Here is a 144,179-nt window from a genome sequence, read left to right as displayed (position 1 = left end):
GCTAAAAATATTCATTATTTTTAAAAATGCTCCCCATAGATCTGCTAAGGAGGATGGGTGGGCATGTTCTAACTCAGGTCCACATAGCTGCTGATCCCATCCTACAGTACAGTGTGCTCAGTGCTGCTGGTTCTCCTGCATGGCCTGGAAAAGGAGACAGCAGGAAGTGGAACAGATAGACAGGGTTAGTAGGGTTTTAGCAGAAATTGTCAATACATTAGCCTGAAAAACACAACATTTTAAAACACATTCCTTCTATATTTAAAAGAGTATGATGTACTGGCACATTTTTTTTTTTTTTTTTTACAAAATATATCTTCTTTAAGTCACTTTGCAATGTACTTCCAGCATATTGGTGTTCCTTTGTGACTGTATGTATGTGTACCTTTATTTATAATGCGGAGCCATACACTTTTTTACAATATAAAAAGGTACATACAGTATAAATATACAGAGATTAGGTAACGTTGCAAGATGCCTAATAGAATGGAACTCCCTGCCCTAAGATCTTATAGTCTATGATTAACTGCTGCTCTGCTTGATAGACAGTGCCTCTAGCAAGTGGATTAGAGTGCCCTTTTTCTACCTGCAAAGAATAAGCTCTTGCATTTAAATTTTGCTGCAAGACAAAATAATGAATGTAGTTGCAGCATATTGGACATCCCTTATACAGAGTGGAGGTTTGCACACCATAAGTTTTTTAAATTAGTGCAGGAAAGTAATGTTTTCCATTCATAATTCTACACTTCCAACATTAACCCCCACTACCCTTTATGGTTTGCAGGTAACTTACTTCAGTCTGTGGTATTACAACAAGCAAAACCAGCAGCGATGGGTGGATTTAGAAAAACCACTGAAGAAACAGCTCGACAAGTATGCATTGGAACCCACTGTGTACTTTGGGGTGGTCTACTATGTGCCTTCTGTGTCTCAGCTGCAGCAGGAGATCACAAGGTGAAGAGAATTACTCTTTCAACATTAATAAAAACCAGCAGATAGGATTGCTGTTGCATTGTAATTAAAGCTACTCAATGTTTGGATCTTGTAAATTTGATACTGTAGATTTTTCATGATTAAAATAATAGGCACGAGGTTCAGCACCAGCCCTATTCATTAAAGGGGTTGTTCACCTTTCAAACACTGTTTTTCAGTGAAGGAGTTTTCCGATAATACACCAGAAATAGAGACTTTACAATTGCTTTCTATTTTTTTTTTATTTTTGACTGTATACATTGAAACTGAAACTTTAATATTTAATCTGTCTAGTCTGGCAGCTCAGAAATCCATGTGTACAATTTAATATATTAGTTGGAAATTTTTTTTAGCAGCATCTGTGGAATGTTAACGACTATTGTATCAATTGTAACAGCTGCCTTTAATCAGGAATGATGCTCAGCAGGGCCAAAGAATTGTATTAGGCTGATGCCACACTTAGCAAAGCGCCATACTCTCCTACCTGTGCCTGCACCTGAATGAATGGAATACGCTCGGGTGCAGGCACATGTAGCCGATATTCGCCGTAAAAAAAAAAAAAGTCTTTATTTTTGGTGTAAACAACTGAAGTGAAAAAAGTGCGTAGAAGGTGAACAACCCCTTTGATTTTTTTTAAAGTCATCTAACAATTGACGTTTTGTGTTAATAGTATTATAATGCTTGTTTCAATACTAAATAGAAATATAAAATAGGGGTTATATGGATATATGACTGCCAAAATTAAGGATGATTATTGTGGTGCTAGGGGTTGTTTTTCTAAAGGCAGGTCAGTGGGTTCCCTAGCATGTTCCCTCATGTAAGTTTTGCAGTCACTTATGTTGCTCACACTCCTTGCATATTTTAACGGAACAACAGTCTGTGGGTGTACGATAATGCTGTATTTATTTTTTAATTCTGCTCTCTCCTATCATCAACCAAGGAGTGGTTTTTACTGTTTGGGTCAGTGACTCCTATTTGAAAACGAAAAGAGGCAGAATAAAATGGCAATTTAAAAACTATAAAAATGAAAAAATGAAGACCAATTACTGAAAATGGCTACTTCTATAAGCTAGCTTGCTAGCATGTGCAATTGTGTCTCATGTTAAACTAAATGGGTTTATAAAACCGTTCACATCTGATATCTCTACTTCTTTTGATGTGTGTCCAACAGATACCAATATTACCTGCAGTTAAAAAAGGACATCTTGGAGGGGAAAATTCCTTGCACCTTGGAGCAGGCTGTTCAGCTGGCTGGTCTGGCTGTACAAGGTGAGAGAGGAATGGAAATTAGTCGGTGCAAGTTCGGAGTCCTTGCACATTTTGCATTTGCATTTAAATGACACTTAATAAGGAAATAAAGATAAATAGGATGAACTTGCACCTTTTATGATGTTAAGGGGAATGTGCTTTAGAATTGTTCTTATCTCCCTCTGAGTTTGCTTCCCACAAAACGCATCATGGATTTTTTTGAAAAATTCATGAAAGAGAACTGCTTTGACAGTTGCTGGCAGCTTGGTATGAGAACAGTGAAACACCAGAAATACAAGCTACCAGTAGGGGCAATGACAAACCCTGCTATTTTTAACCTGCATTTTGTTACGGCTACAAAACTCCAGAAAATACCCTCCACCAGAGATACCGGGAACTGTCTCTGGTAAAACACTTAAATCACAAAATCTGTCTATGGCAGGGTATTTTTTGATGTTTTGTGGATGCGACGAAAGAAGGGCTATGGGCTACTTTGTGTCATTGCCCTAAAGCTGGCCATACACGGGCAGATCCGCTCGCTTGGCGAAGTCGCCAAGCGAGCGGATCTTCACCCGATATCCCCACGTACGGGTGGGCGATATCGGGGAGGCATGTAGGCGAATTTGATCATTTGGCCCACTGAGCCGATGCAGTCCCCGATCCCACTGGATTTTCTAACCTGGCCGATTGATATCTGGCCAATTTCAGGCCAGATATCGGTCGGCCAGGCCCCTCGGTTCTGCCCCTACACGGGCCGATAAGCTGCCGAATCGGTCCAAGGGACCGATATCGGCAGCTATAATCGGCCCGTGTATGGGGACCTTAAGAGTACACAGAAAAGTACTGTTACTATTGCAACCATTGTGAATCTAAAGAGTTTTTCAAAAGGGATGAGCAACTTTCGGTCCTGCAGATCACTAGGGAGCTGGGAATAGCAGTTTTAAGGAGCATAGTTGTCCATCCTTCTTGTACAATGGCCATATTTGTGTCCTATTGAGAGTAGTAACTTGGCTATATTGTTGCCCACACAGGCTAACCAATTGACCCTGGTGTGGGATTACCAAATACAAATAAGATACCTCCTTCTGCTTTCTTATCTGTAACCAAGTGTTTAAATAGTTCTGTAACATTTTATCAAGCTACTTTTCTGCCTTTTGACTTTCAGCGGACTTTGGAGACTATGACCAGTATGAATCTCAGGATTTCCTGCAGCGATATGCTTTGTTTCCTGTGGTAAGCATTTGTTTTTACCCATTGTGTGCCTGTGAGGGCCTGGTGGGATACTGCACGAGCCTCTGTTTCCATCTGTCTACTTTTCATCCAGACCAGAGGTCTGTTGTTGTTTAACTACAAGCCTAGAATCTGGATGTAGAGGGTAGCAGGGTGTTTTAAGTTTGGTTTCCTGCTATTTCTGATACAATGATGCCAAATTTCTGTCCCTCTATTGCAATCTTTGGCACACTTATACTATTTTTAGGTAAGGCCAGTAGCACTGACAACCTAACTTAATTGATATCCCTCAGGTACCTGCAGCAAGGCGGCCTACACAGGTTTAAAATGCAAAGTTAGAAAGCTAAATAAAAAAGAAGGGGGGGGTGAGATTATACTTAAGTGCTATACAAAAAAGAATATTGTTCTGCTGTTACCATCAGCTGTTAGGTGGCTCTGTTACCACCTGCCATAGTTTATATTGTTATCTGACTTTGTAAAGTGACTCTCTAAACTTTGTCTTTAGGGCTGGATTCAGGATGAAAAAACGCTTGAGGAAGCAACAAAGAATGTGGCCTTGCTACACCAGAAATTGAGGTGAGATGGTGATTATTTGTATGTACTGTATATCTATAAACAGGTATATCCTGAAAATAGTATATAATACTTGAAATTAGCTTTGAAATATGTGTGAACTATTTTTTGATCCAGAAAAAAATATAAAATTGTAAACTGGTGTTGACAGATTTCCCCACTACATGGGTGTTTGTGATCACAGCATTATTATTTGATCATCAAAATGCCAGTGTCTGCAGACAGTTTCTCCCATTCAGTTAAAGGGCAACATGCATGTTTGCAAGTTTAAGTAAATAAGTACTGCTGAATAACGCAGATGTCACATGGTACCATAACTGTATCCTCTCTGATGTAGAAAGATCAAAATATTCCACCCGGCCCAATAGCTTAGTCAATGGATTTGGTTGGATCAGGTAATATTTCATCTGTAGCTGCCCAGCATTCCCTTAATGATACTTCAGGTGTTTTGTCAAAGTCTAGAAGCCCATTGACATTGCTCTGTGAATATTCTGAATGACTGGTTTAATTTTCATCATTGTAAAGGGGGAGGCTTTTGCTTCATCTGGCACAAAACACAGAGGGCTAACATTTTGTCTACACCATTTACAGTTGCAAAAATAAGCTCCCCCCCATCTGGTGTGACAGGCAGTAGTCGCAGTTAAAAATGCCATGTGACCCAGTGCTTTCACATATATGTGGGTTGACATCCTGCCTTTGAATGGCATTATGGACTTTATACTCTTTTCTGTTGTCATTGTACTGAGTCTAGTGATCTGTTATAACTATAACAAATCATGTCTAAATATTGCTGTATCAGCTTGTAAATTCTGCCCATTTATCTGTTGTAGGGGCCTCTCTCCCCCGGATGCTGAATTATTGTATATGCAAGAGATTGAAAAGTTGGAGAACTATGGAGATGAAAGTTACCCTGCCAAGGTAGTAATGCTCTGTTGGTATCTTACTGCTCAGTAACAGTTTTGTGTAGTACAACTATTATCACAGAGACTTGCTTAGACTTACAGATCTATATAGGGAAAATATTTATTTTATATATAATTTCATGTAAGTTTTCAAAGCACTAAACAATTTAGCTCTATCCTTTTCTTATGTGGTACAGGGAGATGTATCTAACTGCATAAGAAGCCAATAGGGGATTGGGTCATCTGAATCTCTTCTCCCAGTGATTTTATAATTAGTTGACAACATATACAGCTAAAGCATAAACAGGGCACTTTTTAACATCTAACCATTTGCTTTAAAAGAAGTTTTATATTCATTCCTTTTGAAATGATTTCCTCATTAATGGTACTCCATACAGTGGTACTCCATTTATCCATGCTATTTATATGCCAACTTAGCCACACCTGACTGAGTTGGCAGCTTATTATTATTCAATAATGGAAAATAATGGATTCCCCAGCCATTATCTGCTTGAAACTTGGACTGAAAATTCTGTCAGGCAAAGACTGCTTTGGAGCTTAATGCATTTCTCTCATTATGTTTTATCAGATTGTTAGCCCCCTGGCCAAAGGATTGGATTAGTGTGTATGGTTATCTTAGGCCTTAAAAGCTGTGCAATTCTAAATAAAGCAAAACTGTAATTTAGACTTTTATTAAGCTGATTTTTAAGTGCAAAGAGCGCAATGCAGTTTTTCTAATTTATTTTTTGTTATTTCACCCAGGATAGCCAGGGTACAGACCTCTGCATTGGGGCTTGTCTCAGTGGCATATTTGTTAAACACAAGAATGGCCGCCCACCTATTGTTTTCCGGTGAGTTCAAAGGTCCTGTTTAGCAAGCCTAGGATTTTGTAGCCTTTTGTCTTGAGAGAATTGCCAAGATTAGAGGAAAACTATACTCCCAAACAATGTAGATCTCTAAAAAAAAAAATATATTGCATAAACAAGCTCATATGTAAAACCCTGCTTCATCTAAATAAACCATTTTAATAAAAATATACTTTTTTAGTAGTATGTGCCATTTGGTACTCATAAATAGAAAATTAAGGGCCTCCCCCCTGGGATCATAGAATTCACAGTGCACACAAATAAGCCAAGGCACACATACATGCTAGGCCACATCAGCCAAGTAATGGAACGAGATATGCCTTTTTCTTCCACACTACTTCCTGTTACAGTTAGAGCTGCATCACTTCCTGTCAGGTGATCTCTGAGGAAGCACACAACCTATCACTAAATGGTTGATCAAGGGAAAGGATGTAAAAGGGCAATATTTACTAATATATATAAGTCGAATGAAGGCTTAATCACGATCTTCAGAAATCTTCGTTTCCAATCCGAATTTTTCCCATTTGTGATTCGAATTCGTGGATTAGTAAATCTGCCCCTAAGTCTGGTTGGCAAAAGTCCGATGGCCTGTGCCATAGGTTGCTCTTCTATCATTGCCTCATTGCATGTTGTCTGGCAACAGATGGTGTGGCATTATGAAAAGCCCTGACAGACAGGTAGTTAAAGTAAATCTCTATTTACAAGTTTTAAAATGAAAACTCCTAAAGTGATAGAAAATAATATAACAGTATTTTTGCTTAGGTAAAATATTATATAATATAATAATAAATTATGTAATTATCCCTGTAACTCAGGCAGAATAAAGCACTGACCTATACAGTTATATAAATCTAAACATTGTGACTGCGGCTCAAATGAAAGTATTAAATATAAAACAATTTGTATAATTAAAAGGGGTCAAATATATAATATTATTGTGTAGATGGGAGACATCTAAAGGACTTTACAGTTGGCATAGGCTTCTCTGTTGGCTTTTAGTTTGTTTGATGTTGCTTTTGTTCAGGAGTTATATTGGACGTAAGTTTATTCTTTAAATTTTGCCATGTTTAGAGCAAAATATAAATATTAATTAGAATAGGCAAAATTTTGTTCAGTACAAGACCTATTTATTGAAACCGTTTTTAAAGGGGACCTGTCACCTTAAGAAATAATTCTAAATTGTTTTCTATTGTGTTTGTCAAGCTAAATAAACTTTACTTACACTATATAAAATATTCATATCTTATTTTCTTTTGCATTGGAATTTACAATTGCAGCAAGCAGTCAGGCATCATTTTGTGGTGTTTTGTTATCAAAGCAAGCATTGCATCCTGCTAAAATCTTGCTTCTGTGCCAGTATGGGGGGACCCGTTGCCCATATCCATGCACTGGTTACAAAATTACATGGTTCGGAGGGAGGGGCAATGAGAGGAGAGCAGCAACATCTAAGAAGTTCTGAATTCAAAGTGAAAGTAACTGTCTGCCCCGCCTCTATGCCTTAGGCATAGAGGCGGGGCAGGCAATATATGATTGACAGCTGGGATTTTTAAATGCTTTTATAATGGGTATGGATGTGGTAATAAAAAAATGATTTTGGGTTTCATGTTTAATTTGAAAAAGGCTTTTATTATACAGCTTTTCATGTCTGGGTGACAGGTCCACTTTAAAACAAGTGGGTACAAAAAAATGACTGAATTTGTCACCTGTAAATCATAATTTGTTGGCATAGTTAATAATAATTTGTTGGCATTAAGATCTATAACCTTCATAACGCCTTCAGTAACTTATACTTATCTATCAGTTTTCACATGTAACAAAATGTATCTGATTGCAGCTGAACTCTAAAGTGAGTTAAAATCTAAAAAAAAACAAAAAAAAAATTTGTTTAGGGCAGTTTGGGGATGCTAGGAGTTGCTCTTCACTAACATAGGTGTCTTTTTCCCTTCACCCCTCAAGAAATTATTTAAAAAAAATAAACATTCTGTGATATTATCTGTTAAAGGGGAGGGTATAGGGAGGTGGTGTGAAGTCATGGTAGATGGGGCAGAGTGAAAGGGTTTATCTCTTGGGAAGGGTTGGTTATGGCCAAACAGGTAAAGAGTTCAAATATAAAGTACTTTATAACATGTTCTAGGTTTGTGCACTCTCTTTGGCTTTGAAGATGTCTACTTAGTTTTAAAGATCTTTTAGCCTTTTATTCAATTAAGAATTTTCTGATTCTCCTTTTATTTGTGTTTATAGGTGGCTTGATATCGCAAATATGTCTCACAATAAGTCCTTTTTTACTCTTGAGCTGGCAAATAAAGAAGAAACCATTCAATTCCAGACGGTGTGTTAAATTTCATGTTTGCTAAACTAATCATTTTTTGATCTGTGCTCATAAAAAAAAGAAATCTGTGTTGAGTCGTTGTAAAAATTAGCATGGGGTCATATTCATAGATTTCAAAATTACAGCACTATCTGATGCTCTATCATATATTATATTGGGTTTACTGAAATATAGACACTTTGATTGGCTATACATTGGCACCACCTCTTCTCCTGTGATGGATAGGATTTTACAAGATGTGCAGGTTGAGTGTTTATTGTAAATGCTCACTCTTCTCCCAATGTGAGATAACTAAATGACAATCTAAGGCTGCAGGATGGTCTCCTACAAAATGATATGAACTCTATGCAATAACAGTTCTGAGTTCCACATTTTCATTGAACAGGGAATCTGCCTTTTACGTTTTTAAATACTTTTTTTTTCTTTCTCTGTTCATTTATCATAGTCTCATAGGATCCAACTGGGTTATGTTTTGGCTGGGAAAGTGACTGACCAGCCCATTTTTATTTTCCTATCACCTTTCCTGTTTTGATCTCTTAGGAGGATATGGAAACTGCCAAATATGTGTGGCGGATGTGTGTTGCAAGGCACAAATTCTACCGGCTAAACGGCAATCTGTAAGTAGAACCTAACAGTTTAAAGGCTAGACTGCTATTAAATGGATACTTTTGCAGAAATAGTAAACCCAGTTTCTTTAGAAGTTTTCTTGAGAAAGTTTGACCAGTGATCTAAGGGGCTTCTTCAGTTCAACCGTACGGATGTGTGATGAAATGTTTTCAAGAATAATCAGTCCAATTGCTTTAGACTTACCTCTGTTGTGACCTGGATGAATTAAATCCTTAACAGACCTCATATTTTTACTACCTATGTTGTATTACTGCATTAATGTAAGAACCTGTTTTCTTTGATTTAGCAAAGGGCCCTTACAAAGCTCTGTAGTGATAGGGGGTATGGGCCCCTAATGTAACCTTTTTGTTTGCCCACGGACTAAATAATTAGAGTAGATTTGGCCCACCATCTGTGTTCGTTCTTTTGTCATAGCATGTATGGACAGTTTTAGGCCTTAACTAGATACATGACATTCAGTAGTTAAGTGCTTTGCGAAAGTTTCCAAAAATGCTTGACAAGGCAACTTCACGGCTGCAACCAGGGTTCAAGTTGTCACCAGACTGCATTCCTGCAGCAGTACTTGCTCATCTTTTGAGGAAAAAACATGTATGAAAAAGAGAATTTTTTGGGGGGATGCCTTCCTTATTTTCTTTCTTGCTGATCATCCTATACACAGTTCTTCTGCTGAATAACAAATACTCTTAGATGCAAATGGTCAGCTCCAAAGTCTAGAGAGAGGGGAAACAAATACAACAACTAGTGCAATCTGTCAGACTCTGTGGTGCATAGAGATATAAAATGTAAGGTGCCCCAGCACATAGATATTTAACTATATCTATACCGCAACATCTTTTCAAGAATCCTGAGCTGCCATTCTACTAGACATAGGTCATTGCTGAAGATTTGCCAGGCTGAAATCTATAATGTACTTTGTGATACTGTGAGTAGTGTAATGCACTGCTGAGTTATGTAATTAACCTCTTTAGGACACTGAATACATTTTGGTGGGTATTATAACCCATAAATATATAAAAGACTTTATGATGTACTTTGGACAATTCTTTGCATCTAAGGAGACTTTTATGTGTGGTTGTTAGAATCTGGTGTGACACAAAAAGCACCCTGAGCGAGGGTAGTTATATGTCTACTCCTTAGAATGTAGAGCTACTCAGACCCCTGTATCATTTCAATTTGCATTCCTTTTCCAAAATTCCCCACCTCCAGCCATGCCTCTTGTAAATATGGTGGTGGGGAGATGCTACTGGCAGCTGCAGAGCTGTCTTTTTATTGTCAGTCATCAATAAAACTTGGATTAGTAATGCCAAAAATAAAAAATGATTAATTTGACTTGACCTTCATGTTTCCTTTTGAGCAGAAGTTCAGAAGGAAACATGAACATGCAGCTCTGCAGTGTTCAGCAGGCTTTTAGCTGCAATTTACACCTACAGGAGGATTTGGCCTAATGGCACATGTAGCCTTTTCAAAACTGGTTTAAAAAACACCAATATGCTCCTTACTGCCCCGTGGCATCTGCCTGTGCACAAGTGGGCAGATTTTAACCCAATAAGGCACACTTTACAGTTTCTGGGGATGTGCACACTGACAGGCTGATGCTTTTCCTGCTAGTGCTACTGATCACAGAGTCAGATTGGTGCCACATGCTCCACTAGTTTTTGGGTTAGGCATATGTAATTCTTTTAGGCTTTTTTAGTACAGCAGTTTTAATTATCCCAAAAAAGGCATGGCGCCAAAGCCCCTGCATTGAGTGTGTGGCAGTAGCCTGCACATACTTGTGCCAGTGCTTGTCAGGAAATAGTTGCATTGAAAAGTGTCCTAATGTGTTTTCCATTAAAATATTGCTGGAAAACAAGAAAATATAATTTTTTTCTACGGTTGATATCTGCTACAGTGTTCCACAGTGCTCCTAGTCATGTTGCCTTCCCACAGTACATTTCTGTAATGCATTGGCACGTTGGGCAACTAATATGAGACTAGTCTTTTGCACTGTGGTTATGATGAACACAGGAGATTGTTAAAGCATGGATGTGTGAATTTCCTATTTAAGTGCCACAACTATTGTGTCAGGCAGTTTTCCATGGTTAATACATTATGCCAAACAATATTGCTTTTTGCTATCAGGCATTATGTATGGTTTAATAAAGCAATACAACAGAGTCATATTTCTTTATGAACAAACCCTAATGTGTACATTTTACATTATCGTTAAAGGACAAGGAAAAGTGTAATGCCCCCAGTGATTCCAGTTGCGCATACCTATTTCACCAGGTTGGTGCTTAGTTTCTTCAAAAAAATCACACCAGTCTGATCTGTACAATCTTTTCCCCTTACTCCTTAAGGTGGCCATACACGTGGCGATCTGACGATGTTTCGTACGACCATCGGTTGCACGAAACATCGTAAGATCCGCCACACACCATTCAGGGCTGAATCGGCAGGTAAGGAGGTAGAAACAATAGGATTTCTACCTCCTTCTGCCGATTCAGCTCTGAAGGGAGAATTTTGGTCAGGCGCCTTCTATGGCGCCCGATCAACATTTTCAAACTTGTCCGATCGGCGAGTCGTCCGATATCGGCAGCTTCCTGCGATATCGGTCGACTCGCCGACATGCCATACACGCACCGATTATCGTACGAAACGAGGTTTCGTACGATAATATCGGTGCGTGTATGGCCACCTTTAGTGTGGGCGCATGTGCAGTATATATTTTTTCTGAGAAGTCTGTACTGTGCATGCGCTCTACAGAATGCCACAAGAGGATGGCTTGGATAAGAAATGATTGAGACAAGGTGATCCGCAAGCAGTTTCCCAGGCTGGTGCATTTTTTTTGAAGAAAGGCACAGGGGACAGGTAAATAATAACTAAGGGGGTGCCTAACAACGTGGCTTCTTCCAGTGATTAAACCTTTTTCTTTCCCTGTAACGAAATGAACATTTCAAACAGTGCTCCTATTCGGTGGCTTTTTGTACGTTCCACCACATACATGGTAATACAGAAATTGCCTAACCCTTGTCTACGTTATGGGTCTGTACCAAAGGAATTCTGAGTACACTGAACACAGATAAAATTGTGTATGTCCAATTTTAACAGCATTCATTGTTTACAAGCACAAAAAAAAACACCTATTCCACAAGAAGTCATCTGACCTCTAGATACAATAAAGATTAACAGTTGTCTGTGCAAGACTAAGGGTTTTGGCACACGGGGAGATTAGTCGCCCGCGACAAATCTCCTGTGTCTCGGGTGACTAATATCCCTGAAATGCCATCCCACCGGTGAAAATGTAAATCGCCGGTGGGATGGCATACTGAAATCGCGCCGCCGCGTTTGCCATCCCACCGGCGATTTACATTTCCGCCGGTGTGATGGCAATCTGGGGAGATTAGTCGCCCGCGAACAACGAGTTTTGTCGCGGGCGACTAATCTCCCCGTGTGCCAGAGCCCTTAGTCTTGCACAGACAACTGTTAATCTTTATTGTATGGCTTGGTTGCCCCTTGTACAGTGTGTAGATGCAACTCACTGTATCTTATGGAATACAAGTAGCTTTTGTCTCCCAGTATGCACATTCCTTCTGGCCAACTGCTCCCATTTGCCTTTTTTCCTTTCACACTTTTTTCTTCCTCTGAATTTATTTTGTTCAATGGTTTCACTGTCTAATCCACCTGTTTAGCCAATTTACATGCTAAATGAGTCACAGCTGCAGAGAGTTACCACCTGTCTTGCCCCACACAAAGGTGCTAATGTGTTTTTACACTTAAAGTTTCAGGGATTTTTAACCATTGCCATTCTCAAGTGTTTTGCATTGTAGTATGTTTGATACTGTGCTGGTGCTGAATATAGTGCTATCAGGGTATTGAAAAGATGTTTACAGTTGCACTCTTGCATTTTTAAAATGTGACATTGATTAGATTACTTTCATGCCATAATTAGTTTAAACAATAATGCCACACTATGCATGTGGCAAAAAATGCTTGCTGAAAATATTTGTTATACACTCCTACCTGTGCCTGAATGAATGAATGGAATACGCTCGGGTGCAGGCACATGTAGCCGAAATCCACATAAAAACATGAGACTTTGCATTCGCTCACGTTTTTATGCGGATTTCAGTTACATCTGCCTGCACCCGAGCGTATTCCATTCATTCGAGTGCAGGCACAGGTAGGAGCGTACATACGCCATACGCATGGAGTGGCATTAGCCTAAAGCATACGATATTTTAAGCAAATGCATTCCTTTATTTTGATCAAGGTTGTTTTAAAGTCTACTTTAAAGCTGGCCATACACACACACAGATAGTATCGCTCTTCAGTGCGTGTATGGTGGATCAACGAGACAACCGTTATCACGAAAGTTTCAGATATCAGCCGTCTCCTCGATCAGACAGGTCAAAAATTTTGATTGGGTGCCATGGAAGGCTCCCGAGCAAAATCTTTGTTTAGGGCTGAATAGTCAGGTGGAGGTAGAATCCCTATTGTTTCTACCTCCATATCTGACGATTCAGCCTTGAACATCAGTGGGGGGAACGAACAAACCAATGGTCGCAGGAAAGGTCGTTAGTGGTACGTGTATGGCCACCTTTAATCTGGGACAATGGTATTTTCAATAGTCATGCAGATTCCATTTCTTGTTATTTGTTTTACCTACATTGAATATTTGCCTACTATTTGTCTGTAGCAGGTGCTATTTACAGGGCCACCTGGAGGGGGGGCTACTGTAAGTCCTGTAAGGAATCAGTCCCAGTAGATGGTTGACTACGGGTGCAATTGTACAATTTTTTCCCACACTCCCATATACTTGCATTGTGGTACATTTTTCCATAGCATGTGAAACTTTTTACAGTTTTCACCAGAACTTGCAATCAAACTTGCAAGCTTTAGGCCCATAGCATAGAATAGTGTTTTGCCTGCTTAAAACTGGCAAGACTTTTTATGGTAAATAGGCCAACAGGCCTAGATAATGGGGAAAACACTTTGATAATCTAAATCGTTATATTAAAAAAAAGCATAACTTGTTGAAATGTCATCAAATCAAATGTCAACAGTTTTCATCAAATGCAAAAATATTTAATCTGCTGGTCATATGGGAAATTGAAATGGGAAAACAAGTCTGAGCTTTGATATACCTAGCATGTTCTGTTGTGTGTAGCATACAGAGATGAGTCGTCTGTCAGAATATAAATGAGAGGTTAAGTCCCTGTTTTTTGATGGACATGGATAGAATATTGACAAATATTGACTAGTAAAGGTCACTAAGTGATTGGGTTTAAATTTAAGTACAGATCTTTGATTTTTATTGTCAGTTTTTGTGTTTTCCTTTTGACCTCTGCATGTCTTTGTCCTAGGGACTCACCAGAGTCTCCTCCTCCTCCTATGGAAGGTTTCCAGAAATCTCCCTTTCTCCTTTCCCTTCAGCGCTTTCCAATTCTGTCTCGTCCTTCTATTCCCAAAGGGTGAGCTTGAGCAATTTTTGTACTGTTCACACTGTTACAAGAGGCTGTTTTATTCTGAAGGAAAGCATGTTCCTACAGCTTATTTCTACTTCTCTTATGACTGATGTATTACTCAGCTGCTCCAAGTTTATTTTTTTGCTTCATCATCTGTACTGCAGCTCAGTATTCAATAGGAGTTATCAGTCCTATTCAACAGGATTTACTTGCCTCCTTTTGCAGCCATCTGTTTCCAAGAGCTTGAACTGCTGCTTCTGTACTGCCCAGTTTTATTAAAGGAACAGTAACATCAAAAAATTAAAGTGTTTTAAAGTAATTTAAATATAATGTGCTGTTGCTCTGCAAAAAACTGGTGTTTTTGCTACAGAAAAGCTACTATATAAATAAGCTGCTGTGTAGCCACGGGGGCAGCCATTCAAGATGGAAAAAAGGAGAAAAGGCACAGGTTACATAGCAGATAACTTGTAGATAAGCCCCATATAATGGGGGTTTATCTGTTATCTGCTAAGCAACCTGTGCCTTTTCTCCTTTGAATGGCTGCCCCCGTGGCTACACAGCAGCTAACTTATATAAACTATAGTAGTCTTTCTGAGGCAAACACACCAGTTGTAGCAATGTAGGGCAACAGTACATTATATTGTTATTACTTTTATACACTTTCATTTTTTGGTGTTACTGTTCCTTTAATGACTACAGTCAACTGTCAAAACCCTGTTGTTTCCATGTTTGTTGCTAGGAAAGTTGCTTCTGTGTGAAAGTAAATTAAAAAATCAGAAATGGTTAGTGATGTATTCTGCTACAATTTGGCATGGTATGAACTGTTTTCCTGCATGAGTTATGTTCATTCTATAATTTTGTGTATATATAAATATTTTTATATGAATTATATCTATGGAGAACATAAAATAGTACACAAATATAGCTTTGTAAATTGAATTATTTGCAAGGCGAACTCAGGAAATGGTGTCATGACCTTGTTTTCTAAGGTATAAAATATTCATATTTATGAAAAATGACTGTCTCCCAGTTAGACATTTTGCACTTTGTAGAAATGTGGCAGACAGTGTAAATGATGTAAATATTTTTTCAACATTTTGGCAGCTCTCTTTGAATCAAAACACAGTTTCTTTGGCCTGTCCTTACCTTATAAGGGCTCTGGCACACGGGGAGATTGCACACGCTGCGCAGGCGATTTGCCGAAATCACCTGTGCAGCGTGTGCCATCCCACTGGCGACTTATATTTTCGCCGGTGGGATGGTAGTTCGGGGAGATTAGTCGCCTGCGAACAGGGAAATTTGTCAATGGCGACTAATCTCCCCGTGTGCCAGAGCCCTAAACAGTGCCTGTTATGTAGATTAAGTCTCAGGGGTTTAGGTTTTGTCAGAGAAATCTGTACTGCAGCAAAATTCTAGCTTTTTAGGCTAGGTTTTCTAATTCCATAAAATTTAGCTTTATTCTATAGAAAAACATAAATCACATATTGGCCACATTGTCATCATCTGCTGTAGCCTTATCTGGTGGAGATTACCAAAAGCAGTCAGACGGTAGAGTGAGAAATTGAGCCAGCTGATTGCTCTCTAAACTTTTGAGTTCAGGGCTTGGGAAGGCTAATTGCTGTGCAAACTGACTTGTATACAATCTCCTGTTCTTGCATGATTGCTCAGAGCTGGTTTGTGTCCTGCAAAGCAGACTGAGGACTCCTGGATTCCACAGAGACAAGATAGTATTGTATGAGAAATACATGTGGCTGAGGTCATAACAAACAAGAACTTAATTTTCACAAAACAAAAAAAACAGGGAAAGAAAGTAGCTGCACATTCTCTACAGGATTAAATTTATAATTAAACCTTATTGGGTACCCTTTTTTAGACTTCAGGAACCTGTCTATGCTTGTGTTTGTGCATGTTTTCATTTGAAGGAAAGCTATACCTAATTTACAAGCTGTTACGGGAACTGAATTTGTGAAATTGTGGAAAAGGAAACACACTGCAAGGGTTTCAGAGTTCTGCATGAGCAAAAAACATTTCAGTACACATTTATGAATTTTTCAAAATTCTTATGCGTATTAAGGCAACACACATCTTGGTTATATTTTTCTTTTCATATAAGCTTTTGTTATTGATTCCAATAAAACTGCTAAAGTTGTTTAATACCTTTTGTTTGCGGTCATATGCATCTTAATAATGTAATGGACAAGCAATGAATATAATGTATTTTGTCCCCAGACAATCACAGACTGTTAATCCTGTTCGTCGAAGATCTTCAACCAGAGTATCACTGGTAAGAAAATCAAGCCTTTTATTAGTGAGTAACACAGATCCTACTGTACTGTCCATGCCTTCTAAACAATGGCCTTGTATCTTTTTGTAGCCAAAGCACCAGCCTTACATGATGCCTCCACACCAGATGCACTATAATGGACATTACGAGCCGTATACTTCTTCCCAAGGTGAGTGATACTTCATGTGTATGGATTTTTATGAGGTGATAGATAAACATTGAATAACTGGATATGTTTGTAAAGCTTTTAATGCAAGACCTTAATACTAAGGTTTAATAGTTAGGATTGCTTTTGCTTAATGATGTGCGAACATCTAATATGGTTTTGCCACTTATCCTAGAAAAGTTCATCAAAAGGGCATGCTCATGGACAGGTGTCTGAACTGTTCTTTATTTTAATTTAAAAAATCCACTAAAATAATAAATGCCACTGAAGCAACACATCAACAATCTAAGCAGTCTTTAAAGGAGAAGGAAAGGCTGATAAAGAGTTAATCTCAAGCTGCAGGCATACCTTCAGTTCTCTCAATAGTGCCCTTAAGTCTTCCCATATTTCACCTGTTCAGATGATCAGAAGCCAAACAGGAAGAAAAAACGCTGAGCTGTGTAAATAAAATTCCCATAATGCCTCGCTCCTGCACCAAGACCCAGACCGGTGTACATACTCAGTTTGTAAGACTGAGTCAGCTTCCTGCTGATTGGCTCAGATCCACATTCCTAAGGGGGGGGAGTGAGTTCTTAGCATTCTTGAGGGAGGGGGGAGCAAGAGAGGAGAGAGCTGCATGTCTCTGGCAGAGGAAAACAGACACAGAACTCACACAGAACAGAGTGCAGTGTTTCTGTGAGTGCTTATGGCTGTATTTACATAGACCTTTCTGATAAAGCTTACTTGGTTTTTACCTTTCCTTCTTGTTTAAGTTGCATTGCCTCATAAAAATGAGGCCTTCTATATTTTCCTTACAACTGCTAGTGTGGGTCTTATTAGAGTCATTCCTGTCCACTTCCTTGCAGTATCTTTTCTGTGAGGAGACTAAAATTAACCCAAAATTATTTTTTGCCTGACTTCTGCCCCATCACAGAATTAGTATTGTGTTTGTGGCAGGTTTGTACAGGCGCAAACATTTTTCAGCAAACCACCAGAAGAAAAATACTGAAAAATTATCATGGGTTAATACTTAAAAAGGGCCACATCAAATGGACCTCTGAAATCCATCTGAGGTCTAAATTGGCCATAATTACAAAGTTTTAGGTTGCTTATTGATCCTATGCCTGAGTTCTGAGATTGTATGAGCTGCAAAGTTTACAAATTTTGCAGCCTCGGCAGAAAATGCAGGACTTGGCAGTTTAGTAGTTAGCTAAATGTAAAGTTATTTTTAGGTTTTAAAGCTGCACGGTCACTCACATCTCTTGCTATATGAATGTCATTCATCTAAATAGGAAATCATTCATCAATTTATAGTTATTTATGGTATGTTATTTATAGTTTTGTCTGTGTTGCTAACTTGCCAATGCAGATAAATAATATATAGTGTGCAGTCGCTCAGCTTGTTGATGGCATTTATCATTTAATTTTTGCAGACAATATCCCAATGTTTGTGAGTAGTCAGAATGGGTATTATTACCACTCCCAGACTAGCCTTGATCGAACACCACATGATTACAATGGTAGAATTCGCAACGGGAGTGTCTATAGTGCACACAGCACCAACTCTCTGAACACCCAGCAGCACTACATGCAACCGTCACCTATGTCATCTAATCCTAGCATCACAGGAAGTGACATCATGAGACCAGAGTACATCCCATCGCACCGCCACAGTGCACTCATCCCACCCTCTTATAGGCCAACACCAGATTATGAGACTGTAATGAGGCAACTGAGCAGGGGCATGGTGCATTCAGAGAGGCAAAGCCACTCAATGCGAAACCTGAACATTGGCAATTCCTATGCTTACAGCAGGCCTGATGCATTGGTTTACAGCCAACCTGAAATCCGGGAGCATGCTCAGTTCGCTCACCCCCAGTCCAATCACTATCCTTTTAACCTGAATTATAGTTTTCACAGCCAGTCCCCCTATCCATATCAAGCTGAGAGGCGTCCAGTTGTAGGAGCAGTAAGTGTACCTGAGCTAACCAATGTTCAACTTCAAGTACAGGATTACACAGCTTCAAACATCATGAAGACTCAGGTGTATCGTCCTCCTCCTCCATATCCTTATCCACGGCCAGCAAATAGCACCCCAGATCTTACTCGACACCACATCAGCAGCAGCAATCCTGATCTCATCACAAGGCGAGTTCACCATTCCGTACAAATGTTTCAGGAAGACAGCCTACCAGTAGCTCATTCTCTTCAAGAAGTAAGCGAGCCCTTGACAGCTGCCCGTCATGCTCGCCTTCAGAAAAGGAACAGCATTGAAATTGCAGGGTTAACTCATAGCTTTGATGGCCTGAGGGTGAAAGAGAGGACCATATCCACATCTGCTGCCAGCGGGACACCACAGAGAATACTTTCAAGTGAATCTCAGACTGTCATCATGGAAAGAACGAAAGAGGAGCAGGGTGAAGACTCTGAACGAGGAGGGTATGGTCACAAGAAATCACTTTCTGATGCCACCATGCTAATTCATAGCAGTGAGGATGATGATGAAGAGACCGAAGAAGATAACCGAACCAGCATTACTCAAGCGCCCTTGTTCTATGATAGGGCACAGCTGCGTACTGTAATGGAAACATACTCTGATGAGCTGGAACCAAATTACACCTACAGCTCTGCTTCTGCCAATCATCTGCACATATATGAGCACAAAAAACAAGAGGAGGTGGAGAAGGAAATGAGGCCTAAAGTTGTAAGCCCAGTGCAATTTTCTGGTGATTTTCAACCTAATAGGAGGGGAGAGGGCAACATACCGCCTTCAGCATCTGAGTCAGACCTCACTGCAGTCGGCATAAGGTATAGACCTAAGAAGGATCCAGTAAAAAAGAGGCCAGTGTCTGAAGTCCTCTCAGGAAAGAAGGATATTGTGGAAGGACTGCCACCTTCTGGAGTAAGTAGACTGAATTTCCTATATTTTAACTTATTCCCAATATATTTTATGTGCCTGTACCTGTTTCACTTTTCCAGGACAGCTTCATTGTGGTAATTTTGTAGCCTTCCTGATAGACGCGTTGTCCATGTTCATTTATAGTGTGCCCCTTTTCATCCTTTCTGATGATTCAGTCAAGTCAGTTGCTTTCTAGTATTTGACTTTCACAGGACAGTAGAAGAGTAGAGGATGTCCGTCTCTTCACTAATTGCCCCTAATCTATTTGAGATGACAAAGGACTGAATTATCCTCACCCTATCCTAAGAATAATATGAGACTGGAATGCTGGTGCTTGACCATGTATTCATCTATTGTATTATCCCAGTACCTTTGCAATTTACCAGCATTTTGGCCAGCTACTGTCTTACATTGCCTGTTATAATAAAAGTTTTTAGTTTTAACATTATTATCTCTCTAGGGAATTAAAAAGGGCACCCGAATGGAAGCCAAAAAAATTGGTCCTCTGAAAATGGCTGCATGGAATGGTTTATCTTTGTCCCGTATGCCTTTACCAGATGAAGAAAAAGAGGAACCCTCCAGGGCTTCTAATGATGACAGGGTAGTTATCAATAATTCTGTAACACATTTTGACAAATGTTTTATATGCAAACTGTTCCCCTTCCAGCATCCCTCACAGGTAGATGTAAATGGCAATAAATGGCGCATGTGTTTTCTAGAAAGCTGCTCTGCTTTTTTAGTAACTGCTGGGTTTTGTTGGTTACAACACTCTGTTTTATAGCTTGTTATGCATTACATTTGAAATTTTAATTTTTTGGTTTTGCTGTTAACTAAAATGTGTGTGAAAAATATAACCATCCAATTAGCAATTAGATGCTGTAACCCTAACTGAACCCTTATACTATACCCTATACTAATCACCTCTTAATATTTGTAGTGTAAACTGCTGGAACAGAGACTGGAGCAGGGCATGGTGTTCACAGAATATGAACAGATCAGCAAGAAGAGACTGCCAGACAGTGAGTGCTCCATTGCACGTCTTCCTGAGAACTCGGAACGAAATCGATATCAGGATGTGCTGCCCTATGATGATACTAGAGTAGAACTGGTTCCAACCAAAGAAAACAACACTGGTTATATCAATGCCTCCCACATTAAGGTGAGATAAGCATAACGTTCTTGACAGGGTATAACTCTCAAGGCAAAATACTTTATAATAAATTATTTTAAATTTAAAACCGCAAGAGGCAACTTGATGCACTGCAGGTGCTATTAAACCACAGGAAGTTGCCAGTCATTAATCTAAACAACTGAATCTTTAAAAAGTTGTAATAAATGATGATATATGGGTATACTCATTTCCTTTGTCTGGCTGTGTATCAAATGCTTCCCTGTTTCTGCAGGTGACAGTTGGTGGAGTTGAGTGGGATTACATTGCCACACAAGGCCCAATTCAGAGCACATGCCAGGATTTTTGGCAGATGGTCTGGGAACAGGGAATTGCCATAATCGCCATGGTAACGCTGGAAGAAGTAAGTTAGGGTACTGATTTTAGAAACATGAGATGTCTAGTATAGTGGCTCAGCTGTAACTATACATATTTCAGAAAGGAAAAAGCACTGTTATCGGAAATAGCTAATTGTCATCCTTTTAGTGCTTCCTTCATATTTTACTAGCTTCACATATTCTACATTGTTGCTTGTATATTGATTCTGTCTGAGTTTTATAGGATTCTTGTGAACCAAACTATTTGCATATGTACCTGCAAAATGAAAAATAAAGCACCTTCGAGTTATCAGCATGCCTTCCAGCTTAAAGTGTTATTAGCAGACTTTACAGTTTTCCCTCTCTAGGGAAACCTGAATTTCACAGTTCTGTACCAAAGATAAATTGCTGTGCTAATGCCAGTAGTAAAACTTAGCTTTTTTGTATGTTTTAAAGGAAGGTGGTCGTGAAAAAAGTTATCGCTATTGGCCTAGACTTGGCTCAAGGCACAACACTGTCAATTATGGGAGGTTTAAGATCACCACCCGGTTCCGAACTGACTCTGGTTGTTATGCCACCACGGGCTTAAAGATTAAACACCTTCTGTCTGGCCAGGAGAGGACAGTGTGGCACCTTCAGTATACAGATTGGCCAGAACATGGACATCCAGAAGATGTGAAAGGATTCCTCTGTAAGTTCAGCCATTTTTGTCTCATAGCAAATGTATTACTGAAAAGTATGGAAGAGAGAGAGAAAAGTAATATATTCCATTCCATGTGTTCCAGTACATAAATGAGTCTGGGATTCAGCATGCTTCAAACAAAAACATTCTAAAGTCTGAAATTTCTGTTTATTTTTTGCAGCCTATTTGGAAGAGATCCAGTCTGTTCGCCGTCACACAAACAGCACAATCGATCCCAATAGCCCAAACCCCCCAGTGCTTGTGCATTGCAGTGCCGGAGTTGGTCGGACAGGGGTGATCGTTTTGTCTGAAGTTATGATTGCATGTTTGGAACATAATGAGGTGAGCCTTGGTAACTATGCTTGGCTGAGGAACCAGAGTATGTTAATAAGTGGAAAGAACACATTATCCTACATTTTGTAGCAGCTTTGCTAGCAATCAGTTAAGTGTCCATTATAGCATAATTTACTTAGGTAGTACTGGCTACACCTTTCTTTACAGAGATTATGGAGGGTGCAAGCATTCCCAAGTGCTCTAGGCTTTGTCTTGACATTGCCTTATTAACATGGCTACTTTCAGGTGTCTCTGTTGGACTTCCAAAGTAGCTGCTTTTTCAGTTAATATTCTCATATCCCTTTGAACAAAAAACAATATTTTTCATCATAGGCCAAAAAAAACCCAGTTTCCCATAATTAGTAGACGGCATATTCTCAGTCTCTGGTCCCTTTTATGTAGTCAGCAAAAGACACCCTGAAATATTTCTCTGCAATACATCTCTGGCCTCATCTCTGCAACATAAATAATGTAAAGTTTATGGCGTTTACTCTCTTTTAGATGCTGGACATCCCCCTAGTCCTGGACATGCTGCGGCACCAGAGGATGCTAATGGTGCAGACTCTTTCTCAGTACACTTTTGTATATAAAGTCCTGATTCAGTTTCTGAAGAGTTCCCGGCTGATCTGACCTCAACTGGAGTCTTGCCACTGATGAAAGCAGCAAGAAGAGCTCATGAAAGCTCATTTCTTTGTAAAATGGGATGCCCATCCAAGTGGGCAAAAGCCACATACAGTGCCATCCATATGCAAAATAAGCCATGTATTACTGTGGCCAAGACCAAGTATATGGTGCTCAACCTGCATTCTTTGGAAGGCTTGGATGTCAAACAAATCCACATATTTGAGATTGAACTCTGAAATCAGCAGTTCAACACTGGGTTCTGGCAGTTTGGTGTATCTAAGTAGTGGTGACCCAGTGTTTTTCCAATTTGAGTCCTCTAATGAGATTCTGAAATGTAAAAAGGGAAGATCGAAATATTCTCCTGGCGTTTGTTTGGAGTCAGACTGGCCACTGAGATCTATCAGCTTGGATACTTCAGTTTAACCCCATTGCTGAAACTACTGGGTTAGCAGGACAAAAGCTCATTTTATCAGTGTTATTATGCAAAGCTCTGATTTTACTGGTTGAAATCATCTATGATGCTAATGAAGTTTTGAAGCACTTTTTATTCCCATGCTGTCTTATTTATGATGCTGCTTATATTTTAACCCAGTGCTGTTTTAGAAATACATTTTATATTAATGTGCTGTACAGAACGAGGCAAGGGTTGAATGTGACCACAAATTCTGGGTTGATGTTTGAGACTCAAGCACATGCACATATACATTTTAAAGGGAAGTAACAATTCAGTCTACAGACTGAATCTGGTTTATAAACCATTCATTTGCAGACAGGGATTGGTGACTTGAAAATGGAACCACATATGCAAGATTAGCTTTTATACTGAAAATAATGAATTGGATTTAAAGGCCTGAATTAGAAAATGACTATGTCCTTTCCCTCCCTTTTTTATTTTTTAAATACATATAGCCGTCATTTTCACTAAAAGTACTGGCCCCTGTTCCTTGGCCAATTACAGCAGGAATTATAGAATTCTTCCAATAAGTACAGTGAGCACAGTAATCAAACAGTACAACTTAGAATCAGTACTGTCTTGATTAATGTGTATTTAATGAGACAACATGGGCAACTCCGGGCTATGGCAAACATTTGTGTTGATGATAGCCTCCCTGTCCCTGGTTGGAGTGAATCCAGTTAGTAAAAGGCAGCACGCATGCTGCAAGTAACCATCCAACTGCTACTCATATAATCCTGAAAAAAGCAAGACTGCCAGTTACAGTCCATCTTGAAATTGCTGTAATAATAATTAGCACAGCAGTTTATTAAATTTGGATGGTGATTTATTCATATTTGGTACTATTGCTTTCTGCATTGGGCAAGTGATCTGGCAGCTTAGCTTGTGGTTAAGCTGAACTTATACCTGCTGTCGAGCAGTAAAGTTAAGATATAACATACTTCCTGAATTACCTGAATTATTAATTACATCATAGTATATGGTGTCCATTTATCTCCACTAAGGAGTCGGTATGTAAGGACCACAGTAAATTTGACTTTTTTAAACTTTTTTTTCTGTCATGTTACAGATCCATTTCCAAGCATCCCTTGCTCTCAAGCTCATGGATGTCTAGCAAGTATAATTTTCTGATTTTACTATAATTCCCATATGTTGGTCTCAAGGGATCCCTAGGAAATACTGGTATGATTGCAGTATGGCAGCCTGTAGCAGGTGCATTTTAGAAGAGGGTGTTCCAACCTTGGGAAAATTTACATAAGGTGCCTTAAGGTGGATTCCCCACAGTGAATGAGACTTCCTTTGTCCAAAAATAATCAGCCATTGTTATAGTTTAGTAATAGCAATAGATGTAGAACCACAGGTGCCAGGTTCATGCCATAGGGTAATATTTACTGACATTTTTCTTTAATGCGGAAATGAATTTCCATTCCTTCAAAAGGGGCCTAGACAACTTCATGTGTCCCCCCTTCTTTATAACACGGTTTGTTAACGTACAGTATGAATTAAAGTCAGAACTTTTGCTCTCTGTTAGAGAATTAACTCTAGAGCTTTTCTGTTTCATGTAAGTTGTATTATTTCAGTCTGCCTCTGGCAGATAGTGGCATCCTGCTTTATTCAATATTGTGGAAAAGCTGGTCATTTGCAAACGCAACCCCACCTTTGATTGCATTTCCTCTGCAACATGTAATTATATTAACCTTTTCCTGAGAAGGAAATTGGTAATGGAAGGCTGAAATTTATAGGAGACCCAGGGAAAGTGATTTACATATAATGAAAAAGATGGGATTCTTGTATGAGACGCAGAACTCAGTGAGGGGCTGGGAACAGCAATAAGCCATGTAATTGTGAGAACCTGGGGAAATACAGCTTCTGTAGTTTTCTACATCTTCTAATTGTAGCAAGGGAGAAATGCATTTATAGAAATGTATTTGAGTTACGCTGTGAGTTGTCTCTTCCATACCGACAGTGCACATGATTTGTAAATGTACTTTAAAGCTGTAGTTTACTTTTTCTTAAAAGAGGCGTTAAAAATGTATTTCAAAAAGGTAATGTTACGTATACCTTTGTTTGACATGATGGTGTGATACATTTATGGGTATTTCCTAGTCTAAACAGCTTTAGCATTGCCTATGCACATGCAGTTATACAGGATACAGTGTCCATGTAAATTTGACCAATGTACCTCTTCCCAGTATACCTCCAGATTCAGTGATCCCACTGGGAAGTGGGTCCCAGAATTTGTTCTTTTTGTAATGTAAGAAAATACAGTTTTAAGCAACATTATAATATGCAACAGAAAAAATACAGTATTGAAAATTTTAATTAATGTCCCTTTCTGTTCTCTGCAATCCTGGTTCAGGGTAGGTAGGGTAATGAGGACCAACCAGTCAACAGAATCAGATTAAAGTTGAAGAGAGGTGAAATGAGCCAAAAAGCACTCTTAAGGTGGGTACCAATGACAGGCCTCTCCGACTGACATCTGGCCTAAAATCGGGCAGATCTCCATTGGGCATGTTTGATTTTTCTGTTGGCTCAGGGACTGCATTGGCTCGATGCAGTCCCCGAACCAACGGCACCTTTTTTATTTTGACCGCTAGGGCCAAACAGTCCAACTGGCCTGATATCGCCCACCCCGTAGGTGGGCATATCTGGAGAAGATCCCCTCACTTGGCGACCTCGCCAAATGAGTGGATCTTAGTGTATTTCAGCTTTACTGTGCAACAATTGAAAGCTGCCTTATAACCCCTGATTACCAGACCTGTAAAGAATAGGATTGGAGTCTTTGCTGGAAGATGGCGGAATTCTGCCACATTGCTTCAACAGTCAGAACCAGTAGCACAGAAGGGAACAGATAAATACAGATAGCAGCAGTTCTCAAACATAACATTAAAACCACAAATGAATGCATATTGGGAAGTTGCGTAGAATGACTTTTTCTTTCATTATGCAAAGTTTGTTGTATTTGTTATTTGGGTGGATTTTCCCTTTAAAAGAACCATGTATAAATGCTTACGTAGCATATTTTGTGGGAATATTCATATACATTGATGGTTTTTATTAGTTTATGTACTGGTAACTCCTGCTATATAATTATTTCTCCAATGAAAGACAAGGCAGAGCCCTTCTTTAACTCTTAGGTAAACATTTTCCATTTGCAAAACTATCCGTATTCCCTCACTTTTTGAGTCTCCCAAATTTTCAACTAATCTATTCCCCGGTCTCCCGTTGTTTATGTAGATCCCTCAGGTTCCCCATTGTTTGAACAATCACTTTGCATGCACAATGATCATTCCCTAATGTCACTGCACATAAGCCAGGCCCGCAAAATATCTGTGGTGTGCTGCGCACACTGCATTATCCCCCAGCACCACAGCAGTATAGTTTGACAGCTCTGCATTTGACTTCTGTAAGGAAGTAGCCCCATGGCTACTGATAATCAGAGTGAACTGTCTTGTTTGCATGGTTTATAGAAGCAAGTAAGGGGTTTAATATGATGTATTGTATAGTTCTATGGTATATAAGAAGGGCTAGCCGGCAAAATTACTTTAATGCATGAGATAATGGGTCTGAAGTATCTGCACAGGTGTGATTTCCTAAAGGGTCAAACCATTTTTCCATCCTGCTTAGGATGATAAATCATGCAGGGCAGGTTTAGCAAGTTTGCTGCAAGTCTAGTCACCTGTTTAAAAGCAAACTTTATCTTGGCTGCTATTGGTTACTGCATCTGGGCAAATATGTGTCTTTCATTACGCATGCCATCAAGGACAATCCTGAGCAATATTGCATTGCTATTATAACCAAGTTCCAATGTTTATAACATGACTTCAGTTATATGTTTCCTTTATTTTGGCTATTTCCTATGTGTGATTTAAAGGATTATAGAATGTGTCTATAATAATGTACATTTCACAATGATGACAATCTGTAAAAGTAAGTAAAGGGACTACAGATATTTTGAAGGAAAAATGTAGAAATGTGTTTTGAGATCTTTGTTACTGCAGTGCAGCAGTATGAGGTGACTGTTGGACGTTGTAGTTGGAATACGAGTGATGTATGTAGAAGGATGGGAGTGTAGTACGGAGTAGTAGTGGAGTCAGTACGGAAGTATGTGTATTAGCAGTGTGGGTAACACCTTTGCTTGGGATTTTATGGTATTGAAGAAAATGTTCAAATTCCATTGATGTGGCCTTTATATACAGTATATATTTGCTGAAGCTTCCCAGGTTTCAGAGCCTTTCAACAGACAGATACATGGTAGGGGCTTGTATGCATTGCCGTCTTTTCTTTCTAGGGCATGGTGCCACAGCAATGTCACTTTCAGCCATTAAGAATGTGCTACTTTTGACCTTACAGTGCCTACATGAAAGTGCCTGGTGCTGAAGAGAGCATCCCGAGGGAATATCTGGGCAGACCACATGGATACTGCCACAATGGGGGGATTGGTGTTAAACAGCTCATTTGCCTGTAGTGCAAAGAGTGGGCAAACTGAAGGAAATAAGGAGCATTTTAGACTCTCCTCAGTTAAAGAGCCTCCATCTGTTTGGGCTGGCTAAAGACACTGATCAGTTCCTAAACTTTGCCTGGTTCATCCAGCAGTAAGATTGTCTTACTTTATCAATATGTCTCATTACATAGAACTATGTAAACTAACAAGAACCTTTGTGTCTGTTGTGTATTACTGTAATTTAATAACCATTTTAATACAGGTTGAGGAGCCCTAAAGAAATACACAGCTACCGGTATACCTTAGAAATTAGAAGTTGGCAAAGGGTGCACTACTGATAAGAGGCATAGAAAAATATAAGATGATGTGATTTTTGGATAAAAAAAAGGTATGCAGGTCACCTCCCCCCCCAAGTCTAGTAAGACTTCACCCATGATATGGAATCATCCATAAGATGATTTTTCACTCCATAAAAGGGTTTTTTCCTGCAACACAGCACTGTGCTGCTCAGCTCCTTGTATTTGGTAGGAAATAAAAGAAGTAGGCCCTGTGGTGCTGGAGAACTCGACAGAAGTCAGATGCCATTTTGAGACTACGTCTCCAAACATATATTCTGGAACACTTACTAACAGTCTGTATGTATGAGCTATGTGTATAATAATGGACAATCCCTGCAGCTAAGACACTGTAACAGTGTAAAAATTGTGTGAGATAGAAAAAAGTGCTTGTTTTACCAAATACATGTAATATATGTAATATTTTATGCAAAATGAACATAGTATATTTTTGCCATGAAAATAAATATTTGAAGTGTTTACTTGCATTGGTGTTTCAATTTCATGAAAGTATTTCATTAAAGAACTTGTCAGTACAGGTATGGGACCTGTTGGCTCTCCATAACTTGTATGTAATGTAATTTTAGTAGGCTTAGTTGGGATGAAGTACTGTTTCATTTCAGCAAATGACATTGATTAAAATGGCCTGTCCAGGAGATGGCCTTCCTGTATTCCAGAGCTTTTATTATAAGGTGTTTCCAGATTACTGATCCCATACCTGTAGTATATATTATTGTATTCACTACACTGTATATTACTGATTCGCACATGTTGTTTGCTGGTTTGTGGGTGACACAGGACAAACATCTGGTAGTGCAGTGCAGGTGGTGATTGGAGCTTTTCCTCCATGACTCTTGCTACCTTTATAGCCAGCCTCACTAGCTGTATTTGCTTAATTGCTTCTTTTAAGGGAATTTATAAACTACAACAGGGCTATAGTATAGGCTTAAACAAATCTAGTAAAAATTAAGAAAAACACATGGTGAACCTTTAAAGCAAATTGCCTTTACATAGTACAGGTATGGTATCCCTTATCCAAAACCAGTTATCCAGAAAGTTCTGAATAACGGAAAGGCCACCTCCCATAGACTCCATTATAAGCAAATAATTCTAATTTTTCCTTTTTCTCTGTAATAATAAAACAGAGCCTTGTACTTGATCCCAACTAAGATACAATTAATTATTGGAGGCAAAACAATCCTATTGGGTTTATTTAACATTTTAATGATTTATAGCAGACTTAAGTCATGGAGATCCAAATTACAGAAAGATCCCTTATCCCGAAAACACCAGGTCACGAGCATTCTGGCTAACCGGTCCCATACCTCTATTATAAAAGATATTATTTAACGTAAGCTGGCAACTACTTGTTTGTACAAGTACAAGCTCTGCAATAACTGTGTACTCTCACCACTAGCAGCAATGTGTTACACTGAGGTACCACACTTCATTTACAGGATATTATTTTATAAAGCCACAAACGGACCCTATTGTTCACTTAGCCTATATGAAAAATCACTTTGGAGTAATTTCAATTAAAAAAAAAAATATTGGCATGTTAAATATTTATTTTTAAAATATACAGTGAAGGAGGTAAACGTGGCCATACACGCTGGGCGACCTCGCCAAACAAGTTGGCAAAATCGGGCCTATTGATCAAATTGCAACCACGGTATAGGAGCTGTCAGACCAATAACCACTTCAATGAGCCAATGAGGTCCCCAATCATATGGGAAAATCAAACCTGTCCAATTTTTGGCCAGATATCGGTTGGGGGTCCCTATACAGAGGCAGATAAGCAGCTGAATCTGTCTGAAGGACTCAAACTGGCCGCTTAAATCTGCCAGTGTATAGGAGGTTCTCCCTGGCCACTGACAGTGTCATTGATATCTTAACATGTTAATACACAACCAGATATAACGACTGGAATAAAAGGATACATTATCTATACAAACATGGACATAAACTAGTGGAAACTTACTTTTTGTTAACACACTTTTAGTTAAGGCAGTGTAATAAATCTAAAAACCAGAGTTAAGAAGTTTGCAAATGTTATATTACATCATTTCCTGATATTAAACATTTTATTCTTCCCCCCATTGTTGAGTTTCAAACACGGAAAGACTTATTTAAAAAAAAAAAAAAATTATTAATAAAAGTACAGAATACTTGGTCTAATTTGTTGTCTAACCTTTAATTTGTAAACATAATAGGGCAAAAATTGACAATCTGTTTTCAAGAACAAAAAGCCATTTAAATACTCTAGGGAGGGGTTTGGGGTTTCTAACTTTTTTCAAGATTTAAGATGTGTGTTTTTCTGTGACAATTCCGAATCTGAAAACTCTCCATTTAAAACCTGTCAAGGTCATGTAGTCAAGTCAATGGCAGATGTCCCTTCCCTAGAAATTTTTCTTTGTTTCAAACTTTGAGTGTTTTGGATTGAGTTTTTGACGCTGGTTTTGTGTGACAATTCAAAAAAATGTATCATGTGACAAGTCGAAAAAGTCTTATCCATGGAAATGAGTTTGTGGTTAAAAAAAATAAATAAGATAAATTAAAGTTTTAGTAAATCTGTCCCTAAATGTTTGTTTTTTTTCTCCAGGAATAGTAAACACATTTATTTACCTCATTACAGTCGTAAAACTTTTAACAGCTAAATGTCTGAACTGTTTCCCAAGAGCCATCACCCAAAGACCTATTGGAGGGTAATGATCACAGTGAAGTTGGGGCCCCGTGGGTGTAGCAGTCTCCTGAGTTCACTAAGTGCGGTAGGACCCTATGCCAAATCTCACTCAGTTTCCAACACCTGAGTAACGCATGATGCACAGCAAGGGTTTTAAAGGATATATAGGTAAATGTAAAGTGGGCAGTCCAGAAATGATGTGGGGTCCACCTGCAATATTCAAGTGCTGTGCTCTGTCAAACTTAAATGCAGCTTTTACAGCACAATTTAAGCAGATGGAGGGCAGCATACATTTGTTCTCACAAATATTTTACTTTAAGTTGCATACAGTGTTTTGGATCTCCAGGGTGAAGTGCTGCTTAAGAGGCTGCTTGAGAGGCTCCAGGAGGCCTGAAACATGTGTAAAGATTAAGGTAAAAGAGGAGTTGTTGTGGGTAGCCCTCCATCTACTTAAACTTTGTTGTATATGAGGAGTGTGGCACACGTTGGCAGGATGACCAGCACCATTTTGTCCAGGAAAGTCTGTTTCAAGCTAAAGAGGATTCAATAAACACAAAATGAAGATATAATAAAACATCTACAGTTATGCAGGTTACTTTTTGGTTAGAAAGTCACTGAAAGCATTTTTCCAAGCCCATTCAATATTGCTGCAAATTACTGTGTGCCATTCTAGGAGATTCTGGCAGTGATATTTGCAGGACTAGAAAGATAAATAAAGGGATACATATTAAAACTATCATAATAACACAACTGAAATTGAAACTGTAAACTTTTGTTTTTGCTGAAATGCCACTTTATATGAAGCTGTAGTACAATACCCGTATATTAGATCTAAGACTTCAATAACCTTCATGAATAAAGGTTCACAAATGATCTACAGTCATTTTGCTCCAGTGTCCCCAGCCCAGAAGCCAGGGTATTAGCTGCCTAATCAGGTATTGAACTCTCTCCTTCCTTTATGTTAAACATTTCAGAAAATCTTTGTTGCAGGTCATCAATTGCCAGTGATTGATCCCCTTCTTCAGGGTCACTGTCACCTTTGTTCAGATCAGCTGATGTACTGAGGGTTTCAAGCAGTGAAGCATGCTGTTCACTCTCAGAATCGACTGCAGGAAAACTGCCAAGGTCAGTAGTGTTATCTGATGTGAGAAGCCCATCATAATGTAATGGAGTATCTGCTTTACATTCCCTCCTGAAGGTTTCAGCATCTCTTTCATACAAAGAAACATCACTGTGTTCTTGGGAGCCTTCATTGCATGCCATATCTTGTAGAAAGTGATCAATGTCCCTAGAGCGATTTACTGTTCTTGAGGGTTCATCTACTAACGTCCTAAACTCACTGGAGTGGTTTGTCTCACTGCAGCCCAAATCTTTCCTCAGGTTGTCCAGGAGGTAGCACATTTTCCCCTGTAATCCAGGAAACAAAATGACAATAAGTCTGAAAGCAAATTCATCTAAAATAAAAGGCCAAATAAATACAATAACTATAAAGCTGGCCATACAGTCAGATTTTACTTTAATTCAATGGTCTAAAACAGTGCTGTCCAACTTCTACGGTGCCGAGGGCCGGAATTTCTCTAGCATACATGGTGGAGGTCCGCTAATGGAAGCCAGTTTTGACCACTCCCCTTTTTGAAACCACACCCACTTCAAACCACACCTATTTTATCACAATGGTGGTAGCACAGCAAAATCCCAAATGCTTGGTCCTTACTGTGGGGATATCAACCATCATTCATATGTGAAAGAATTGTCATATTAAGATATACATATATAATTCCATATGCCTCCTCCTCCCCTGTGGATAGCAGAGCAACCCCCAGTACATAATTACACACCTTAGGGACCATCCAACTGCTAACAAACTCCCACAAAAAACCCCTGCCAGGTTCACCTCCCACAAGCAGCATAGGGCAAGCAGAGTATGGCACACACAGGCAGCACTCTGCCTGTCCTACACTCTGCCTTCCCTATGCTGCCTCTGTGTGCCATACTCTGCCTGCCCTACCCTGCCTGTGTGTGTGCCATACTCTGCCTGCCCTACCCTTCCTGTGTGTGCCATACCCTCCCTGACCTATGCTGCCTGTGTGTGCCATACTTTACCTGCCCTATGCTGGCTGTATGTGCCATACTCTGCCTACAGTACCTATGTCTGAGGTGTGAAGAAGTGAACAATGGGAGTGATTACAGTCTGAGCCTGAGGTGTGAACACTGCAGGGGGTGAACAATGCATGTATTAAAAGGTGTGAAAAACACAGGGGATTACATTTTTAAACAATACAGAGGGATTACAGCCTGAATCTGAGGTGAGAACCATGCAGGGGGCCAGTTAATCTCAGTACTGATACTATTTAATGCTTACTCAAAGGTAAGCCATCAAAGCAGCCAGACAGGTGGGGGGCCACACAGAGGGGGGTCGCGGGCCGCCAGTTGGACAGCACTGGTCTAAAATATTTAGATTGAATTGTTAAGACAGAGGGAGTATTACATTTACAGAATGAATTCTTTAATACCAAAATCCAAAAAACCTATAACAGTGCTGTCCAACCATCTGTGGTACCGAGGGCTATAATTTTTCTGGCCTACACGGTGGAGGGGCGATAATGGAAGCCAGTTTTGACATAAAAAAACCCAAATAGTTGGTGCTCACTGCAGGGATATCACCCATCATTCATATGTGAAAGAAGTTTACTATGTCATATTAATTTATACCCTTAATTCTGGCCCTCGGTACCACAGAAGTTGGACAGCACTGTTCTAGGTTCTTGGGTTTTGTTTGGCAAGATAGCTGACACCGAGCTTTCTGGCACCAAAAAGCTCTGTCCATCTGTGAAGTGAAAGAAGAGAATCCAAAGATCCAAAAGATGGCACCAATGAACTCCACTGTGCTACTCTGTATTTACAGGTCAGCTTCCCAGACAGGGACACTTTTCTATCTAATAGGCTCTGCAAAGAGGGAGTGGGGGGGGAAAGTCTATGGGGGCTTTTGCCTGGGGGGGGGGGGGGGTTAGTTCTCTTTTTAAAAAAAACATGAAGCACATGATTAAGTGACAAAGAGATGACTTAAAATTCAACACCAGACTTCTGCGTGACTTACAACCCAGTAGTTAAAGGAATACTGTCATGGGAAAACATGACAGTATTACTGATTCATTTTTAAATGCATCAGTAAAGTGTGACTGAAGTTTATCAGAGCACATGGCTGTGGCACCCTGGGAAATGAAGAATATGGCTAGCCCCATGTGAAATTTCAAAATTAAAATATTAAAAAATATCTGTTTGTGCTTTTAGAAAACAATTTCAATGCAGGATTCTGCCGGTGAAGCTCTTATTAACTGATGAATTTTAGAAAAAGAACATGTTTGCCCATAACAGTATTGCTTTAAGTGTTTCAGGCTACTTTCCAGTAACCCATATTCTCCCAACATCCTACCAAGTGTCTGGCCTGTACTTCACAGCTGTATATAGCGAGTGCCCCTTGTGCAATGTCTCTGCACATCCTAAATTTCTTTCTAAAGTTTCCCATAAGAATTCTACCACTAGGCTTGAGTGCAGGAATTACAAAGTTTCTTATATTTTCATAGACACCTTTAAACAAACATGATATTCTGGGTGTGAATTTATTTCATATTTTCCCTTTGTCTGCACATCACACTTCCTCAGGAGTGGAGTTAACCTTTTAAAAACAGAATATATTTGTAGTCTCTGCTAGAAAGGGTTTGTTTCTATACACATCTGCACTATATGGGGCACATTTACTAACCCACGAACGGGCCGAATGCGTCCGATTGCGTTTTTTTCGTAATGATTGGTAATTTTGCGATTTTTTCGTATCTTTTGCGATTTTTTCGGCGTCTTTACGATTTTTGCGTAAAAACGCGAGTTTTTCGTAGCCATTACGAAAGTTGCGCAAAGTCGCGATTTTTTCATAGCGTTAACACTTAAAAGGCGCAAGTTTTAACGCTACGAAAAAATCGCGACTTTGCGCAACTTTCGTAATGGCTATGAAAATCTCGCGTTTTTACGCAAAAATCGTAAAGACGCCGAAAAAATCGCAAAATTACCGAAAAAGTCGCAAAATGTTCGTTTCCAATCGGAATTTTTCCAATTCGGATTCGAAATCGTGTCTTAGTAAATCAGCCCCTATGTGTATAAATACATATATGTGTGTGTGTGTGTGTGTAATGCACTTTTGCATTTACAGAAATGGTGCTTTGGTTTATTTTCTTCAAAACAGAATTTGGGAGGAACTGGTGAGAGGATTAAAAATCACCAAGAAAGCATAGTATGTAATGCCTGTAGAGTAATGTTCTTCAGTTATATCGGAATCTTAGGCATTATGTCCATACAGATAGCTTTGATAAGAAGTGGGGTGTAGAGAGTGCAACAGGATGCCTTAAATGGGCAGAAAAGGCTCATGGCATGCGATGACCGCAAAATATTCATTACTGCTATGAATGTATTAAATAGGATAGTGCAATATGATTGTACTTGTGTAGATAGATAGGAATTTTAATTAATTTTTAATTCCTGGGTCTGGGAAACTCATTCATCGTGTCCTCTCAAACAACAGGGTCTCATACACAGGTGTAAACAGGGATTCCCAACCTTTTTAACTCATGAGCCAAACTTAGATGTAAAAAGTATTGCTGAGCCACACAAGCATGAAATAAGTTCTTTGGGAATGCAAAATAAGGACTGTGATTGGCTATTTGGTAGCCCCAGGTAGACTGTGAGTAAAACGGTTTCTGCGCTTCCAAAACTTGCCTTCATGCCAGAAGTTCATAAAATAAGTATCATCTTTGAGGCCACTGGGAGGAACATTAAAGGGGAGGTGAGTAACATGTTGCTCACAAGCCACTGGTGGGAATCACTGGGTATAAACATAAGTTTGTATTTTCCCTTCAGGTTAACATTTCAAGTTTAAAAAGCTTTTACCTCATCCAAACAATGTCTATTTTCTTCAAGATGGCGTTTAAATACACGTTCTAGGACCCTGGGGGATTATAAAGAAAAGAGAAAGAGAATGATTTGGGTATAAGAAATCAAAACCGTTTTTATTTTACTTCTCTTGCCACAGAGATAATGAGTAACCCATGGCAGTGCTTTAAAGGAAAACTAAAGCTTAATTAAAGAAATAGGCTAGAAATGTTGTACATTATGTTTTGGGCTTCTGTACTAACTCAAGGCAACCACAGCCCTTTAGCAGGAAAGATTCATGCCCCTGAAGAGGCCCCAGTATTTCCCCATCTTCTATTCTGCTGATTCCCTGCACATGCTCTGTGCTGCTGTCACTTACTGAGCTTAGGGACCCACTCACAATAAATATACATATACATATTATATTACATTTTATAATATAAATGTAACAGTATAAGGCTAATTAATAATTAATTCAGATTCACATTATATGGCAGCTCTGAAACCAGTGCAATTAGCATCAGAATTTAATAATCAATCCTGTAGCATCAGCTTATATGACAGACAAACCTTCTGGTTGATAATTTGTGATGACCCCTAAGCTTAATTTCCAAACAGCTGCTCAGAGCACACGGAGCATGTGCACTGTCCCAGACAGTTCTAACAGAATCCAAGATGAGGAGCTCCTGTGTCAACTGTAAATACCTATATCATTACTACTATAGAGATGCTGAAACTTTTGGCTAGTGCAGTCAGTTCAGTTTATAAAATATGGCATTTCTAGCCATATTCATTTTTAGGCTATTATTTCATTACTGTAAGTAATATAGTATTAATCTTAGAATTAATCTTTATTCTAAAAATGAGTGATATTCCTGCACAGTCTAACCTGTTGGAAAATAGTCCCAGATTCAAGATTTCATTAGTGATGTCTGTGACAAATTTCAGGTACAGAAGTTCTTCCTCTCTGTAACAAGCAAAATAAATGTTAATTTTACATTATTTACACATCACAATTAATTATAAGGGAAATGGTCTAGTGAAATCACAGCAGGTAGTGCTGGGAGGTGCATAAAAGTTAAGGTGGAGGGGTCAACTTCATAATCTGTCTCAGCGTAGTCAGCTCTGTTCTATTTTTTACCTCCCTGATCCCACCTAAGACACTAGTCCATGCTTTCATACTGACCCCTTTAGCACTGATAATTATGTGTAGCGCTGAGTGAATCTGTACAGTTTCGCCACACGTGAAATTTTGAAACAGCAAAAATTTGTGAAATGCACTGAAGTCAATGGGTGTTTTTTCACAGCTACCGCACAGCTGTTTTGTGGCTATTGGAGTCTATCAGTGTTTTGTCACAGCAAAACCTGCCGAAAAATTTTGTTCATTGCTAATTATGACCAGTACAATTTGCTATAATTATGCTCATATCCACTAATCTGTATCAAATTAAAATCGTTTCCAGGTTTGGCACCCCCCCCCCCCCCCATCCCCAGAGAGCTGCTACAGTGGGACATGAACACTATTTCATGGGCTGCGATCCAATCTCTGTTCTCTGCCCCAATATCATTATTTCTGGTCCACTATTGGTAAACAATGGAAGGGAGGAAATGTTTGAAAGCTGAACTAGCCCTTTAGAAGAGGCAATGAAGACCTACAGTAATCTAAAAAGCAAGCCATAGGTTAAGTGCTTATAAATGATACCTACTCAGACTGGATTTTCTGCATAACAGGAGAACAAGATTCTACTTCATTATATGGTAACCTGTAAAGATACACACAAATAAATGTCTGATATGAAGTTCTATACCACACTGGTGATCATTTACATTATATCAATCTATTATCAATTCTGAAAACAGTACTAACAACAAAAAAAAAAATTATAGTAGAATATAGAAATAATAGTATGTGGCTATGTGAATGCAGGTACATGTGAAACATTTGTTGAGGCGAGACTGTTGCAAAAAAAAATAAATATATATATATTATATATATATATATAAAATAATATAAGAAGCCACTCGCACAGGACTTAGTTCACCACATCAATAAATTATTTTTGATTACTCCTGATGTTTCAGCTGAAAACCTCAACAAATTCTAAACCCCGACAACACCCCCTCCCGAACACATAAAATTATCACCCATCAGTAAAACACGTAACATACTGCAAAAAGGGAATCACAATAATAAAATGCAATATACAGTAAAGAATAGAAAATCACAAACAATAAAGGATAAATGTAGACATTTATTGTAATCCATCTATCACAGTTCCCTGTTTCTCTCCCTCTTTTCTTCTGTTTCCTTTTGTTTCGCACAGTCACTTACCTACTCTTTAGGCTGGTACTCTATTTTTCCACCCCCCTACATCCTAGCACGCCCGATCGTACTAGTGTTTGATGGTGGCTCTCGTGACACTTACCTTTCACCCTAACCACCAGTGTGGGCCGATATAGTGTTTAAGCGGTTACTTTCTACTTTTCTGGCAAGAATACTTCTCTGTTTCTTATAATCACACCTAACTAGTTACAGTGAGGTGATACATTGTGGCTACTTATTGTTACTTTGTCCCGGTTGCAGATGGACACATGGCTGTCGAAATTCCCTGTTCGTTTATGTGAATGACTTGATAACTACAATCCTAACAGTCTATAGTCCATTCAGATCTTGGGCACTGCTTCTCTAATTAACAATAAAAAAAGGGGCGTGATGCAATCGGAACGCACTGTTGGTTTATGTGCCCCGTTTGGGGGTACTGATATCACATGTGCTGACCAGTCTCTGCCACCTGCCACACAGTTAAGAACAGGTAATATGGCTCTTTTACAATCTAATTATTAATGTCAGCCTAACCTGATTGTCGGATGTTATGCATATGCTGCCTGACATCAGGCATCAGCCTAGTTCGCTGTTTTACATCATACATATGTGGATGACCTTGTGCCCTATCTATAGTAGGTCTCTCGGTTTCCATTGGAGTTAGCCTGAAGCTGGCCACTGGCCTGGGCATTACGAACGTTTACCTTGATAAATTATGTAACCCGACCGACTGCTCTCGGCGTACAAACTGTATAATTGATACAGTCTCTTACTACGCTATCGTCCGCTTAGCCCATGTGCCTCCTGTTTCTTTTCTAGTTGGTGCCCTTTGTACTGCTTTCTATATATTTATCCTGTCTGGTTTGGCCATGCTTCCCACGTTTATGATTCCCGGTGGCAGTCCTTTTTTGGCCCCAATATGGTCCAATTTCCTAAGACTCTTTTACAATAAATGTCTACATTTATCCTTTATGGTTTATGATTTTCTATTCTTTACTGTATATTGCATTTTATTATTGTGATTCCCTTTTTGCAGTATGTTACCTCTTACCTTAACCTTCAAGACTGCACCCAGGCATACCTTTTTGTCTAAACATGAGTGCCGGCAGTTTCTATTTCTACATTCTTATATTCTCCACAATCCCTTCTTCTTTTCTAGTTTGCTCCATCCCACTTCTCTTTCATTTCCCCATTATTTATCACTAATGTTCTTAATCTTCTTCAGCCTGGAAGTTCTCTACAACTGATGTTTTTGTGGGATTGCTTCAGTGTTCATGGGGTGTACCCTGTGTTGTACATGTTAGTATGAGTAAGTGGTGTACTTGTACATTTGGAGATGTGCACTATTCATTAGTCATACTGGATCCCAGGAATTCATGTGCTTGTACCTGCATGAAGAGCGATGGGTATTTGGTAACTCCTCCCAGTCTGTCTGAGACCATGGCCTTTTCTGGTCATTTTCTTCATTTATTAATTGTTCTTTTTTATCTGCATTCTAAAAGAAAAATCAGATTTTCATAACTGAATAACTTAAAAGTTAATAAGTATAAGGAATAAATGATCCTATAAAAAAATATATATAATAAATCATATGCAGTGGACTTGACAAGTCGAAACATCAGACAGGATATTTTATATGCTGCTGCTTGCAGCAATTATTAAAACATCTACTATTCCTGATGGTCATTTCCAGCTGACATCAGTAAAAATACCACAGGTCACCAGGAATCTGTGATTACCACCCACATTAGGAGACCTTCAATAAATATCTATGAAACCCACCCTCAGTTTGTGTGGTGTGGTGGAGACTGCATCCACACCCTAATGTTGTTCTCAACCAACTGGATTTTACACCAGATCAGACTAAGAGCTGAAGAGTGATTAGGAAAGAAGCAATGTTTGGCCTGCATACATGAGATGACTGGCTACCAAATAGATACCATTACCAGCATTATAGGCACAACATTAAGGGAAAGGGGTCAGCATCTTATTATTTAGAAATCAGTATAAATTGGCTTATTACAGAGGAGACAAGGAATGTAGTGAAGGATCATCAAAACCATAATACAAAAGAAACCACATTCTTATTTACAAGAAAACGCAAGATGTTTTAAATCTGCTTTTGATTCAATTCCCCTTTGTGCTCCAATATTTAATCTGACCCCCTCTACCCATAACAAGGTCAAACACAAGAAAAAATTACAGCACCCTCCCTGGAATGTCAAATGTACCCTAAAACTTGTCTAACGGACAAAAATGAAGAGGCAATTGTATGGATTTGTCAAATTATTGACTGAATAACTTATTGAACTGAATATAATTATTGACTGTCAAAATGTTTCTTCTATAAACTACCCTAAATACATACTTAGTATTCCCTTAATCTATTTCCCTTGCAGTATCTCCAGTGTAGCATAGCTTTTCCAAAGACCTATTTCAGATGTAATTATATTCTGCACTAAAACAACAAGCTTTTGCCCACCCCCTGGTCTAAACCAGCATGTTACATTTTTCTATAACCACAATTTTACATAACATAAGACTCACAAGTAAAGCATCTTCTGTTAGTTCCTTATTTTTCTTCTTCCATGTAACATCTTCATCCACTGGGCTTCTATTTAACAAATAAATACAGTGAGAATACAGAATAAAGAATGTTTGATGTGTAGTTATAAAATTAAGACATTTTTATTTTAAATGTTACACACAAAATAAAAAATGATGCCAATATAAGGAACCAAGTTGACCTTCAATTTCATGATCTAATTTAAAACAAGACTACAATAAACTTATTGCTAACTAGTTGCTACACAGGTGCCATTTAGCACCATTATGACTAAAAGAGCCCTAATGGAAGTTTTTAATTTCATAAGATTCTCTGCAACAGGATGATACTATTTCAGTGCAACTCCAGTAAGCACCTGCAACTCCCAGCAATTGAGAAATTGTTCCAGTATCTTTTGTCTCTAATGGATAATAATGAAAACCTGCTACTTACAATGTAAGAAAATATGGCACAACAGATTTTCCTTCATAAAACTGAATAATTACAGCTAACATGTATAAAAAATTTTTGATAGGTGCTCTATTATTACAGTTAACATTCCCCCATGTGTTCCTTTATTTAAATTTAATGTTAAAATTTTCTCTTCCCACTTCGTCATAACTGCTGTACCTGTTTAGATTTCTCTGCACCTCTTTGACTGTTTCTCTCTTTCTTCTTCTTGGTGGGGTGTAATATCGGTATGATGCAAGTGCAGATTTAGCCTCTGTCTTCAAAGTCCGTGGAGTAAATGGGCGAATATTGCCTGTAAACTGCTCAGAATGCTTATCTAGGAGATCTCCACTGTAGGTTTTCTGTTGGTTGTCCTGAAACCTGCTGTAGCTTCTGGGGACACTGATAACTGAGGAAGAGTTTGAGCCTCTACTCTGGACTCTAGATACAACTCTAGAACCTGGAAATTTCCTGCTCAGACTCCTTCCTGTGTCTTCACTGGTTCCTAAAAAACCAAACTGTCTTGGAGAAGACACAGTAGGGCTAGAGTAAAAAACCTGCCCTCGATCTGAGTAAGCAGAATTTCTAACACTGATGTCATCATAAATGTCCTGTAATTAAACAGAAGAAAATATTATGGTAAAATATTGAATATTTCATATCACTGAGAAAGTTACTAACACCCGCCTCCACTGCCCAAAAATAATGTTTAATAAACTAATAAGTGCAATAATGTAACAGGCCTCAAAATAAGAACTATAAAGTGCCAAGTATGTATAAATCAAATCTTAAGAGATTCCTAGTCCTAGTAAATTCCCATGGCTTTTGGACATGCAAATAATTTAGCATGTAATTTATCAAAAACTTACAGAAATGATTTAACACAATGATTATCAAATTACTAGCTGGCTTGCCTGACTCACATCACCACTCTCTGAATTCAATCCTCACCTCTACGGCCCTAACTGCATTTAAATCACTCCTTCCACCTCACAACTAAAATCGGTCTCCTGGATTCTAGTCAAATGGCACAATAAATACAAAATTCGTATCCTGACTTTCATTCTTTTGCTCCTCTCTCTTTTGCTCTCATCTCCTCGTACACTTCCTCCCAAACATTGCGCTCAGCTCAGGACAATCTACTGACCATACAGTTCACCAAAACAGCTGAATCGTGCACAAAACCTTTTTCACTGATTGTGCCCCGCCTCTGGAATGCTCTACCATCTTGCATAAGAAAAGCTTGCACACTAACACTTTCCTCTTAGCTCCTTAAAAGCCACCTACTAGATGAAGCACTTCGCTAGCCTTCCTCTGCAGCACCCCACCCCCTATTTTGTTTGCGTTTGTTCACCTCTTCCTAATAGATTGTAAGCCTCTTGGGGCAGATATCTCATCCAAACCAAGTACTCAAAACTCTAACATAATATAACTATACCCCTGTTTGTGTTCATATCTTGTACAATTGTGGTTCTATATCAATAAAATAAATAAATACACACATATATAAGTTCACATCATTAAAACATTTGGAAAGTATTGCCCTCCTAGACTACTTTGGGGTGACATGAGAAGTGCTGGTGTCAAGCCAACCACAAAATCATTATACTTTAAAGTTTGCTTTCAGAGGATTGGCCTCATGTGTCATTGCACTTAAGCATTTTTTTTCTGCACACTGAGTTGTAAAATACATTATTTGTCAGTTACCCTGAAGACAAAACACCTTATCATATGTGCTGTAAATTAATTGTAAGGTGCTTGATACTCATGTAGGTGGTGAGGTGGTGCTACAGTTCTTTTTCGATGCCAATTCAATTTTCTGTTTGCACAGGAAGGTTTGAGGCTTAATGTCACATAGTTGCCTTATAGGACACTGTGTAAAATATAAATAAAAAGAGAATAAGATGATTACTTTAATCCCAAACAGTACAAAGATGGTTTTCTGAAAAATATATGCTTATTTTGAATTTGATGCCAGCAACGCTTTTCAAAAAACAGGAGCAATAAAATGCTACAAGAGTATCCCAGAGAGGATACACCACTCTGTGAAACAACGCATGAGCAAATATTTCAACAATTTAAGAAAAATGTTCCTCAAAGTAAATTTGCAATGAATTTGGGATTTCATCATCTACAGTACATAATGGCATTAACAGATTCTGTAAAAATTTCCATACACAGGGGACAAGGCCAATATTGGATAGCTGTGATCTTCAGGCTCTCGGGTAGCACTGCATTAAAAAACATATACAATTCTGTCATGAAAATCACTGCATGGGTATAAATATTTGGTACATAATGAAATGAGAAATTTCCAAGAATGGAACAACAACATACTTTCAAAGCTACTTGGTCTCCTTAGTTTTAACATCAGTGTTGTTAAAAGAAGAGATGTTGCAATACAATGAGAAACATGCCCTGGTAAAAGTATTGCTGGCAGCAAATTCAAAATGAGCATATATTTTTCAGAAATCAATATTTTTAAGTTTCAATATTTGATATTGTGTCTTTGTACTACAGGTATGGGACCTGTTTTCCAGATATTTTCCTAATTTGGATCTCTACTAAAAATCATTTAAATATTAATTAACCCCAATAGGATTGTTTTGCCTCTGTTACAGAGAAAAAGGAAACCATTTTTAAAAATTTGAATGATTTGATTAAAATGGAGTCTGTGGGAGATGGGCTTCTGGATAATGAACCCCATACCCCCATGTTTTGGAAACCGGCTTGCAAAAAGAAGTTGGGGCAAGCTAATCCTGCTTGTTTATTGGGTTTATGCATCCATAAGTCTTTCATATTGCTGAATAATGCATTATCATTTTGATATAATCATGACTGTGTAGCATATCATTCTATTGGCCCACTACATGAGACCACAGTGCTCTAGATTGGGACAAGTCTTTAAATAAAGGCTTCTGTGAATCAAATAGATAAGATTCTGTTCAGACTTGTGATTTCACTAGACATTTATCCAGTGTAACAAGAAAGGCAGGTTAGATTTCATATTGTTTTTTTTTTTTTTTTTTAAGATCACTCCAGGGAGCTCATTTATGAGAGGAAAAGATAGAGAGCTGCCTGCGCATGGTTGTGGTTGCCAGAGAAACAAAATATTTTGACAGATTAAATATTCAAGGCCATCTCCTACTGTGCAGCAATGTCTTTTGGCTGTGCTCTGCTTAGTACCCTAACCCTTGCATAACATTTGCTTCACTCTATTTCAGTCAAGTTGACTTGCTTTAATAGGAGCATTTCACAGAGTCAGTGAACTCAGTGGGATTCCTTTGAAAAGGAAGAGATAAATAACAAAATTGCAAAGTGGAGAAAAACAGAATGATTGCTCTTTCGTAAGCAATCTGTATTTCTACACTTTTACATATAAATAATTACTATCATTAGTTTAAATTTAGTCACTGCCAATAATGTTTGTATGTGCAAATGTGTTTATTCGTGTTGCTATGGAAAGTAAATTTAGAGCAATTATTGTAAGGCAGTGGGAGATGCAGAAATGCATTTTCCCATTTCTTTTACTATTTCATTTTATTATAACTAAATAGGAGGGTGATCAGTTAAAAGAAAAGATGCATTTAGATGCATTTCCAAAACTTGCCAACCAAGAGACAAAGGAGCATTTAAAACACCTAAGATCATATGAGTTTGATCCTACTGATGGTGAGAAATATCAAGAAATGGCTTTGGTAAGACTGGCAACCAAAATCCCTTGCCAAACTACTGCCATGGAAGCCCGATCACCACTGAGTAGAAGTGATCAAAATTATAACTGTGCTGTAAGGTCCCCATACACCTTGAGATCCGCTCGCTTGGTGATGTCACCAAGCGAGCGGATCTTCTCCCAATATCCCCCACCTACGGGTGGGCAATATCAGGAGAATCCAGGCTAATTCGATTGTTTGGCCCTGGGGCCAAACGATCGAATTATAATGATGGGTATAGGCAAAGTCGTTTCGGGGACTGCATCAACGAGCCGATGCGGGCCCTGATCCGACTAGATTTTTAAACCTGTCTGATCGAGATCTGGACGATTTTAGGCCAGATATCCGTCGGGCAGTCCCGTCAGTAGTGCCCATACACGGGACGATTAGCTGCCAAATCGGTCTAAGGCCCTTGGGCCTTTACACAAGGGGGCTTATTATCAGAACACAGTTTACTTTTTTAGATGCTTTTCATTAACCCCTTTAAAACTTTACATTTTAGGATATATCTGTGCTGCAGTCCAGGATTTATGCTGCTTCAACTAATTTTCTTGATAAAGATAAACTGGATTGAAAGTACTTCTATAAAAACATGTCAGACACCCCATATGGCCTTGGCACTTACACAGAATGCTATCACTTGAACAAACACAAACCGCAAATTACAGCCAAAAGCTGTAATGGTACTTAGCATGTTCTGTGTTTTGCACGGGTGAGTGTTCTGACAAAGGCAGAGAGGTATAGGGGCATATTTAGAGAGCCAGAGAGCCACAGATCTTTTGTGTTTGTTGCTTTATACAGCTGCCAAATTGATTTGAAATGTCAAGATAACCCCTTTAAGCAGATATTAAAAATTCATTGATCTATAACAGTGGTTCACAAACAATGGGGAATTTGAAGTAGTGTCAGAGGAGCAAAACATAAAGGCCAGTTAGGGAAGAATCTAAGGTAGTGAAATTCTTCACTATCAAGCAACTTCCAAACAATCGTGAAGCAAACAGAACATTCTGAATGGGTTGAACTTGATGGACATGGGTTGAACTTGATGGACACTGGTCTTTTTTCAACCCTATGTAACTATACTTAAAGGAACAGTAACAGTAAGCAAAAAATGAAAGTGTATAAAAGTAACTAAAATATAATGTGCTGCTGCCCTGCACTGGTAAAAGTTGTGTGTTTACTTCAGAAAGTCTACTGTAATTTATATAAATAAGCTGCTATGTAGCCATGGAGGCAGCCATTCAAAGGAGAAAAGGCACAGGCACATAGCAGATAACACACTATTGTATTCTACAGAACTTCTGTTCTGTTATCTGCTATGTAACCTGTGCCTTTTTTCCAGCCTGAATGGCTGCTCCCGGGGCTACACAGCAGCTTATTATATAAATTATAGTAGTGTTACTGTAGCAAACACACTAGTTTTACCAGTGCAGGGCAACAGTGCATTATATTTTTATTACTTTAAAGCTCTTTCATTTTTTGGTGTTACCGTCCTTTAATCAAGTACTTGCTTGCACCTACCAACAAAGATCTGCAGAGAGTTTTGAAAAGGGATCTCAGCCCAAAAACAGAAAGAAAAAATACACATATATATTTCATATATATTACATTCACATATATAGTTGTAAAAGTTCTCAATTCTAAAACAGAATGTTTAAAAAGATCTTAGGAAACTGAGATGGCCATACATTGATCTGCTCATCTGGTCCTTAGATTGCATGGCTTGTGGTGACAGGTGTCCTGGTCCCTGGTAACTTCCCACTCATGCCAATAACAGGCATGAGCAGACAAAATTTTCATCAGAAAAGACAAAGTTTATTGCACTTGCCAACTTTTTTTTTTTTCTATTCTGTACTCTTATGTAGACTACATCAGGTTATGGATTAAAATGCTGCTCTCCAAACAACTAAAATAATGATGCAATAAATTCACTGTTGCCTCAAGTTGCAGAGGCAGTCAAACTCTTATGAAATTTTAATATTTAAGTATTGTAGCACCCCTAAAAATGTGGCTGTATTGGTTGTGAGGGTTGTCACATATGACCTATGGTGTTTATATAACTGTTACAAACAAAAAAAGTGTGCTTGACTTTTTCTCTTTCAATATGTTATTCCCTTAAACCAGGGCTGTCCAACTGGTGTCCCGCGACCCCCCTCCGTGTGGCCCCCACCTGTCTGCTTTGATGGTTTACCTTTGAGGAAGCTTTAAATGGTATCAGTACTGAGATTAAATGGCCCCCTGCATGGTTCACACCTCATATTCAGACTGTAATCCCCCCGTATTGTTTAAATATGTAATCTCCTGTACTGTGTACATCTTTTAATCCCTGCATTGTTCACCCCACAGGCTCAAGATCTAATCACCCACATTGTTCCCCTGTTCACACCTCAGTGTATGCTGTCTGTGTGTGCCATACACACAGGCAGCATAGGGCAGGTAGAGTATGGCACACATAGGCAGGGTAGGGCAGGCAGAGTATGGCACACATAGGCAGGGTAGGGCAGGCAGAGTATGGCACACACAGGCAGGGTAGGGCAGGCAGTGTATGTGCCATACTCTGCCTGCTCTATGCTGCCTGGGTGCCATACTCTGCCTACCCTATGCTGCCTGTGGGAGATGAACCTGGCAGGGGTTTGTTCTGGGAGTTTACCATTTGAAAATAGTCATTATATATATGGTTCCTAAGATGTGTAATTATGTGCTGGGGGTTGCTGTGCTATCCACAGGGGAAGAGGAGGCATAGGGATTTAAGGTTGTGTCTTAATATGACATAATTTCATATTCTTTCACATATGAATGAAGGTTGATATCCCTACAGTGAGCACCAACCATTTGGGGTTTTGCTGCACCATCACCATTAATGTGGGTATGGTCTTAAAAGCTCTTGTGATAACATGGATGTGGTTTTAAGTGCGTGTGGTTTAAAAAGGGGGAGTGGTCAAACTGGCTTCCATTATCGGCCCTCTAATGTGTCAGCCACAAAAATTCTGGCCATTGGTACCACAGAAGTTGGACAGCACTGCCTTAAACAGTATCTCCATGTGAGTACAGGTATGGGACCCATTATCCAGAATGCTGAGAACCTGGGGTTTTCCGGATAAGGGATCTTTCCGAAATTTGGATCTCCAAAACTTAAGTCTACTAAAAGATTACTAAAACATTAAATAAACCCAATAGGAGTGTTTTGCTTTCAATATGGATTCATTGTATCTTAGTTGGGATGAAGTACAAGGTAATGTTTTATCATTACAGAGAAAAAGGAAATCATTTTTAAAAATTAGAATTATTTGCTTATAATGGAGTCTGTGGGAGATGGCCTTCCCTTAATTCGGAAATTTATGGACAACAGGTTTCTGGATAACGGATCCCATACATGTATATTTATCTTATGTGATAGATTTTAATCAACTACACTTCCTGTTGCACCTTTTATAACTCGGCATCGACTCGACATGCCCCTTAAACATTGTGTTTGTTTGGCTCAACGCAGTACATCACAGGGGTTATCCCCTTTCTGCATTCAACCTGTGTGCTGGAGTTTTCTTGTAATTTACATGTGTGGGAGTGCGGTCCTCCTTACTCTGCAGCACCAGGGTTAAAGTAAATGAGAGACCTGGTGTGCGTGTGTATATTTTGAACTTTATTTTTCTCATAAACCAGCAGCATTAAAGCTTTAGTATACAGTATATTCTAGTAAATTCTACTAACAAATATTTCTTGCATGAGTATTGTAAGACTCACAATATGAAGCACACCAGTATAGTTAAAAATCATTTTTTTAAGTCTGTATTTTAAGATAAATAAGATCAGAAAAACATGAATGTGATGTGGTAGCATAGCGGTACAGTAGCGAGTATTTGCTGCCTTGTAGTGATGGGGTCCTGAATTACATTCTAACTAGAGTCCTATGTGCATGGTGTTTGTACACTCTGTGTCTGTGTGAGTTTCCTTCACAAACATACAGGTTAACTGTATTCTGATGATCCTGACTCTGTTTGTGTGCATTAGGCAGGGACTGATATGAATGAAAAACAGGACAGTGCAAGTTCTTACCTTCTTAGACAACAATATTGAATCTGCACTCTGACATGAAGTAGGGCGGGAAATATTTTTCTCAAATCGTGCCACCTCCTTTTTCATTTTCTCTCTTCTCTGCTGGTCGCTGTCTTGAGAAGAAACATACAAATGTAGTACTTGAACAGTATTAAATAGCGGACAGAATCAGTGTAGTTTTCTTAAAGGAAAACTATACCCCCAGAATGAATACGCAACCAACAGATAGTTTAGATTATGTTAAGTGACCTATTAAAGAATTTCACCAAACTGGAATACAGGTATGGGATCCCTTATCCGGAAACCCGTTATCCGGAAAGCCCGTCTCCCACAGATTCCATTTTAATCAAATAAATTAAAATTTTAAAACTGATTTCCTTTTTCTCTGTAGTACTAAAACAGTACCTTGTAATTGATCCCAACTAAGATATAAATTATCCTTATTGGGGGCAGAACAATCCTATTGGGTTTAATTAATGTTTTATTGATTTTTTAGTAGACTTAAGGTATGGAGATCCAAATTACCCCTTATCCGGAATACCCTTAGTCCCGAGCCTTCTGGATAACTTAGATTGTAAGTTCTACGGGGCAGGGACCTCCTTCCTACTGTGTCTCATACCACATGGCACTTACAATAAATATATATATATATAAAAAATATATATATATTTATTGTATCAAACTCAACAGTAGAAAGCACTCATTTATTGTATTTACCGTATATACTCGAGTATAAGCCGATCCGAATATAAGCCGAGGTACCTAATTTTACCTAAGAAAACTGGAAAAACTTATTGACTCGAGTATAAGCCTAGGGTGGGAAATGCAGCAGCTACTGCTAAGTTTTAACAATCAAAATAAATACCAATAAAATTACATTAATTGAGGCATCAGTTGGGTATATGTTTTTCAATATTTATTTCAAAGAAAAACATTAAACTTGCTCTGTAAGTGGAGAAGAGGGTCAACAAAAACAATATGAGTACTACCCCACGCTCATTGCACATTGGCAAACTGGCAGCAGACCCAGTCCCGGAGGAGATGTAAGGGGAAATATGTATTTCTAGTGGGAGCCTAGGCCTGGGCACTGGAGGGTCTGGTTGCAGGTGGCCTAATTTGCACACAAAGGAGAGAGGGTGCTAGTCTAGAGGCACCCATGGCACCCGACTCGAGTATATCTCTATATTACTATTATATTATTATATAGTATATATATATACTTTTCAGCACATTTTGGGTGCTGAAAAACTAGGCTTATACTCGAGTTTATACAGTATTTATTATATCACTTGTCCTCCCTGTGTGTAATTTTATATTCTGTAAGATTGTACAGCGCTGCGTACCCTTGTGGCGCTTTATAAATAAAGTTATACATACATACATACATACATACATAACGGGTCCTATACCTTTACATGTATGAGTAAATATTGCCATTTACATAGGTTACCCTGATTCACCATTTAGTGATGGGCTGTGTGCTCCCTCAGAGATCACATGACCAAAAATAATGTAGCTTTAACTGTAACAGGAAGAAGGGTGGAAGCAAAATACTGAACTCTGTCCATTAATTATCTGATGTGACCTAGTATGTATGTGTGCCTTGGCTTGTTTGTGTGCACTGTGAATCCTATGATCCCAGGAGGCAGCCATTAATTTTTAAAATGGCAATTTTCTATTTAGGAGTACCCAATAGCACATACTACTAAGAAACTATATTTTTATGAAAATGGTTTATTTAGATAAAGCAGGGTTTTACATATGAGCTTGTTTATGCAGTATATTGTTTGGGGGTATAGTTTTCCTTTAACTTTCACCCACAGATTTCACTGGACAGATGGTTCTGTTATAAGATTGAAACTGGGCTATTATGATGATAAATTAGGTGAAGTATTAGAAATTAAAAGAACTAGAACATTTTAGTCTTTGACCTAAAGATTGCTTGGAACCTGTTGTCTTCTGGAAAAAGGGCATCCCATAATTTTACCAAACCTCAAGTCTTCCACAAACCACATCAACATCAAAAAACCCAGCAGCATTGTTTTGCCACCAATATAAATTTATGCAGCTTAGTTACCATCAAGCAAAGGTACTATTTTTTTATTATTAAAAAAATAAGTTAATAATCAAAAAAAGAAATGCATGCTTAAAAAGACTATATGGGAAACAGTATTGACATATACTGTATCAGCTGTCTGCATAACAGATCCTATCTATACCTGTGGGAACTTATTTATCTATATAAAAAGAAACATTATTAAGAGCAAAACTTACATTTGATACTTTTTTGCATGCTCTTTGGTACTGAACAGTCAATGGCAGCTGAAAAAAAAACAAAGTGGTAACAAAAAAAAAACATTGCTTAAAGTAAAAAACAGTGAAAAATACTTGTTGTATTGAAGAATCAATGTAAAAATCTGTACAGTGTAACACTGACCCTACATCCTGCAACATGGCTACCTAGCTTTTTTTTTTTTTTTAATCAAATGGTTTTCTATTTCTGTGCAAACATATCACATCATAACATATCTGTCAGCTAATGGTCCCTAACATGTGTTGAACTGATGTTAAACACAGGGTCTTCTCTACTACCTGAGGCTTGTGCAATGGCTGTTTCACAAAAGAGAAAATATACAGCACAAAGGTAGGTTATCCCTGTTGAATTGTAATGACACAATAGCTGGCTTTTCAAGGTTGCCAGTCTCACAATTCAATGCACTTTGGTATCTATGATGATATAAATGTATAAATAAAGAAAAAAATTAAAAACAGCTTAGTGCATGTGAAAAAGCAGTGCTTTTTGAACACTATATGAGCTAAATTAGATAAAATTATCTATACTTCTGGTTAACACCAGGAATATTATTCCTGTATGTGCCTATTCAGGATAAAAATTGCCTTACCTTTTGCTGCAAGGATTTTATTGTAGTGAACCACCATGTGGTCTCGTATTCTGTACTGTTCACTGAGCCAACTGCTTGATCCCGTGCTAAATGCTACAAGAAGGGAATTACAGTCTTCTAGTCAATATGGTAGGCCAGATACAAATGCAACAGACTTAGAGCTCAGAAAATATACTACATTATCCAGCTCTTAACAGGCATAAATTTTGCTGATTATGTTAATATGAACATGTGATATCACTATAGCCAATAACATGCAGTGAGTAGACCAATAAAGATTTAGTTTGGGGGATAAATAGTGATGTTTTTTATTTTTTCCTGAAAATTACTCAGATATAAATTACACTGGGCTCAACTACTGCTATACATCACTACTTTATATAACAAATAAACAAAACATATATTAACCAAAATGAGAATTACTAGAAGAATTGTATACATGTACAGCTGTCATGGCTGGCAATGAATGAATGTGCCATATTAATGAAAATTTCTATTTAGCAAAAATCAGCAAAAACTGCCTTATCTTGCATTGCAGGCTCTTGTCTAAGTACCTGTTAGGGCCGTGGCAGACGGGGAGATTAGTCGCCCGCGACAAATCTCCCTTGTCGCAGGCAACTAATCTCCCCGAAATGCGTTGGGTGGGAGTAGCCGGTGGGATGGCACACGCGGAGCCTAAATCGCCGAAGTTTCAAGGCAACTCTGGCGATTTCGGCGTCGCGTGTGCGATCCCACCGGCGAGTGAACTTAGGGGAGATTAGTCGCCCGCGAAAAGGGAGATTGTCTCGGACAACTAATCTCCCCGTCTGCCACGGCCCTAAGACATTAAACATGGCAGCCCTTGCAATGCATCTTATATTTGTTAGCTGGTAAATTCTTCCAGAGAGACTGGAGGTAAATTCAACTCCCTTCAATGATTACATTGAATGACTATGAAAAGACACATCTAGTTCAAATTAGACTGGACTTATGTGTTTACAAATCATGTTGTCTTTATCTGTCTTTCTATTAAATTGTGTATGAGAAAAAAAGATTAGTTCTCAAATGACTCAAATGCATTCTAGTGCTTACGGGACTTTATTACAGTTACTTGTTTTCAATGACTGATTATCTATATTAAAGATATGAGCAAAAGTGAATGAGTCATTTGTTTCCCAGACTCCAGAAGCACCCTGCAGCGTAGAATGATTTTCAGCATGTTTGCCGAGTAGCACCTTGGACAAGGACAGGTCTTTTCTCTGAGTCAGACAGCTCTGAGTCAGGCAGGCAAAGCCAGAATGCACAATTAGATTATACTGAAGCCATTGCTACCTGCTCTATGTTGTTTACTTACCATTGCTTTTTGTGCTTAAATGGCCCTTAAAAGGGCTTGAAATCCCATATCTTGGTATGGATGGAGCCCTGCCTATAGAAATAAAAACAAGAAACCTTTAAAATAATTCTGACAAATTCCACAAGCACATTCATTTTAAAAGGAGAAACAGTTTTTATGGTAAAGAGCAGGGGTACTGATTAACGCAGTACTATGCAATTACTTTTTTATGAGACAAAGCAAATCAATTTGCATACTATCAAGAGGAAAAAGTACACAGAACAAAATTCACTGTATTTAAAGAATCTGTTTGCAGTTATCAAATAACAATCCCACCTAAAAATTTTGATAAGTGAACCTTTACACCCATGTACTAGAGGGCTGTGGCATTAGAAGTCAGTGACCGTTAAAACAGATAGGATCAGTGTTGGACTGGCCCAGGATACCAGGAAAACTCCCAGTGGGCCCAGGTGTCCGTGGGCCCTCCTTCTGATCATTAGGCCTGTTTCATGGTCATTCCCTATTTCTGAATGGGGAACAAAGAAGAGAAATTGATGGAAGAATAGATGATAGCATGTAAATAAAAGAGACTAGGAGAATAAAGAGGTTGTGTGGGGAAAGTAGGAAAAATAGTTTGAAGAGTGGGCCTAGGGTCTAAAGTTTCTGGTGGGCCCCTGAGGGCCCAGTCTGACACTGGATAGGGTTACCGATCCCTTTGCCATCTCCTAATTACAGCTATGTTTACAGACTTAAGAGATTCATACAATACCTTGGGCACCATCCAAATAGCTGATTCAAGTGGGCAAACACTAACAATTTACAGCCGCTGTTGCAGCTGAACATAACAAGAATATCAGATAACTTTAAGGGCTGTGGCAGACAGGGAGACAAGTCGCCCGCGACAAATCTCCCTTGTCACGGGCGACTAATCTCCCTTGTCACGGGCGACTAATCTCCCTTGTCACGGGCGACTAATCTCCCCGAAATACCATCCCACTGGCGAGTATGTAAATCGCCGGTGGGATGGCATACGCGGCGATTTACATACTCGCTGGTGGGATGGAATTTCAGGGAGATTAGTCGCCAGCGACAAGGGAGATTTGTCGCAGGTGACTAATCTCCCTGTGTGCCACAGCCCTAAAGGTACAGCCTTCTATTCACTAGATTAGCTGTTTTGTTGCTTTTAGAAGCAAGCCTGCAAGTAAAGGGCCATTAGGCCGAATGCTTTCCTACCAGAAAAAATGTAAATTGCCGGTAGAAAACCACATGTCGCTTTCATTTTGTAATAACGACTGATCTTTTGTATCCCCAATCAGGAAATATATTAGCACTCCCCCTTAGAAAAAGGGTCACAAACAACTGCTGAGCATGTCTCTTCCATTTAGCTTCCCCACAGACATGGTCCACCCAAACCCCATTATGGGGAAACTCTGCACTTTCCCATTTCTCTGCTGTACCCGAGATTAGTCTATGTGCAGACAAAGGTATTAAAATGTTGCAGGATATAGTAAAAGATGGTCTCCTAAAACAATTTGCTACTCTTCAGAATGAGTTTGTACTGCCCCCTCATATGTACTTTCGTTATCTACAACTCAGGCATGCTTTCTTTGCCCAATTTCCCACTAGAACAACGCAACCAGAAGAGTCTTCTTTAGAAAAATACCTCCACGGGGTGAACATAAGAAAGGCCTTATCATGGTTCTATACATTACTATGCCAATCGACTCCTGACCCATTAGTTAAAGGAACAGTAACACCAAAAAATAAAAGAGCTTTAAAGTAATAAAAATATAATGCACTGTTGCCCTGCACTGGTAAAACTGGTGTGTTTGCTACAGTAACACTACTATAATTTATATAATAAGCTGCTGTGTAGCCACGGAGGCAGCCATTCAAGCTGGAAAAAAGGAGAAAAGGCACAGGTTACATAGCAGATAACAGACAAGTTCTGTAGAATACAATAGGGTTTTATCTGTTATCTGCTATGTGCCTGTGCCTTTTCTCCTTTAAATGGCTGCCTCCATGGCTACATAGCAGCTTATTTATATAAGTTATAGTAGACTTTCTGAAGTAAACACACAACTTTTACCAGTGCAGGGCAGCAGCACATTATCTTTTACTTTTATACACTTTCATTTTTTGGTGTTACTGTTCCTTTAAGGCCAAAGAGAAATGTCAGAGGGTCGTGCCAGACCTTGATGATGAAACGTGGGATGATGCCCTAGAACAGCGATCCCCAACCAGGGGGCTCGGGGGCAACATGTTGATCACCAACCCCTTAGATGTTGCTCTCAGTGCCCCCAAATCAGTTAGTTAATTTTTGAATTCCAGACTTGATGGCAAGTTTTGGTTGAATAAAAACAGGATTTACTACCAAACAGAGCTTACTGTAAGTTGACAGTGTGCACAGAGGCTGCCTAATAGCCAATCACAGCCCTTATTTGGCACCTCCATGAACTGTTATGAGGCTTGTGTTGCTCTCCAAGTCTTTTAACAGTTGACTGTGGCTCACGAGTAAGAAAGGCTGGGGTCCCCTGGTCTAGGACAAGTCCCAGAAATAACAATGGCAATTAGTGACAGGTTAATTCATATTAAATTAATTGGGCATATTTAACACCCCACAGATTGGCAAAGTTATGTCCGACATATGTCCCAAATGCAACTCTGCTGTAGGCTCATTCCTGCATGTCACCTGGGAGTGTCTGGTCATTCAACAGCTATGGTCCGCAGTATTACTATACATAAATGAAACATTGTCTTTTTCCAATATTCTCTCTCTGAAAGTATGCTTATTGGGGGTGTTTGTAGACTTGGGGTTATCATCATATTTGTGTTACTTGCAACTTTTATTCTATGTTACAAAAGCTATTTTGTTAAAATGAAAATCCTCTGTAGCACAAACCCTCATTTTCTGTAAGAAAAGTGAGGGTCCAGCTAAGTTCAATGGAGTATAGGATACATGGTTGAATCCATAATCATAATATCAGTGCCGGTCTCATGTATTATTGTTAAAATGTTAAAACTTTAAATAAAAAAAAGTCAGTGTTTTGCCATCCTCTTGGATACAGCACTACCTAACACAGGTAGTGTTTTGTGCATGTACCTGTGCTCCAAAAAAAAAGAGCACAAAGACCCGTGGCAATACAGAAAATGCACAGTCTGCAAAGTGCAGCAAAAGTGGCAGATTGTAGCTTTCTGTTTTTTCAGTTTGCACATTGCATTCTGCATTGTAAATTACCCTTATTTGTTGGTAATAATATTAAAGGAACAGTAACACAGAAAAGGCACAGGTTACTTAGCAGATAACAGATAAGATCTGTAGAATATAATGGGACTTTATCTGTTATGTAACCTGTGCCTTTCTCCTTATAATTGCTGCACAGCAGCTTTGTTTATATAAACTATATTAGGGCTCTGGCACACGGGGGAGATTAGTCGCCCGCGAACAGGGAGTTTTGTCGCGGGCGACTAATCTCCCCCGTGTGCCAGAGCCCGCCCTTAGTCTTTTTGAGGCAAACACACCAGTTGCACCAATTCAGAGTAACAGTGCAATATATTGGAATTACTTTTCTACACTTTCATATTTTGGTGTTACTGTTCCTTTAAACCCTGTATTATGTCTATTGAATAAATGTTACATACCTGTAAGTGTATATAAAGCGGTAATGATCCAATGAATACTAAATGGTTTGAACTCTGTGGGGTAGGGTAAAGAGAGCTATCACCCTAAAAACAATCCCAACTCCTTTTCTATCATGTTGAACAAAATTAGCTTTACTTACATATATACATTATTGAAAGGGGAAATCCATTTAGCTTCTTGAAAAGTAAACATAATTTCAAGCAACTTTGCAATATACATCAATTTAAAAATATGCAGCCTTTTCATGATTTTAAATGTAATAATATGGTTTGAACAGTTCCCTAAGCCTGGCCTCTTGTTCTCCTGCTGATCTGGCTGGTTACTTTGAGACTAAAAAAAATGTAACAAAAGTTCTCAACCTGCATCCTCCAATTCCCACAATCGCCTACACACATGGGAGCATATTATAGTGTGTAAGCCAACATCGCCGGAGCAGATATTTGCTTTTGTATTCTAACTTATAGATGACTGTTCATATCCAATTGCTGATTGATTGCTACGGACAACATCACCAGTGATGTTGGCTTACACACTATAATAAATATGCCCCAAGATGTCAATAAGGAAAGTAACATCACAGAGCAACACACTGTGGGTTATGTAGTTCCTTGCATGCTGTCTGGAAGCTGTGAAGAAGTAGTTACACTTTGTAACATCACAACACTTTAGTCTCTCCTCCCTTGCCAGGATTTCAAATGATGCAGAAAGAGTAGAACTGTTTTGAAACAGCATATAGAAACAGTATTAATTTATACTTTCAGAAGGAACAGATTACAGTGATAGGTATATTGGGTGTTTCTGTATTGTGTGGGGCTCTTTAACAAATTTTGGTTTAGAAGCAGTCGCTCCCCTTTAAATTTTGTTTCCTTCATTCTTGAAATTCACAATTACAGTAAGCAAACAGGCTCCATTTTGTGGGCACCGTTATTAAGGCAAGCTTTGCATCATTCCTAAATCTTGTGTATGTGCCAGAATGGGGGGACCTGATGCCCATCAATTAAAATTCTGTATTGTTTCTGAATATATATTTCCTACACCATACACTTTCCTAGCAGATGTATTAGACCTAACTTAAATAACTGATTCCAGCACAAAAAAAAAATCTATGATAGTATAGAGACAGTATGGTGATTTTGAAAGTGTGAGCTCTAATATATGAATAGCGGCAGATGCTGAGAGGGATATAGTAAAAAAGAAACATTTCAGAAACAGTACAGAATTTTTTTTTTTTATATTTACAAACTTTCTTATTTCATTATGATGAGGCTTAAACAAAATGTTAATTTTCCAAAGTTTCCCTTTTAATTTGCAAAGGATTTTTATTCATGTGTCATGACAGGTCCCCTTTAAGCCTTTTAATCCTGATGGATTTAGCTAAAGCCCATGAATAAGGGCTGCTGGGAAGGCATAAAATACATCACGCTTTCGAAGTTTTATATCCAAATATATAAATATTCAATGCAATAAACAAAGCGTTTCTATTTATCTATAGCATTTTGAAGTGCAGGATTATTTTGTTTGAACGGGCAAAACGCTGTATATAAATGAAAGTTCAGGCACAAGTTTCTCAGTAAGACACCTTCAAAAAGGATACCATAAAGCTGTGGCAGTATAAGCAAATATACTCATTATCTCCAGCTTTACTTTCCTGGCAATTTCTTTTTTTTTTTTTTTTATATCTGAACCATTTTAAAAATATGTGCCTTTTTTCATTGGAGGAACAGGTTCTTCAAAGAAAAATAACAATATAAAAGCACTCACCAATTAGAACCTGATCGTGCATACCGGGCAATAGTCCCGTTTTTCACGAGACAGTCCTTATCTTTCTTTATTAAAAAAAACAAAACAAAACAAAAAAAAAAAAAAACCCCACTCCAGGACCGCTGATTAACCCTCCCGCAGCACCATTGAGTCCCAGCTTATTACTCACTCCAACATCGCACATCTAATCTCGCGAGATGGTGACGTCACGGCTATAGCATATCAGCGCAGTGACGCGGCACGTAGTCGATTTGTGTGGCAGATGTCAATGTAAATCTAACTTTCTAAAGTAACACACCGTACCCGTAGTTTGTATTGCCTATTTTTTGTCAGGGAATAAAAGACTGCTTTATTCGTGGTAGTTATTAATGATGGCCGCTGCCACTTGTGCCCAGTCTCCAAATATTTGGTAACAATCATTAGCAGAAAGAAAAACCTTTTTTTCTTTGATGGTTAGTGCTGGCAATAGCCTGATAGCTGCTACTGGAGTCTTTGCTTTAAGTAGTTTATCACAGCTCCTGCTTGTGCTGGGAGATAAAGAGAAACTATTTTATTTTTTTCACAAATAAGAGACAGAGCAAGGGCTCATTAAGAAGTATGGGTGAAATTGAGCAAAAGCATAGCTCCCAATATTAGGAAGAGGGGCAAAAGGAAATGCTGCATGAAAATGTGACCATGCTCATTTTTGTGACCAAACCTCTTAAATACCACTCCCAATTTACAAAATTTGACAGGCTATTTAAAGATTGAACATATTTCTGGGGCTTTTGGGGTCTTGTTTTATGTGTTACAGTTTAGCTGATATTGTCCTTTAAGATGCAAGTCTCAGTTCCCCCAGGAGACCTGTTTATCTTATCAGTTACAATTTCAGCAAAGTGCAGGTGTAGCTTGTTAACCTTCTGGGTTCTCTGCCAAAAGCTACTTTTTAATTAAGTTTGTATCTTTTTTAGCATTTAGTGCAGGAGATCAAAGGGAAATGAGGGACTTTTCAGAAAAATCCTGGACTGCAAACTGAGCTGTCAAGATAGGAACTGTCCCAAGAAAATTGGGACAGTTGGGAGGTATGCAAAAGTAATCTTTTATTTCAACCTGATCCTAACACCAAAGTGTCCCAAAAAGGGCATTGGTAAAGCCCAGTGCTGGTAGGGGTTTCATGGAGGAGTTGTTTCATACCAGCTGTCACCCATGGTTACTCTAAACAGACATCAGTTAGGGTTTTGATCTACTGATTTATGTGGAAACTAGGGCAAATTTTTAACAAAATATGTGCTGATTCAGGATAATGGGTTAATCTGACCGAAAGTAATGTTTTTAGGTTTTTCATCCTGCATAATGGGATGGCCAAATTTAAGACTGAGAATGGAAAAATTGGGTGACTTTTTTTAGGATGATTTTTGGCTTCAGAGGCTCCCCAAGGCTCCCGGTGTTTTTGTGCAAAGTTTTTTTTGTTGTAATTTAGGCATAAAACTATGGCTAATTTAAGAGAAGATTCACATTTAAGCGTCATGTTAATTTCCCTTCAGCTCTTTCTGTTAGGGGTTTTACTGAGAGTCGGTGAACCAAATAATTTAGAAAACATGATATCAGTTTCCACCTGTAGCTCTCAAACTCCCCTTACTAGACCCATGGGATGTACATTTATTAATATGTCCATTAAACAACTATACTTTATTCCTGAAACAAGACCATTGCAGCAAATGGCAGTTAATTACTGAGACACCTTTTCCTGCTTGCCAACAATATCTACTCAAGTATCAGCCTCCAGGCAACACATTAGTTGCTATACAAACACTTGTGCCTTTCACACAAGCCATGCTGCTGGAGCAGCTGCTTAGTCCTGCTAGTCCTCCCTTGGAAATTGCCTATTTGTGAACATTTATTCCTGTACACATGATTTACAAGCAATATTTCTGGCAAATAAAATGCAAATTCATGAGTCGTGTTTTTATTTCTTGTCTGCTATGTCTTTTCATTATGCGTTTATACTGTGTTGTACTAAAAGCATGCACATTGCCAAGCAAGTGCTTTGAGTCAAACTGATATCCCAGCTAACAAGAGGGAGTCTAGTCTGGGGTCCTGTGGCAGAGGGAGGCTCTGGGAGACACTACCTGCTAACTATGTAGTAAGGGGCCCAATGATTTTTTTATGGCAGCCTTGATGGCTGAAGCCCTAAAAAACAACAATGCTATACACTAGTGCTAAAGCACTACTGGGTGAAAATTACCCAAAGTTAGGGGATAGGTGGTAAAGTGGGAGGGGTACACTTACATTTCTATCCTTGCCCACCCTTAATCAATACAGCACTGCTGAACTCAGGTAGCACTGTATCCATGCAGGTTGTTGCATTCAGTTCTGGAGTGCAAAGAATTGCATTTGTAGGTGTTTTTCCAAGGGACAAAAACAGCATAACAGCTTGTGCCTGTTTTTTCCCACTTTGCTTCCTGCCCTGGGAGTGATAAATTATCTTTGATTTTTTCTTTTATATATATATATATATATATATATGTATCCAATAGGAGTTTGTTCGAAATCTCTTCAATCATCAAAAAGATAATCAGGTCCACTAATATACATAGAAAATAAAAATCATGACTCATTAAGAATGTGGGGGGGGGGGGTGGGGGGACGACACCTGTGGGCCTAACTCTGCCCACCCCTTTATAAATCCAAGTAGAAAGCACAGTTGTTGTATGCCATTGTGTGATCCAAGGAGCTGTGTCTGCAGGCGTGAACCCACAGGGCAAAGTGAAAAGTCTGGAAACATGGCAGCTTGTGCCTACCCTGTGAGTGATAAACAATTTTTAATGAACCAGTCCACCAATGTGCATACAAACTAAATATCATGACTCATTATGCCAGCATTGTGGGTGAAATTGTAGCATGTAAATTATCAAGTGGTTTAGAGTGCCAAGGTGCTGCACATTCATCCAGCAGCTTATGTTTAGCGTATACTGTCTGCAAGTACAGTAATTCAACAGGCAGCTACTGTAGCCCAAAGAGCTGAATGCCTACTTGGCAGGTGGCCCAAACTCTTTGACACTCCTTATCCTCACTAGCCCTTATAAGAACATGGCATATTTGATGAAAAAATGAGAATAGCTATTTTCCTCCAACACAATTTATACCCCTTTTTGCTGTTTGAAAAGCTGCTTATTTTTAAAGTGGCATTAAAGCTAGGTTTTCCAGTTTTGTTCACATTCAATAAAGCATAGCATTTTCAAATAAATCCTGGCAGAAAGCAGGACAATTAATTAATGGAACAAACAGGGGTCATTGCAATAATAGATAAATAAGATATAATGATAATAAATACAAAAAAAGCAAACAAACTCCACAAAGTTAAGTGTCAAGAAGACCAGAGGATGGAGGTCCTTGCCCTGTAGAGCTTGCAATCTATGTGGGAGGTTAATCCTTTCCCAGGATCAGCTAGAGTTGAGGTAGGATATACTTGAGCAAAGGTTTAAGCTTGATGAGGTATCTGTGAAAGATAATTGTTTGAAGGCCCAGTCCACCTACACAGTAAAATCAAATGAACCAAACCTAGTGTTCAGGGGGAGCAGTTCTAAGGTTTCATAGTACCTATGCAACAAAGGATAACAGATACTGTGAATAGGTCCTTATAAACACAACAATCATGCATTAAGTTGCTTCCACCATTACGACATTGTAAGTTAGCTGACATACATTCGGCTTTAGCTGTATGCTGATCCACATGGGTAATCAAAAGAGTCTGCAGTGCTTTCACTGTAAATATTAGTGAACATTGTTCTTATTAGTGCAAATATCTTTCATGTTTCTATTTATGTGGCTAATATGTTTTAGATATAAGAGATATTATAACTGAAATTATATTTAATACTTGGACATATGGTTACACATTTATGAATGTGATACAGTGTGCAAAGAGCAATTTCTGCCACAAATTGTCATGTTTGACCCATAATGTAGTGTTATTTTGTTCAGCAATTACACCTGGTGTGTCAAAGCTGATGCATTTTTGTTTTGCTGCAAAACAGGTGCTAAACTGTATTATATATTAGCCTTTTAAAAAATATTACATTTTCTATGACCATAAATGCAGATTGATCTCTCCATACAAAACCACAATACCACAATCTAACCATTCATATAAATACATTATATGAACACAGCACAAATGTAAACTTCTTTCAGCTTCTGAAAATATCTAGGCTGATAATTTTTCTCATGGCCTTACAATAAAAACAGTAGCACAGAGAATATGTTTTGTTTAAAGCTAAGCTTTGTCTCTCCTGGGATCTGCACGTTAGGCATCTATCACAAAGGGTCAATAGATTCAGACAGTGATGGAATGTGCAACAGCAGCACAAGCAGCTAAGAAATCAGGGTTGTCTGTGAAATATATTGTCTACATGGTGGAAATTAGCAATAAATAAAAATGTGACACCTGGCTGTGACTTTGTCCAAATGTGACTTTCAGCAATAATGGGCAAGGGCACCTGGGACAAGTGCTTTGGCTGCTGTGTTTTTGGTAGCCCAAATGCATGGCACCACAAAAAAGTTCATTGTAAAGTGAAACACCTTTTTAAGGAGGGTTATGGTTTTTAAAAATAGAGACCAAAAACATGAATTGAGTGTAATTTATATTAATCTGTTTTCTTTTGGTTTCTCATAAACCTAGGCTAATTGTTTTAATGAAGGAATAAAGTTTTTGCTTTTAAGAGCATCCCTCTTTGGTCCTTTGGTGCGTGGAATTCTAGCTTAGCCACCATGACTGCCAGCTTCTGCTTATTAGTTCATTATCAATGAGTATAATTCATTATCCATTATTACAGTATGCCTAGGTCTTTTACAATTAAGGGTAAATATCCTTCCTAGTTTCTCTCTTTATTTAGGGGTACAGAAATAATATGGAGAGGGCGTTCCACAAAAGGTTATAACAAAGAATATTGGTAAACATAATGTCATGCTATAACTTGACATATAAGGGGCATTAGTTGTATGTATTATTATCATTTGGAGCCTCAATTTTTTAATATAGCTTTATATTTTACCAACACTGGGACTTGTTGGTAAGATACCCAGACTACCAGTTTGCGGAGATCTCTTTGCAAAGAATGCCACATTCTGAAGGATTCCATTGTGCTGTATAATTTGACCTCCCCCAAATCATTAAAAGGTTTAAAATGAATTTAATTATATTGATACCCTGAATGGGTAAAAATTGTGTGTTTTCTTTAGAAGTACCACTTCAGCACTCCACTCCAGGGCAATAAGGCATTTATTTACTGATAAGCACTGATACGCTCTACAATGGGTTTTGTTTTTACTCAGGTAAAAAGGGTGTCAATTTTTATTCATGGCTCTCTACAGGACTACAGAATGAACATTTTTCTAATATTAAATAGGGAATTCGTTGCCAGGAAATAGCTTATTTGTAAGTGCTCAATCAGAAGATACAAAGTTTAAATGTAAAAGAAAATTACTGATTATTTCTCAGAATTCATTATTTTCCCAACTGTAGACAATTGGCTGAAATGACCAATAGGTGGAGTTGTTGTTTCAAATTCGTTACAGTAGCAGTTTGAAAACTGCTATCATCTTAAAAACTAGAAAAATATGTATAAATGTAAATTACAAAAGAAAAATGCCCTGAGTGATTATGCATTCATTTGATCTAAGGATTTACATTTCTTTTAAGCAGCAATCGCCAATTCTAGCACTAAACAGAATATAGAAGGTACTGCATATGATAAGACTGGGGCAGAAAGGGACATCTACTGGCTTGATGTTATAGTTTCCCACAGGCTATACCAGTTTATAAACCAATAGAGACTGATTTATTTTAGTGATAGATAGGCTATAGGCGGCTATATTACTTTAAAAGAAAAAAACAAGATATATAATATTGCTGATTCACAGAATGACTTCTGGTACTTGAGTCCATCCTGCCCTGAAATACTGATGTCACTTCCAGCTTCCAGGGATGAGTAGCAGGGGGTGGATACAAATAGGAAAAAACACCAGGGGCAATGTGGGTGCACAGGTCCAGATATGGATTGGGCCTGGGTCTGCTAAAACAGGGTTATTTGTCACTCACAGGAAATCTGCGCTACCCACAGGTGATAAATCTCCTGAAATACCTTTGCACACAAAACAATGAAGATCACTGTAGGTAAACCATATTAGACAGAAAATCAGACATAGTTTCCTTAGAAGATGATTTTGTTTATTGATGGATAGCAACAGAAGGTTTAAAAAATTTCTATTTATAATAGTACATTATTTCTAAAATGTATGGGAATGTTTATGTGCATGATTTCCCTAAGCAAGTATTTGACCAAATTTACCAAATTCCATGAATGGAAAACATAAATATCAGATTTAAAAATTCTGCTTTGGGGTTTATAGAAAATAATGTATTTAATTGGAAATAATACCCCACTAGTGTCATGGTTGCAGTAACTACCTCTTCTAGAATTTCAGAACCTTAAATATTTCCCCCAGATGACACAAGTAAATAATCAGATTAGAAGCCCTCCAAGCTCTGTGTGATTATTAAATTACACCTTCATGGTAAGTCACTGAGATCAATAACCTTTTAAGAAGAAAGGCTGCATTCATACTATCTGTGTGATGATATATATATATTTCACTTCCAAACTGCTCTCCAATGTACATTAAAGCACTGCACACAGAAAACTGCAAAGATGCACAATAATACTATCCTCAATAAAACCTAATGCTTTAGGCACCAACAAGGCTCCCATTCTCTGTAAACAAAACTGTATCATTGGAATGGCAATGTACGGTTACTAGTTGGTAGATAGTCTGGTCTATGCGGCTAATGCATTTAATTTTAAATGGGATCTCCACCCAAAAATATTGTTACATACCTGATGTACACCATTAGCCTGTTAAGTTTATGACTTGTCTCGTGCAGCTTTCCATGGTTTTGGTCATATGTGTGCAACGCCACCCTTCATGTATACACATACATGCTCTGCTGTACTTGCTATTCCTTGCCATTTTTACTAGCATGTTTAACTGACTCAACACTGCAGTGATTTTTCAAGTGGCCAATTATGAATGTGGGAATGTTGCTGTGCATGGACAATCTGGCCATGGTGCTAACAGTTTAACAGGATTTCAGCAATTATCAATTGCAAACAAGCCATGAAGTATGGGATTTGTGACTGTGTTAATTGCAATGTCAGACCCAAAATTCTATGTTCTTTGCCCCGCAGTGCAGTGTTTCCCTTATAATTCCAGCACACTGCACTCAAATGTGGAGTTGCGTTTGACAATATTGCTGCAATTTTGTGTGTTAGCCAATTAGATGCAAGTTGCAGCAAACATTTTCAGAGTTAGGATTGTGTTTTTTCTGGTGCTCAGAGTTTAAGTCACATTTGCGAGTGATTCTTTCAGCAATAGTCTGCTTTGTCTGTTGATGTAACCCACTGTAGGAACCCTACAATTAGCAACATATTTAGGGTGGAGGTAGCTTCAGCATTTCACAGGGTCAGGATAAATGTTATGGCGCTTGGCACGGAAGTGCAAGCATTGTTCTGGACACAAGAACCTTTAATGAATGGCATCAATAAACACAGCATTTCTACCCATTTTAGCATGACTATTCTTGGGATTGCATTCGTAAATTGCCCCCCCTGTAGTTTTTATTATCAAGATTAATTCAAAATAAGTCAATGCATGAGTAAGAAATTCAAAATAATACAGAAGCTGCTCGTTTATTTTGTATTGGTTGGCAGCTTTAGTATACTAGGATCATATGAAGCTAAAAATTCAGTCAGCTTAATATGCTGGTAATCTTCATTACATAAAGCTATAAATGGATGCTATAATTAGTGGCTATGGGTGTGAATTAAAGCATTGTATGCATGTGGGGGAAATGGTTATACTTGAAGACATAATGCTATATTGCTAGCTTTACGGAAGCCAAGATTTACTGCCATACATGAATAGACACCTAAAGGCTACTTTACACTGATTGAAAAGCTGTTCATATGATATAAAAACAACAGGAAATGTATGAGATAATCTAATTGTCCCACTCCAAAGCACATTCTTAGTCTGCAATGTGCATAAAAATGTCACAGGAGAAAAAGGTGATGTAATCAGTTAATAACTACAGAGCTGCCCCATTAGCTGAGTGCAATCATATGTAAAAGGGGCTGTAATGAAACAACAGAACTGGCAAGGGTAGATGCCTTAAACTTGTATAAAGGTTCTAATATTAGGTCATCAAAATTCTTCTTTTTCCACAATATTCATTATTCAGTTGTATGTCCTAAACTAAAACTAAAACCTAAACTAAAACCTTCCAAGATTCTGTAAAAGTATTTAATGATGTGTAACTACTGATAAAATAGATGCATATATATATATACATACAGTATAAATATATGGGACCACTAATTTTTCACTAATAAATTGAGTTTTTTGATTCAGACCTGCAGAGTGCTATTTTTTCATATATATATATATAAATATAGAGAGAGAAAGAGTACCGCATGCTCAGGGACTTGGTGCAAAAGAAAAAAAGTTTATTGAAAAAACTTCAATGTTTCGAGTACAAACAGTAGTCTTCTTCACAGTTTGTCCCTGAAGAAGATTACTGTTTGTACTTGAAATGTTGGAATTTTTTTAATAAACTTTTTTTCTTTTGCGCCAAGTCCCTGAGCGTGCGGTACTCTTTCTCTACATGTTTATTTATGTTATTTTGATGATTGATATATATATATGGTCTTGCAAAGAATCGGCACTCACCAGTATCGGGCACAGGCTGGGTGCTGACAAAAATAATACATCAAACTCAACAGTAGAAAGCACTCACAGCTACAGCATCAATCAGGTCAGTGATTTATTTCAGCATACCATCTACGCGTTTCGATCACCACAGGATCGTCATCCTGATGACGATCCTGTGGTGATCGAAACGCGTAGATGGTATGCTGAAATAAATCACTGACCTGATTGATGCTGTAGCTGTGAGTGCTTTCTACTGTTGAGTTTGATATATATATATATATATATATATAAAGCAAGAGAGATAGAGAATAGAGTACAGGTATGGGGCCCATTATCCAGAATGCTTGGGACCTGGGGTTTTCCGGATAAAGGATCTTTCTGTAATTTGGATCTCCATACCTTAAGTCTACTAAAAAATAATTAAAAAATTAAAAAAACCCAATATCAATGTTCTTCATCCAATAAGGATTAATTGTATCTTAGTTGGCATAAAATAGAAGGTATTATTTTATTATTACAGAAAAAAAGGATATCATTTTTAAAAATTAGAATAATTTGCTTATAATGGAGTCTATGGGAGATGGCCTTTCCGTAATTCGGAACTTTCTGGATAAGGGGTTTCCGGATAAGGGATCCCATACCTTTCAAACTCTTGCATTTTTATGCATATTTCCGCTACATGTGCCTGCACCCGAGTGTATTCTATTCATTCGGGGGCAGGCACAAGTAGGAGGCGTAGGGCGGAATTTTCAGCAAGCGTTTTTCCGCTTGCCGAAAATATCCGCACTACGCCTCATCTGGCAATAGCCTAAGGAGCATCACATGTTTGAAACAATCTTATTTATCCACAATTTTGAAAGGGTGCCAATAATTTTGTCAAGCCCATTTTTGGAATTTTGTGCGACGTTATGTCCAATTTGCTTTTTTTCCTCCCTTTTTTTTGTTCTTTGTCCAATACACAAAGGGAATAAACACGTGTATAGCAAAATATGTGTTACTGCAATACTTTTCTGTGAGAAATACTTGATTTTCCAGAAAAATTTCTGGGGTGCCAACAATTTGGGCCATGACTGTATATATATATATATATATATATGAATGGTCTGAATAAGTGACCAAAATGTTGATTTTCATTTTCTAACCAGTCATGTGAGTGCTGTGCTTATCCCTTGGTTATATAAAGATGGATATAGATAATACTATGCAGATCTTGAAATTTTTGTTAATACCTCTGTTTATTTTCTAAAATGAGAAAAAAACAAATAAAAATGTTTTTTTTAAATGTTATGTTTAAAAATCAAGATCATTTTTAAATGCTGTCTATCTCTTTTTAGAAGAGAGAAGGCCATGCTGAGATAACAACATTAAAGAAATAATACTTAATCTTCAGCAAGAGAATGTCATTTGATTTCTAGGAATCCATAATTCAATTAAAAACCTCATGGATCGCTAATTTTAAGTTTACAATGTATTTTTTTTCAAAGGCTTTTCTGGCTTGGGTCAGTAGCCAGCAAAATGTCTTTTGCATACAGTATACATCAAAAACCTTTATAGAGGCTAACATATAAATGGAATTTTGAGTTCAAGGATTTCTATAACCTAATTATACATTATAGATAGGGGTCAAATAATGCTATATTTTTTTAATCTGCATCATGTCCATGAGTTTAGCTGTAAACATAAAAAGGTTTCAGATACATATATGTGCAAAATAGCGCAAGCTGCATCATTTTATGTCCTTATCTAACCTCAGACTGAACTGGCATGACCCTGAAGGAAGCCAGCCTCACTGTATATGTATGAGAAGCTTCCATATACCCCTTGTTTTCTATGGAATTTTCCTCTCTGTCCTTGGTCCTGAAGCACAATTGCCTGCCTTTTACTGGCTTGTTTAGGAAATTACTCATAGCTATTCATTGTGTATCTCACCATACTGTTCACTTTTACCTAAGTTTCTTGGACAGGGAAACGATTTTGTATATATTTACACTGGAATGGGTGTCAGGTGGCATGTGTGAGTTAATGACATCCCTGAGTGAAGTCTTGCCTTACTCATAGGTTGAGGCAATAAAGCAAGAACCTACAGCTGAGCTAATGTGAGGGTTATATTACAATTAGGGAGCTAGTAATTGATGGCTTAGATTCCCAAGGGGCTCTGCGAATACTGAGTAATCTGACCATTCTGATGGACCATTTTATGTTCTGAACGTCTGACTCTTGATATCCTGGAATATTTGCCAATAGCATTAATCTGATCTCTGTTCCAAGTGTTGCCAGTTTCCTCTGGCTGCCAGACAGGCATTTTATGTTCTTCCTCTAATCATTAATGCTGCCTTACTTGCTTCCAATACAATACAAACTGCAGTTCATCCCAGGGTGACTACATATACTGATACAATCTGCAGCATTTCTAATCTGAGTCACATTGTCTGAAATATGAGTCAAATATACTGTCAGGAATAACTAATTAAATAGCTTTTTCCCTCTTTTTGATAACTTATATATCAGTCACAGCTTAACCATTTACTTAAAGAATGATTAGTTAGACAACACATGCTGTAAAATAAACATATAATATAACCAAGTCTACCTAGAGCAGGGGTCCCCAACCTTCCTTACTCAAATGTAAAAAGACTTGGAGAGCAATACGAGCATCATAAAAGCTCATGGGGTGCCAAATAAGGGCTAAGATCAGCTATTATGTAGCCTCTATGCACACTATCAGCTTGCAAGAGGCTTTATTTGGTAGTAAATCTTGTTTTTATTCAAACAAAACTTGCCTCCAAGCCAGGAATTCAAAAATAACTACCTGCACCGAGAGCAACATCCAAGGGAACATGTTGCTCATGTGCCACTGGTTGGGGATCACTGACTTAGAGTATTCCTGGGTTATCATGCATTCCCCTAGCCATGCTTATCACTGTCTATAATATAGCCTCACCTATCTGAAACATTTCTGTTAGAGTAGGACCCAAAAAGTGCAGCATTGGTGGGCACAAGGCAGCCCTGTCCTTAAGGGCTGTCATAGGGCAAAAATAAATACAGAGCCCAAAAGCTGCCTGTGTCCACCAGAACTCCCTTATTTGCACATATGAATAACATGCAAGTTAAAGAGTTACTGATCCTACGAATTTTTCATCTACCATAATATTGTCTTTGGATGCTGTTCTTAATTTTTCCTTTAAAGTATTTTCCTAAAATTTTTAAATTATCCATCTAATCCACATTGTTCCTCTATGAGGGGGCTGCCATATTTGTGCAGCAGTAGGCCATAAGCATTAGAAGCTATAACTGACAGGTTGAAGCAAGACAGTCAGGATTTGGAAATTCAAGTAACAAATGTAAACGCAAACTGAAGTATAATCAACTTGACCTATAGGTAACTTTTTATGTACATTAATAGTTTTAAGAGTTGATTTTGAGGCCAGTATCATTTTGAGGAACAGGTGGGGTTGAGGCACCTATTTGCCTCTCCCAACCTGCCCCTCATAAAAACAGCTCTGCTGTACACACACAGCACTGTATTAATAGGGGGAATGCAGGTCTCTGCTTTGTGTTTTGGAGTGCAGAGACCTGTGGCAATTCTTCAGTGTGCACAGCAAAACAAAAACTGCAGAAAACATGATGGGTGCCCTGTCCTTTGCTACGTACATTACTCCTTATCAAGTTCAACAGACCTACAGTAATTGCTCTGTCTGCAGCTCTGCCACTTTGTTAAAGCACACTACTCTCTCTCAATATAAAACTATGTATGAATCAAGTGCAGACCTCAAAAAATAACTGGTGTTGAAAGCTAAATCCAAGGTACAAAGTGGCCTATGTGAAAACCTGTGCCATATATACAGCATTTGCTAGCCTCTATGGGTTCTTGGAGCTCTTAATCTGGAGTAGCTAAATATTACCAGTAGTGATGAGCTAATTTTTTCACCAGGCATGGATTTACAGCGAACATCCGCATTTCGGCAGCAGCAAATTTGTGAAACAGCTGCAAAATTCCACCACAGAAAAACTTTTTTTTTATCTCCTGTGTTGTTAATGCATTTCACACATGCTGACTGCCGTGCTCCCAGAAATATATATTTTTTAAATGCTCAAAATGTTTCTGCCCACAGACCAATCTATTTTCAAAAACATTTAAATCAACTGTCAATGCAGGTACTGCAAAAAGAGATGCTGTTAACTGGGGCCCTCAACAGGGTCAGAGGTGGCATTAACATGTGAAGAAGAAAGAGTGTTAGGGGTTATGTTAGCAGTCAAGGAACAAGATCTTGTGTGGCGTGGAGCAGGATGACCGGTGCTTTGACCAGTACAATACTGACCTAGGACAGTAGAGGATCTCTACTTGGTCGCCGCTTCCACCAAGTTCAGCAGCATCATAAAAAAACACAAACATGTGTCCTTTATATACCCACTAATAAGTAATTGACATTAGCATTAATAATTTAGCAAATTTTCCCACCAAGGAAGTGACGCTAGCGAAAATTTGTGCAAATATTTGTGCTAAAATTTTCACGCTGACAAAAGTATGCCAGCATTTTTTCGCTGTGATGGAAATGCACATTTTGAAGAATAAGCATAATCATCACAAATTAGTGTCTGACACAGTTGCACAAAGTAGGGTGAAAATTCCTGAAGTGAAAATTTGGAGGTACGCCAATGTGCCCCTTGTTTCAATATGTGTAACAAATTGGTCACCAATTTGTTACACATTACTATTTCTTTCTAAATGTGTAAACCCACAAATTATGTTTTTCCACTATTTATTTTCTATGTGAGCTGGAATTAATTTTGCACATTTACAAAAACAAAGATATGAATGCCTTTAGAAGAGAACTGTTTATTGTTTGAGAAACAGATTTAATATTGCAATGGTAAGGTGCAAATTTATTGCTGTTGGAGCAGAACTGAAGGCCATCCATAAGTAAACCAGCCAAAAATCAGGTCTGTATTTAAAGGGAACCTGTCAACCAGACATAAAAATCTATATAATTAAAATCCTTTTGAAATTAAACATGAAAGCCAAATTCCCATTTTTTTTAAAATACATCAGTGGGCATGTGTATCAGGTCCCTCATTCTGGAATTTGGGGTGAAACAAAGCTTGCCTTAATACCAATGCCCACAAAATGGCTCCTGCCTGCTTGCTGTGCTTGCAAATTCCAAGACTGAAGGAAACAAGATTTATATTATTTATATAGTGTAAATGAAATGTATTTTGCTTGACAAACACAATATAAAAGAATCTGGAATAATTTATTAGGGTGACAGGTCCCCTTTAAAAGTAAATCTCTTTTTCCTCAACACCTAGCCGTTTTTTCACATATACTATATGGTTGAATGTATTTGGAACATCTTCTAATAGGTGTAGCTGGCTATTGAATACACATTAGTTGGTAAGTCATGTGTAATCTCCAGCTGAAAGAAGAAGGTGTTATACAGTGTACTGAAAAGCTCATTAACTTCCAATGTGGCACTATCATGTAAATTTTTTAACAAATCAATTTGTCAAATTTCTGCTCTGACACTGCCTTTCTGTCAATTGTAGGACAGGGAAGTAGGAGGAGGAAGCAGCAGGAGGAGGGACTAGTGGGCAGAGCTTGGCACTTGTTTTGGCAGTCTGTGAGAAGAAATTTTGCTAGAGTAAACAGTGTGTACACAGTAGACAGTGATTTATTTATTTTCAATTGCCATTCTAGTTTAATGCATATTTGTGCATGAAACAAGAATGTTTCATGCATAAATCAAGTGCTGTCTAACAGATGGGGGGGGCAAAAAAAGATCCGGTGATCGTTGCAGACAGTACCCAGGGGTGCAAGTGCTTCCTAGATGGGCACTAAGGGGTGCACACTTTTAGTGCTCTTGCATTTGTGCCCCCGGTTTCAGTAAATCATCCCTTTTGTTTTCTGGAATAAACAACACATGATATTGATATTGCATACATTTTACAACATGTTTTGAGTGTATTATACGTTAAGATGGTAATGTCTTTATTCAGGATTGGTGTTGTCTATAAAGGATTCTTTGTTAAGTATTGATCATATTAGCTCCCCCTCCCAAAAGAAAAATCATCCTCCACCTATGGTTATTGCTCTGGTTCAAATTTTCCCCCTTGTTTGTAAATAAAATCTGGTAGTGTCTAGAGTTCCCCCATCTCTTATCCCTTGGGGAAATCCTTAATGCCTTATAGCCAATGGTGTACACAGAGCCAGCAAAGCATTGCAACACTGTTGTAATGCAATCAATGACCAACATCAGTGCTGATATAATTTGGCTCACCTACCAGTATTCTCCTGGTCATAGGCGGAGGGTGACTTTTTTGTTTGGGGAGGCTAAAGATGACTTCCAGGGATACTGTACAAAAGTGCGGGGGGTGCTTTTTTTTACTCTAAAATGTTTAGGATGTAAAAGTATTCATACGTGCACTTCTGTGAGGGGATCTGCAAACATTTGTGTTTGTGACCAGTTAGCTTCAAGGGCTAGTTCGCATTCAAATTCACTTTTATTTTTAATGGTTTTTCAGTTATTTAGCTTTTTGTTCAGCAGCTCTCCATTTGGTATTTCAGCAGCTATCTGGTTGCTAGGGTCTTATTTACCCTAGCAACCAGGTAGTGGTTTAAACAAGAGATGGGAATATGAGGCCTATTTGGGCCTATTTGGAAAAATAAGTAATACAAAATTATAATAATAAAATTGTAGCCTCACAGAGCAATATTTTTGGCCCCCATTTGAAATCTGGAAAGAGGCAGAACAGAGGCAAATTATTCAAAAAAATTAATTAGGAAGACCAATTGCAAAGTTGCTAGGAATAGGCCATTTTATAACATACAAAAGGTTAACTTAAAAGTAAACCACTCCTTTAGATGTGTTTATGTTAGTTTTATAGCAAGAAAGGCAGTGGGTACTGATGGCAGATATTCAGGCCCTGGCACTATGACACTGGCACTGATACACAACATTGGCTCCACTGTAACTTACTATAAATGAACAAAACAATGACAAAAAAAAAAAAATAGTAAGTGCAAAAAACAACAACAACAAATATACAAACACACAATGAGCTTTTTCAGAGGGAAAAAAAGTTAACTTACCCTCCATCTGTTAGGGTAGGGGATAGATTATAAATTATTATAGATGTCAGGTCAGGCAAAAAACAATTTAATGTCAGCTAGTGATTCTTTAGAACTGCATAGTACCTGTGTATAGTACCTGTGTATAGTACCTGTGGGATGAAATCTGCAGCAAAAGTTGAGAGTTGGTTCTTAGGTAAAGTTACAGCTGCAGATTCTTCTGCAGATTCTTTTTGCAAAATCTCCCGATCCCTGTGTGCATCTGTGCTCTGATTGGTCAATTTTACTGTCTGTCAAGAAAGCTGTGCTCTGAATGGAGAATCCACAAGAAGAAAGATCCAATCGGAGCACAGCAAAACGGGCTTGCAAGAACAGCTTTCCAGGACAGTGCAGTAAGGTTTTTTTTTTTGTTTTGTTTTTTTTAATGTGCCAAGCAGGTTTGGGGAGGCTTAGCCTCCCCTAGCCTTATGGAAAATCCGCCTATGCTCCTGGTGTAGCAAGTTCTGTATTACTAACTAGAACTTGCTACATACAACCCAACTTAATAGTCCATGTGGTCCTGATCTTATCACCTTTCCCCTGAGTGTGCAAATACAGAAAGAGCAAAATCACCAAGTTTACCAAAATTACCACAACTGCAAATGGAATTGTGTGGTAATCGGCTGACATCATTTGTTCATTGTGTGAGTAATGTCTAGGCACAAGTGTGCTGCAAATATATTGACTTGGGCATGAGGAGCTGCCAGCAGCTCAAGGGTTCCCCTACGTCAGAAAGTGCAGCAGAGCTTGATTCAGAATAGAAGTTATGAGGGGCTGAATGGCGCAGAGCGCAACTATATGGTATTGCAAAAAGCGCATTTTGATTCACGTACCTTAAAGTGATTTTACTCACAGCGTACTGCATGGAAGTTTGCAGGACTGCAGCTACACTTGCAGACATACATAAGCCCTTATATTTTTGTCTACAATAACTACAAATTAGGGATGCACGGAACCCACTTTTTTTGGGTTCGGCTGAACCTCCGAATCAGCCGAATCCAGAACCGAATATGAATCATATTTAGCATATGCTGATTAGGATCGGAAGGGGTTAAAAATCTTTTTTCACTGCCTATTTAACCCTTTCTGGATTATAATTAGCATATGATAATTTATGCTAATTAGGATTCAGATTTGGTTCAGCCGGGTGCCGCAGAGCCGGCGAAACCGAATCCTTAAAGAAACGCTGGGATTCGGCCAAATCCCAAACCGAATCTGGGATTCGGTGCATCCCTACTAAAAATTAATTTAATCAACTCTTGAAATGATTTTTCTGGCCACTACTGGTCATTTTGTGCCTGCACAAAAATTACCAAAAACTATCAATGAGTTTCTTCTTTGACATAAACCTGATATTAGGGATGCACCGAATCCTGGACTCGGTTTGGGATTCAGCCAAGATTCTGATTTTTTCAGCAGAATTGGGATCCAGGCAAATCCATGTCCCTGGCCAAACCAACGCTTAAAATCAGGTGACTTTTTGTCACATTAACACGGAAGTTGAACATTTTTTAAAGTGAACTACATGCGCCGTTCTTTTTAATCCATTTGTGACCTGCAAATTAGGATTCAGATTCAGTTTGGTACGATCCAATCGTTCACAAATAATTTGGGGGTTCGGCCAGATCCCAAAATAGTGTATTCGGTGCGTACCTACCTGTTATCTGATATCACTGGCATAAACCTTCATGGGTATTTCATAGAAATTATTATGGTGCTTTCTAGGATCTCCATTTAAAATGTCCTATTGTCATACAAGTCTCTTATAAAGAAAATTCTCAAAGGAAAGGTCACGGCAACCTTGGGCAGTGGTTAATTTGCCTTCCTGCCCACATCAGGAAATCTATTGTGTTGGAAACACTTCTAATTAAAACTGACTGAGTCTTTTATGAGAAACTTATTAGAGACACCATGACCAAAACATCATGTGCCCCTCCCAGAAATGCACTTTTGTATAAAGGAGTTCTAATGACTTACAACTGGGAAAAGCAATGTTATAAGAGAAAAGCAAAAACTATTTTCCATCAAGTAACTGCATCCCCTACTATGCCCTCTGAGCAGTGCCATTTTCTGGTGACCAATTTGTGCTACTCTCCGATATACCCACAATCCACAATAAATAACTGCATCACATTACAATTGCTGGTTAGTGTCGAAAGGTTGATTCACACTAGCATCCAGGCACCAATGAACAAAGAGTTCCACAGTGATAAACAACATGCTGTTGAACAGAGGATGGGAGAAGGAACCCCTGGAGTGCGGGAGACGCAGGGAGACGCTTTGTGTGTGGGTGGATGTACCAAGGGAGAAATTGGCTCTGCTGAGGCGCAAAATAGGATATTTTAAACATGCCACCAGCACTACAGGGCACTGAAGCAAAGCCTGACAAGCACTGAATTCGGACTATCTTTGTGTCTGTAGGGGCAATGCAGATCTGATAGTGCACAACTGAAATAGACATGGTGCAAATCCCTTGCGTCTGTGCATCGCTGGCAGGGGGAAAGTGCTACATAATCGCTCTGTACTCGCAGAAGAATCAGATGTGATACCCCATTAACAACGTGTAGATGAAAAGGCTGAGGAACTGAGATCAGGGCTGGTTAGGGCACATTACGTTTACCTGCTTGTGGGTGGGCGGGGGAAAGAATACACCTGCCCAGGAAGGAGACTTTGGAGATGCTGCTGTGAGAGCCAGGGATTCTGCACAGGCAGTGTGAGCAGATCTGCAGCAGCATACTGATTGTGCATGGTTAGCCTTTGTACAGGCAAGGGAAGCCCGTGTGTAGGCTGCTAGCCTTTCCATTGTGCGCTCCTCTCCCAGTATTTGAATATGTATGCGGAGAAAGCCACCCTCTGCTGCAGGGACATCCCATGTTGCTGCCATGTGCCGTTAGCCATCCAAGCGTATCTTCATCCAGAAACCCCACCTAACAGCACGGCATCCTCCTCTTCCAGACACTAAGCACCAGTAAGTACCCATCACCTCATTCTTCTCAGCACCCAGTGTCTGTTCACATTATTCCATGGGCACACTTGTGCCTGCCTAGTGCCTTTTGTATGTGTGTGCAAGGAAATCCCTTGTTGTTCTCCCATCCTTAGAACTTCCCTACTTCTCCCTTTCTCTCACAGGCAGAGGGGTGATTTATTTGTTTGAGGAGGCTAATATGGTCGATACTCTACACAGATTCATTTACAGACAACACCATTCCTGAATAAAGGCATTTCCAGCTTAATCTATAATAAACCATGGAACACATTGTAATATAAATGCTATATCAATATCATGTATTTTTAACCCCCCAAAAACAAATTATGATAAAAGCAGTTCTAATTTCATGTATAATACTATAAGGCATGATAAACAACTGTGCCAATTTCATGTGTAATGCACCCATATTCCAGCATACACTGCCTAATCCAACCATTATGTATAAATATATGTGCATGTGTATTCCATATGTATGTGTTTGTATATTTCTATGTATATATTGCCCCAGAACACAAAAAACAAACCATTAACAAATAACTATACCTGTAACTAGACTGGCAATTGGAAAAAGATATATTTAAAATCTCACTGGCTTCAGTGCTTACATGAGGCTCACGCTTGCAGAATCTTCTTCTCACAGACAGCTGGGACAAGTCAGAGCTGTGTTCCACCAATCCCTCCTCCTCCCATCTCCTCCTCCCTGCTGCTTGCACAGTACCAGCCTGGATTCCCCGTAAACTGTTCTGTTAGCCTGGGCAGTCTCCACAGACCTGATCGTTTTTGAGTGCAAGGAAGTAGCATTTTGCCAGTCAAAGTCCCCATTACTTTAAATGAAATTAGCCCTGCTGGTGTGCACAGGTTTAGCCTCCCCAAGCCTTCATTAAAATCTGCCTATGATCAGATGCCTCTTGCTTGTGGCTGCTGCTCATTTGCCTTTGATGTTTTCTATGTGTGTTGTTCACACACCGGTATGCCAGCTCCCTTCAGTCTGTATGGATGTCTACAACGTGATCTCCTACTCATATTTGTAATGCTGCAGTGGTCCATCTTATAGACAACAGTCTGCTCCAATCCAGAAGGGGACCAGCCTACTGCTCTGAGCTGATCTTATCATAGGACCACCTTTCCCCCCTTTTTTTGTCTGCGATCCAACCACTTCTGGTTAGAATTGTCTCATCTGATGTGACTCCTGTCTGGAAAAGCCCTGATTTGCCCAGCCCAAAGCGCAGGCTCCACCAAGATGTTTGTATAGGAGCTGCTAGTGGTGCTGCAGCAGCAGCAGGAACAGAGCACAGGTTGGGATTTCTGTCTGGTGTTGGTGCACATTTACAGGAGAGATGAAATTCCCTATAGAGACCCCGAGGAAGCAAGTGAATTGGGATCCACAAGGTGGGTTTTGTCCCTTTCACTAAGTCATATGGATTGACTGATGCTGTCTGCTAAACAATTTTATCTGCATGTTCTGCCACTCCTGCATGTAGCCCAATTACACACACACAGCATTATGTACCAAGGCACTGCATGCCCAGGGTGTCTATGAAGGTGTCACGGATCATTAACTAGAGTGTGTATCAGGGTGTTTTTCATAGTTGCTGGATTGTGCATGCCTATCTGCTGGTCTCAGATGCGCTTGTTTTTCTCATGCCTTCCCAGGGCAATGCCTTCTTTTGGCCAGCTGCTGCAGTGTGTGCCACAGGCAGCTGGTGCTAAACTTGCTTCCGTAATGCAGCCCACAGGGATGTATGACTGTTTACTCAGTCCCTTTAACCTATCAATAGCAAGTTCTAAAAGAACATTTCTGCAGCATTATAGTCATCCTATAAAAATGTGTAGGGCAGGGAAACTACTCAGGGTTGACTTGTCTATAAACTTCTCCCTTCTGTGCTCAAAAAAACAGCTACAGGGTGCTTAAGTGACATGTTGGCATGTCTTGGCATGAAAGGACGCATTGCAAATTATATACTCTTCTTTAATGATATACTGTAATTCATATTACTTTAATGATATACTGTAAAAAAGTTTATGCTAAAGTTTTTGCTATATATATAGATATATATATATATGTACACACACACACACACAGACATATATAATTAAACACCAGCCAATGGGAAGGGCAAGGTACGGTAAGAGGAGCAGAATAATCTTTTTGGTATGAAGGGAGATCCACAGTGTGGTGTGTATTAGATAAAATGCCCTTCCACTGACCTTTAAATAGACAATTACACCTATACCCTGCCTGTCTCTAGGGCATTATAAATATTTGTTGAGGCTAACCATTAACTCTGTTCAGTTCTATAGAAATACTGTTGCTCTGTGACAGTTAATTTGCTTAGTTGGATAATCAATTTGACCATACTGTCTACCTCTCAGCCTAAATCCCTATCCCCATTTTTCTTGCCATGATTGCTAAATATGCATTAAGTAAGCAGTGTGTCATGCAAAAATATACTAGGATGCTAGAAGTAACAAGGAGTTCCTGGAGTATATTAAAGCAGGGATTCATAGGCTAAGCGGCAGATTTATGAAAGTGTGAGAGATATGGATAACACTTAAAGAGATATCAGGGGAAAAAAACGCACACATAACAACACTTGAAATTAGAGTTCACCACAGAAAAAATCCCCCAATTTCTATACATTCCTATGGGATTTTTAGAAGTGTATTTATCAGTGGGTGAAAGTTCACAATTTGAAAATACACTTCTAAAAATCCCATAGGAATATATAGAAATTGGGGGATTCTGTGGTGAGCTCTAATTTCAAGTGTTGTTATGTGTGCGTTTTTTTCCCCTGATAACTCTTTAAGTGTTATCCATTAAATTCATAAGCTAGTATTTTGGAATTTTCAGTTAAAATATGCAGTTGAGCCCATTACAAAGAATGAACCAACACTTTTATCCTCAAATGTCATCTTGCTGTAGCTGCTTCCACATCAAATGGACTAATCCCAGGGAAGACTTTCAGCACTTTACAAGAGTACAAATCCCACGTTGCATGTTTTGGGTGTGTCAAGGCAATAGCAACTCTTACTGTTGCCTTTGTTCAACTTACCCATTTGTACTCTTGAAGGGGATGTCCAACCATAAGCTGTTTTTTTTTGCACAGTGAAATAAATTGTAGTTCTAAACATCTTACAATAAACATTCATAACACATTTCCATAGGTATATATATTTGTAAATATAAATGCATTTCAAAGCAGTATTTGCTTATTACTTTTTATTGTCAGAGTCCCTCCTGGTTCTGACTTGAGACAATATAGCAGAAGTCAGTTTTCTCCAGGTCTGTAAATTAGCTTCTGCTGATGATTGTTGCAAGTCAGAACCAGTAGTGCGGAAATATAAAGAACCAGACAAATCACTTTAAAGTTGCAGAATTTTTTAAAAAAAATTAATATATTGAAAAGTTACTTAGAATTAAATTTTCTTACTTCTTTAGATGTCCCTTAATCATTGTGCATGAAAAAGAGTTGTAGGTGCTTAAAATGATGATCTAAATGCTATAAAATAGCTTTGTGCCATCACGTGGTTGAAATGTTGTAAATCACAGTGTGGGAGTACACTGAGACAGGCCATAGGTGATAACTTTAAAGATTTCAAACCATGGATCTGTGTGACCTGTGTGTGGAAATGGTGGAATGGCATACAAAAAATTTGGGGGAAACTAACATTTTAAAAAATTTATGCATAAAACATAATATCAAATAGCTTGGAAACCTATTGTAAAAAAAATTACAGTTTTAAGTTCTGTAATTACAATTGGTATTTGCTGTTGCCAGTGAGTCATTTAAAAAGCATTTCTTCTAGTTTTTATCAGCATCATCTAAGTATGATGTTTGTAAGGAGTGGCCACCAGTAGAAAACAGCTTGTTACTCTTCTAGGACTTCTCACAATGATGCATTCTTAGCTTGGAGGCTTCCAGCTCTTGAGAGAATGGATATAGTACAAAGCGTTTTGTGCATTGTAAGCTCCTTAAACTGACAGAAGTAGAACGACACTGTGGGAGGATAATGGTTTATGAGGTTGGCCATTGTGTACAATGAGAAGTACAAAAATGGTGCCTTTACATTATGTACAACGCTCTTAAAAGTGCAAAGAGCACAATTTACCAAGATTTTTTTCCACAAAGCATTTTTCCCCAAGTATTAAAGCACTTTGCACCTGTCAAAATGGCACCAGCTATTCAAACTTGTATTATGGGAGGGGTGGAATCAGCTGGAGGGTATTTTAATGGCTATAATTCTGCACCAATATTTGAGGCTAACATTTGTATATGATCCTTAAGATGCTTTGTAGCCATATTTTATCAGAAAAAACTGCAGTAACAATTTGCCAGAAACTGCCTTAAATCTCGTACATTGTGTTTTTTTAGTCTTCTTGATAAATGGTGCTGTCTATGATTAAAGGTGGGCACTTGCAGCCCACAGGAATTGTGTTGTATTATGTGTTATTATATTCACCTATCAAGTTATAAGTTCATTTGCTCCTCCCATCAGATCATATATTTTTGTAAAGCACAAGTGTTGTGCCTCAATGACCTCTCATGATATAATTTATATTTTACTTTGTAGAGGTATGTAAACTGTACTGTAGCACACTAGTACAGGCAATAAAACAAATGTGACCATGTACATGGATCCAGCCCATAAGGATGGAGAGATTAAAAAAAAGAGTGCGCATCTTTTGTTAAGTGTTTGCAGAGGGTATGGAAAGCAAATTTTTCAGACTATAATGAGTTAGAGAAGAGGCTATCACTAGAATAAGATATGGAAATCACATTCTGAATTGTACATGTCAACTCTAACTTACACAGCAACAGACCAGTCACCTGCTCCATGTGATTGGCACCCAAATTGTTTATAGCTCCTACTACTGAAAAGCACTGAATCACACCTAAATACATCCTAAAATACCTCAGAAATAGGCAGAATGCAGAGTATGTTGGAGGTGCCACCGTTTTGTGCTGAGTTGGTGTCAGGTATGCACTACAGCAAAGCATATGCTGTGACACTGTACTGCAAATAAAGGACTTAGCTTACAACTCAACTTTGAAGTAGCTGACCTGTGGAACTGTACAGGGCCCCATAATGAAATGTGTATGAGACTGACCATCTTTTTTCTCTATACAATCTCTGACAGGGGCAGCAAAAAGCCACCCCTGGGAATTTTAAGAGTGAAATTACTACTTTTTTACCAGAATTTTTTTCTTTTCCTAATTCAGAAATATGGCATCCTTACCCTATCAGAGAGCACAAAAATGTAAGCATAGGCGTGGGGCAGCAGTAGAACAGCTGCCTCAGGCATCATGGACCCCATAAATGTCCATGCCCATAGGTTAAAGATTCCTGATTTAAGTAGTAGTGAATTAGGTAGGGTGTAGAAACAACCAGTAGTCATTCAGACCATTAGGATGTTCCCACAGTTAAATCAACCTATAGTCAGTTGGAGCATTCAAATTATAATTATTGTCAGAGCTAGCTACAGAAGAAATAGCAGTTAATTATTCATGACTATGTACCTCCAGATGTAACCCACATAATAAATCTTTTTTTTTCCATGGGGAAAAACCACAGAGACAGTGCAAACTGCACTTGTGGACATATAAAAGAGATCTATTTATTATTATTTTTTATACATGATGAATAACAACATTTACATGTAATTATCATATTGTGCTTTGTAGCTGAGACCTAGCACTTGCAAAAAGCTTTATAACACTTAGTATTCTGTAATCTTCAATGTTTTCCCAATCATCTTTGCTGTTGTACTTTATGTCCTGATGAAATATTCATACAAGAAATGGTCATGCTATTTTTGTAATCCACTTGAATTCATTACCTTTAGCTAAACTTTTATACAGACTTGCCTGCATTCCTCAATGGCAGAATCTTTGGCTATTGATAATATCAGCTTAGCAGTGATGTTCTTGAGGTCAGTTTTCAGTATAATTTTGCTCTAGGTATGTTCTTTGGTAAAAGAAAAAAGTCAAATTCATCTCACAATGTCTCACTCCCAAAAGTGAATAAACCACAAAAGCCAAAAGTCATTTTAAGTGGTTATTTGAATAATAACATTAATTAAATTCCAGAATTCAGTGAATGTCTGAGATATGGTGTTGCCTGGTATAGTAATTGTGGCTTTTAAGCAGGAATAACACCATCAAACAACTTGTCTGACTGTGACTGTAGATTAAAAATCTAAACCATTCACCCTTCATGCAAGCAATCATAAAATGCTTGGATGAACTCATACTTGGACCGGTAGCTAATCATTATTACATTAACACATTAGATATTTATAGATAATTACATATTTAATTTAAACTTGACCTGTTTCACAAATACTGCTCTTTTGACATCTTTAACATTATTATTGTCTTTTCCGATCTTTTCAGTACAAATATAATGTAAAAGATAGAACAGTCAGCTGCATGTTAAACAACAGGTGTAGATTCCTGTAACCTATCTGAGTAGTCTATTATTGTTCTAACATCAGAATGTCAGTGATATTACATTAGCAAACCTCAAACCACAAACAATAAAGGTAAATAAAGGAATTCACCTTTGAGTTAACTTACTCAACTTTTCAATTGGCCTTTGTTGTTTTGGTCATCAGCTTTGTAATTATTTGCCTTCTTGTTCTTTGCAGCTTGACAATGGGGGTCACTGACCCCAACAGCCAAAAACCTATTGCTCTGTGCTGTGAAAGTTCCCTTCATAAATTTTACATTACATTACATTGTTTTACATTTGAAAAAAACATTTTTCCTGGTTAATTAACAACATATTTCTTGCACCATGCCCAAATTTAATAGGTTTTGTTGTACCTTAAGGCATTACACTTTTAACAGTCATTACATCCGGGCTCCTTTATGCATAAAAGCTTCCACTGCATCTCTAATATGGCTTAGAGTGCAGTAGCAACACTTGAAATGATAGGGACAAATCTTTAATAGCTGAAATGGCTCTCTATATATTACTGGGAATTGGGTTTCTTCAGTGAGAAGAGCACCATTTTTTACATTTGTGATTCTGTTCCTCTTTGCTCAGTCTGAGCACTTCTGGCAAGGCATGAGTGGATCCTTGCAAATGACCATACATATTAGTACCAGACTCAAACAGAAGACAAGGCATTCTGGACAAACATTATCCATATGGTTACCAGAAGCCAAAACGGCCTTGATGGCACTTAAAAATAGTAATACTGCTAAAAATACAGATAGGGTGAAGAAGCTTGCAGACTTTATTGTAGTACAACTAAGAAGAAAATAGCAGGAGTATAATAATGTTTTAGGGGACTATTAAAAAAAACATATATAACATTAAACTAGGCTTTTTATCTCTAGTAGATATTCTGGCCATGTAACTGTAGTTACCAACCATAAAGAACTCGTTTTTCCTTTCATTACACATTTAAGTAAAGAATGTGTAAGATGTGGGATCATCATGCACATAAAACACTAAACAACTCTCAATTTGCTGCCCCCTTTCAAACTTGCAACTAAGACCAATAGAGCATATTTCTGTGGGTATGTTTTTTAGGGAGCAGTGGTCAGAAGCTCAGAATGAAGGAGCATTTATTCAATGACTCTGGCTTAGAGATGTGTCATAAATATAGACATCTGACCATTACCAATATGCCATATCATTTCTAGGGATGAAATAAAGTATATAAGCATTAAGCCATAACATCTTTGTAAGCAAACAACAAAAATGTATGTGTACAAGTTCTTTCCCATCTGAAGATCAAATCCATTAAATGTGCTGGCCTGCTACAACCAGCAGAGATGCGTCTTGTGTCCAATTTTTTTATAAAGCACTGCTAACTTTTTTTTTTCAAAGGTGTTTATTTATGCATTTATAACATAAAACAACATAAAACATTGACATTGGTTCTGCAGACGCGTTCTTTTCATGCCAGAGTACAAACGTTACATTAGGTTAAACAATCAATAATGTCCTACTCGAAGTAGTGCTCAAATTCCTATTTCAGGAGGGAAAGGTTTGGGATTACTAGTGGGGGTTCAAGTTCCCAAGGGTGACCATGTGACGTTAATTCATGGTTTCAGCCCATGTTCCCCATACCTTGTCATACTTTTGAGGGAATCCTCTTGCTATATAGGTGAGTTGTATCAGCGGCAGGAGGGTTTTAATTAAATTGAGCCAGCTGGCAATTGTTGGGGGAGAATGTGCCATCCATTGAGAGAGGATGGTTTTCCTGGCATAAAACAGTAGCGTTCTGTAGAGGATACGCGATGCTAATGTGGGAATAGTGTCATCCACAATGCCAAAGAGGCAAACCTTGGGATTGATTATTTTAGGTAGGGCTGTTGTGTTTTGGATGTGGTCTAGAACCTGGTTCCAAAAGTGATGTATTTGTGGGCATGACCACATTAAGTGAAAGTAGTTGGCCTCGGGGGCACCACATTTGGGGCACTGAGACGAGTCACGGATTCCCATTCGACATAGTCGTAACGGGGTCAGATGGAGTTTATGTATGATTTCGAACTGGATTAGCCTGTCTCTTGTGCATATCAGATAGTCATAGGCCCTGTCTGTCGCTTCCTCCCAATCTTCACTGTTCAGGTCCGGTATGTCTTGGTGCCAAGCTTTTTGGGCTGTAAGGAAGGGAGATTGGAGGGTGGAGAGGAGCAGGGAGTATAGTGTGGTGATCAGCTTTTTGGAAGAGGGGTTTTGGAGGGTAATTTCGAGCTTAGTGAGCACGAAGGGGACTATAGTTCTTTGGAATTGATGTCGGAATGCTTGTTGGAATTGTAAATATGAGAACCAGGGTAGCAGCTCTCCTGTATCTGCATGTTTGATCTGGTTCCTAGGTAACAGGGCCCCAGCATTGGTCACATCTCCCAGTGTGCGTATGCCCCAGTGGGGCCACATTCGGTATGGGGCAATTTGTTGGAAATTGGGCAAGTAGGAGTTTCCCCATAGTGGCAGGCCCGGGGATAGGATTGGAGGCTTCAGATTATATAAGTTTAGTATCTTTTGCCATGCTCTGTAGGGTGTCACAATAACTGGGTGAGTAGTTCGGATGTCTGATAATTTACGAAATGGGATATATTTTAGTGATTCAATTGAGCTAGCTAAGGTTGCCTGCAGTGAAACATTAGGGTTGGTAAGATCAGGAGAGAACCACCATTGTACATAGTAAGCCTGCGCGGCTAGGAAGTAAAATTGCCAGTGTGGAAGGCCTAGGCCGCCTTCTGCAATTGGTGCTCTAAGTTTGGCTCTGGAGAATCTGGGAGGTTTATTGGCCCACAGGAAGGCAGTCTGTGTCTTGTCTAGAAGGGCGAAAAATTTGGACGGAATGGAAATAGGTGAGTTATGGAAAATATAGAGAAATTTAGGGAGGAATATCATCTTTAGCAGGTTGATCCTGCCCCATATAGACAGGGGGAGGTTAGCCCATATCAGCAGTTTCTCTTTCATGGTTTTAAGAACAGGATCTAGATTGTTGGGAATAAAGTCGCTCAGTTCCTTCCGTATTTTGATACCCAGGTATTTAAATGTATCAACCCATTGCAGGGGGGTGGGAGGGAACATATTGGGATCCATGTTTGGGTCTATAGGGAATACGCTGGATATATCCCAATTAATTCTCAAGCCGGAGAAGTGCCCAAAGTGTTCCACTATGCGTAGAACTGTCTGTAGTGAGGCAACCGGGGAGTCTAGATACAGTAAGACATCATCAGCGTATAGGGATATACGTTCCTCCACAGCCCCCAATATGAGACCTGTTATGGCTGGAGAGTGTCGGATCAGAATGGCAAGGGGCTCTATTGCTAGGGCGAATAGGAGAGGTGACAGTGGGCAACCTTGTGTACCTCTGGATAGAGAGAATTCTTGGGATAAGTGTCTATTTACATTGACTCTTGCTGTTGGTGCCTCATACAACATTCCCACTCATTTAATGAACTGTGCGCTGAGGCCGAACTTCTGGAGAAGTTCCAGGAGATAAGGCCATTCGACTGAGTCGAAGGCTTTAGCTGCGTCCAGTGAGACTATTACTCGTGAACCTTTGTTAGTGTGGTTGGCATGGATATTAGTAAATAATCTGCGTATGTTTATATTAGTAGATCTATTTGGCATAAAGCCTGTTTGGTCAGGTTCAATTAGCTTTTCGATTACTAATTTCAGTCTGTTAGAGAGGATTTTTGCAAAGATTTTTGCATCCACATTGAGGAGGGAGATGGGTCTATAAGAGCCACACTCGAGTGGGTCCTTGCCCTCTTTAGGGATGACCACAATGAGGGCAGTGTTAAAGGAGCGAGGAAGTTTGTTCTTCTCCGTCGCATCAAGCAGGGTTTTGTGTAGCCAGGGAGAGATGAGTTCTGTAGAAGCCTTATACCAGTCAGCGGGAATTCCGTCTGGGCCTGGTGTTTTGTTAGGTTGGAGTGAAGTTATTGCCTCTTGTACCTCCCCTAGTGTGATGGGGCTGTTGAGTTGGGCTCTAAGTAGAGGGGATAGTCGGGGGATAGGAATGGTGTCCAGATAGTTTGATAATTGCAGTGGGGTATAGTTGGTTTTAGTGGTGTAAAGCTGTTGGTAGTATTGTGCGAAGATGTTGGTTATATGGGCTGTTCCTGTAACTATGTCCCCGTTCATGGAGGTAATCGTAGTGATGGTGTTGGAGGGAGCTTGGGCCTTTGAGAGATAGGCAAGGATCTTGCCGTTTTTTTCCCCTTGATCAAATGTTCTTTGTGTTGCATAGAGCAACTTTTTCTGTGTAAGTTTAATCCTGGTTTCTTCTAGTGCGGTTTGTGCCGCCCTAAAAGTGCGTAGGATATCTGGGCCTGTGTGAGTAATGTATTCTTTCTCCGCTTCCATTAGTTTATTTTGTCTCTCTTCTAACTCCTCTTTTGCCTTTTTCCTAACCCCTGTAATTGCTGAGGTAAGAGCACCCCTAAGAGTGGCTTTCCCAGCCTCCCACACTATATCAGTAGGGGCAGTCCCAGGGTTTAGCTCCCAAAACTCTTTTAGGGCACTATCGTTGGCTTCCTTCACATTCTCGTGCGTTAGCCACAAGGGGCTAAGTCGCCATAGTGCTTTTGTTGGGTCCTGTAGGAGATTTAATTCTACCATAATTGGTGAGTGGTCAGAGATTGCCCTAGGTAAGTATTCCACCGAGGTCACCCTGGGGAGGAGATCAGAGGAGGCAAAAGCTATATCAATACGGGATAGGGTGTTATATGTGGCTGAGAAGCAGGAGTATACCTTTTGGTTTGAGTGTTTCCAACGCCAGAGGTCAGTAAGGCTCATAGCTTGTGCCCATATTGGAAATTTGGGTGTAGGTTGGGGACCTGGAATCAGTTTGTCTAAGGCAGGGTCTAGAATGGCATTGTAGTCTCCCATAAGGAGCATGGGGGCTGGCGGGAAGGCCATCAATTTACTCATCATGTTATCTAGCAAGTCTTGGTTGTATGGCGGAGGTATGTATATACTAGCCAAAGTAAGGGATTGGTTGAATAGGACACATGAAATCAGTATGAATCGCCCATAGTGATCGATTAGCACTGCTAACTTTTAGTGGTCAATGCAGGCAGTGCTACACTGAGAATAAAGGTATTAAGTACAGGCCTCATTTGTGCATGACAGTGTTATGCGCTATTTACCTTTAGCCATGTCTAATAAGGTGCAAGGTACACAGTGGAGATCACCTCGGTGCTTTGGCATTGGTAATGAAGCCATTACTTGTTGTCTGCCTGTGTAACAGCATGCAAGAGTTTTGTGCTCTGCTTGTGAAATTCTTCCTCAGAGAATTTACTGTACAGTTAGTGCCATGGAACTATTTGCTATGTACTGGAAATGAAGCTTTATAACAATTCTTCCTAGGGACAAACAAATAGTAAAGTGTGCTATGCAGTAGAAAATGTGTTTTGCAAAGTCAGGTGCTACTGAGGCATTCTGCCAGAATAGGCAGAGTAGAACTCCAATAACTGAAATTTTGGCAGTCTAATATAGTAGAGCTTGTATTCACAAGAGTGGCACATAGAAATAAAGGAAGTCTTGAGCTCCCATCTAATAAAGAAAAATAAATGGTATCCAACCTATGGCTATAAAACTATTTTTAAACCATATCTTTTAATCATTTGAAGAATGCTGGGAGTTGCAGCTTCAGTATATGGTTTCAGATTGGACACATCTGATGTGTATAATGCAAATATCAAACAATTGTTGCACAATATTATATGTGCTTTGTATTTTAATCTAAACTTTTAATCTAAATTTGCCACACAAATGGTCCCTGTGGTGCTTGTGGCTGAGCGGCTCTCCCCCTACCCAGAAATGGTCTGGTGTGCAATATATCAAATTGTCACCCAGAATGGATCATGAGCCTGACAAAGCAAGATAAAAAACACCCTGGCATCCACCTCACTAGCGTGTCTAGGAATTATATTTTTTTATTTTTCAGGACATAAAGCTTAAAAGAACAAAATGTACACCAGTATTATAGAAAATTGCTTGTTTTTTTACAGTTTGGTTTTCCTCAGTGATGGAGGGAAAATTTATATTCTGCTTTTGTGATATAACACTAAGGGGCTGATTTACTAAGACACGAATTCGAATAGGAAAAATTCCTATTGGAAAACGAACATTTTGTGACTTTTTCGTATTTTTTGCGATTTTTTCGGCGCCTTTACGACTTTTCGGAAGTTGTCGCGACTTTTTCGTTACCAATACGATTTTTGCGAAAAAACGCGAGTTTTTCGTAGCCATTACGATTCGCTCGTATCTTGTTGCGACTTTTTCGTATTGAGCGCTCGTAAGCGGCGGGCGAAACTTTCAGACTTAGCATGATTTTGGAAGCCTCCCATAGGACTCAATGGCACCCTGCAGCTCCAACCTGGCCCAAGAAAAGTCACCATACTGAAACTTGAAAGAATCCGAACGCTACGAAAAAATCGCAACATTTTGCGCAACTTTCGGAATGGCTACGAAAAAGGCGCGACTTTTCACGCAAGTTTTAACGCTACGAAAAAATCGGCAGATTTTGCGCAACATTCGGAATGGCAACGAAAAAGTCATGATCATTTTCTGAAAAAATCGCCAAATACCGATCATTACGAAAAAAACGCAATCGGACGCATTCGGCCGGTTCGTGAGTAAGTAAATGGGCCCCTAAGAATTTAGGGTGCCATTATAGTTGGAGTTTTAAGTACTTGCATGTATATAGTGCAATTATGTAAATGCATTGGTATGAAGACTTCTTTAAGAAATATGCCATATTGAAAATACAAAAATAAAATTAATGACTGATTATCAAGTGAAGGATAACCAATATTAACTAATGGTAGTTTGCAAAAAGGAAAGCATTATATCATTTTCATGGTGCAGTTTTTTACAAAGTAATGTAAATAATTCCTACAGTTGTAGCTATTTGCATCCTTTAAGTGCTGCATAATTGCAGAAATTACATGCGGTTCGAGATGTCTACGTATATGTAGATTTGATAGAATATGCCTATATGCCATTTCAGACTGCTAACAGATTATCAGCCACATTTTTGCTAATTATCCATTTTCAAAAAAATTGCTGACAATGCAGTGTTCTTTGCAGTCAAGGTTACTAGTACATTGCCTGGAAAGTGGTCTCTATTAGAATGGCATATGAATGGTTTCTTGTGCTACTGAGTGAATGCATGCTAGCTGGCAAGTTAACCTTTGTCTGTAAGGAAGAAATGGTTGTTTTGTAGTGGAATACTTGATTCGCAATATGGCCTGTGTACATGCTTTCTTCCAATTACATTTACATATCTAACCAGGTTTCGCACATATTTAAACTTTACATTTTTATTTACGGCTGCCACTTCACTTATTTGATACTAGAATTAAATCCAATGAAGGCAGTGAAAATGCAGCTAGCAGTTAGAAGATATACGTGCATATACTCACACAAAAAGAATAGTTAACGAAACAAGCAAAAAGGTTACTGTAATTGAGATTTGGACAGATGCACACATATAATGGCAATGCAGTTAGCTGTGTCTTGAACATCTGTATTATAGGTGCTATAAGCTGGAGACACAAACTGGCTGCATACAGAGCAGAGTATGCACAATTACATAAATATTTGTGGGAATTTTAAAAACACAGCCTGATTGGATTTTGTATTACATATATTTCCTTATTAAAGCTGAGGCCATGCTATAAATGAATACTGGAAACACCGTAAACTGCCTGTTAGCGAGAATTCACATGTGTATCTGTTCCTAGGAGATAAGAAGCAACGCAGAGCTCAATGCTCTCTATCCATTGGGATAATGTTGTTGGCAACATTAAAGGAAATGCTGACACCTCTAGCACACGAATGAAGTCAGATGACAAACAAAGCAGATGGGATAATAATTTTGGAAGTTTGTTAATGAGACAAAAGAAAAAGGCGATGAAATATACACATGCAGTGGCATTGTCATTTGCCCTATGCTGCTTTCTGCCATAGTATGCCTTTAGAACAGCATTTCACAGGAACACACAGCAGGCCTTAGCACTAAAGAAGGAAATGTCAAGATTGTATTTACTTTTATTGGATCCATAGAATGACATTGACTTCACACCCCCAATATCGCATTTCTATAGGATATCACTAGTTTTTTGGGGGGAATTCACAAAATTGTCCATTAAGCAAAATTTCATATATGCTTATGGTTGCCACCTCTCCTGCCGCCTACACAGGGTATAGGAGTAGTTATATCTGTGTTATGGCTACGACATGTTTTGAGAATTTGTTATAGCAAAATATTTTCAACCTAACTTTCACCACAACAAATCTTGTAGCCACATTATTTGGCTTGTGTTGCTATAGAGAAGAATTATGAAGTTATAAAGAAGGATATTTATACATTTAAATATAAATACATACAGGTACATTTTATTAATATAAATGTACACTCAGATCCTAAGTGCATATGAATATACCTTGGTTATAAATCTTAAAATAGGGCTAACCCCCACTAAGACTGGTATGGTTACCATATACAGTATTATTGGTTCTTCACTTATCACCTTGGCTCCAAATGCTTTTCATAGTCTACACCCAGACCTAATAATTTTAACTACTGAAATTGCAATTATGTCCAAGTAAGTCTTTAAATAATAAAGGAAAAGTCATAACAAATAAAATGTGATTTTAGGCACTTAAAGCAAGCTGTGTTGTTATAACTACTTACATGTTTCCATCCAGGTCTGAGGAGATTTTGTAGCAAGATTCAAAGTTCAATAAATATTACCCAACAGCAATGACTTTATTAATGGAACAATAAATTTATGTCTGTTAAGATTAGTTCTGCAACTAGCAAATGGATATACAAAATTATTAAAAGTCAAACAAAACATAAACACGCTGCTGTAAGTAAAAAACATTTTATGACGGGGAAACAATACAAATACTTGCAGTTATAAAGGGTGCAAATAATTTGAAGGCTAAATCAACACTTGTGGTACAAAGAACGGATATAGAACATATAAGTCAAACTTGTATGCTCACCCTTATATTGGGCCAAATTCAATTCAGAGAGAAAAAGGTTTATCGTGTAAAAAAACGAATGGACAAGATTCAATCTAAGATGCAATTCAGTCCAGAAAAATGTATCTCATAGTTTATCAAGATAAAAGTCAATGGGAAAAAAATTAAACTGAATTAGGAGAAAACTTTTTTCTCCTCGAATTGAATCTCATCCATAGGTTTTCACATAATAAACCATGAGATAACTTTTTCTCACTGAATTGAATCTGGTCCATTTTGTAATTAATCCTTTTGTCCTGTATCAGGGTGGAGGAAATACAAATAAAGCAATTATTAGCTAAAGGGCTATTCAAAAGACACCCAACCTTTTTAAGGTCCTTGACGCTCCACCTTGGAATTATTTTATATATTTCAGTCAGACTGTGGGCACTTTGATTTAATCACAAACATCAAAATCCAAACAGTGACTGTGGATAAGGCCCAGGAGAAGGCAATGCTTAATGTATGTATGATTGTTTGGTCAATGTTCTTGTAGCTAACATCGGTTTCAACATTTTGCTCCCTGTTGAGATCTTTAACATAGGAAAAAAAGAGTGTCTGATAACACTGCCAAACTCCTCTGGGAGCTTGAGGTTTGGCTCTGCCTCTGCCTGTGAGACATACTTTGGTCTCTGTGCAAGAACACCAAGGCACTCTGCAGTGCTTCCTACTCTGCTGTGAAACAAACAACCATTATTCCTAGCTGATTAGACTCTAAAGCCCAAGTAAATTAGATGCACCTTGTTTCATTCAAGGAGGCTTTTTGAAGTTTACTTACCTTGCTAGTTTATTCTGGGAGGTGCAAATATACCAATCTAATCTTCAAAAAGGTAAGAAATAGTCATTATTTTAAAATGATCTTTGTGCAGTATTTGCTTATGTTGTATATTATAGAAGATTATGTTCTAAATGGGTATGTTATAAATGGGCACTGATTACTGCATGTCAAGCTTTTGTGCTGCTAATAAAAGATCTAGTTAGCAGTGTATTCTGTTACAAATTCTGTAAATTTCATATGTCATAATGCATGGATTCTTACATTTTTATCTGTTTTTCAATTACTATATTTGCAGTAATGTTTAAGATTTTTGTCTTCTAACGTAAAATAGGGCAATTAATCAAATGCCGTTTCTGTCCTTTTCCATTGCTTGGAGGGACTGTTAATCAGTGGTAATAATTAAAATTGATTAAATCTTTTGGTGAGTAGATTGCAGGGCATCAAGCAGGTAGCGGTGCTTACATGCAATTGACTTTCAAGCTGTTTAGTGTAACAATATACATTATATTAAAGAGGATAAAACAATAAAGTAAACTGATGGCTGCAAGGCTAAAATGTTATGTACACAAGAACATATGGCTGTAGGAGTTTGCTGTTTTTTTGTGACTTTTCTGTAGAGCTTGGGGATGTGTGTTAAGGTCACAGAAGCCTTTCCAGTGGCCTTGCTACCTCATAATATCTATTGATTAAGGTATGTAAGAAATATGTTGTTTCCCACTCTGATACATGACAACTAGACAAGACATAATATGGCTTGTAATGGTGAAAAAAATAATTTAAAGCACATTGACACAAAAGACATTGATTAATAGCTAGAAAATATGGCAGCACTATTGAGATAAGAAGAAATCCATACTGTTTGTTGTAGCCAGAGATCAGTCCATAAGTTCAGTTGCAGTTGTAACCTCTGTTATTTCCTATTTTATTTGCAGTGGCGGTACCCTCGGCTGTTCCTTCCCCGGCTCCACCGCCTGAACTTCCTCCATCTGAACCAAAGCCAAACGGGCATCATCAACCTACCCCATCTGCCAGCCCTAGAATGTCTATATGCTCCCGGGCTACTGTGGTAAGCACTATAGACAACACATCCAGCGGCCTGCGTTCGGTCATGAAGTGGAAAACAGTTTTGGCAATTTTTGTTTTGGTGGTGTTATACTTGGTGACTGGTGGTCTTGTCTTTGGAGCTCTTGAGCAGCCTTTTGAGAACAGCCAGAAATACATCATAGCACAAGAAAAGGCGGATTTTCTGCTTAATCATCCCTGTGTCACTCAGCAAGAGTTGGATGCACTTATCAAGGTGAGGAAATTTGTATAATCAATTACCTAAAAAGCAGTCTATCCTGACATGAAAACTTTTTTTACATAAAAGCCTGTAATCTCATTGATAATAGAGTTCATTTTTGTCTGCAATTGCAGTTGTGGTCCCCACACTTTCCCTGCAGTCAGTTGACCGTAAAACCACTTTCATTAAAGGTACTTGCGTCAAAATGTGCTCCTTGCACTTCAGTATTCTTCTGTTCAGAATCAAGCTTGCAATGAAATACGTGCAGTGTTACAATAATTTTGGTATATTGGGTGCAATTGTGGTAGTTGCGGTGCCAATTGCTCTGTAAATATTGGTAAAATGGAATACAAATTTTATTATGCATTATGTATTTATTATATCAACATTCCCTTATAAAAACATACACCTACTGAGTTTAGTGTTTGCTTATTGATTGGATGACAGTTGTCTATTAATAATGGTATGGGATCTATTATCTAGAAACCCATTATGCAGAGAAACGAGAAATGGGATTGCCATCTTTGTCCCCAGTAGAGGCCCAAAAATAATGCCCTCCATGATTAATGACTGTATGATATGATGTGACAGTTGGACATGAAGCCGACTGTTCAGTGCAGCCTGACTAAACCCACCATATAGAGGGCTTAATTGGGCAAAAATGTGTTTGTTTTGTAGAAAAGTAGATCTTGCTCTGTATAGCCACCTGTAAAAAGGTGCAAAAAATGCAACTGAAAGGAAGCTGCTGCTTCTCCCACTTATGCATTTTGTAAAGATCTATCTACTCAGAAAAAGAAAAAGAACTTTGGCAGATATGATTTTAGTTTGAACAGACCATTTGATCACAGGACTGTCTGCTGAAACTAATGCACCTGCCTACAAAATGCAGGTGCATTGCATATGTTTTACTACTAGAGATTTACTTTAATGCTGGTAGGCAAAGCAAACAAGGTCAGTGCAAATATGGCAATGAGAAATATTTTTTTTCTAATTGTGTGTTATTTTGCTAGAATTTCTTAAAAAAAGGATATATCAGATGAGTAGATTAACTGCAGTGGCAGCCCATCTCCCAGCAACATTTTAGTCTTAATCTTTGTGTTTAATCACAGTTGCCTAGTATAAAAAAAATGAATTTTTATTTAAAAAATATATTTTTAGAAGACCAAAAAGTGTTTTCATGCTGCATCTGCCTTCTCTCAGTATAAGGCAGATGGGGGCCAAGATTTTTCTGTGTACTGATCATTTTTGTGAATGGTGCTTGCACAGACACATAGGGCAAGACATACACATTGCTAAATCGCCCAAAGTTTCATCACAAAGGAAACTTTGGGAGATAAGTGATGCGGATGCCTTTCCACTGGAAAATCAATGTTATTATTATAAAGTAGGTATTTATATGATGATAGTGTTGAGGTGTCCATTCCTTAGAGCCCCAACAAGGCATATTATAAAATTAACTTAACAGAAGTGTAGGTGAAGCAGTTGGACTACCTTTCACATCTTTCACAAAAAAAAAAATGTTTTGTAACCCTCCCTATGTAACATTGCCATGACTTGCTCCCATGTCCACCAGCAAATGAATCTTACTACTTGTTTTCAGACAGGAGGGAGGCTGCCATGGAGATTTGGATTCTTTTCTGGGCATCCTTGTCCATTGACTTCCTCAGCTGACAATTACACTACTGCCCAGACCTACAAATATTGTATGCTTCTGGCTGTCTTTCCAGTCTTGTGCCCCTGCTGCTGTTGGTTGACCAAGGGTACACAACTTATATTTTTGTACTAATCTTAAACTGAGCTTACCAGAGTCTTGCAGTGTTAGATAAAACTACTTGCCCTACATCTTTAACCAGTCTAATAGCCTAAAGCTGCATGGCCTTGTAGACATATGGGGTAATATAGGGGTAATATAGGGGTAATATAGGGGTAATATAGGGGTAATATAGGGGTAATATTAAGTCTGATGCAGAGTGATTCCAAAAAGTAATGCTGAATTCAGTGGGGCAGTTTTCATTAATATGAAGAAGAATTACTCCAACTTAATTTTTTGTCTTCAGCCTACCAACATGACATTATAATTGGGCCACATAAGACTTATTGGTGTGTATGTAGGCTTTCGGTGTCTTAAAAAAATGGCTTATCCTGTAAAAATCTTCAGTATGTCATAATAAGGCCCACTCCACTCACCCACTTACCCAGCAAAGAGGAAAATAATCAACACTGAGTCATCTGTGTAAACATTTCACAAAAACCTGCTATTATGCTTAAAAAGATACTGCAAAAAGAATGAATATGACTAGTTTCCTAGTGTTTCTTATGTAAACATATCTCACAAACCAGCTCCTGAGTTAAAGAAAAACTACCCAAAATAAGAAATTGTTAAAAACTTTTTTTTTTATAATAAAACTTCATTATAATATGCGCTATTGGATTATTTCAAACAGGAATTTTAAAGTATAACAAAACCCTTAGTTATAACTGGTCCCCCTCCAAATTCCCCCCTCCCCCTTCCAAACCACACATCCTTTAAGCACAGGGTTGATGTGTAACATCTTGACCCATTTAAGTTTTTTTTTCTTGGATATTTTCCGAGCAAGTGCAGTTGAAGCCAGGTTCACATCAGCTTCAACTGTGCATGCTTCTGCTGGAATATTGCACAGAATAAAGTAGAGGAATTGGTTGCATTTAGGGGGTCCCAAGTGGTGCTGTCAGTAGGGACTTGAGCAGCCCAGCAATTACTAAGGGTTTATGACTTGTGAGAGCTGCTGTGTTAAAACACAGAGCAAGGGATTATATACATGCTAGGTTAGATTAACCAATCAGTGGACAGAGATGTGCCCATTGGTAATATATAAGTCAACAGGGCAGCAGTATATTATAATAGAAATTAAAGTTTTTCCCTAATATACTGTTCTGCAGATATTATTAGCTGTAAAAGGGTAAAATCTGCTATTACAGTGCTTAACTCTGTGTGAGAGCAGGAGATATACTGCAATGCAGTAAGAGGCAGCCCCATGCTGCACAAGTGAGCACAGAAGGTGAGAGTTATATTCCCAGAATATGCACTGACTTGGCGTTAGTGGGGAATGCACACACAGCAGGGATTACAGGTTACAGCCAGGAACATTTCTTATTAAATTGTTATCTCCTCTGGGACTTGTACAAGGAATAGTGAAGGTAGGAATACTGGTGAAGAGATATTACAGAACAACACAGGACTGTTTCAAGGGATACACTGCATTCAGACCCACCAAATGTGTTTTCTGTAATATTTTAAAGCTTATATATTATGAATAGTTTGTTGTGATTGTTTTTTTTTCTCCATCCACACATTTTACAAGACAAAGAAAGGCTAATTTATTGGGGGTGGTACCACACAAATCAATGCATACTACAACTTGAATGCAGGTACAGATAACATCAAACACTTACAGGCATATATTATGATTTCCTAAGTGCCTAAAACATTATGAAATATTTTTCAGTAACCTTGTACATCATTTTTTTTGTGAATCAGTGTAATGTCATGGAGAAGCATTGTAAAAGAAATGCATGTTATACATTTGTAGACTGTGATAAATAGGAAACAAAATCTTTGGTTTTCACAATTTCCATCTTTCAAAAATGACACCCGAAGAGGTTCTGTTTTCTTAATGCACAACCTTTGGTCTTTGCATATAGTGTACATATGTAAAGATTTTTTTAGAGAAAATTTTGGTGCCCTTATACTACATTATATATTCTATATAAAGTGGCTTCCCAGTTGGACAAGCCACATCCTCTCTGTGGTCTGTTTTTTGGGTTACAGTCGCCAGCAAGAAACACATTCTGCTGTAGTGTCTCAGAACAACATTGGGGGAACCAGAATTTTTCATTTGCAACATTTGCCTTGAATATGGTTCATATTTGTGTGTTGCTCAGTCTTATCTGCAGAAATGCAGCATATACATGTTAACATTTGATTTTCCTAAGAATTTGAATTTTTAAAATATCCATTTTTTTTTCTCCATTTGTAATAATAAAACAGAACCTTGATGGGAAATAAGCTGCATTAATCCACATTGGTGGCAAAATAACCCAATTGGGTTTATTTAAAGTTTAAATTCTATTAGGCAGAACTAAAGTATAGATATCCAAATTACAGAAAATCCCAAGTCCCAAGCATTCCAGATAACATCCCATTGCTCAATAAGGCAACGGCAACCAATAAGATTTGTTGCCTGCAGTTAAATCTTCGCTACTGTGGGTGACAAATCTCCCAAAAATGACTTGCCATAGCAAAACATCAGTATCACCATAAGTAAAACATATTATTCACACTTGGGGGTGCCAAAATGTTAGGAACCCACAAATGACTTTAATCGCTTACCTTTTACCCCGGGTTGGTGCCCCTGTTAAGAGAAAACCGCACCAGCCCAGGGTACCTGCAGCGATGCGCATCCTTCTTCCATGTTTCTTCTGCCAGCAAAATCCCTGGGCCGGCGCATGTGCATTAGAGTGAAAAGCCGACTTTTTTGTTAAAGTTCGGCTTTTCCCTCTACTGCGCATGTGCAAGTGTGCAAACAAGGAAGAGGAAACGCTCGCTGCAGGTACCCCAGGTTGGTGTGGTTTTCTCTTAACAGGGGCACCAGCCCGCAGTACAAGGTAAGCGATTAAAGTCACTTGTGGGTTCCTAACATTTTGGCACCGCCAAGTGACTTAGCCTTTCCTTTTCATTTAATCCTTGAAAAATGTAAGTGGAGGTAATTTCTCATGATTAAGCTGTATCGCTGCAGTTAATATGTTTTACTTGTATTGATTTTAATGTTATTCTATGTTAAGTCATTTTCGAGAGGTTTGTAGACTGCTGGAGTGCATTTAACTATGGGACAACAAATCTTACTGTGTGCCATTGCCCTAAAGTAGTGGGGACATGAGAAAAAACAGGTAGGAAGGGGTAGATGAAAGAATAAAAGACAAAATGGACATGATGAAAAGGAAAATGAAGGAAACAAAATGGAACTAGGAGGACACATAAGATAACAATGCAGTGAAAAGAAGCTTCTGGGGGAAAATACAGTTTAGAGGACAAAAGAAGGGAAAATAAAAGAAAAGGAGATCAGAAGTAGAAGAAAATAGTTACTGGGGAGATTAAAGTGAGTAAGAATAGGAAAAGAAAACCTTGGATGAAGAAAAAAGGGTTCAGTAAGCAGATGTGAGAACATAACCATGCCAGAAGGAGAAAACTAAAAGGAAAGTAGGAGAAAGAAAGACATGACCATTATAAAAAATAATAAAGCATGGCATAAAGAAACATTAGAGGCAGAAGAGTAGAAACAGCAATGAAGTAGGTTGACTTTCAGCTATGTTTACATTCTTATTATACTCTGTGTAGGATACTGTGCCTGCAAGTATACGTATAAGTGAATACTGCAAGGACCCTCATAACCGAGCACTTAAACAAATATCGAGGTTGCTATATGCAAGCTATGTGCATAGGTTTACCACCTGGCTGGTATTTTACTGGCCTGGCTGGTAAAAATTATGATTGATGCCAATGTTACTAATAGGGGCCAATTTACTAATCCACGAACGGATCGAAAGTGTCCGAATGCGTTTTTTTCGTAATGATCGGTATTTTGCGATTTTTTTCGTCGACGTCATGACTTGCGCGAATTGTCGCGACTTTTTCGTAGCCGTCGCGAAAAAATCGGAAAGGTTTGCCCACCGTTTACTAGCGCTCAATATGAAAAAGTCACGACAATTCGCGCAAGACGTAACGCTACGAAAAAGTTGCGACAATTCGCGCAAGTCGTAACGGCTACGAAAAAGTCACAACGGTCGCAAAATGTTCGTTTCCAATCCGATTTTTTCCCATTCGGGATTCGGATTCATGGATTAGTAAATCAGCCCCATAGGGTAAAAAGGGCAACCCTATATATGATGACATGATTTAAAACCAGATATTTACTCAAAATACTTGGAAATGAGGCTTGGTGTTACTCAGGCGCACCCACACTGTCAATAATTGCAAGTAATAAAATGAATAACTAAGCTGAATACCTCTCTAGTGGATAATTAGCCAATTAAATGGGAATATCTTCAGATTTACAATACTTATAAGGTGGAGCCATTACTACTTGTCTTGCCAGAGTTATACTATACTTTACTTATACTTTAAGGGGCCCATTCGTTTTCAGGAATCATGGTTTTTAGTGCTAAAAATTGTGACTTTTAAGTAAAAAATGACAAAACTTTGCCATCTAAAAGCTGTCAAGGTCATGTATAAAAACAAATAAATTGAGGTTTTCATGTTCTTTTAGTTTTCATCCCTCATTTTAAGTCATTCGTGCTTTTTATATTCTGATCTTTTAATGACTATTGAAAATGAGTTTTTTTGTGGTTTCAGAAAACTCTAAAACCAACAAAAGAAAAATGTTGATAAATGGGCCTCTAAGCTTCAAAAGTACAAATGCATTTTTAATTTTAGTGAAGGTTCACAGGCTGATATAAGTAGCAGAATACACTGCAAAACATATAGACAAATAGAGGTATTTCTGTTTCCTGTGGGTTACTTTAATAGCAGCCAGTCTCAACAACAATTAGTTGCAGTTGTATTTGTTGTATCTATATCAGAGCCAGGGTGCTACTGAATTGGTTTAAATGACTCCCTTTGGAGTTACACAGGTGGTGCAGCTGCACATGTTCATTTACTGGTAGAAAATACATTTGTTTACTATGACAAATTACAGGTTAGACAGACATCTGTGTTATAATATGCAATTTCACACAACCACATACAAAGGCTGTGCAAATGAAAAAGAAAAGTCATATTCATAATTATATAATGTTTTATTGTAGATGATTTTGAGGTAATAGTGATATCGTAGGGTGGATATCCCCATCCATGGTCATGGCCAAATTGGCTGGTGATAAGATCAATTCATTGGTCAGCCTGGTAATTTCCTTTGGCCAGTCAACTGTGTCATCACCCATAAAATGCCTTGGCCTACAGAGAAGTGCTGAGGATCATACATATGCAGGGTTGTAATTCATTTGAGCTGTGTGAGAGATCAGTGTGTATGTGTGTGTGTAAATTGTCAGCATGAACTAGAATGATTGCAACAAAAGAAGGATACTACCTACTTAACAATGAATTAGCGTATCTATATTTACTTAAAAACAGTATGAGATCATATTTGATATGTTATAAATTCAGTAGGATAACTGTTAGTGACTTGCCCTCACAAGGAAGTCTCTTTTCAGCATTTTGTACCCCAAATTACTTTTTTATGTATACAGGTATAGGCTTTATAAAAATGCTTGGGACCTGGGGTTTTCTAAAGAAAGGATCTTTACATAATTTAAATCACCAGACCTTAAGTTTTCATTGGCATCAGCCTTTGGAAAGAAATGCACCTAGATGCATCTTGGCTGGAGCAAGGGCTGTAAGATGAAAAATATATTTGGTTAAATAGATAGTTTATTTCTCTGTTGACACCTATTAAGACTGGTATAGATTTATTCAAGCTTTTAAGAACTGAAGGCTAGTCCAAATAACCTGCATTAGAGAGTTTTTTGTTTATTATCAGGTGATACCAAATCTGTAAAAGAGGAACGTAGTGACATTTGTTGAATGTGGGGGTTTTATAAAAAGGGCTGTTTTGGTAGCTTTGGTCTTTCAGAAATATTAGTGGCCCTAGTCTTCTCATTGGGTAAACATAAGCATGCATTTTAAATAGCAACACTTTGCAAGTGATGAAATGTACACAGATTTCCAAAGAGAGATCCTCCAGTAGTGTCTGAGTCTTCAGGGCAAAGGGTATCTGTACAGTTGTATTATAATGGTTGGCATTCCATCCTATCGAAAACAGCATCCAGTTATGCTTTTTGACTGAAATCCTTTAAGGATACACAAATGACCTGAGTGGTTTAAGATTTTCTGCAAAAAGCAGTGCTTACTGTTATAATTGCTCTTGTGCAAACAGCTTGAATGTCTTGGGACCTTTGCCCAACATGATGAGAAGTGTGAAGGCTCGGTGAATAATTATTAATTTAGTTGTTTCTCTTTGCAGAGAGCCATTGATGCTGATAATGCTGGAGTAAACCCCATTGGGAATAACTCTAATAGTAGCAGCCATTGGGATATTGGAAGTGCCTTTTTCTTTGCTGGAACTGTAATTACGACTATTGGTGAGTTGAAATGACACAAGAGCACATTAGGTGAATGTTCAAAACCTGCTGATATCCCAGGGATATTCTTACAGTAGATAAAAAAGCCCACATTAGTCAGTGCAGTTTCTAGAGAAACACAAATTTAAAACTGGATTAAAAAGATAAGTTATATTATTGTTATAGGCACATATTTATATTATATTCCATAGTGCCATACAATAAATGGGTGTATACATTGAATATACAGATTTATTTAAATAAACAACAAATGCAAGAGATAAAAAGAGCTCTGTCCAAATGACCTCACATAGAGTTATACACAAAGCCTTTTTTGAGTTTCTTTAATTAAAGGACTAAAATTGGCCATAACGATATCTAAAAATCAGTTGTTAGTGGAGAACTTTAGTCGCAGTTTTGAATAACACAGCCAGGCCAAAGGTAACTAACATGCATCCATCTGCTCCTAAAGGACCAACTGGTACCAAGCTTGCTAAGCCTAAATATGGCTTAGGTATAAATGTAATTTGCTTTTATATGACTGATGTCTTCTAGTAATTGAATAGAAAGTATTTCTGTAGTTCAATGGACACTGTAACATTGCACTCCAAAACTGTGTAATTGTTAATAGAAGGCCTCTAGTTGTATAGATGATTTCCTAGTGTAGCCCACTTTTGGTGTTTACTGTGGCACTACCTGCTGGAGCACTATCCTTGGCGCTACAGGAGTCCTGAGCCCCCGCTTACTATGGGGGTTTACAAGGGATTCTCCCTTAAAATGGCGTGCCTCCACCCAGGGATGGTGTTGTGGAACTATAATCCACCCCCTGGGAACTTAATAGACTTGTTATGCCCCTCTTGGGACCCACGTACTCCTGGCAGATGTACCCCACCCTGGGGTTATTCCTTACCAGCTTGGTAGTGGTCCTCTGGGCTTGGCAGATACTCAGATACGCAGACACAATTTTGTATTTGAACTAGATGCACGGTTTATTTAGGCAGGGTCCTCTCCAGGAGTGGCAAACATATTATTGGTACACAGTGCAGGGCATATCTCCTTACTACTCATTGATACTCATTTTCTGTTGGACTACTTCACGATACTCCCGCCACATGCTCCCCTCTAGGAGACCTTCCCGGTACTCTCGACAGGAGGAACCCCCTCTTGGAGCCCTCCCCGGTACTCACGCTAGAAGCATCTCCACAGGGACCCACACCGGTACTCACACGAAGCATCCTCAAATCCGAGATCCTGGACTAGTGGTGCCTTGGTACACCTTCCCTAGCCACTTGTGGCCCTGCACTCCAGCAGATGTAACGCTGGGAGGTCATAACCTCACTACCACTCCTGGAGGGGTCATGTCTGCCCATTCTAACCTATGGTGTACTACATATTACTCCTAGAGCAATCTATTACCAACTTCTGACTAAGCTGTACCTGGGGTACTCCTGCCTGGAGCAGTGCCCAAAATGTCTGCCTAACAGCACATGGCTGCAATCCCTTATATGGGCCTATGCACCACCCTGTGGCCATAACCCGAACTACAGGTATACACCCTATTAACTATTGACAACCCAGTCATCCCAGTGTCCCTGTTACTAAGCACCACCCTGTGGCCTGTCCTAGGGGTTTCTGTCCTAAGGGCCCATTTTTGGTAAACCCCTACACTAGTATTATTTAACATTCTGAGATTAAGTTCATGGTACTAGGATTCATGAGCTTTATTGTTGTACCTGTGACAGGGAGATAATGTATTTCCACAGTCACCCAATCTACAATTTCTGAGCGTTTCCTGCCCATGACATTATATTAGGAGCAATAGGGCTGTCATGGGTATTACATCTTGCTGTTCACTTTCTGTATATGTAGACCTTTGCAGATGCTCCTACCTTTTTGTGAGCTGTTTACAATTGTTGTAGAATCAGCACAGTTATGAAATTAAACAATCATTGCATGATGGTATCATTTGTGACTTGCTTCCTGGTAAGAATGACATCTGTCAGGGTCCTAGCATGTAGATAAACAGTGTCTGTGTAAAGAATTTGCTCTGGCACCCTCAGTGGGCAAGCTGTATTTCTAGTCTCTTCCCACTGAGACATTCTGCTTATTGACAGAAAATCAATTTGATCCATTTTTAACTATTTACCTTAGTCAAAACAGTGTAAATTACTTGATGAATGTGTAACATACAAAAGAATTACTTTCCCAGTTCCAAGGCCATGGGCAAGAATACCATTTGAGTATAATAGTCATGCTTTAGTTTCAGCTTGTTCTATAAAAATGTTTTACTGTATTTTAGTTTCTGAATGTCCTTAACAAAAAAAAAATAAAACACAGGAAATAATTGTCAACCAGACAAGCAGATTTTTTACAGTGTATAAATGTTGCCAAATAGAGGTTGTCTGACTGCTCCATCCCTGTAACTACACAAACCAAGTCTCAGCTGTCACAACTGCTTGTCAGTGCTGCCAACAGACTTCCAACAGTGTCATTTGGGAAACTAAAACCTCTAATGACAGCAGGTCACTTAGGCAGACTGCAGGTCAATTAGCCAGATATAATAATAGACTGCAGTACTACAGATCAAGGTTGGCCTATTGTAATGAGCCTAAGGGCTATTGCAGATGGGAAATTTTGTCATCTGTGCTTAGTCTCCTCCAGCATGGGTGGCAAAATTCCCAAGTAACATTCCTTAAAGGGGTTGTTCACCTTTTAATTAACTTTTAGTTTGACATCATAGACAATGATATTCTGATAAATTTGCCGTTAGTTTTCTTTTTTTATTTATTACGGTTTTTCAGTTAACTAGCTTTTTATTTTGCCACTCTTCAGTTTGGAATTTCAGCGGCTATCTGGTTGCTAGGGCCTTGTTTACCTCAACCAGGCAGAGGTTTGAATGAGAGCCTGGAACATGAATAGGAAAGATAAGGAATAGAAAGATATTGAATAAAAAGTAACAATAAATTGTAAGTGCACAGAGCAATAGATTGGAAACCTGGAAAGATGTAAAAGAGGGTGCAAATCATTAAAAAAACCATAAAAAAGTAAATAATGAAGACCAATTGCAAAGTTGCAAGGAATAGGTTGATAACAAACTAAAAGTTAAATTAAAGGTGAACCACCATTTTAGTGTAAATCGTCAGTGGTAAATAATGTGCCTTGCAAGGCAAACTGACCTACTGCACAACGCATATTTTTCACTACCTGCAATTTACATTAATCCTGGAGGTAAATCACCAGCACACCCTGGCCTCTCACAGGATGATCAAGCTGGTGCACAGTGCAGGGCAACGGCAACCCCTAACAAGCAGAACTTCTCAAGGAATTGCTGGCACAATAAGGTCATTTGAAAGCAGGATAAATCTTGCGTGTTTATTTTAAACGTGATGTTTCTGGGCAAGCCCCTTCATCAGACATCAGTAAAGGTGGTCATAGATTTCAGCTGCCAGTTCAGGTCCTTCAGACCAATTCGGCAGCTTATCTGCCCGTTTATGGGCACCGATGGGCCTACCCAACTGATATCTGGCCTAAAACCGTCCAGATCTCAATCAGGCAGGTTTCTGGCCGGATAGGGGACTGTATTGGCTCATTGATGGGATCCTCAATCCAACGGCCTATAAGCTCAATATCACCCACCATATGTTGGCATATCGAGAGACGATCTGCTCGTTTGGGGACCTTGCCAAACAAGCAGATCACACTGTGTATGGCCACCTCAACTTTGGACATTTTATCCCTGGCATAGAATATTAAGAATGGGTGACAAAGTCTCGTTTGCCTATACCTTTGCTTTGTTGCCAGAATAACTCCGCATAGAGAAGGCTCACAGACAGATGTTATATAAGCTGCACCATATTTTTTTAAAAGAGGCACTTGGTAGTTTCAGGTAATTAATTTTTAAAGCAAGAGGAGAGATGTTGGTTCTTCTACGTTAGCAGCAGTACCACAATGTAGTAGAATGCAGTGTGACCTCAGTTTATTATGGTATGACAACAAGGCTTAATCTAGCTGATTGATCAGCGACAAAAATCAATACAGATCAAAAGATTTTAAAACTGAGGTGGATGAGTGTCTGAGCCTTCAGATGGAATGAAACCACAGTCCACATGGATTTAGTAAAAGGTGCAAGTGGTTTTTAATGTTGTACTTCCAACGGAAACATTTGCTGTGTAATGGGCAGCATGGTGATGCAATGGTTAACATTGCTGTCTTGCCTTCCTAGGATAAAACAAGCCAGGGCACTATCTGCAAGCAGTGTCTAAGCGCTCCCCATGCTAACTGGTTTCTGATCAAAAAACCTGACCATAGTGTGTGTTAATGTGATAGGGACTTTAGATTGTAAGCTCCTCTGGGACAGGGACTGATGTACATAGTTTTTATTGTGCCTCTTTTCCACAATCCAAAAGTAGCTTTGGAAACTCTTGATGCAAAGTTTAAAGCAATGGCATATCCCAATTCTGGGCCAGATATCAATCGGGTAGGCCCGCCTGGGGTGCCCATACATGGGCAGATAAGCTGGCAAATTGTTCTAAAGGACCCAAATCAGCAGCTGAAGTGGCCCATGTATGGCCTTAAGATTGTAATGCAAGATATATACTATACAATATCTAAATTAAAATGTAAATTTACAGGAAATTATACAGAATCATCTGTGGGAAAATGGATTTATAAACAAAAATGGCTTTGATTCTTGTTTAATTGTATGTTACTCTTATAAGGGTTTGGAAACATTGCACCAAGCACTGAAGGAGGAAAGATCTTTTGCATACTTTATGCAATATTTGGAATCCCTCTTTTTGGCTTCCTGTTGGCTGGAATTGGAGACCAACTGGGGACAATATTTGGAAAAAGTATAGCACGAGTTGAGAAAGTTTTCCTGGTAAGTAAAAGTTTTGTTTCTTTGTTTTTATAATTTCAGATGTATATATACTGTTTGTAGTCACATGTAACTTGCTATTATGTCATGCAAAGCAGTCTGATTCAGTAAGACTGACATACTGTCAGTGGTTGTATTGACCATTTTAGGTTTTACATGTGTGTGCCTCTGTAGTGATCCAAGCAACTGGATGTGATCTAGACTGAATAAGGACTGACTGCAAATTAAAATGAATGAATTGTCCAGATGGGTCCATATTCACTATGAAGTGTTAATCACATTGTGATGAGGTCCTTTTTGATACTGGAGACAGACCCTAGTCATACCTTATATTGGAAGCAGCATACCTCTATACTCCAGCAAATGCCTTTAAGCCATTTATTTCAGCAGAAATGCTGCACAAGTTTTCGGTGGAACACCCCCTTCCTCAGTGGCAATTTGGACTTTGGAGACAGAACCTAACCAGTTCTAGTTTTTACTAATGGCAAATAATTTCTAGGATGTTTTTGTGCTGCATCTATGTCATATATTGCTCTAAGATAGACATAGTAACTACCTTGGCAAACATGATATGCCAGATAAGTACATCTATTACGATCTTTGGAAAAAGTATAGCAAGTGTTGAGAAAGTTTTCCTGGTTTTATTGACTATAACATACTGAGCAATTTCTCACTGGAAAAGGAAAACAGAAATATTTCAATTGAATTTTCTGGGACAGGGAGTCAAGAAGCCATTCCCTAAAAGTTTGGCGCATTTACCGACTCTGCCTTTACTTGAGAAACATCTTTGCAGACAATCTGGATATTCCAAAAAGCTATCATGTGTCAGATGATTGATGATTTTTTTTGTACACTTTATAAATCTCCAGGAAAGGGTTGATTCATTTATTAGTGTACCAGTTTCTATTCCAGTAAGCATATTCATGTAACTAATTCCGTTCTGGCTTTTGTGCAAACACAGAGCTGTGGGGTCTACTAGCTGTCACCATTTTTCATAAGGAACATTGATCTCCATTTTCCAGAGTAGTGTTAGTCATCATTCTCTGTTGCAATAGACCTCAGCTTTCCTTTGAGCATTTTTGAGAGATGATAATCATCGTCCTAAATTAAAGGGAACTGTTACTTATATTCCCAATGTTGAGCATTGTTCTATTTTCTGGGTGAAGTATGATTTTCTCTTCCCAATAAGACAATAAATAGATTTTCTCTAATCAAAGTGAACAGCAATTTCCATCCTCTAATGCTGTTGTAATTCAGTAAAGTATTAGGATGCCAGCAAACATATCAGATTTCAGCACAGAACGGCATACATGAGCTGTTCTGTTCCAAAATCCACTCCATGTTCCTGCACCCAGTACAACACAATGGCTCTGGGTACAGGCACACAAAGAAGTTTTTAGGAGTGTAGGGTCAGATTGCCTGTGTGTGGCAGTAGCCTTAGGCTATTATTATTGGTTTACAATTCCTTTCTTTATTTCAGTATTCTGCTGTCTTTTAATAAGTAAGCATTTACACAAATGCTATATGGCAGGGCTGGGAAGCCTATTAAGGTCATGAAGTATGTGCTTTAATCTTTGACAGACAAACAATGGACAGAAACAATCCATAATATGCATTAATTAGCATATAAAGAGGGTGGATCAAAGAAATATCTATTATAAGCTTCATCACAAGAGGCTATAAAAAAAGGCATTTTTTCAGTTTCTTTCCATATTTATTCGGGTACAAATTCAACCAAAAAGAATAGAATGCATCAACCAATTAACATATATTTAATTATCCTCAGCCACATATGTTTTTGCTCATTTTTGCTCATTTTAGTGACCAGAAACTTCTGCCAATAATTTTGGCATTATAACCATCTGCCTAGAGGTTATTGCCAGGTCTGTTCCTGGTAAATACAGATCTTTATAGACTATACTTTTCAGACTGATCTGACAGTTTCAGAATAATCTATTTATTGTATCTACAATAGTAACTAAGGAATTGATGTATCTAAGAATCTAGAAGGATTCCAGCAGTTTGATTTCTGAGTTATTAAAACTTTTCCTACAATGAGAAAAGTTTGACAAAAAGATAAATATCAATTCCACAGAATAAGCATATTAAATCAACCTCTAAATGTTTTTTACCAGTAGGTAGGAACTTCCTGCGTTATGGGCAAGGTAACACGGGGCAGATAGTCAGCCTGCAGACACACACACACATGCACACATGCACACATGCATGATCCTAAAGTTGATTTAAAAATGATTTAATATTATCCTTGCTCTGGATGTCTTCTAGTTTCTTCAATCTTTTCAGCTATTCCATTACTACTAACTTGTATTTACTACCATTATAGTTCCATGCCTTCTAATTTTCTTAGTAGCCCTAAAGCCCTTATGCAAACAATAGATCTTGTGGTGTATTAAACTTTCTCCTAGTGGGATATTACACATACAGTACTTAGCTGTCCTCTGTTTAACAATATATACCAGTGTGTGCGCCAAAATCAACTTCTCCAGTAACTATTTTTTCACTTTTTTTTTCTTAGTTGCACTCAAGCAGTGGACTTTTAAAGGGGTGGTTCATCTTCATTTCAACTTTTAGTATGTTATAGAGTGGCCTATTACTACCAACTTTTCAATTGGTACATTTTTCATTATTAGCCTTCCTCTTCTGACTCTTCCCAGCTTTCAAATGGGGGTCACTGACTCCAGCAGCCTAAAAACTATTGCTCTGTGAGGCCACATTTTGAAATGTTATTGTTCCTTTTTATTACTTATTTTTCTATTTAGGCCCTCCTCTATTCATATACCAGTCTATCTTTCAAAAAAACTGGACAGCTGCTGAACAAAAAGCTAAATAGTTCAAAAACTGCAAATAATACAAAATAAAGACCAATTGCAAATTGTCTCAAAATATCACTCTCTACATCATACTAAAAGTTATAAAGGTGAACAACCCCTTTAAGCAACTAATTATGCTTGAGATTATTCCCCAAACCATTATATCAGATTTCTCTACTTCAAGTCTTCGATGGATTTAAACAATCCCCAGTATGGCCACAGCAGATGTAATTAGTAATTAGGTTTTTTTTTTATAAATGCATGACCTTGCCTTAAAGGAACATTATAATCAAGAGATTGCATATTTGTGTCTGAAAGCAAGATGCAGCATTTATTGAATTGCAATGGTATTTAATTTAATTTTATACATACGCAGCTAGAAACACACAGCTATCCAGATGCCTTTCCCTGCTTCAATGACTAGCGAGCTTTTGAAAATTGTCCAAAATTATTTACAACTGTTTTCTCCTCTCTTCATAAATATTTTCTATACTCCTCCCTACATCTATTTAAAATATCTTTGTGTAAAAAAAACAAAACAAGTTGATGGAGACGTGTGTGTGTGTTCAGGGAGACTGTGTGTTGTTGCTAATCCAGTGCAGATATATAAGGCAGTGATCCCCCAACCAGTGGCTCGGGGGCAACATGTTGCTCACCAACCCCTTGGATGTTGCTCCCACTGTCCGCAAAGTACTGTAGGTGCTTATTTTTCAATTGCTTGCTTGATGGCAAGTTTTAGTTACATAGAAACAAGATGCACTACCAAACAATGTCTCCTGTAAGGCTGATGCCACACGCGGCGTAGGGCTGATTTTTTCGGCAAGCGGAAAAACGCTTGCCGAAAAATCAGCCCTACGCCTGCTACTTGTGCCTGCACCCGAATGAATGGGATACGCTCGGGTGCAGGCACATGTAGCCGATAAATGCATGAAAACGCGAGAGAATGCAAAGTCTCGCGTTTTCATGCGTATATCGGCTACATGTGCCTGCACCCAAGCGTATCCCACTCATTCGGGTGCAGGCACAAGTAGGAGGCGTAGGGCTGAATTTTCGGCAAGCGTTTATCCGCTTGCCGAAAATTTCAGCCCTACGCCTCATGTGGCATTAGCCTAAGCTGATAGTGTGCACAGAGCCTGCCTACTAGCCAATCTTAGCCCTTATTTGGCACCTCTTATGATGCATGTGTTGCTCTCCAAGCCTTTTTACATTTGACTGGGGCTCACGAGTAAAAAAGGTTGGGACCCCTGATATAAGGTGTAACCAGAAGGGGCAGAAGAGAAAGGACTGTACCTAGTGACCATGTTAACATTGCACTTAGTTGTGGCTATAGAGGCCAAATATTCTTATCAGGTATATGTTTTCATTTATGACCTTGGATGGTTACCACATCATAGAGAGGAATTGTAGTAGCATTAGGTTTATGATATTTAGGACTCATTAATACATCTATGGACTTAGCCCTAGAAAGAATACTTAATCAACGAATAGTTTATATCAACCTATTAAAGAATCTTACCAAACTTACATATCAGTAAATATTGCCCTTTTACACAATTTAGTGATGGGCTGTGTGCCCCCTTTAGAGATCACAACTGTAACAGGAGTGGGGGTTTGAAGCCAAAGCCAGGATAATAGCTGATCAGATTCCCAAGAAGGGCGAAACCAGTCTGTAGTTGGGAATCTGATCAGCTATTATTCTGGCTTTGGCTTCAAAAACCCAGTGGGTGAGCTTTAGCCTATAGGATAAACCCATGTAAATGGGATTTTTCTAAGAGCCTTATGGAATTTGTTCCCAGAATCCCTTTGGTCTATTTGCATACATTTAAGGCGGTCTCCTCAACCCTTTTGACTTAAATATGAGATATTAAATGCAATATATTTTTATAGAGATCTCTATTGTTTGGGGGGTATAGTTTTCCTTTAAGCAACGATTTATTAAACTACATAGTGAAGAATTATATTTGACTAATAGAGATATTATATGTATTGTCAGACGTGCCTATTTCATTTTCCTACTATTCTAATTTTGAACGTTTTTTTTTTACAAAAGATAGGGGTTTATAAAGTTATTGATTGATTTATCAGCAAGGTAGGATTGTATATTACATTCTTCTTTTGAATGGTGATTGGAATATCTAAGCCTCTTTATGTGTTTTCTGTGATTTCTCTTTGTTTCTATTAACCTGTATTACCTAGTAATGCGGTAGTCACACGTTTGATTTAAAAGATTATAAAATAATTAGTTGAATGCTGAGTGCTAATTAATCAAAATTTACAACACATCTGTGCATCTATGAAATTTTAGACCACATTGATACAAAGAGATGCTTCAAAAACCAGGGAGAACTGATTTTTCTGATGTTTATCACAGACTTTTGAATTATTTTATACTGATAAACAACATTGTTGGGAACAGGAGACCATTTTGTCTTTTTTTGGTGTTAATTGTAATGTCAGTACTGTAATTTCCTGGCATCAGGTAAACATTAAGTCATATTGCATTTGGTACAAACTTTTTGTTCCATAGTTATAAATAGACAATAGTGCATATAACTAATTTTGAACAATTAGCTTGCAAAATAATTGTTTTTAATAATAAAAGTGAGCTTTAACTTCTTCTTCAAGGTGAGAGGTATATAATTATCTTACAAAAAAATGATATTTTTCAATACTAGTTATCCCCTCCCTTTTGAGTGCTTGAGTCCCAGACATATGCCTGCAATATCCATTTATATAACAGACATGTAGAGCAGAGAGTGACAGGTCACTGAGGGACATAATCATTTTTCTGTAAGAATAATCAATCTTGTTAAACTTATTTTAAACCTGGAAGGCTTCTCAAATTTGCTTGCCTATCATTTTGATACCTCTCCCATGACTGAAAGTGCAATAATTATGTAAATATGATCTCTACTATAAAAAAGAATCTACTTCCATATACTGAAGACAGGTTTACTAGCTAATATAATTGCAATTTCTTGTGATGCAGCTGAACAGCATAGTTTCTTTAGGAAAGTAGCTATATATCACTAATATCAGATTAACAAACGAGACTAAACTAACAGAGATTTTTTTCATAATCATCCTACAGTTATACTCTGTATTAAATTGCTTGCACAGCAGATCTTTTACAAGAGATTGTTCACATAATTGAAAGGCTTTACCATAGTACAGTCTCCTGCTTTACATTACACCAATAACACAATAATACAGATGAGGAAAACAATAGAAATTTTCCCCTTTGATCACAGAGGCAATGCAGCTTCCTACAGTCGATTTATGTACCTTTCTTTCCAGAAGAAGCAGGTGAGCCAAACGAAGATCAGAGTCATTTCTACAATATTGTTCATCGTGGCTGGCTGCCTGGTATTTGTGACCATACCTGCTGTCATCTTCAAACAGATAGAAGGCTGGACAGAACTGGAATCACTTTACTTTGTGGTGGTTACTCTTACAACAATTGGCTTTGGAGATTTTGTGGCAGGTAAGTTGAGCATGTTTAAGCTCATATGATAGCAGATAATAGGGCTCATTTATGACTTAAAGTGCAGTTGCAGTCCAGGAAATTTCCCATCAAAATGTGCTCTTTGCATTTCCATATAGTTGTGCTCAGTCCTTCCTGCCTCCCATCCAGTACAGTTACACCTTTTGAAGCAGCGGAACCCTACTAGCACCAGCTCTGGATGAGGCAGTAGCTCCAGGGTTTCCTCAGAACTGTGTGGAAATAGGCACAGTGCACTTGCATCTAATAATTGGGTGCACATATAACTGGTTCACAGCAAAGTGTGAATGCAATTGTGTTAATATTGATACATCAGCTGCAATTGTGTCAGATGCAACGCCATCTTGTGACTGCAACAACACTGGAATTCTGGAAAAACTTCTGCATTATAGGAAAAAAAACATGGCAAATGCAATTGAAACTGTGCTTTGCTCACTGCACTTGCAGAATTAAATGACCCCTAATGTCATTTATTGTCAGAGGGTGTAAATTCATACTGAGAATAACAGTTGGTTGGTGAAAAGGTTGGGCATTACCAGTTTTTATAAATTACAAACCCATAATGCAGATAAAGGACACAGGTCAGCAGCAATTGCTTTATTGAGTCATCTTATATAATCTTTATTATTACAACAAAATACAGACATAAACCACTTTTGAACTGCAGTATATTTGAGGTTGCTACTAATTAGTAATGGGGAGTAACTGCTTGACTGCTTGTACTTCCCACTCCATCATAAAAAGAGAACACTTTCAAACAAGCCTCACAAGTCTGACACCTTCATCAGGGATTATAGTTTTTTTATTATGTTATTCAGATTTGCATGTACTTGTAATTGAGCAAGGCTGTATTTATATCCACTAAATGCCATATTCTACTGCTGATGAAGTGTAGATTTTGTGTATATCATGTTTACACCTATCTGCATTCAGTCAGCATACTAAATCATTACAAGATGTTGTCCTCAAATCAGTGGCTTGTGCAGATCTGACAGTACAACAGGATGAGCGAAATCTGCAAAGCTTTTCGCGAAACCTTTTCCAAAATTTGCTGCAGAATTTTGCCACCTGAAAAATGCAGCACAAAAAAAATCAATTGCAAAAAAAACCCCATAGACATAGACCAATAGACATTTTGTGTGAAAAAAGCAATCCATGACTTTAATGACTTTCGTTCATTTTTCTATGGTTTTTGGAATTTTTCGGCAAAATGAAATGGGACAGATTCACTAAATTCTATCAGATTTCATTCTTTCAAATGCTGTTGCTACAGGTAAAAATTGAGATTTATTTTTCTTACATATAAAAAGCAAATGCAAAGCTTTTCCAATGCTCCCTTCTGGCTACATCTATGCCGTTTTATTTACTGGGTATATACAATTAAACAAAAGATGCAAAGTAAAAAAGGGATGTGATAATGTCCAGCAGAACTAAGCATATGGGGTGCTGAAGCAGCTCTATTCAACACTACTAGATGACATCATTTGCTTATGAATTATACATGCTGTACATCTGGATGAGTATGGGGGCTGAGTGCTCCAGACTGCTGCCTCTTGAATAATCAACTATCCATTAATGTATATGTTCTTGTCCATTTATTTTGTTCAGGAACAGTTGATGGCCAAATGTTATATGTGTTCAACTGCCATTCAATGTTTTCTTCCAATGGAAAACCTTTTGTCAGCACTTGGTAGATGTATAGTCTTGTTTTCTGCAAGATGAGGATTATGTGAAAGAAATTAGTGATGCCTATAACTATATTTAGTTATAAATAACCATAGAATGCATTTTGAATTTATTCCTGACAACCCACAGCATGCTTTGTTTTTGGGTATAAAGGATTTAATATGCTTTAAGGATATGGAGAGGAAGGATTAAATATATAATCTGATGGGAAGAAGGTGGTATGTTTAAAAAATGGGTAAACGTAATATGTCTAAGAAATGGAAAGAGAAAGATTACATAATTATAAGAGGGAAGGTGATAGGAATACTCTGAGGGTAGAAAACAAAGAATTCTATTATTTGAGGGCAGTAGAGAGGTTAATTTCCTTTGAATTGAGGGAGGGGGGAGTTAAATATACTCAGAGGAAGAAAAGAGGGTAAACTATAATTGGACGCAATGAATGAGATACATATATACTAAGGGGGAGGGAGGCGGGTTTTCAGAATGTAAAGAATAAAGTACATATTTTATCTAAGGGCAGGGACAGAATAGGTTAAATAGATGCAGAAGGGAATAAAAAATTGCTCAATGTACTCCAAAAAAGGAAGAAAGGTGTGGATCTAAAGTGAAGGACTGTGAGAGGTTAAAGAGTACTCCACATTTAAGCTCTTAAAAATAAAGGTCTCAAGTATATTTTTGTGTTGTAAACCTTAATTTTTCTTATTTTACCATAATAATCTGTTTTTTTTTACCATGCTGTATTATCAACACCTGCTTTTCTCTCTTACTTTATTTGAATATATTCTCTATTTATTTTAATTTGTACCCTATCGAATGCAATTTGACCCTTACCTTCCCTGCTTTCTCTTGCTGTATTTTACGTTACTGCATTTTTTAGCATCTGTGTTGCCTGGTTCGGCCAGTCTATCTCTGTGTCTTCTTCAGTAATTGTGCTTGTGTGCCATAGCCCTTTACCTGATGTAGATTTTGCTGGCAGTACAACAGCTCCTGGAAACTCGAACCGAAGTGAGAATTGTAGTTGCCAGACATGCATACAAAAGAGAGCGGATTGATTAATGCACATTCCCTGGTCCCTGTTTTAGTAGTAATTTAGTAGCTATGCAAGTGCATGTATTTTCAAAAACAGGGGTTTTTAGTTACAAAATTATGATCATAAAATTTACAAGCCATCATTCCAAGTCAAGGTAAACCCCCTATGGTGGTCCCAACTGTTTACCTCCGGTCATATTTTTATAAGGCTTGCACCTCCCTGAGTGGAAGCATTTCTTAGGTTAAGTGTCTCCTGACCAAAGCACTGGGCTCAAAGAGCTTGATCCAACCCCCACCTTTAGTTTTTAAAGGAGAGAGACTGCCCAGACCAACACCCATTTTTAAAGTTATAAGACCACGATTAAAGGGACTGTGGTGTGGAATACAGAAATACACAAAAAAGGTGGGATTGGGGGAGAATTCCAAGACTATACAAGTAAAATATACAAATACAATGGAAGTGCAACTGATCTGGCCAAATTAGCTACAAGCATACATTAGACATTTTTCAAACAATAATGAAAGTTATTGTCTAAAATAAATGCCGCTTTTTACAGTGCAAAGTCACACAGGCACATATATGGGAACCAGTGGACCTTAGAAATGATAATATTTGTGAAGAGAAGATACATCTTTCTATGAGCTCAATTTTCTACACTCAAATGATTAGTTTCAGTGGGGGAAATAATGGTTTAAATCCTTCCTGCATGTGATTTGCATTGGGGAGAGTGTTCGACTGCTTAAAGTGTTAAATTGTGATGAATTGACACAGGTAATAAATGCATTGATTGATTTATCTATTCATTGACTGTCAATAAAATCTTGTTAAATAGGAATTTAGTGCTGGGGATCCTTCTGCATTCCCTTGTTCAATCATTGATAAAACTGCCCAGTGTTTTAAACTTAGAACTAATGTTAAGCTTTACAGTTATACAATACTCAGTTTTAATATTTTCTCACTCTTGCTGGAAATCTATTTTAATTCATTTGCCTATACAGAGTCTTTTGTTTCTCTAGTTACTTAGAGCATTTCAGTGGCATTTGCTATACAGCAGTTAATCAGATAAAAAAAAGGAACATCGGCCATCTTAAGAATCATTAACTGTTATCTGATCCAATTAAATCTGCTTTAAGTTAATTATGCTTATTCCAATTGATAATAGTGGCATGGTGGTTCGATAAAGACAGGGAAAAAGAAAAACCATACATTTGTCTCAGACAGTCATTGGCCATTCCCAAGTACAAGTCTGCATGTTCTACAATAAGCTGATTCAAAGAAAATCTGATGATTTTACTTTATAATCAAAGGTGGTTTGAAATGTAGGCAATGATTATGTATTATAATATAGAGCTAAACTGGAATATTCTCAGTGAATTGCTATGTTGACAGGCTTTCTCATATCCCCAGGCTTATAAGGTTAGGAAGGAAACTGTGAACTCTTAGCACTCATTTACACACTCCTCTCTCAGTGCATTATTAATGATTGTTGCAGTTAATGCACCACTGGTTGTACCTTTATGGCAATAAATCTACCTATACATTGAGTTATCTATACATTTTTAACTTGGGAATGTCAGAGTATACTGGCATTTAAAATGTAAAAACATTAACATGTAAAAACATTAACAAAAACAGAGAATTCTGATTGTTGTTTATATATTTTGCAAGGGCCTGAAAGTGTCTCAAATTGCAAGTTTTCTTACAAGGGGATAAGGTATAGGAGTAATGTATGATGACCCCCCCAAGGGGCAGGAGCAGAGACACCTTTCTGCCTCCCCCTGCCCGCCCTTTAAGAATACAGGGCTGTTGAATGCAGGCAGTGCTGTATTCATGCAGAAAACACAGGTTCTTAAACCTTATATGGCATCTGCACAAATACAACACATTCTACAATTACATTTGTGTTGTGTTTAGCCCTGTATACTTTTCTATTGCTAAATTGCACTACCCCTTTTAAGGTCATCAGGTTAAACCTGGTCATTTGATTTTACCATTCATTGGGCAATACATTACCAAGGATATGCACTCTAAGTGGACCTCCACCCAAAAACAGTTTTTTTGCATAATGAAAGAAAATATGATTATAGGCAACGCTTCAGTATAATTCTTTAAAGGTTTTCAATGGTTTGTCATTTGTATATGTAATGGCAGTTGACAGCAGTGTATGTCCCTTTCTGTTCTATGAGTACAGGAGCTACACAGTTCTCTTCAGGTCTGTTAAACAGAAGGCTTGCATCATCGTCTCAGGAGTTAGAGCCAGAGGTCCAGAGACTGTAAATATTCAGACATATTGCTTTTAATAGCAATTACATTTACAAATAACTTTAACCCCATTAAAATGGCTTAAGAAGAAATTTTTCACAATGCATAAAAGGGAAGAAGAGGCAAGGCTAACACACACATTAGCACCTTTATGAATGTTAAGGAGCCCTGCAAAGTACTCCCTTTATACATTTATAAGACAAATGCAAAGGAAAATTTAAAAAGAACATTTATTGTCCCCTTTCTCCAGTTTCTGCTGCCCGGTAGATGTAGGTTTGTGCAAGAGTGATACTCTTTCCCTATCTTTGCCCATGTGACCAACTATTTTGTTTAGGTCAGTTGTTCCATATGCTATACTATTAGCAACTGTCAATGTAAACATGTATTTCTGCATTTATTATAGGGGGAAATGCAGACATTTCCTATCGGGAGTGGTACAAACCTTTGGTGTGGTTCTGGATCTTGGTTGGCCTTGCATATTTTGCAGCTGTCTTGAGTATGATTGGAGACTGGCTACGAGTCATATCCAAGAAGACAAAAGAAGAGGTAATTTTGCATAGATATAATATATTATAGCACATAGTACCAACTGATGGTACTTGGTCTCAAATACTGCATTTTAAATACTAAATACAAAAGGGAAAACCTCAAGGCCAGTGCAGGCCAAAAAGCACTCACACCTATGCTGCTTGGCATTTCAGAATAGGAGCCATGGAAGGAGATCATAGGGATTAAGGCTGTCTGTGTTAGGCAGTACCCGAGCCAAATGGGGTTGGCAGGGGAAAAGAATGAGGCGTCCACCCACCTGACCTCTAACTTGTTTGCAAATGTGATTTTTTTTGTGATTTATTATGTGACAAAACCGCAACAATTCACAGTATTAAATACAATAGCTAAAACATACAACAGCTAAATGTCGAGATCATGTAGAAGTCAATGCCAGATGTCCCTTTATAACTGGAAGATCTTTCTTTGCGTTGTGGTTTCAGAGGTTTTCAGATTTTTTGATGCTGACTTTTTTGCGACAAGTCAAAAAAGACATGGTTTTCACAACTTTTTGGATACATGCTTTTCCAGTCCAGATTCTTTAATGATGTTTTTATTTGGTTTTCAAAATAAGTAACAGAATTTGTAAAAGAGGTTATCATCAGTTATACAAAAAGCTGTAAAGATAAAGTAACAAATTAAAGAAAAATGTAATGTCCTTGAGGGTCTTGAGGGAGATATTCGGAATATTATGATTTGTTTCCAAACGTAGTGAGTTTTCTTTTAGTGTTTCCACTTCATACTGTGTTGTGTTTTGAAAAGTATAGACTTTAAGATACTTAGTTGCCTTTGGGATGGCATTTATGTATGCAACATATGTGTTGTCATTTTTTTACATGTCATTCCCTATTAGTCATGGTTTCCAGCCAAACCATGTGGAAAATATGATATAGTTTTCTGTTTTGTGAATGTGATGAATGTGATTTCTGTAGATAACCATTGGTGTAAAATTGCTTTTTGGGCTGCTACTGCCAATCTACCCGCCAGGTATTTACTGAATAAGGCTCAGTCTATGTTCAGCTGTAGGTGTTCTCCAGCCATCTGCATCCAGTAATAGAAAACCTCCAGCCAGAAAGCTTGAATTTTGGGGAAAAGCCAAATATAGTTTAAAATATTTCGATAGGGTCATGGCATTGGAGATACCTGTCTGAGGGGAGACTTTCCACCTTTGGTGATTAGGTATGAGTTATGAAGTAGTTGCAGGGCCATTTCTACTAGCTGGTAACAATTTCATTAAGTTTGTTTGAAATTTCAAGATGTCTGTTAAAGAAAATTTTCATATTGAGTTTGTCCACTTTAAGAAATTTGCCCCTTCAGACTCTGTGGTTGTTATTGATTATATTGTATGGCATATTTGTGGAGTCATTTGTTTTGTGTTTTTGTCTTTCCATAAATTGTTGATTGAAATATTTTTATCTAAGTCTTTACTTTATATATATAGTCTGTCTTGTAAAATGTAAAATTTGTAGTGTTAGAAAGGGATTTGAAAATGTGAAGGGAATGTTTTTAATTAATCCTGTCTGAGAGAGTTTCTAGTAAATCTCTTATGTTCTGCAATCCCTTTTCTCTCCAGATACACAGTAGGGAGTTTCCTAATCCTATAGGGAATTTGTTGTTCCCTAGATATATTAGGTATTATGAGTAATGTGAGGAGAGATGCCATGTTTTGTAGGTAGGAACAAGGGGTTTTCTTTTAGTGCTGGGGGAATATCTGTCAGTGGAGAATGAAGCCAATCTCCTGCATATCTCATTAATGCTGCCTTTGATGTTGGGTAGTGAGACCCCTACTATTATTTTAGGTTGTTGTAATTTTACCATGCTAATTCAAGTTTGTTCTGCCACATAGTGCGAAATATGTTGTCCAGGCTTTTTAGATCTTTTTGTCTGATACCGTAAGGTAGCATGTGCAGTTCAGATCTTTTGGTAAATGACAGCCATTCGTGGAAATGAGTTTTTTTATGGTTTAAAAAAATATAAATAAAAAAAAAATTAGTTTTAGTAAAACCCCCCCCTTCCAGTATTGTAATCCAACCCCCTTTAAAGTATGGTGATCCAAATTATGGAAAGACATCAGGTCCTGAGCATTCTGGATAACACATCCCATAGCTGTATTATGCTATCTTTTAATAACCAATGAAACATAATAATGATAATTAAGCTAACATTGTGCTATCCTAAAAATAACAGAAACAGCTTTTCATGTTTTTTTTTTCTTTAATGTATATAGGGGGTCATGAATTGTACATCAATGGTGGCTGCTTCCCCCGCCCTCATTTAAAGGGTCTAGCAGATCTAACACTTTGACTAATGGATCTTATTAATTATTTAATAATTTTGAAGCCTTAATAAAATATTAGCTTAGTTGTGTTTAATGAGAGTAGGGTTTATATTTAAAGGTCTTTGAATGTTCTTCAATTAAAGCTTCTCTAAGCACTAGTAAAAAGCATGTGTTATATTAAATGCATACAAATACAGGTCCCAGGCATAAATGATGAGCTTCACATTGGCCTTCATTGTTTATTGCAAATGGCTATTATAAAAAATCATGCTGGGGTTAGTGAAATCTAATACATCTTTTTCACAAATAACCTTTATTATTTTTGTCTTATTGTTGTTTTGATAATGAACAAAATCTTCTTTTTTATTGGCTATAAACAACACACTCATAGATAGATAGATTTCCCCTGACTGATACATTTCCCCTGCTCTCCTATGTAGGGATTTGTATTAGCAAAGGTTTGAATCTGGTCTTTTTACTATAATAAACTGTGCTACTCTGGTGTATTTTATTATTTTGTTTGAAGTAGGTCTTTCAGTTTTGGATACATTAAAGATGTACTATCTGGAATGCTTGTTAACAGGGCTAAGGGGTCTTTGGCCATAGCATGCATTGTGTGAAGACCTGCATAATATTTAGCACATTATCCTGGAGTTCAAGACAGATTTTAAGCTCTGCTCTGCTTAACAGATTTCATGTTAGTACATCTCATCCATAGATTTGTGCAGCTGAATTCGAAGCATTTCTTGGCAACTGAAACTGTAGGAGTCTGTAGGATGCAACAAATGTTCCATATGAAGCTGTTGTCTCATTTCCATTCTATGCCAGTATAAACACATCTATGTCATTTACTAATCAGGCACACATCTTATACTCCATAGCCCATCAAAGACTCTTAGAAACTAGTATTGAAATTGGTATTTTAAATTATATTATTGTGTCACACTTTGGCTAATTCATTTCTCTTAGACTGCTAGACATAATATTTTAAGGTAGGATTTTAGGGTAGCTCTTTGATTTATATTTTGTCTATTATACGTCTATTCCTATATCAGGACTAGTAAATGGTGCCATTTTTTAAGTTATGACTTTGGGACATCCTGCTGTCTGTGTAATTATACAGGAAGACTGGATGTCAACATGATGTCAACATGGATATATAAGAGTCTGGGCTAAGAAAGGAAACTGAAGTGGTGAAGACAATTGCGGACAGTTATTGGTGGGCTAGGCCTGTCTGAAGGCCCCATACACTGGCTGAAAAGCTGCCAAATCAGTCCATCAGCAGCTTTCATAGGCCTGTATACAGCCCTTATGCAATTATGCAAGCAACAAAGTGGCAAACAATTAACCCAGACATACCATCTGCGAAGAATATGATTTCCACCTTTGTCACAAAAATGTTCATAGCCTTCAAGTTGGAAAAAGCAGGTTGACTAGTGTTAGACCCTTGTCATAATATTCCATGTTGAGCTCCATCTGTTCCTTAGGGGCAGCTGTCAGTGGGGGCTTGATGGATACTTAAAAAAATTAAATAAGGCATGGCTGCCAAAAAATGGTAATGATCAAAAAGACACAACATGAAATACTGCTGAAAAAAGCTTTTTACTACACTTTTACTTTTAAGTTCAACGGTAAAAATTATGGTGATTTTTCTATACAGGAGCTCTTCGATCTATATATATAGCAGTGGATACAGTATGCCAGAAACCTATTGAAGTTCAGTACCTTATACATTAGTCATTGTGTTCAGAAATAGTTTATGCTGCACCACACAATGTAATGTTAGATTCTGCATGTGTTGTTATAGTGCCAGTAAAGAGCCTTGACAGGGGTAAGAGGCATCATGCTTTTTTTGTGAAAAATCACTGGATGGACCATCTACTGTACATGCTTTCTGATATAACCATTTGCTGGTACATTCCCTGTCTCTAGCATGGGAGTGGCTTTGATTCAGAGTCACAATGCTTCTTGCGACCAAAACAAAATAAATAAAAATAATAAACAACACTGGTGCTGATAAAGCTTGATGGGGAACTATTGGATAATAGTATCCCAAACATTGAGCTTTAGAATATTGCAGTGCATTGGTTTTGCTTGCCAAACCCTCTACTGGCAACATGCAGAAACCGAAAAAGTTTTACACAATATACTTTTTATATCCCGATCAGCCTTATATTCACACAGTAAATGGATTCATTGTAACACAGTGTGATATCTCTAGTAAGGGTAATGTCCCACAAAGAGATTAGTTGCCCGGACGTCTAATCTCTCCAAAATACGTTTCCAGTGGCTACAAAGGGAATCAGTGGTGGAAAGGCCTATGCATCGCTTTGGTTTTCCAAAGTTGCACAAAGTTGCCTGCAGGGGGAAAACTGAAGTGATGCTTAGGCCTTTTCTCCGGTGATTCCCTTTGTAGCCGGTGGAAAGGTCTATCAAAGAGATCTATCACAGGGTACTAATCTTTCCGTGGGGAATTACCCTGTAGGGGCTTGAAGTAATACCACAGGATGAAATGCAGAGATAGCAGTCACAGTAAATGTAGAAGAAGTGCTGTTTCTAGCAGGCAATGTGACTTTGTTAAGAGTAATTGATTTTCTCATTCTTTGCATATCTTGCCCAAACCTTTGTTATAAAGCTTTAGTTACATGGCAACTAAAATATTCAGTGTGTTAACTGTTTTTTTTCTCTTTACATATCCCTCATTGTAAGATGAGATTATTACATGATTGTGTCAGACGCTTTTTCCAATAAACTCTGAGTGCTTATCTTATGGATATCAAATATAGTTGTTTTTCATTACAGTGTGCATAATTATGGGGACAGGTAGCTCATAATTAACATAGCTCAGGCAGAGAACACCTTACATTACTTATTGTTGGTCATGCAAAAAAGGAGCCTTGAGCGCACAACACACTCTCAGATCTGTATCTGGTAACGGATACATAATGTTATGGTTACTAGAGCAACATTACTGTGAGTCTATTTACATACTAATTCCTAAGGGTTCACTTATGTTTGTATATTCTGTTTAGCTTCTTAAAAGGCCACCCATACTTTAAAGGAAAAATAAATGAAGTCTGAGATTTATATTGCTTTCATGCTTGTGTGTTGGACGTCCCCATTCTCCAACTTTGGAAAGGAGTTGTTATATTCTATATATGCTTCTCCTACCCAAGACATTAGGGGTCATTTACTTGGGAAGGCAGAGTACAAAGCCACAGAAGGCAACTTTTGCTCTTGCACTTCTGCCCATGGGTATAATAAATGTCCCCTATTCGCTTTAGATTATAGCTACACATAAGCAGTTATAGCAGCACCCTCTTCAAGGTATAAACATCATTACACAATGACAGAATGCACATAATAAGCTACAGTGGGTTCATTTATAAATATGTGCAGTGCAGAATGATCTACATATTTGCCCTGCTTATGTTTATAAAGCTGGACAAGGTTGGTGTATTTAAACAAAACTGCAAATTTTTATTTGAGCTGTGATTGTCCTTAAGTTCTTTTTAAATATAGCATAATTGAAAATTGTGAATATTTATGAGCATACTCAGTATTAGAATTACAACCCCGCTTTAGTGGTGGAAAATATATTCACTGAAGAGATTTTGCAAATTGATCGCACATATATTTCACAGCAGCGCAATATTTAAGAGTTTATGGGAAAACATGCTCAAAGCAACCATATGCGAATAAATATGTGCTGAGCAACATATTGAACTGACCGCCAGTATTTTTTCAAAAAAATGAAAGAGCTTTAAAGTAATAAAAATATAATGCACTGTTGCCCTGCACTGGTAAAACTGGTGTGTTTGCTACAGTAACACTACTATAATTTATATAATAAGCGGCTGTGTAGCCACGGGGGGCAGCCATTCAAGCTGGAAAAAAGGAGAAAAGGCACAGGTTACATTGCAGATAACAGATACGTTCTGTAGAATACAATAGTGTTTTATCTGTTATCTGCTATGTGCCTGTGCCTTTTCTCCTTTGAATGGCTGCCTCCATGGCTACATAACAGCTTATTTATATAAATTATAGTAGACTTTCTGAAGTAAACACACAACTTTTACCAGTGCGGGGCAGCAGTACATTATATTTTAGTTACTTTTATACACTTTCATTTTTTGGTGTTACTGTTCCTTTAACGTCTTAAATTTCTTGTATAGCTGAGCCAATCTATAAGTCTGTAGTTTACCTAAAGCCCATACTGCAAGTTGGCTGTCACAAGCATCAACTGTGAAAAACATACCATGAAAAGGATAGTTTAATCTATAGTTTAAAGAAACCGTGATACAGCAGCTGTCAAGAATGCTATTGCTAGAGGTTGACACATTTCATGCATACCTAAGGGAATACACCAGTGCTCTTAATTATTACTGTGTATGGGCTTTGATCCCAGCACACTGCCCAAACAGTAAGATGAAACCCCTTTTCAATTCCTGTCACTTTTCCTATGTGCTGCTGCTGCTTCTTCTTAAAATCAACTTCCACATATCAGCTGAATGAGAATCAGTTTAGGATTTTCACCACATTTATAAGCTTATTTCTACTATTTGTATTGGAGAATGCTGGTTGAGTTTTTCTAAGCTCTATGCAAAGCCTCATAATAGATTGCACCTTAATTGCTTTCATATTATTTGCTGAGCTTGCAAAAACCTTGTAGATAATAATGCAGCAGAAACTAGTTTTGGCTTGTGTTCAATTATCAGAAGAGTATTAGAAATTCTTGGCATTAGAAAGGGCACCACAGTGGGTAAAGTACTGTCTCACGCTTTCTGTATGCCTTAATAAAACCAATAAGCATAGCACAGGGAAGGTTATAGATAAGAGGAATCAAATGGATCTATTGTATTGGTAATAATAGATACTTATTATATGGTTTGGGAAAAAAAAATCCATAGAGTGGGAAAAACTATAAACAAGCTCCTTCAACAGCATTTAAAGGGATTCTGTCATGATTTTTATGGTGTACATAAAAATTTTATTTGTAAATTACGTTCTTTAGATTGCAGATAATTCACTCTTCCATTTAAAATGTTATGCTTGTATTTCTTTATCTGTAATATTGGTGTGTAGGCAGCCATTTTAGATCATTGTGCTTGATCCTGAGCTTCCTAAAAGAGCCAGCGCTACAAAATAGAATTACTTTCAGATAAGCTGTTGTTTCTCCTACTCAGTGTAACTAGAGGAGCCATGAACTGGGTGAGCTGGACATGGATTTTTAACATTGAGGGCTGTTGTCATATCTACCATACGGTGGGGCATGGGAGCATTTTTAGCAATACAGGTGTCATGTAGCTGCTATCTTGCATTCCTATTGTTCTGCTGATTGGCTGCTGGGGGGGGAGGAGAGGGGTGACATCACCCCTATTATGCTGAAGTAGCACTATTAATGGATACATTTTAAAGAAAATGTGTTTTCCCGTGACAGTATCCCTTTAAAAAAAACCTTAATCCATTTCATCCAAGAAATTGTTGGGTATACATTGCTGCCTTGCGAGTAAAGACATTGCTGTCTGTAAATATATTTGTATGGTTTTTGATAAGCACATATGTACTTGTATATACAGTCATGAAAACCCTAGTGGAATAATTGAAATAACTTAATTTGAAATACTGAATACACTGTAACCATTTTTTTTTTATTAAATAGGTGGGTGAAATAAAAGCACATGCAGCTGAGTGGAAAGCCAACGTCACGGCAGAATTTAGAGAGACACGGAGACGGCTCAGTGTGGAAATCCATGACAAACTTCAAAGAGCAGCCACAATAAGAAGCATGGAGCGCAGAAGGCTTGGCCTGGACCAGAGGGCACACTCCCTTGACATGCTATCACCAGAAAAACGCTCTGTTTTTGCTGAATTGGAGGCAGGGCGTTTCAAAGCATCATCTCAGGACAGCATAAACAACAGACCCAACAACCTGAGACTGAAAGGGGCAGAACAGTTCACCTTACATGGGCAGGGGGTTTCTGAAGACAACATCATTAACAAGTTTGGTTCCAATTCTTCAAAGCTTACAAAGAGGAAAAACAAGGATTTAAAGAAGAATCTTCCGGAGGATGTGCGAAAGATCTATGAGAATTTCAGAAAATATTCAGTAGATGAAGAGAAAAAGGAAGACGAGGATGACAAAATCTCCACTTCAGACACCGCTACTCTATCTGACTTCATTCATCACTCGATAATAGAGAATGGCTCAGTACCCAAAGAAACCAAAGAAGAAGAACATGAAAGCAAAGCATTACTTGAAGAGAAAAATTAAAAGGGCTAATTTGGAGATCATTGCTCTTACATGGCACGAAATAGCTTTGGGCTGCAAAGTGGAACACAAAATAGACATTTCAATTCCATTCCGCAGCCCAGAGTTGGCTCGAAGATTGGCTGAGCAGTAACCTTTAACCCCTTCTGTGCTGGAGGGGCTAGCAACTCAGTGTGTTGCATGCCCCTCCAGCATGGAAGGGGGTGAAAAATTACCCTTACGATAAGTACATTTTACACTCATGAACTAACAAAAACATTTGCTCATTTTAGAAGACTCATTAAGACATGTGCCTTAAAGCAGACTTTTAATTCCTTTGGAATTCTGTACAATTCATTAATAGACCTTTACCGTGCCATAAGTGACTGCCAAGAGCCCCAGCAGCAGTGGAAAATCTTGGAAAGTAAAGGCCATGTTGACCTCTAGGGGGTAACTGCACTACAAAGAATCTCCACCTGGAAATGTGCACCTCAAGCTGGTGTCTAGTATTTCTGTAGATGGCAGTGTATTTACACTGTGCGAAAAAAAGTTTGCAAACAACTTGTGAGCTGGAAGAGGTTTACTCCTTTTGTGGCAACGGGTACAATAAGAAATGTTTTAATGATTACTATCTCCATATCAGTCTAGCTGTACCCTGCCCGAAACAACATCAGCACACTGCATTAAATTATTGTGCTCAAGCTTTTTAATCATAATCAGCACAGTGGCATTGGCCATGCCCATTATTAAAATATAAAGTAAAGCCTGTGTAGGGGGTAAATGCAACATAAAGGATTGCCACCTGAAACATGCACTTCAAAACTGGTATCTAGTATTTTTATAGATGGCAATTTGCAGTTTGCAACTAACTTGTAAGCTGGAAGAGGTATACTCCTTCTATGGAACCAGGGTACAATATTTTATTTTTATCTTTTAAACTCTGTATCAGGCCAGTTGTACCCTGCCTGGAACAACATCTGCACACACTGCAAAATGATTGTGCTCAAGCTTTTTAATCATACTCAGCACTGTGGTGACAACCATACCCCTTGATAAAATAAACTCAACTCTACACCTTAGATGGAGCCTCTCCAAACCTTATGTATTGGAAGGATGTCAGTTTGGGGTGAAAAAAAGCAAAAATTGTCATGTGTTTTTTATATCTTCTAGACACTTTATATTGCTGAACAAATTCAGTTAATAATACTGTAATACAGGGAAGGAGCAGACACCTTGCATGTGGTGTGGGATTGCCTGCCTTTCTTTCTATTAGCTGAAAAGATCAGAGTACATCCAAAATAGTTCCATTGTGCGATGATTAAGTACAATTCTCAGGGCTGTGTGTCCCTCTCATAAAGCAAAGGTTTGATGGGCACTGTCATTTAATGGTAAAGTCTTTTATGAACTAAAATATATAACAGAGGATATCAAATGTTGAAGTGCTTACCAATTTGTGCCATTTCATTTTGCATTTTTAATGAAACCTTGAAATACTTTTGTTTATAATTTATTTGTTGTGTGTTGTCCATTTCTTTAAAATGCCAAAATTAGGAGTTGGTGATCTAACAAACAATATAAAGAGAATCAGTGTTTTGAATGTTTTCACAGTGATAGCTTAGCATGATACGCCAAACAATCCAAATGATTGCATGCCATGTAAAAAATAGAGCACATTATATTATATGCTTAGGAAACAGAAGCTGATTCAGAAAAGAGCAGTCAAATGCCGAAAATTACAAAGACAGAAACTTATAGTTTTATAATAGTTGCTGAAGTATTAAGTCCATGTCGGATTCCTCACTGGATCTGATTTAAAGTGACAGGGTCAATTGCAAAGCTTGACTGCAGTGAAGTGGGTCCTTCAGACATCGTACAAGGGATTAAATAGCTAAAAAAGGGGGTTAAAAAGGAGTACCGCTGAATTTAATATGTAAAAAGGGTTCCATGATAACTTAATAACCTTAAGAATGTAGACTTTAGAGAATTTCCCAAAAACAGGAAACTTTCCTTAAAGAATCGTTAAATATATATTTTATTCCACGGATTGCCACTTCCCCAAAGACTAAAAAAAGACATAGTTTGTTTGCAGCAGATGCAAATCAATTTATTTTGTTTTCTCTACCACCTGTCAACTTTATGTTACTTTTTTTTCCAAACCATTCTTTGTTTAGTCTGCCATTCAGGGACTGTTGTTTTTCTTTGGAATCATAAACTAAGTATTCCATAAGTAATTTACTAGATGAAATTAGTAAGTTAGCAGTAAGGGTTTGTTAAAATGATGGAGCTAAATTTGGATAGTTAGATAATTTATTTTACACTCAATACTCCATAATATAGTTAAATTAGGATTATATCCTCTAATAAGGGTGGGAAATGAGAAACTAAGAATAATTAAAACAAAAATTCCAAGAACCAAGCTGCTGTGTAAGGGTATATAACAAGAATAGGAGGAAAAGAAAGAAGCTGGTCCACCTATTTTGCTTACCAGGAATATAACTTAGTTGTATATACCACTAAAATCAATTCCATTTAAAAATAAATAGGGAACTGCATTAATCAATAAGTGTTCCTTAGGATTCAATTAAATACAGATAAGCAAATAGAAAAGGAAACAAAGGATGGTGGAGATATCCCAGGGGAAACTACGATTGACATTTTTTAAAATCTAATTCCTAGGCACATCAGCTAGTTTAAGAAGTCAGGATTCCTAGGATTGTGGTTTCAAATATACATTCCCTATAGTCTCAGTTGGAGAAGATAAATCACCTCTTTTTTCTCTATATCTCAGTTGTAGAGGATGCATTACCATTAACAAACACAAACCCTCGGCATCTCACTTTTTCCCTACATCTCAGTTGCAGAGGATAAATAATCCTTAAAAAACACAAATCCTGGGTACCTTTGTTTTTTTTCTGTATCTTAGTTGGAGAAGATAAATTACCATTAAAACACACAAACCCTGGGCACCTCTATTTTTTCCCCTTTATCTCATTTGTAGAGGATACATTGTCTATAAAACAGACAAACCGACTGGGTACCTTAGTGATGAAAATAATTTGAATAATAATATATGATTTGGAATAATAAAAGCAAAATAACTAGTTAAAAGGAAGACCTTTTTTGAAAGTTTTACATCTATTAGCAGCTGCGTGTCACGGCTACAGAAATAGACAATGCTGATTATTTATTGATAATTGTCTCTACATGTGTTTTAGCAGAGGCAATTCTCAGTATTGTTTATGGTAGGGTATTTTTTTGTGACAAGTAGCTGCTACTAAGGGACTTGTCACCCAGACATGAAAAGTTGTATAATATAAGTCTCCTTCAAATGAAACATGAAACATGTTCTTTTTTTAATTAAAGCATCCACATTTGTTATAAAATTATTCACAAATCTCAGCTGTCAGTCAGCACTAAAATATCATGTGCAGAAATCTATGTTACAACCAAGCCATCAACTCTCCCTAGTGTGCCTTTTCACACATGCATCATGTTTTAATATATAAAACTTTTATATAAATAAGACCTACAGGTGGCTTAAGTAAGCACCTAATGCTAGTATGTTATAGTCACCTGCTGATATTGCCAGTAGAATGCTGGTGCTATATATACAATAAATATATAAGGTGTGAGAGGCAGGTTTATTTATTTAGCTGTGAAGGCTAAGGTTTAGTTTCCATTGAGTTTGGTAGGTGTGAGAGGCAGGTTTATTTATTTAGCTGTGAAGGCTAAGGTTTAGTTTTCATTGAGTTTGGTAGAGTTTCATAGGTTAATTGCCTCTTTGTGATGAAGTGCCAATTTACAATGTGGTACTTAGCAATGATACCGATTTAAATACATTATAGAGACTTGACTCTTTCACAGGTATGGTGCAGGATCTCCTTGGTAAGACATTCAAACAAAAAATAAGCCTGATTCTCTTTTGTTGTATGGAAATTGTTTATACTAGTCTGTGTCCTTACAATCATATTTGCTACTGCATGCAGTCTAGCAAATTGCAGGTGGGAAGTCTGTGTCTGTGCTTTCTCAATTTCAGTGGCAATTGCCAATGTGGATCCTTTAAAGGGCAGATAATTTGCAAAAACGCCACTTGCTTTGGGTCAGGGACCCTTTTACAATTGGTATATGATCATAGCCTTGGCAAATAATGTCAGAGTGACATAACTTGGGTTAAAGTCTTACCATGGCCAAAACATTAAAGTTCGTTTGTGGGGAGATCAAAGTCTACAACCAGATGTATGTAGATCACATTTTGAGCAGAATAGTTATTAATACTTAAGTTCTGCTCATCTAATAATAGCAAAAAGTCTGTTCTGTCTGGGTTCCTTGCCTGTTCCACTGTTCTGTTCCATCAGTAGTGTGGGATTCAAAGAAAGCAATAAACTATGCAAAGACTTCCATCTTGTATGCATTTATTAAACAACCTAATCATTGCATAATATGTTATGGAAGATTGGTGAATATGTTTACTTTAACTATAACAGCTGGTTTTGTTCAACGCCTTTCTTGAGGTAAAGATGGAAATTCTAGCATCATTCATTTTCCTCTAGAAGAGAGATCTATTCATTAAAAAAAAACAACTACCACTGGAATATTAACTTTTGAAACTGAACTTTCAAACTTTGAAGTCAATAGTGAATGTTACATTTTGGTCTAGAAACACCAAATTCCACTTAGTTCTCCATGGCTGTTCTCCAACTCTGTGGCAGAATTCTTATGCATTTCTCATAGGACCTCAAGGTATGCGAGATACTTAGATAACCAATTGAAAACCTTTCAGTGGCTGTTCCTGAAGTCCTCTCTGTCTGCACTGAAATGGTTGTAGCTGAACTGAGAAAACTCGTCTCTTGTTTTGGCTTTGCCTCTTGAGAATCTGTTTTCTGTTCACCTGTTAAACAAGAACCATTGTACAAGGACTCTCAACAAGGAAGCACTGTCTGCAAAACCTGCATTGCACTTAATTGTTCGGTATGCAGTTATAAATACTAATCCGCCATAAATGGTAAATTGTCAGATTATGTATCATGTGATGTATGCAAGGCAAAAATACAGTGTAATGATTCCATGACCAGTGTATTCTGTTGTGTTATACTTAAAAATGTTTTGAGACTGGGAAATCTATCATTTTTATATCATGTAAAAATAAAGATATTGGGGCTGATTTACTAAAAATAGGTGCTATATTGCTTTGCTGCAGTTAAGGTGGCCATACATGGTCGTCAAGCGAGCGGATTTACTCCCGATGTCCCCATCTACGGGTGGGCGATATTGGGCTAATTTGGTCGTTTGGCCGACAGAAAAATCAAATCTGCCTGATCGAGATCTGTCTGAATTCTGGCCAGATGTCAGTCGGACAGACCCATTGTTTGTGCCCATACACGGGCAGATAAGCTGCTGAATTGGTCTAAAGGACTGATATTAGCAGCTAGAATCGCCTGTGTATGGCCACCTTTAGCCATAACAAACAGTCTGATCAGTGCTTTCATTTGGTAACTTTCAGTAGACCAATCTCTAATTTGATTGCTGGTAATTGCACTGCCAACAGCACCCATGTAAATGTATATGGGGGGCAATTTATCAATGCCCAATATTTTTTATGAAGTGGTAAACATCATTATGCTCAATAAAATATATACTAGGCATTTAAGCTTAAAAAAATTATTTCAACAATCAATTTGTTCAGAACACATCTGGGACAAAAGATTTGGAGAAGCGATGATGCTAAGCAGTGAAAAGAGCTGACTACGACTCCATAGGGCAGAAAGGTATTCAACTGCTCCTTTGGTAAATGTGTGAATCTGTTTAAATTTTCCAGACTCTTAGGAACTAATACAGAAGAACATGTGTACACAAAAAATAAAAAGAAATCCAGAGTTTTCTAGCTGATAGAGGACTCAGTGTAGCTTTTCTGTGAGTGCTTATGGCTTTAGTTATAAAGACCTTTATGATAAAGCTTACTTAGTTTTTACCTTTCCTTCTCCTTTAAGTCCCCTTAATTTCAAGACCAATTTCTGGTCAATCAGCTCACTGTAGAAAATACTGCAGACTTAACTAATAAAAATACCCATCATCCAGCTCTCCTTCACTAAGACAAAGAACGTAGAGCATGCGCATATGATAGGATCAGTAGGCAGCACATGCGCTTTAAAAAATACCAGTGAGCGCGCTTTCTAAGCTGTGACAGGGACTGCTCACCAAGACTGACCCTTCAAAGTCCTCCCTCCAGCAAGCGCACCCCAATGCAACTATCTAACACAGTTGCTATGGTGACGCACAAACAAAGCAGGCAGATGCACACACCGATCGCCTAGCAGGGAGTGCTAATAGACTGTATATGTCAGTTTTCATAGTGGCATTAAGATATTATATAATTTCATGGTCATTGTGTAAGATAGCCCTTCTAAACAAGGCACTTTTTTGAACAGGAGTAATTCTGAATATAGAGATTACCAAATACTTAACTTCATAATCAATCTACTGTTCCTGTAACTATGAAAAAACATTGTTGTTATTTATCCGACTTGCTGCTCCTTTAAGTCAGTGGAGCTCATTTTTAAAAACTGGGCAAATTTGCATCTGGGCAGTAATTCCAGAAACAATCTTTGAGAAAGAGCTTTATTTACGAACACATTGTCATTATTTTTAATAGATACTCCTGTCTAGAACCCAGTATATATTCAAATGATACACTGTATTAAAACACAACCTATCACATGCCCAGTTAAATACAGTAAGTGATTACTGAGCAGAGACCCCTAATGTGGTTGGCACTCTACTTTAGAAACCATACTGGCCTGGAGCTCATTCTATAGAGGGTGCTATGGCCATTTTACCTCCTATTCCCACTTCTCTTCTTTGTCACCCGCATGGCCAGTGTATGTGCAGTACAATGCTCTTGCCAATACATTAGGTTGGCATGGGGGAGCATTGGGATAAGAGGTAAAATGGCTGCAGCGCACACTGCAGAATGGAAAAAAAAAAAGGATCTCCAGCTCGAGGTCTCTGCATATTGATTATAATCCCTGGGGGGAGGTGCCTAACTGATTTTAGTTTGTATTGTCCTTCAAACCCACTGGTAAATGTTCTGCTTGACAGCAGTGGCATTTGCTAAAGTGGTTGATTGTAGCTGCAGTGTGTAGTGTTTTGCTGTCTTTTGCAAATACAGACTCAGTGATCTGGAGTATTCTTGGTTAAACAGTACTAGTGTTTATGTGAACATGCTGCTTGTCTGTACTCTTTATACAGCCATAAATAGAAATAGTTTTCCTAGGCAGGGTATACAAATGAAAATATTTGTGGAGACTGCATATTCCCTGTCCTTTATGAATGAGTCTAATGTTCTTGTGGTAATTCCAGAGTGGATTCTGATATTAATGGTTAACCAAGAATACTCCATAGCAGCATAAGAGAAAAAGAAAGTGGTTCATACATTTTAGAGTCACAATACTGGACCAGTAAAGGAAAAAAAGGAGGACATAAATATATAAACATTTATTGACACTGGAATCTTGTCCCACATGTACAAAATGAAGTAGGTGGGCCAGATGCAGGGGTGTCAAATATTAGCTCAAAGCTTCTAACAACAATCATTTTGGGGGGGGGGGGGGGTCGACCTGTAATAATATTTATACAGAAGCAGACACACAAAATCACTGTTACTTTTTATTCAACAGACCATCATTTAATTTGTCCTCTCAGTCACTCCAGATAAATAACTAGTTGTGGAGCTGCACCAAGTTTTATAGCCTTTATCATTTGCATGGACAGAAGATGGCCACTTATATTGCTAATACCTGCATGCAGCCTTTCCGTAATTTGGAAATCCATAACTTAAAGGGGTGGTTCACCTTTAAAGGAGAATGCAAGTCAAAATTTAAAAAGCATAGTGTCCAATAGTCCTCCTATTGTTTAGTAAAAACACCACACTTTTGGCTCACCTAATCAAATATTTACTCAGTCACACTTACTTCACATTTTCTAGAACAGGCAGCCATCTCTAAAAAGGTATTCTCCCTTCCTTTCCCTCCTTGCTTCATACTGCACATGTGTTTCATTCTCTCCCCCCCTCCCCTCTGCCAGATCAGCTTCTGATTGGTTGGTGGGCATGTGTAGCTCAGAACAGGAGACAGGATCAAGTTACACACATGCTCAGAGAATAGGAAGGCTGCCGCTGGCACCTACAGGAAGGGGAGAGAGATTTCAGTGATGTCACTGGAGTCTTCACACTGATGTAGGCTGCCAGCACCATATCTCAGAGAAGCAAGCAGGGATCTGGGAATTTAGATATGCAGTAAGTACTTAAAAATAATGCCTTTAGACTTACTTTTAATTTATATTAACCTTTCATTGTTCTTTAAGTTAACTTTTAGTATGTTATAGAATGTCCAGTTCTAAGCATCTTTTCAATAGGTCTTCATTATTTATTTGTTATAGTTTTTGAATTATTTGCCTTCTTCTAACTTCTTGCAGCTTTCAAATGGGGGAGTGACCCCGGCAGCCAAGAACTATTGCTCTGTGAAACTACAGTTTAATTGTTATTGTTGCTTTTTAGTACTTATTTTTCTGTCCATATACTTTCAAGTCCATTCAAACCACACTCTGGTTGCTAAAGTAATTTGAAGCCTAACAACCAAATAACTGCTGGAACGCCAAAACGGAGAGCTGCTAAACAAAAACTGACTTAATTAAAAAACTACAAATAATAAAAAATGAAGACCAATTGCAAACCGTCTCAGAATTTTACTTTCTACATCATGCTAAAAGCGCACAAAGGTGAACAACCCCTTTAGGTCTGCTAAAAATCATTTAAATATTAAATAACCCCAATAGACTTGTTTTGCCTCTAATAAGGATTAATTATATCTTGGGATCAAGTACAAGGTACTGTTTATAATTAAGGAGAAAAAGGAAATCATTTTTACAAATCAGAATTATTTGCTTATAGTAGAGTCTATGGGAGATGGCCCTTCTGGAATTCAGAACTTTCTGGATAATGGGTTTCCAGATAATGGATCCCATACATAGCCTTTTGAAACAGGTGCAGACTAAGCAAACATTATATATAAATGCTTTCAAACTTTCTCTTTGATTTCTTGGTGTTACTGGCCCTTTAAAGAGCTAAGAGGACTGGGTCTTTAATTTATGGGTCTTTTAATAATTCACATACAGTAAGGCTAGTGACACATGGGGCGATTCTTGGCCTGCGGATAAATGCATCCCAGAATCCGCCCTAAGCTTAAAAAATCTGCTAGTTATGGCTGCACCCACAGCCACTCGTCAGCTTAGGTGCAGCTACACTAAGTGGAATTCGTTGCAACACTGCATACACTAGAAGTTTCACGCCGAATTCTGCTTAGTGTCACTGCACCCAGACTGATACAATGGCTCTGGGTGCAGCCACAACTATCAGTATATTTAATAGTGCATGGGCGGATTCTTTCCCCGTATGGTACTAGCCTAATAGCTTTCACATGGCATTTTTTGAAAGTCAAGTATAAAAAAACATATTGCATTTATCTACATTTTTGTCTTTTTGTGAGTTCCAGATGAAATCATCTATTCTATTGTCTTGTGAACTTAAAGGAAAACTAAACCCTAAAAATGAATATGGCTAGAAATGCCATATTTTATATTATTATATTATATTATAAACTGGCTTAAAGATTCAGCATTTCTATAGTAGTAATGATATAGGTTGTTACAGTTGTCACAGTTGCTCCCCATCTTGGATTCTGTCAACCCCCCCTGGAACTTTCTGGGACAGTGCACATGCTCAGTGTGTCTCTGAGCAGCTGTCGAAAAGCTGAGCTTAGGGGTCGTTGCAAATCAATCAGAAATGAGGGTTGTCTGTCATATAAGCTGATGCTACAGGGCTAATTATTCAATTCTGATTCAATTGCCCTTGTTTTAGATCTGTAATGTAATGTGAATCTGAATGAATTACTAATAAGCTTTTTACTGTTACATTTATACTCTATTTATGCAGTATATTGTGAGTCAGTCCCTAAGCTCAGTAAGTGACAGCAGCACAGAGTATGTGCAGGGAATCAGCAGAAAAGAAGATGGGGAGCTACTGGGACATCTTTGGAGGCACAAATCTTCCCTAAAGGGCTATGGTCACCTTGGGCTGGTACAGAAACCCAAAACATAATGTACAACATTTCTGCCCTACTTCTTTAGTTAGGCTTTAGTTCTCCTGTAAACTAAAGATAATGCAGCAGTTATGTCTAAAAAAACACTATGAAGCCTGACTGCAATAAAATGCAGTTCTGACCTTACATGAGTACAAAGAGACAGCATATAATGTAATTAATTCGCTTTTGCGTTTAGGGGCACTTAAACCTGCATCTCAAATGTGCAATAAAGTGCAGCATGTAAAAGCCCTTAAACTTAATGAAGATAGGATGGCACATGGCAGAAAGGGAAGAAAATTAGCCCTAGGTTACTCTGTAGGGAAAACACAGCACTAGAAGTTGCTAAACCACATAGTAAAATCATTTTAGGAACATAAAAATGCTTAGTAAAATGTCTGTTTTCACAAACATATATTGACATTTGTCATGAGTCAGTCCTTCACACTCATGACCCCCTTTAGAATCCTTAGGGTCTACTTTCTCTAATTAATAAAATAACATCTTTATGTTTAAGATATTATTTACATGATGTTTCTTGTAACAGACATGTAAACAAACAGGACACATAGAATTTCTTTTGTGTATATTTGGGTTTATTTCTATATAATCTTGTGATGCTATAGTGTGCCTGGCTGAGGCATTCTCCATAGACTTTAAGCCACCTTTTAAAAGACGGTGCCTACATACAGAGCTTTGCTGAGGAGTTGGCCTCATGGGGAGCAGTTGGCCTGTAGGTTAATTGATCAGCCTTTGATGTTGAATAGAGATCCTGGTTTGATTCCCTGTGGCAAGAAGTCACTAAATTCCCTGGTGTCACAGCATAATTAGTGCATCTCTAATGGTCTCCTTGCTTGCTGTAAACACTTCCATGGGAGCACTATATAAAAATAATTTCCTTTTTTATGTTGAAGATAATATATTTAATGTAATAAATTAATTCATCCAGTCCAGGAGTTGCCAGGCCACCAAAAACATGACTGCAGTTGAATATTTAGGACAACCATATGGGGTTTGCATTGACATGGAATGATTCCTTAGCAACTCTGTGATCAAAAATGTCTGTGTTTGAAAATGTATGCATTTCCAAGTACTAATAAAACTAAGGAAAGGAGAATGTTTTTAAGTACCCATAGTGTAATCCCACAACCCGCTTTGTGGTCCATCAATAACTTGAATAGTAAGCTTGACAAGAAAACAAATGCTGATAATGATCTTTATATCTAGCTGAAACCCCACCGAGCCACTGTAATTCTTAAGTGCAAAATTATTCATATTGATTTTTCTTCTCTAAAATGCTGACAAGGAGGAAATGTTGCAATGTAGCCATGTAGAATTTTGATCTATATGAGTAAACTGATATAAGACAATGTAGTTTTGTCTTTATCCTTCCTTGCATATCTGCATTTAGATCTTTTGAGTTGTATCTGCTAAATCAGCAGTCTCCTCTGTGGTGACCCTAAACATTTTCAAACAAAGTTGGTTTATGATCATTAAAGTGCTATTGCTTTAAATGTCTTCATAATAAACATAAAAAGTAAATGGTCACAAAGAGAAACTGTAATCCATTGCAATATAAAATATGCAAAATAATAATATATTCATGTGGTAAAGGATACCTTGGTAGAAAGGTTCAATTAAACACTTAAAAGAATGTTTAGACCAGGGATTCCCTACCTTTTTACTTGCGAGCCACACTCAGATGTAAAAAGTGTTAGTGAGCCACACAAGCATGAAAAAGGTTCTTTGGGGATGCTAAATAAGGGCTGTGATAGGCTATTTAGTAACCCCATGTAGACTGTTGGCCTGCAGGAGGCACTGCTTCAAGTAAAACTGTGTTTAAGTTCTTCCAAAATTTGCCTCCAAGTCAGAAATTTAAAAATAACCAAAAATAGTTTAATGGTTTAACTGACAGAATAAATGGGGTAACTTCCCCAGGCAAATCTTAGAAGGCTGGATTACTGCCTTACTCAATGTTTGTTGACAGGGAGGTTCCGCAAGCTTTTACAGGGTGTTCCCTGAGGCACCCAATGGGCTTTCTGAACTTAGCACTTAGCAAAAGAAACTTGGGAAGGTCAGACCATGTCCCACAGGAATATAACTGTGCTGCCGTATGCCTCTGGAGAAAAGCATTTAGAAAACAAGTCCAAGTAAAATACTGTGCTGGACTGTGCTGGGAGTGCCGACTCTTGGACTTTGCACCGAGTAAGAATTGTTGGAGGAGGTAATGGTGTGCTGGGTGAACTTTCTTAGTTGCCAAGTAAAAGAATGTTGTTACATTCATTTTGACTGTAGAGTGCAAATGTTTAGCCATGTGGCCATGATCATTTGAGAAAACAGAGGAAAAATAGGTGAAGTTAATTGCACAAATTATCAACCTGGTAACAACACGGACATCTTGGGAGGGTAAGTACAATTATTTGTTATAAGAATAAAGAGGCTTTTTCAGAGACATCTGGGTAAAACTTCCAGATTGCCTATTGTGTTAATCACAAAAACATTCTGTTGAATTTAACAGTAAAAAACAGGGAATTGAAGCTATTCCATGTTTGGTGTTTGCTAGGCAGATAATTAGATATCCAGTATGCAACTTCTCCTTCCCCCTTTGTTGTGCCTGTTTTGTTAGCTGGAGTTCAGTAGCTAGAGAAATTATCTGTGCACTGGTAATCTTATTATCTACCTCTCAATGACTTGTTTATCTCAAGAAATAACAAAAACCATTTATTTTTCCTGATTTAAACAAAAGTATGTTCAGCAAAAACCATTTAACCTCATGTTGAACAGGGGGGTATACTGCCTCTTTATGATCCATATAAAAGAAATTCAGAAGTTGAAGGTATTTCAATCAAGGCTAACAATATAAAACACTTAAAAAATGCAAAATACAACACATTTTTAATAGTCATAAATATGTTCTCCTGACAATGTATATTATACTAAATAATAAATGCTTCAGGGCACACTGAATAGATGACAAGGTGTGATTTTTCTCTGCAAATTACAAAGAGGGTTTCAGAATAAAGCTGAGAAAGAATTGCTTTTGCTTGAGGAAACTGCAGTATATTTGATTGGTATCCATGGTAACCAGTGTGTTAGCATCCTTAACCCCTACAGCTCCAGGCCTTTAGTAAAATACAGAACAGTATTGTGAAATCGGCCAGGCAATGCTATTGGCGAAGGTATAACATGATAAAATAAAGATAAAAACAACTATTTCCCTTTCTAATTGAAAAATATACTGTATAACTATGTAATGGCACTGTTAGACCTGTACATTTTATATTTTTAATTGGTCCTAAAAGTAACAATTGAAACAAAGTAAAACTGTTTTACCTTTCAGGGTAAATAAAGGATGTCAGTATCATTTTACTCTTTATTACCGTACTTTAAGCTCAACAAGAATGCTACCACTGGCTTTCTGCTAATTCAATCCGGGACAAAGCTTTTCCACTGGAAAATTCACCGCTTCATACAAAAATGTAGCTGTGCTTGAGGGAATGTAAGAAATTACTGAGCACCAGCCCTGCACTTAAAACTAAAGCAGATTTGTGCTACAAATTAAAAACCTTAATATATATTTAATCAGCCCAGAAGCCACTAGGCAACCTCTTCTGCTTCGGGCAATTGAGTGTTGACTTCAATGGCAACTGGATGCAGTGGTAATTTGGTCGGGTCCCCTCTGCAGAAAAATCCTCTAAGGGGGCCCAGCTTGAAAAGGTTTTGATTTTTTAACATGAAATTTACAGTTTTAAGTCCCTATATCATTTCAAAAATAAAATACAATCAAGTAACTGCCCATAGTAATACAGATTACTAATGTATTAAAAATGGGTGAATGTCTGACATTCCCAATGCCTTCCAATAAATCAATTAAAATTTTTTTATTCTTTTTTTTAAAAAGGGGGTACCTATTTCATTATATAAGTATTAAATACTCCTAAAAGGATTTTTTAGATATTATCCACAAGGTCTTGGTGAAGGGGACCCTGGTAAACAGATATCCTATACTTTAGGACATGCTTTACAAGCTTTATGTGATATGACTTACAGGGATCCCCAACCTTTTTTACTTGTGAGCTACACTCAGATATAAAAGGTGTTAGTGAGCCACACAAGTATGAAAAATAAGGGCTCTAATTGGCTATTGGAAGCCCCATGTGGACTGCTAGCCTGCTCTGCTGGAGTAAAAAAGTGTCTCTGTGCTTCCAAAACTTGCCTTTAAACCAGAAATTTAAAAACAAGAACCTACTTTGAGGCCACTGGGAGCAACATCAAAGGGGCTGGTGAGCAACATGTTTCTCATGAGACACTGGTTGGGGATCACTGGCTTATGGAGTATTCATTGCTTTATGGCAGAATATAATTCTCAACAAACCTTTCCATCATGGTTTTATACCTTTTTGTACCATTGTTTCATGGACTGGGTGGAACTCGGGCTTCCCTTCATGGATCCTGGATCCGTAGCAGAGGAAGAGCAGTTTGAAGGCCAGTTAGGGTATGGTTTGAGGTATATACCTGTTTCCTTTCCTGAATAATCATCAAAGATGAGATTAAAACTCATTTAAATTGGGATTTTGGGGAGAAAATATATATACTGTTATACATACTTACAACTATGGCTGAATGATGGATATTACAGTACCTTCACAGATCTGTAGCTAAGGAGGCATGGACCAACAATTACTGAAAATTTCTGCTTTATAAGCCAGTTTATAATGCAAGGCTATAAACTGGCAGCATAAGATCAAATACATAAGCTATGTCCTTACTCCATTTAAATGGGCATACTAGGTCTTATGTTGTAAAATATCATATATTGTTGCCATTTTGTACAAGGTAATCTATAAAAGTGAAGTGCATCTGATTTAGGGGAACCAGATTATTACATATTTGATAAACTGTTTTATCTATATTCTTACTTCAGATAAAAATATCATACTGTGGGTTAATGAAAGCAATCCTGTAGACAGAATACAAAAGGTGCCAAATTACTGAAATATTCTAATAGCAACATTGCTGGAGAACTTGCTTGATCCATACTGTTTGAACAGTTGTCCTCTGTAACCTTGTCCCTTGAAGCTACAGCATAAAGATGTGAGAGGTAGATTATTGGCCAGAATTATCTTTTATCTGAATCCCAGACAGAATCTGATTAATCTCTCCATTTTACTTGTAATTCTCAGGCAAAGCTTTGATTTTTGGAGTGCAAGACAAGCAATCAAATTAAGTCTCTGCTGGGCAAACTCTGAGAGATTCAGTCTTTTCCTTGAATTGTAATGGATTAGGTAAAACGATGTAACTTGGGGTATGCTTGAGAAACATTCATTTAATTTTGTTAATTTAGAAAAAGAATCTTTTTAACAAAGGAATAAAATGCGGGAGTTTCTGAGAACGAGCAAATAAAAGAATTTTAATGAATGTGAGATGTGAAGACCTAGACAAATGGAGTGCAAATATTGAGGGAGTAAAAAATACAAGGTCCCACAGGCGCAAGCACTGCAGCCCTAAGATGGCCACATTGACTTATTTGAGCCCTGTAAAGCTAATAATAAATATATTATATGGAGGACATGTGCAGATTATCACCCATGGACTCTATCCACAGATTCATACTCTTACCATTTTGCTTTCTGTTTAATTGATATCTAACAAGCGCTGAACACATATTGATTAGGGGCAATTATTACTCTTAGGGGAAAATATATCAACTTTGAGTCTGATTTTTTTCACTCTACAACTCAAATTCGTATTATGGTTCAAAAACTTGAATGTCTGGTATTTATTAAGTGCAATAAAACTGAAAACTTGAATAAAAAGATTTCCCATATAACAGCTTCTGAGTATCTATAGAAGTCAATGGGAGTTGTCCTAGGCAAAGTCAAGCCATAATTTTTTTATTCAAATAAGTGTGAGTTTATGTGAGTTTATTCGATTTAAAAAAAACAAGCTCAAATTCACAAACTCGAAAATTGATAAATAAGCCAAGTCAAGAGTACAAACACTTTATAAAAGCATTATCTAAGTTTGCGTCCAT

The 144,179-nt window shown here is 38.1% G+C and overlaps 3 protein-coding genes across 7 annotated transcripts in view; 2 read left to right on the top strand and 1 right to left on the bottom strand.

Annotated features, from left to right (window-relative positions):
- The window catches only part of ptpn21 (protein tyrosine phosphatase non-receptor type 21), a 42,020-nt gene extending 13,659 nt beyond the window's left edge, over positions 1 to 28,361 (top strand). For 2 of the 3 annotated variants that reach the window (XM_012967930.3, XM_012967931.3), the window contains 18 exons: positions 785 to 954; positions 2,144 to 2,241; positions 3,386 to 3,453; positions 3,956 to 4,026; positions 4,854 to 4,941; positions 5,688 to 5,776; positions 8,033 to 8,120; positions 8,661 to 8,737; positions 14,093 to 14,200; positions 16,424 to 16,478; positions 16,569 to 16,647; positions 18,057 to 19,525; positions 19,983 to 20,123; positions 20,460 to 20,681; positions 20,926 to 21,054; positions 21,464 to 21,698; positions 21,871 to 22,031; positions 22,524 to 28,361. In XM_012967930.3, coding sequence (XP_012823384.2) covers positions 785 to 954; positions 2,144 to 2,241; positions 3,386 to 3,453; positions 3,956 to 4,026; positions 4,854 to 4,941; positions 5,688 to 5,776; positions 8,033 to 8,120; positions 8,661 to 8,737; positions 14,093 to 14,200; positions 16,424 to 16,478; positions 16,569 to 16,647; positions 18,057 to 19,525; positions 19,983 to 20,123; positions 20,460 to 20,681; positions 20,926 to 21,054; positions 21,464 to 21,698; positions 21,871 to 22,031; positions 22,524 to 22,652 — 3,477 coding nt within the window. In that variant the 3' untranslated portion in view covers positions 22,653 to 28,361. 3 annotated transcript variants of the gene reach the window in all.
- A 1,691-nt stretch (positions 28,362 to 30,052) lies between these two features.
- Positions 30,053 to 58,378, bottom strand: spata7 (spermatogenesis associated 7). Of its 2 annotated transcripts, XM_002933195.5 has the most exons (12): positions 58,186 to 58,378; positions 52,803 to 52,874; positions 51,470 to 51,562; positions 50,841 to 50,888; positions 48,567 to 48,679; positions 40,981 to 41,411; positions 40,353 to 40,419; positions 39,194 to 39,300; positions 37,189 to 37,245; positions 36,372 to 36,449; positions 35,501 to 35,558; positions 30,053 to 31,969 (listed from the first exon to the last, which is right to left on the bottom strand). In XM_002933195.5, exons 1-12 carry the CDS (start codon positions 58,205 to 58,207, stop codon positions 31,490 to 31,492), a joined length of 1,626 nt encoding a protein of 541 aa, XP_002933241.3. In that variant the 5' UTR covers positions 58,208 to 58,378; the 3' UTR covers positions 30,053 to 31,489. The 2 variants fall into 2 exon arrangements, with proteins under 2 accessions (XP_002933241.3, XP_017952351.2); XM_018096862.2 differs by lacking the exons at positions 52,803 to 52,874; positions 58,186 to 58,378 and having other exon boundaries at positions 48,567 to 48,675; positions 51,470 to 51,511.
- Positions 58,379 to 76,193: 17,815 nt separating this feature from the next.
- Positions 76,194 to 129,525, top strand: kcnk10 (potassium channel, two pore domain subfamily K, member 10). Of its 2 annotated transcripts, none has more exons than XM_012969586.3 (7): positions 76,194 to 77,006; positions 94,254 to 94,618; positions 102,658 to 102,775; positions 107,473 to 107,633; positions 113,759 to 113,945; positions 119,345 to 119,487; positions 127,428 to 129,525. In XM_012969586.3, coding segments are annotated over exons 1-7 (1,587 nt in total). In that variant the 5' UTR covers positions 76,194 to 77,005; the 3' UTR covers positions 128,040 to 129,525. The 2 variants fall into 2 exon arrangements, with proteins under 2 accessions (XP_012825040.1, XP_002933240.1); XM_002933194.5 differs by lacking the exon at positions 76,194 to 77,006 and adding an exon at positions 77,452 to 78,416.
- Positions 129,526 to 144,179: the final 14,654 nt, after the last annotated feature.

Source organism: Xenopus tropicalis, chromosome 8 (assembly GCF_000004195.4).
Source record: "Xenopus tropicalis strain Nigerian chromosome 8, UCB_Xtro_10.0, whole genome shotgun sequence".
Taxonomy (NCBI): Eukaryota; Metazoa; Chordata; class Amphibia; order Anura; family Pipidae; genus Xenopus; species Xenopus tropicalis.
The sequence above is the reverse complement of the archived record's forward strand: the minus strand, read 5'-3'. Positions and strand labels throughout refer to the sequence as shown.

Excerpts from the sequence above, each read along its gene's own strand:
- spata7 (XM_002933195.5), bottom strand. The coding sequence starts at position 58,207 with ATGCACGATCAGGTTCTAATTG. Across the intron at positions 50,889-51,469 it reads TAAAATCCTTGCAGCAAAAG|CTGCCATTGACTGTTCAGTA; the intron begins GTAAGGCAATTT and ends TTTTTTTTTCAG. Across the intron at positions 41,412-48,566 it reads CAATATTGTTGTCTAAGAAG|GACATTTATGATGACATCAG; the intron begins GTAAGAACTTGC and ends GTTTAATTACAG.
- kcnk10 (XM_002933194.5), top strand. The coding sequence starts at position 78,365 with ATGAAATTCCCTATAGAGACCCCGAGGAAGCAAGTGAATTGGGATCCA. Across the intron at positions 94,619-102,657 it reads AGTTGGATGCACTTATCAAG|AGAGCCATTGATGCTGATAA; the intron begins GTGAGGAAATTT and ends TTCTCTTTGCAG. Across the intron at positions 107,634-113,758 it reads GAGTTGAGAAAGTTTTCCTG|AAGAAGCAGGTGAGCCAAAC; the intron begins GTAAGTAAAAGT and ends CTTTCTTTCCAG.